The sequence below is a fragment of the Sorghum bicolor genome, chromosome 1 (genome assembly GCF_000003195.3).
Source record: "Sorghum bicolor cultivar BTx623 chromosome 1, Sorghum_bicolor_NCBIv3, whole genome shotgun sequence".
NCBI lineage: Eukaryota > Viridiplantae > Streptophyta > Magnoliopsida > Poales > Poaceae > Sorghum > Sorghum bicolor.
Window position 1 is genome coordinate 72,672,415 of NC_012870.2, and position 118,727 is coordinate 72,791,141.

The 118,727-nt window shown below is 44.4% G+C and overlaps 14 protein-coding genes and 1 non-coding gene across 18 annotated transcripts; 5 read left to right on the plus strand and 10 right to left on the minus strand.

Moving 5' to 3' along the window:
- LOC8056861 (allene oxide synthase 2) lies at positions 3,241-5,171 on the minus strand. The gene has a single exon (XM_002468192.2). It carries the CDS (start codon positions 4,893-4,895, stop codon positions 3,444-3,446), a length of 1,452 nt encoding a protein of 483 aa, XP_002468237.2. The 5' UTR covers positions 4,896-5,171; the 3' UTR covers positions 3,241-3,443.
- LOC8085266 (wall-associated receptor kinase-like 14) lies at positions 13,266-19,298 on the minus strand. Its single transcript, XM_002468193.2, has 3 exons — positions 18,141-19,298; positions 15,816-15,890; positions 13,266-14,951 (listed from the first exon to the last, which is right to left on the minus strand). Exons 1-3 carry the CDS (start codon positions 18,913-18,915, stop codon positions 13,657-13,659), a joined length of 2,145 nt encoding a protein of 714 aa, XP_002468238.1. The 5' UTR covers positions 18,916-19,298; the 3' UTR covers positions 13,266-13,656.
- On the minus strand, positions 20,896-26,675 carry LOC8085267 (conserved oligomeric Golgi complex subunit 6). The gene is made up of 11 exons (XM_002468194.2): positions 26,293-26,675; positions 26,152-26,204; positions 25,583-25,730; positions 25,336-25,443; positions 24,935-25,002; positions 24,449-24,572; positions 24,227-24,373; positions 23,866-24,126; positions 23,502-23,786; positions 22,531-22,674; positions 20,896-21,740 (listed from the first exon to the last, which is right to left on the minus strand). The coding sequence occupies exons 1-11, from the start codon at positions 26,506-26,508 to the stop codon at positions 21,234-21,236; spliced, it is 2,061 nt and encodes a 686-aa protein (XP_002468239.1). The 5' UTR covers positions 26,509-26,675; the 3' UTR covers positions 20,896-21,233.
- LOC8085268 (nuclear pore complex protein NUP133) lies at positions 26,958-34,861 on the minus strand. The gene is made up of 8 exons (XM_002468195.2): positions 34,509-34,861; positions 34,227-34,351; positions 32,354-34,129; positions 31,024-31,739; positions 29,941-30,099; positions 29,458-29,776; positions 28,958-29,025; positions 26,958-27,825 (listed from the first exon to the last, which is right to left on the minus strand). The coding sequence occupies exons 1-8, from the start codon at positions 34,685-34,687 to the stop codon at positions 27,286-27,288; spliced, it is 3,882 nt and encodes a 1,293-aa protein (XP_002468240.1). The 5' UTR covers positions 34,688-34,861; the 3' UTR covers positions 26,958-27,285.
- LOC8085269 (cytochrome P450 94B3) lies at positions 37,920-39,534 on the minus strand. Its single transcript, XM_002468196.2, has one exon. It carries the CDS (start codon positions 39,517-39,519, stop codon positions 38,143-38,145), a length of 1,377 nt encoding a protein of 458 aa, XP_002468241.2. The 5' UTR covers positions 39,520-39,534; the 3' UTR covers positions 37,920-38,142.
- LOC110433591 lies at positions 45,972-48,940 on the minus strand. 2 transcript variants are annotated; one of them, XM_021456046.1, is made up of 3 exons: positions 47,973-48,940; positions 46,768-46,830; positions 45,972-46,386 (listed from the first exon to the last, which is right to left on the minus strand). In XM_021456046.1, the coding sequence occupies exons 1-3, from the start codon at positions 48,379-48,381 to the stop codon at positions 46,238-46,240; spliced, it is 621 nt and encodes a 206-aa protein (XP_021311721.1). In that variant the 5' UTR covers positions 48,382-48,940; the 3' UTR covers positions 45,972-46,237. The 2 variants fall into 2 exon arrangements, with proteins under 2 accessions (XP_021311721.1, XP_021311726.1); XM_021456051.1 differs by lacking the exon at positions 46,768-46,830.
- Positions 49,077-51,141, plus strand: LOC8085271 (pentatricopeptide repeat-containing protein At5g47360). Its single transcript, XM_002465572.2, has one exon. It carries the CDS (start codon positions 49,574-49,576, stop codon positions 50,990-50,992), a length of 1,419 nt encoding a protein of 472 aa, XP_002465617.2. The 5' UTR covers positions 49,077-49,573; the 3' UTR covers positions 50,993-51,141.
- On the plus strand, positions 51,976-56,358 carry LOC8056862 (cyclin-SDS-like). Its single transcript, XM_021462472.1, has 7 exons — positions 51,976-52,926; positions 53,045-53,215; positions 54,122-54,288; positions 55,163-55,291; positions 55,375-55,555; positions 55,771-55,815; positions 55,953-56,358. Exons 1-7 carry the CDS (start codon positions 52,276-52,278, stop codon positions 55,983-55,985), a joined length of 1,377 nt encoding a protein of 458 aa, XP_021318147.1. The 5' UTR covers positions 51,976-52,275; the 3' UTR covers positions 55,986-56,358.
- On the plus strand, positions 62,574-63,864 carry LOC8056863 (mitogen-activated protein kinase kinase 9). Its single transcript, XM_002465574.2, has one exon. It carries the CDS (start codon positions 62,669-62,671, stop codon positions 63,680-63,682), a length of 1,014 nt encoding a protein of 337 aa, XP_002465619.1. The 5' UTR covers positions 62,574-62,668; the 3' UTR covers positions 63,683-63,864.
- On the minus strand, positions 67,687-67,757 carry TRNAG-CCC. The gene has a single exon. It is a non-coding gene; the product is annotated as a tRNA-Gly (tRNA).
- Positions 68,087-74,572, minus strand: LOC8056864 (sec-independent protein translocase protein TATC, chloroplastic). The gene is made up of 4 exons (XM_002468198.2): positions 74,188-74,572; positions 71,084-71,370; positions 69,378-69,668; positions 68,087-68,459 (listed from the first exon to the last, which is right to left on the minus strand). The coding sequence occupies exons 1-4, from the start codon at positions 74,456-74,458 to the stop codon at positions 68,250-68,252; spliced, it is 1,059 nt and encodes a 352-aa protein (XP_002468243.1). The 5' UTR covers positions 74,459-74,572; the 3' UTR covers positions 68,087-68,249.
- Positions 78,881-84,221, minus strand: LOC8085272 (heat stress transcription factor A-9). 2 transcript variants are annotated; one of them, XM_021451027.1, is made up of 4 exons: positions 83,656-84,221; positions 81,464-82,361; positions 79,871-79,937; positions 78,881-79,264 (listed from the first exon to the last, which is right to left on the minus strand). In XM_021451027.1, exons 1-3 carry the CDS (start codon positions 83,980-83,982, stop codon positions 79,915-79,917), a joined length of 1,248 nt encoding a protein of 415 aa, XP_021306702.1. In that variant the 5' UTR covers positions 83,983-84,221; the 3' UTR covers positions 78,881-79,264; positions 79,871-79,914. The 2 variants fall into 2 exon arrangements, with proteins under 2 accessions (XP_021306702.1, XP_002468244.1); XM_002468199.2 differs by having other exon boundaries at positions 78,881-79,255; positions 83,656-84,220.
- LOC8085273 (alpha,alpha-trehalose-phosphate synthase [UDP-forming] 6) lies at positions 93,798-98,412 on the plus strand. The gene is made up of 4 exons (XM_002465575.2): positions 93,798-94,200; positions 94,414-96,878; positions 97,231-97,504; positions 97,613-98,412. Exons 2-4 carry the CDS (start codon positions 94,897-94,899, stop codon positions 97,943-97,945), a joined length of 2,589 nt encoding a protein of 862 aa, XP_002465620.1. The 5' UTR covers positions 93,798-94,200; positions 94,414-94,896; the 3' UTR covers positions 97,946-98,412.
- On the plus strand, positions 99,486-101,348 carry LOC8056865. Its single transcript, XM_002465576.2, has 3 exons — positions 99,486-99,821; positions 99,968-100,692; positions 100,784-101,348. Exons 1-3 carry the CDS (start codon positions 99,513-99,515, stop codon positions 101,193-101,195), a joined length of 1,446 nt encoding a protein of 481 aa, XP_002465621.1. The 5' UTR covers positions 99,486-99,512; the 3' UTR covers positions 101,196-101,348.
- On the minus strand, positions 101,594-107,121 carry LOC8056866 (two-component response regulator ORR21). 2 transcript variants are annotated; one of them, XM_021450795.1, is made up of 6 exons: positions 106,542-107,121; positions 105,013-105,165; positions 104,524-104,922; positions 104,260-104,336; positions 102,238-103,563; positions 101,594-101,782 (listed from the first exon to the last, which is right to left on the minus strand). In XM_021450795.1, the coding sequence occupies exons 1-5, from the start codon at positions 106,660-106,662 to the stop codon at positions 102,253-102,255; spliced, it is 2,061 nt and encodes a 686-aa protein (XP_021306470.1). In that variant the 5' UTR covers positions 106,663-107,121; the 3' UTR covers positions 101,594-101,782; positions 102,238-102,252. The 2 variants fall into 2 exon arrangements, with proteins under 2 accessions (XP_021306470.1, XP_002468245.1); XM_002468200.2 differs by having other exon boundaries at positions 102,230-103,563; positions 106,542-107,120.

Here is a 118,727-nt window from a genome sequence, read left to right on the forward strand (position 1 = left end):
GTTGGCGCAGCCGCAGATTGAAATCACACCCCCAATCAGTGCGCTATACGGGCTCGATCGGAAGATCTTGGCTGCTAGCCTCTGCTACGAACGCGACAATGCCGCACTGTTGCAGTGCAGTCGTGGGCTACGAAAAGCGATCGGATAGATCTGTGTTCGTGTCTCTCTAATGCGTGACTGGACTGGGCAGAGCAGGTGGACGTGACTCTACTCTCTGCATCATCGCTGCGTCTGATGCTACAGGCATATGGGCTATGGCACTGCTACAGTGGTGGCGTGCTAGGAATTCTGTTTGGTAGGCGTTAGGCGTAGGAGTAGCTCGGCCACAAGATCGACTGGACGACGCTATAGGTAAACCCATCATTATCCTGGCTTATATTAGTATATTATATAGTACGTACTATATTTGGTTAGCAGTAATAATACTGTCACGCTAGCTGAGGCTGGCCGCGCGCGTCGCAATGGCAACACTCATGCGGATGCAGCCGTTCGAGCACAGCATGCATCCATCAGTCCGCTGCCGCGCATTCGCCACATGCAGGGCATGAGGCACGGGCACGGGCTGGCTAATCGCAAAGGACCCGCGGTGACAAGGTAGCCATCGCCACCGAAATAAACGGAGACCACAAAAAGCCGGCCTATCGGCCATGTGATGCATGCATCTATCATTCGCCACACCGTGCACTGGGCCTGCAGCTCACCAACAAATCTTCGATTATTATTGTAATTTTCCTAGAGATCTAGTACCGCTCTAGGCGACTTATTTATAGGGCACCACAATTCTATGGTACTGGCACCGGATTTTCGGCGATGAGCATGAGCGTGACGTGTTGTACATATTACTATAGCTAAAAAGTTAAGTCCCGCGAGGTACACGCGTGAAGTTGACAGGGGAAAAGTTCGGCGTACACTAGGTATAGGTATGCATGGTATCTTGCTATATTCTGCTTGCGTGAGTAGTTTTGCACTTTCTACCTTTTAACTTTATCCTTATCTACTCCCTCTATCCTCTTAAAAGTGTTGTTTTTTATTCATTTGTTAGTTGTTTGTACCGAGATGTCAAAGGATCCTACTACGTGAAATCCTTGTCCTTTTTAAGTTTTATGGATTACCTTATATTATATATATATATATATATATATATATATATATATATATGGAGTATTAGTTCCATAAGGTCAATCTCTTTTGTATAAAGCTAGGAGAATACCTCGCACGTTGTTGCGGGAATGCAGATTAGTGAATTGTGTGGACAAATAAAATACTAAAGTGTCTTGTTGACGTGGATATTACAATTGTATCGCTAGTGGATTTTAGTTGTGTGATAATGCATTACTTAGTTGGACAGGTTGCATGTTGAGAAAAATATAGTGACTTGCTGAAGTAGACACTACAATTGCATGAGCTAGTGGATTTTTAATTTATGTGATCGTGGGTTGCTTAATTGGACAACTTGCATGTTGAGAGAAATAGGTAGCGGATTTAGCTTTATAAGAGTATAAGATAAGATTAATTGAACTTAAAAGTAATTTGACTTATGATAATTCTAAGATTTAACTTATTAAAAAACAGAGAGGTAAATATTGTTGATTAGTTGTATTGTAAGCCAATAAATATATTTGTAAGTACAAATGTTGATGCTATTGTTTCATAAAAAGCATTATGAATTTAGGGTTGTATTTCTTTTTGGATGGAGGCAGTATATCAGAAAGTTTGACCACGCAGTACGAACGCTTGAGAGTTTAGAGACAAAAGATGGAAAAAGGTATATGGAGTAGCTTGTGGATTGCGGTGGAGTTAAAGGCGGCAAATTTTAGTCGCAACACCAGAGACGTATGCGTATTCTAATGGTACCTTCTGCCATCGCTGTTAAGCTGCACACATTCAACTTCAAGCTTCTGTGTTGTCGGTCATCTACTCGGGTTTTAGCCTGCTCCTCTGTCATTTTAATTCTTCAAGTACTTTGCCTTCGTGGCATCACTTTTATAAAGATCACCTTACTTCATCGCACAACTTGAATTTCATCTATATTTAGCTGCTATATTTTTTAATAATATGACAATATTATTATTTTTAATATGAAAAAGTGAGTTTTATCTCTCTTGACTCAATTACCAACTATATGTATCATAAAATTAAATGACTTGCTAAATTACAGGTGTCTGAATTTTGCTTTCTATTCAGGCAACGAACATCATCCATCTAATCTAAATCCAATGATCAATACTCATCATCATCCTTAGTACGGAGCACCTTCTCCCTTGCTGCTAGTTTATCTTTACTTTTAGTCACTTGTAGGTTAGGAAACATGTAAAATTAAATGTCCTATACATGAAACACTAAAATGAAACTATACATTAAGAATGAATATTTCATTTCATTTTACGTAAATGTGATAGTATTAAAAATAACGTCATGAAATTCTCCATTAAGAATGGCCCAACACGTCGAAAGGCAAGTACCTATTAACTGCTTAAACCACATTTCTCAATACAAGCGTATATGTAATCAGAATTATTTCAAAAATTAATGACACTATTATTTGACATGAACACACATGTGGATTTCGTCAATATTGATAAAATATTGGTTCAATTTTTAGAGATGCGCTAGCAAGAGTAGCATTTACATGCATGCGTGCATGTGTGTTTGTCAATGTTTGCATTTGTATGAAATTTAAATTAAACAAAATCAATAGAGGGTTCCAATGCTATCAACCAAATCTACCAGTTATTCAGCAATATTTTTCTCTTACAACAAATCAGCCAATAGTACTTTCTGTCATGACTTATTAGCCAAAGACGAGGTAAGTAAGCTTTACGATAGACCATATGGACGCTTCAACCAGCTATTGAATTTTTATTTTAAAAAATTGTCAGTTCGAGTCTCACACATGTTATCAGCGGTAAAGTACGTACATGTACATGCATGTAAGGGTAGATCTTAATCTTAGTCGTCTGTTAAGATGCACCACTTGGTGTTTGCATTTGCAGAGTGCGCCCTGCTGGCGGATCCAATTTCCACGAAAACTCGTGCATGCACGGTTCGTGGTAAAGAGCGTCGTCATTTCCCTGGAGCCCACGTGCAGCAGTATGCGAACGGTAAAGCTACTCATAATGTTTCGTCAGCTGGCTTGAATAGTATGCAAGGCAGGGCTGCTAAGAGATTAGGTCGTCGATCGTGCAGCGTATGTACTTACGTCTTGATATGCTAGAATAATGTGGCTGCTTGTGGCGTAGATTTCTTTGTGAAAAGATAAGATTTCGTCTGGAGCAATTTATGCAACATGCCAACATGCATTACAAAACCACACGTGAAGAGGAGAGAGAGAGAGAGAGAGAGAAATCTTATTACAAGGCTAGGGGAAAAAAAGAGACGAAATATATATATAGGAAATGGGACCCTCCAAATATCCAACCAATGACGACGCGCCGGCCGGTGATCTACTCGCTGCCCGCACCTGAGGTAGCTTTGGTGACGGCGGTGAAGACGACACTGGCGCCGAGCAGCTCCGTGGCGACCTCGGCGGTGAAGGTGTCGTAACGGAGGAAGAGCTCGACGAGGAAGAGCCTGCCGACGAGCACCACAAAGTTCTTGCCGGGGCACTGCTTGTTGTCGACGCTGGGGTTCTCGGTCTCGCGTCCGTTGGACCAGTACACGTACTGCAGCAGCTTGCTGCCTTCCTCGCCGACGAACCGGTCGGGCACGAACTCCTTGGCCGTGTCGCCGAACACGCGCGGGTCCTTGGTGGCGCACGGCTGGTAGCCGAACAGCATCTCGCCCTTCTTCACCTGGAACACGGCGTCGTGGCTCTCGATCAGCAGGTCCTTCTTGGCGTGGCCGTACTGGAACTTGACGGGCGGGTCCAGGCGCAGCGACTCCCACACCACGGACTTGGCCAGCTCCATCTTCTCCACCGCGGCGAGCGTGACCTTGCCGCCGGCCTCGGCCACGGCGCCGCGGATCTCGGCCACCAGCTTCTCGTGGAGCTTCTCGCCGGCGTTGGCGACGTTGGCCAGGAGGCCCGGGAACAGCACCTTGAGCCCGCCGTAGCTGTTGAAGGTGGTGGCGAAGAGGAGGTTGTGGCAGGCCTCCTCGCGCGACAGGCCCAGGCCCTCGGCGGTGTCCAGCGCCTGCTTCGCCGCCGTGGAGAAGTACTTGTACAGCGCCCTGTAGTCGCCCTTGACGAGGAACGGCGGGAGGTGGAAGGTGTGCAGCAGCGGCTCCTCGAGCACCATGGGGAGGCCGAGCGTGACGAGCGGGTGGAGCTGCCAGATGAGCCACTTGGCCGCCTTGGTCGGCCCGCCGCTGCCGAGGTCCGTCGCGGAGGGGCGCACGCCGAAGTAGGCCTCGCCGATGAAGTCGAAGGAGGTGACGTCGTTGAGCTTGTTGAAGTCGGCCTTGCCGCCGCTCTTGGCGAGCTGCGACTCGACGGTGGCGAGGAGCGCGGAGAAGTTGGAGCGGAAGGTGGGGATGACGTCGTCTTTGCGGGAGAGGAGGAGGGAGAAGAGCATCTGCTTCACCTTGGTGTGGGTGGGCTCGGAGGGGTCGAGGTAGGAGCAGACGCGGTAGCCGCCGGTGAGGGAGGTGGAGGGCATGTAGGTGCCCGTGAACAGGTCCTTCTTCTCCACCTTGTCCATGTCGAAGAGGACCGGGAAGCTCTTGGCGTCCAGGACCGCCACCACCCGCGGGTCGCGCGCCATGAAGGGCCCCGGCGGCACGTTGATGCGCACCACGGTGGAGCCGTAGCGCTCCACGCGGGACTCGAAGTACTTGTCCTGCCCCTGGAAGTAGTAGAAGTCGAGGCGGTCGCGCACGGCGCCCACCAGCGGCAGCCCGTAGCTGCCCGGCACGTCCCTGGGGGCGCTGGAACCACCATCGTCGGAGCTCGCCATTTGAGCCTTGTTGTTGGATGCTTGCTTCCGATCCGATCCCCTACGAAGGAAATTAACGTACACAAGCTCTCTCGCAAGTCGCAACTAGCTACGTACAGATAGCTGCTTGGATGATTGCTTCTCTCTAATCGATCGCTGGGCAGGGCAGGCTCTGCTCAAATTCGGTCGTCCCCTTCACTGCAAGTGCAAGGGCGTTTGAAGGTTTTCGAAGGACTGGAGGGAGGAGACGTTGAGTGCGTCTTGGGTAGTGCGAGGACGGGGGTACAAATAGATCGCCCGGCGCGGCGCGGAGAGAAGGCCGTGGCAACTTGGACCACGTTGGTAATGGTACGTGTGTTCCGCGTGCGCCTTGGCCCTGAAATGTTGTGGCCCGATCCAGCCACAGTAAATACTGGTAGCATGGGTCAGCGGTGACGGTGAAGATCTCGACGGGTTAGCGGCAGATCGACATCGTCGACTGGTGGTGGTGGCATTGGCATGGGTCAGAACGCTAGCGCCTTGGGACGCGTGCTTTCGGAGTTCCGGTACGTCGTCGATGTCCTCGCTTGGCGTTGTTCGTGCGATGACCGGGCCGGGGGTGGCCGGACGGGTGATGTACTGATGTGAATTTCAATTTTCAACCAGAAATAACTTAGGGTGCAAGTGCAAGTGCAAGTCCGATCATGAGATAAACTCAACGCCCAACGAAAGGTCGTCGTCGAGCGGCGATATATATAAAGTTATAAAGTACGTATTCCAGAGTTTGGGATCCAAGCAAAGCGAGGAAAATTATGCACAAGTTTTTTTTTTGAGCGGGGCTAAAATTATGCACAAGTTGACGTGATTTCTTATGGTTCACCTGATGTTAGATCCTACTAATAGATAGTAACAGCATTAGCATCTCCAACAACTTGTTAAAAATCACTTACTAAATCTTGAGTTTTAGCAAGTTGCTATTCTATTTGGCAAGTAAAAAGAAAACCTCTCTCCAACAAGTTATTATTCCTGCTTGGAAAAAACAGATGATGACAGATGAGATCCGCCTGTCATCGCGACCCTGGTTCTTCCCCGTCAACGGTCGGATCATACAGATCCCGAACCTCCGGGAAAACACGGAGGTTCCACGCTTGCTAGAACAGAAAATCTACGGCGGGCTCTACGGCGGCGGCGTGGCTCTCTGGGCGCAGCGGCGAGCTTCTGCGAGCGGAGCCTGTGCTCCAGCTTGTCCCCGTGCGGCGGCGCGGCGAGCTGCGAGTGGGGCGCGAGCGATACGCGTGTGATACGCAGTGCGGAAATATCCGTGCACGAGGGGGTTGGATAGGCAGTTGGGAAAAATATAGAGTTGATTTAGGGAGTGGTTGGAGAGAGTTTTTTTTGTGTTTTTATCAAATTTATAAGAATACCAAGTTGTTTTAGAGAGTTGTTGGAATTCCTAAACTTTTTGAGAAATCTTGTGCGCGGCGTTTGACATTTTAACTATTTCAGCCTCGCCTATGCAGATAATTAAGTAAAAGGATCACGTGCCATCCTTGCATTTTCACCTGTATATACGATGTTTCCGACTGCTACTATTCAACGAAGACAAAATTCCTTGCAGTAGCGTAATGGTTTTGCTCCGGTTTCTTGCAAGGGGGCGGGGCCGCGGGGGACCATCGTTTCTTGCAGCGCTTGTCATTCACATCAAGCATACAAATTTCACGAAATACAGGTACGATGTCAACTGTAAGTGGAGGCTGTTTGGCTGCCGTGCTTCATGCGGATGGTCGGACGGGGCTCGCTGAGACGGATTTTTTGGCTCGCTGTTCCGGCCTTGTTTAGGGTCTGTTTAGATTGAGGATGAAAATTTTTGGGTGTCACATCGGATGTGTCAGAAAGATGTCGGGAGGAGTTTTTAGAAACTAATAAAAAAAATAAATTACATAGCTCGTCAGGAAACTGCAAGACAAATTTATTAAGCATAATTAACCTGTCATTAGCATATGTGGATTACTGTAGCACTTAAGGCTAATCATGGAGTAACTAGGCTTAAAAGATTCGTCTCGCGATTCTCAACTAAACTGTGTAATTAGTTTATTTTTTTATCTATATTTAGTGTTCTATGCATGTGTCCAAAGATTCGATATGATGGATGAAAAATTTTAAGGTGGGAGACTAAACGGGGCCTTAGATCTAAATTTTTTTTGGATTTTGATACTGTAGCACTTTCGTTTTTATTTGACAAAAATTATCTAATCATGGAGCAACTAGGCTTAAAAGATTCATCTGGTGATTTACAGAAAAACTGTACAATTAGTTATCTTTTTTATCTATATTTAATGTTCCATGCATGTGCCGCAAGATTAGATGTGATGAGAAATCTTGTAAAGTTTTGGGTTTTTGGTTGTATGTAAGGGCCTGTTTAGTTTCTCACCCAAAATTTTTTCATCCATCCCATCGAATCTTTGGACACATGTATGGAATATTAAATATATGTAAAAAAATAAACTAATTACACAGTTTGGTTGAAAATCGCGAGACGAATCTTCTAAGCCTAGTTACTCCATAATTAGCCTTAAGTGCTACAGTAACCCACATGTGCTAATGACTGATTAATTATACTTAATAGATTTGTCTTGCAGTTTTCTGACGAGCTATGTAATTTGTTTTTTTATTAGTTTCTAAAAATCCCTCCCGACATTCTTCCGACATATCCGATGTGACATCAAAAAATTTTCATCTCCAATCTAACGTAGCCTAAACAAGGCCGGAAGCTGGGCGGAGGTGGTGCAGAGGTGTACTACCTGTCGGCTGCCCGGCTTTATGCGTGTTGGCCGTTGCGACACGTGACTTCATTGGTGAGGAGGCTGTACGTGATAACTTGTCCGCGCGCATGGAATTTAGCTCTCGATCAACCTACCGTGATGCTGAATTTCTGATGAGACGCGCGACGTGTCACCTAGGGGATATATTTTGTTTTTATCATCCATCGGAAGCAAACAAAAAAAATCAACTTTACATCCTCATTTTTTCAGGAATCAATCTATCTTAATTTTGATCAAATTGTAAACAAAATTATAATAAAACTATTTAAAGATATAAAGGCTAATACTAGTTCTTTATAAATCTAATCAAACACCGAAAATATAACTTTTTCTATAAACGTTGAAAATATAACTTTTCCCCAGTAATGCTTATGTATGCCTGTTGGGTGCATCTATCTGCCAAAGTGCCAATGGTACATGGCCTTAGTATACAATTTTCACTCACAAAGCTAGCTCGAATAGAATTCATAGAGTTCAACGCAATTGTACGATGCATTGCAAAATGACACACCCAAACAAATATAGGGACCGGTGATAAACTACATGAACATTTTGCCTTGACTAATGTTTGAATTGGCAAGACTCTAAGCCTAGTGTGCATCTAGTGCACTATGGCCTTAGCATACACAAAAAATTCGATGCTTCATATTGGTCCATATGGTGGTTGTATGATTTACGGGGACTATATATTTATGTTACATGTCACAATCATAGATCTAGTGAGATATACATCATCCATCTCAAAAAAAAAATCAACGCTCAGAATCAACTTAAGTTACATTATTTTGAGTTTGACCAGCTTTATAACAAAAGAATAATAATAACATTTAAGACACCACAAAAGTAGATTCATCTAATTATACTAATCTGATGTCGTAAATGTTTATTTCTATAAATTTGATCAAACTTAAAATAACTGTAGAAGTTAATTTATTTTGAATGGATGGCAATCATGTGGAGTGAAAGTCAATCTGGGCCGGTGAGAGATGCATGTGAGGTACAGTGGATCGATATCCACTATACTGTATGCCTGATATTGACAGGAATGAGTTGCGTGATTGACGAGTCCTAAGTAACCGCCGGTGCTAAGTAATGCCACAAAAATATGCACCCAAGTCGTCGTTCACTTCCACGCGTGCTAAGTAACGACGGCCGGTCCTGTGCAGGTTTACTGAGTGCTAGGACCGGAAGCAGCTTTGGTGATGCCGGTCAAGACCACCTTTGTCACCGAGCGGATGTTCGCCGACCTCGGCGTTGAAGGTGTCGACGTGTCGTAGCGGAGGAACAGCTCCACCAGGAAGAGCCCGCCGACGAGGACCACCAGGTTCGGCACTGCTTGTTGCCGATGCTGGGGGTCCGCGGTCTCCAGCCCGTGGGATCAGTACAGTGTGCATCAGCTTGCTGCGCGTGGGTCGCGCTCGCGCGCCACGAAGGGGCCCGGCGGGATGCGTACGACGGTGGACCGGGTCGACAGGGGACTCGAAGTACTTGTCGTGGCCGTGAGCAGTCGAGGCGGTCGCGCAGGGCGCCGAACACCGGAGCCCGTATGCCTGTGCCTGGCGCGGGCCGCGCGGCGATGGAAACCCAACGCGCTCGCCATGCTCGCTGCGATGTGCCGCTGCGGCTACTGCTTGCTGTGACCGAGATGCAGCTAGCTAGCTTGCTCTGTTCTGCACTAGCACTACTACCGTTGAGTTCGGAGGGGACACGTTCGTAATCGTACGACGGCACGTTTTAGCTTACGCAATGCAACGAGCGAACTGAGCGGGTGTGTCCACAGATGTGCGCTATTGGCACGTGTTGTTATGTGGGCCTTCAAGATGCATGCGCGTCCCGCGGAGCGAGGAATATGATAGCGATACCGGTCCTCGTGTTCCAGGAAAGAGAGACCATGCAGGTACACATGAAAAAACTATATGATAAAAATGTTTTGTTGAATAATAGTATAGTACAGAAAAATGCTTGTCCATTCACTTGTACTCACTATTATGAACACACTTTGTTAGAAATTAGTCCTTTCCCCAATTGGTATTTGGGTTAGAAAGAATGGTCATCAAAAGAGCATGTTCGTTTGAGTTTATCTGTTAAATCTATCAATTATTTAGTATATTTTTTCTTATAAAAAAATTAACGAACAATACTTTTAGCCATAACTTTTTAGATAAACAAATAGACTTTGAATCGGCATATTCTAAGATTGGCAAAGTCACGACACCTTACTACTATCGGTGCATACGTCACCAGCCACATTTATAGTTTAATAATCTAGAGTATATGATATATTTAAAGATGTAAGCACAAATTACATGGCTCGTGTGCCATCAATTCTAATACAAGTATTATATACTTTTAGTTTGTCTCCGGTGGTCCGCATGAATTGAACGGAGAGCACCACCCGTCTCATTCTCCCGTTGAGCCTCCGATTTTTTTTTATGCATATTGTATATTATCGTTTGTGTTTGAATGCATGCGCCTACACGTACGTGATTCACAATGTGCAAGGAGCCAATGCTTCGATGGGGCCTAGCTCAAGCCCGACGACGGCGACCGATTTCCGCGCGTGAAGCACACCACGGCCGCACCTACCGGCGGCAGCATCACCGCGCGCCGCGCCATGTGGGCGTGCCGTTCAGTTCACGGACGCTGGACGCGCGAAGCCAAAGACTGACAGAGAGGGAGGTGCTTCACTTCGTTTGTTCTGTTCACACCAGCTAAAATGGATTATTGCTACTCGCGAGCTTGCACGCAGCGACATGGCCATGATGAAATGGTGCTCGGTTGCCTACCCAGCTAGGACCACGTGCATTGTTGTTCTTTGTTGGCCAATACTGGCCTGTTTGGCAGCTCAGTAAACTTGTTCACTTGTAGGACCTTAATTTCCAGTTGTAATTACTTGTGCGCAAGAATACTTGTATTTTTTTTTTGACCGTCGAAAAATGTTGTTTGGGTTCTTGTGGAATCCGCTGCGTGCTGCAGGAAGGGGAAATCTGTACAGATACTACTAGTCCTTCTCGTTCCAGATGAATTTGTTTAAGACAACGACACGTATTTGAACATAACACTTGACTTACAATTTTTTATATAAAAAAGGTCTAGTGCTTTAAATAGAAATGTTTTATAAAAGCATTTTTTATCATAAATCAAATATAACATCAACCATCTGTTGTCAATCTCGATAGGTTTCTATATTCATAGGTTAAAGAAGTTTAACTGATTGCAGACCTCCATCTGGAACACATAGTGTACTCCGTTTTTTTAGATAAAGGATAGTTAAATCCGGCTTCATCTATCGACAGATAGAATCAGACCAATTATTACAAAGTTTTGCCCACAGGCCAACACACCACTAAAGAAAGGTAAAACTTAATGCTGCAAATTTACAGTCATCACAGACACGATATGAGTGACGCGTCGAATCCGTGTCTATGTGTGAGTTAGAACGTGTCTGCGATGTGAATATCTGAATAGGGCCTTTTGAGTTCCCCATTTGAGCAAAAAAAATTTGAGTTTTGACCCATCATTTTATACAATGGAACTAAATACCATTCAAATTTTTTGACAAAATGGTTGCCATTTTGCATTCTTGATTTTGGCCTTAAAATACAAAAAATAAGAAGCCTTCTCTACCCTCACGTAACCCTGAAATTTTTGGTATTTTGAATGAGACTAAACATAATCATGAAAAATTTGGTATTTTATATTTTATCATTCTAAAAAAGTTGGCATTTTACATTTTGCTTTCTATGGGAAAATAAACAGGGCCTTAGTTCCCCTTTCATCCCTAAAAGTTCTGAATTTTGGTTTATTATTTTGCATAATGAAACTAAACACCATGTAAATTTTTTTAATAAAATGGTTGTCATTCTTTATTTTGTATTTTGGCCACCAAAAAACACAAAAGAGCCTCCATGGGCATAATGAGGAGAATAAATTCTGTATTTTAGATGGCACTATACATAAATATAAAAAAAATAATATTTTACATTTCATCATTCATTTTGCATTTTGCATTTTATGGAACTAAACAAGCCCATAGTGAAATTCGAGAGACAAACGCACGCGCGTAGTAATGTGTGCCTACGTGGAAACGTGTAGGATTAGGATCAACCTGCAACGCGAGCTTTATTTCTTCAGCAAAATACTGGGCCCCCTTCTCGATTGTGAAACAGGAATGGAAAACTAGTACGGAGACAACGTGACATAATGGATGTAAGTGTTATCCTTTTTTTTTTTTTGCGAAGAGGATGTAAGTGTTATCCAATAAGCTAAACGGAAATGTATTGTCCTGGAGTTATATGTTGATGTCTCGATAACGACATCATCACTAGAAGAACTCTTCAAAGATTTGTCATCACGCACACGCACATTCACATTCATTCCCCCGATGGAACTTAGGCCCTCTTTGATTCTAGAAAGATAGAAATAACAGAACCATACAAATGGAATAGAAGGCGCTAATATTTGGAATCGTATTGGATTGAAAAATACATACGAACTGAAAATATATACAAACTGCGATAGTGAACATTTTGATGGAGCGTGTGGACAAAACACTGAAGTTCGATGACAAAGGAAATTTGTAATATTCCTCCAAAACTCCTGTGCATTTTGCTAAAATTTAGTTTATGCTCATAGTGATTTGTTATGATTGAAAAAAATACTATTTTCTTTTGCTGAACAGGGCGTAAGTCAGTAACACAGAAAATGATCGTTGGGATAGCCTGTTGGACAAATGGACCACTAGTAACCAGGTCCCATGCATTCTTGGTTGTTTCCTCACCCACATGCCAATGGAGCCAGCACTTGCATAATGGTAGAACTTCGCTGTCTCGCTGAAGCCAAATCTGGTCAGCCATTAAGGCCTTGTTTAGTTCACACTAAAACCAAAAAGTTTTCAAAATTCTCCGTCACATCAAATCTTGTGGCACATGCATGAAGCAGTAAATATAGACGAAAACAAAAACTAATTACACAGTTTAGCTGTAAATCGTCAAACGAATCTTTTGATCCTATTTAATCCATAATTGGATAATATTTGTCACAAACAAATAAAAGTGCTACAGTAGCGAAATTCAAAAAGTTTTCGCATCTAAGGGGGTGTTTGGGACTGCTCTGCTCCACGTTTTTCAGCTCCGCTCCACGTTTTTTAGCTAAACGGTTTCAACTCCACGCACTCAGTTCGAGAAAAAAGGTAGAGTTGTGAGAGCACCTAAAGAGGTACTTCACGAACTCCAGTTTTTTGTGGAGCTGCTCTACGGCGGAGTTTATCGAGCAGAGTTCGTGGAGCAGTCCCAAACGCCCCCTAAATAAGGCCTAATTTACTCGAGTACCTTCCTTCCTGGTTTTATATGAAGAAGAAATAAGGCCTTGTTTAGTTTACACCAAAAACCAAAAACTTTTCAAGATTCTTCGTCACATCGAATCTTACGGCATATGCATGGAGCACAAAATATAGTTAAAAACAAAAACTAATATGCAGTTTGCCTGTAAATCATGAGATGAATCTTTTGAACTTAGTCTATAATTAGATAATATTTGCCACAAATAAATGAAAGTGCTACAGTGACCGAAAACTTTTCGTTTCAGCAACTGAACAAGGCCTAAATATCAAAATTCGAATCGATGCAGAAGACTTTGAACTTAGGTGGCCTGTATGTATATCTACACCCTCAACCAATTGCTGCCTTGGCTCTGTTCTTAGCCAGGCCCAACCGCCCAAGACTGAATTTCATGTACAGATACTCCCAGATTAACGGGAGGGAAGAGGGAACGTACGATGCGCAAGAACAGATCAACAGATGCATCGTTCTTAAATGTATACCCTGTTTGGTTCCTGAACTAAAGTTTAGTTACCTTTTAGTCATCCTTTTGACATTTTATGGACTAAAAGTGACTAAAGTTAGTCACCCCAACCCAAAGAGGCCCCTAAGCTAGCTAGCTTAAACTTGGAGCATAGAAGATGAGCAGTCGGATGTTTCAGTTCAGTGCAGGGAACAATTATTGCCCAGCAAGCTGTTGGAGGAAGGGGAGCTCCTCTCGCTGAACCACCTGTCCTGCACGGACACAGGGGACTCCACTGCACCCTTCGCCGCCGTCTCTTGCACGACCAACGACGCCTTCACCGCGGCCCTCTCCGTCCGGCTTCTGCCGGCACCCCACGACGACCTGTCCGTGCCGCGCGTCGACGCTACGGACGAGGAGATCGACGACGACGTCGACATGAACGCGGCGTCGTCAGCCGACGGCGCCCACCCGCTGAGCTGTATCTGCTCCAGCTCGTCGGCGACCTCGGTCATGGACGGCCTCATCTCGCTGTGGAACGCCAGGCACCGGAACGCCAGCTCGGCCACCTTGTGGATGGACGAGAGCGTCCAGGCGTCCCTGTGCGGGTCCAGGTACGGGTCGACGATGTCGTCGACGCAGCCCCTGCCGATCCTGTCCACGGCGAGCTGCGCCAGGTTCACCTCGCTGGGCGCCCTGGCGAAGTCGACGGCCTTCATGGCGGTGATGATCTCCACGAGCACGACGCCGAAGCTGTAGACGTCGCTCCTGTCGGAGAGGTGGAAGTTCTGGTGGTACTGCGGGTCCACGTACCCCGGCGTGCCCTGCGGCGCCGTGGAGATGTGCGACGAGTCCCCCATGCCCATGTTGCCCATCCGCGACAGCCCGAAGTCGGCGACCTTGGAGTTGTACTCGTAGTCCAGCAGGATGTTGCTGGACTTGACGTCGCGGTGGTAGATGGGCGGGTGCACCTCCGAGTGCAGGTACGCGATGGCCTTGGCCGTCTCGGCGGCGATGCGGAGGCGGACCGTCCAGGGCATCGCGGCGGCGCCTCGCTCCCGCTGCAGGTGCTGCGCCAGGGTGCCGTTGGGCATGAACTCGTACACCAGGATCTGCTGCCCCTGCTCGATGCAGCAGCCCAGGAGGCGGACCAGGTTGCCGTGGCACACGCACGACAGCAGCTTCACCTCGTTCACCACGCAGTCCACCCCGCCGCCGTTGTCGCGCGGCCGGATCCGCTTCACGGCCACCTGGCGGTCGTCGCTCAGCCGCCCCGCGTACACGGTGCCGTAGGCGCCCGTGCCCAGCCGCTTCTCCTCGGAGAAGCCGCCGGTGGCGCGCTCGATCTCGCGGTACGAGTACAGGGGCACCGCGCAGGAGGCCTCGGACAGGAACCGCTTCGTGCTGCGCTTCGTACGGATGTACGCGGACCGGCGCTTCAGAAATTGGTACGCCAGGCAGGTCAGGCCCATCACCATGGCGCCAAACATGATCCCTGCGTACGTACAACAAAATCCATGCTCATCAACCGTGGTGTGAGTGTGAACGCATGATGCCCCCTTTTTTTTTCTTTTAGGTTATGATGACACGGCTCAAAACACGAGCTCGGAAAATGAAGCCCAGCCCAGCCTGGAATGCCCCCGATAATCTAGCCCAGTCTGCAAACATGGATCATGTAGGCCTAATTATTTGGCCTTCTGCGGAAAGATAATAGGCCTGATTTGACCTTACTTTCCTAGGAGTATTCCCTCCTTCAACAGGGAAGGGAGGGTAGGGCATCATAGTGAATTATGAATCTGAGGCCCATGACAATATTGAAGTACTCATCAAGCCGTCTGATTGAATATATCATGAACCTGACACTGTTTTTTTCTATAAATTTCTCGGTGTATTCGTTCAAAAGAATTTCAATGTATCTGAAAGAAAAGCTAAATTTCTCAATGTTGGATGTGCTTTATGGACTGATGCCCCCACCTTCATACTACGAGCTTTCAGTCAAGATTCTTTTCAGAGAATTTGCTACCAATCTACCATTAGTGTTGTACGTTGACTTCAGCTCAGGAACGGTCACCAGTGTATTTGCCCAGGTGCTCAGGGCACATCCAAAAATGTGCTATACATTCACTATCTCCACTAGAATAACTTACAGGATCTCTGCTGAGCTGGGAAAAAAGACATGTTCTCTAAGACAAAGAAAAAGAAAAGAAAGATGCAATGATATACTGATATGTGGCCGTGATGTTTGTGCAACTATCAATGCAATGCTAAAAATCAGTTCAACCACTTCTTAAAAAAGATTAGGTGTATCAAAGACATTATTCTGAATATTATCAGGTAATAGATATTATGAGCATATTACCTGCCACGAGAAGGGTGATTTGGATCGTCTTGCCACAATCTCCAGATAAGTATTTTGAAGGATTGCATTTTGGAGCTGAAACCATTGAACCAAAGTGTCAGATCAAAGAAAATACAGGAGAAATGACGACGTCAGATTATCAAAGCAAATTCCACATGTGGAATAGCTTAATATGCAGTCTGAACTCTGAAGAATTCTTGTGTTTCAAAAGCAGCCTATCATGCACAATTCCGGGCAGCATCAGTTAGACACAAAAAAGTTTATATGGCAGTGCACAACCACCACCAGCATTGGATTACTCCCCACGTCCATGAATGATCAGCATATTTTAAACATAGAAACTCAAATTTTATATTTTTTTACAAATAGTTAGTTATATGAAAGTTTACGGCATAATTCAGTGCCTCAGCCCGAGGATCAAACATTAGAAGATTGGTGGCTCGCTTCCTGCAGAGCCACAAGGCAAGACAAAGGAGAACGAGAACATGCGCAGCATGCAAGACAAAGGAGAACAATTGTGCTGCTTTGATGCATACGACTTAGAAACATCTGGAAGGTGAGAAACACAAGACTCTTTGATGGCAAACTAAATTCGTCAGTGCAAAACCGGTGATAGAAGAAATCGCCCTCATGAGAGTTGCTTGTGGGCCTGGGGAATGTAATGGTGTTGCTAGTTCCAGACTTCCAGTTCTGTTTTACAATTGTTTTCGTCTTCTGTTAAGGCTGTATATTTTTGCTGACGCACATTGTATGAATGCGTAGCTGGTGGTCTTTGGAATATAAAGACCGGGGCTCTGCTCTTCAACTCTAAAAAAAGAGTTGCTTGTGGGAAGTCTTGCATCCATGACATAAGCTAATTGGAAACTTGGCTACATCGTTAATGATCTTGGGTTCTTTATGTGCTAAAACCATGTATTGAATTTGCATTCTCTTCTTAAGGCTTCGTTCGATTTGGTGGGGATTCGAGGGGGTTGAAAAGGACTAAACCCCCTATAAGTCAAAATCTCCCTCAATCCCCTTGGGTAGGGGACTAACCGAACAAGGCCTAAATGATATGCAGTGCTCCTGCAAACTTTTAGAAAAATTATGGCATAAAAAATTGCATCGATAGATTTTTATTGAAAGTGGCTCTAAGATTATTTTTTTAACAATTCACGAAATATTATAAGAGAAATTAAGGGTCACAATTTACTTGGTATAACTTCTCTCTGGTCGTTTAATTCTTAGACTCCAACTAATTTGTAGGTGTACATATTTTATACGCGAATTTGTTTCTTCTCTAAACGACTAACCAATCACAAAATGTACTAACCCACCAACAAGAATCCCCTTTCACAGGTATGTACCAAGAAAGGAGGCAGAGATTTATCAGCAGAATTTCATAGAGAAGTTGGTAGGGAGAGCCTTTCGTGGTTTTATTAACCATGTCTGTGGTTGGGGTTTGATATTATGTACCAAGAATGTACCAAGAAAGGAGGCCTGTTTGGAACTTTAGATTGCTTATATGACTAGTGTTAGTTCAAACATGGTCATGTTCTTTCTTCTGGCAACACCATTTTAACGTTGTCATGATGTAAAAAACTTCTATCGTTCCACATTCCTTATGTTGCTAACATGGCTTCTAAGTTCAAACTAGGAATCAATCACCTAAAGTTTAGTTGAATGCTGTTTAGATCCCCAAACTAATTAAATGTTATATGTGCACCTATTAGTCTTATTAGGTGGATTATTTGCCAACCTATGGACTAGTTGTTAGTTCGTCACTAGACTAAAATTCTGTCCACCTACTGATCTACACATTTGAATAGATTAGGACTACTTTTAGCAACTTGTTAGCCAAGTGATCTAAAGAGGCTGATACATTATGAATGTACTCCATCTGTACCCATAAAACAAGTTGTTTTGGATAATGTTTGGGTCAAACATTAGGAATATAAATCATGAATAACTTTTAAGTTGTTGAGTTTGAAAAATACTTTCAACCACTTTTTGATAAATATTTTTATAAAAACAAGAAGACAAAGTTAGACTTTGGAGACCATGCCATTGTCCAAAACGATTTGTTTATGGGTATGCATGGAGGGAGTATACTGGTACGTGGTTTGCTCAGACGACGATATGATTACGGCCAGTTGATAGCGCATAGCCGAGCCCATGGTACAAGCCATTTCTGATGGCGCGAGCTGGATGCAATGCATGAGCGGAGTCAACTACTCAACCATTCTAACAAATTCGCTAGCTCGCACAATTTGACTGACCAATTCAACCAACGATACTCGGAGCCGAGAAATAATAAGCATTAATTAACTAAATGACGTCACTGACCTCTCCGGCAACCGGTGCCGTCGGCGAAGCCGTCGCCGTCGTACCCCTCGGGGCACTCGCACCGGAACGCCTGTTGCCCAGCGATCGGCGTGGTGACCCGGTTGCAGTTAGCGTGGCGCGAGCAGCGGCACGTCTCGCCCACCACCCACCACTCCAGTTCCATCACGCCCAGAAGCAGCGCCGGCGCCGGCGCCGGCGCCGGCGCGTCCCAGTAGCTCGCCGCCGACACCAGCCTGGCGCATTCCGAGACGAGCTCCCGCATCTCGGTTCTGTCCAAGAAACGTTGGTCGCTACCGCCGCTGATCGCTGGTGGTCCTGGTGGCAGGACGCAGCGGATGGGCTCGGCGGTGGTGTTGCACTGGGACGACCTGTCCAGGTACCTGTCGCCGTCGCTGCAGTTGGTGGTATGCGACGGCGAAGCCGGGCTACACTTGCTCACAACGAGCGCGTTCTGCGAGCCAGGCGCGTAGCTCCTCGAGAAGAGCGCCTGGATGGAGGCGTTGAGTCCGCGGGAGCAGTCCTGGGGCAAGGCGAGCACGACGGCGCGCGCCGTGACGTTGTGCACCAGCAGGCCCAGCTCGCGCGCGCCGCCGACCCACGCGGTGCCGTTCGCCTGGTCGTCGCACCCGAGCGGTATCTCGCAGCCGGGGGAGAAGCCGAACGGGTACTGCACCGTCAAGTTCCCGCAGCTCCGCGCGCAGCTCCCGTTGCTCGCGGCTGCCGCATGCAGCAGCATCCACGGCAGGAGCAGCAGTGCCGCCGCCGAGCCCCGCATCGATCTCTCTAGCCCTCCCTCGGAAACTCACTTCGCTGGCCACCGAGCGACGACGCACCTCATCCCTCCTCTCCTTAGTCAAAGACAGGCAGGCTGCCGCCGCCGCGGCGTTGCGAGGAGAAGGCGGGCGGGCGGGCGGCGTTGGGTTTGGTTTGGCTGAGGCGCGGTTGGACAGGTGGGCGTGCGCTTGCCGCCGCGGCTGGTGTCGTTGTTTTTGGCGTTCCATGGAGCAGAATTCCGCATTAAATCCGGAGCCATTCGGACCAACGACCAACCTACTCCTAGAGTCCTACTGTTTGCTACTCTCATGCCCCATAATGTACTGCACACGCAGCACGTCGCTGGCCCCGGCCGCATGTACACGTCTGCTGCATTCGTACATCGACCACGGGGGATCCGCCAAGCGATCGCGTTCGTCTTGGAACGGGCCTTGCTCCTTGCTGGGGTCGTGTATCGGGTCACTTCAGAGGAACGCGGGGTGCTGTCGTGATGTGCCGGGCGCCCGTTCCCACACGGTCCCGTGCCCGTAAAGATCGCTCTCCCGTCGCGCTCACGGCCGTCACACATCATCCCCGCCTGCGTGGACCGGCGACCTCGACACTGCCCGTTCCAGTTCCGTTCCACCATCTCCACACGCTGCCCCACTTCCCTCCCCACTTGTCATTCCGCCCGCCAACACACGGAAGGGAGCCCGACCTGATCCACAGCCAGGGCACGGGCAGACAGCCCACGATCAGACCAAATGGACGAGATAAACCGGCAGCAATTGGGCAATCTTTTACAAGGAAACCAGTAGTAGTGTGCGCAGGCCGGTCCAAAAGTCCATGCGGCTGCTTAGATTACGAGGTGACAGGTGAGTTAGGTAAGTAAGCAGACCGTGAGCAGTGGGCTAACGTAGTTCACGTTTGATCACCTAAAATAAGTTAATAATGCTTCCTCCATTATAAATTAATCAGTCATTCAGTCTTTTCTAAATATATTGCTTTCATTATGCGTCTACATGTATATTTCTCATGATTTATCATAATTTTTCTTATGTGAAAAGATTCATAATACCGATGCTTGAAGCTCTTCTTGCCGCACAACGTTCAGAGGACATCGAGGTGCATAAGCATGTGAGCCAAACCTGTCACAGAACGACCAATGTTTCTTGCGCTCAATTAGGGCGCGTTCGGTTGAGGTGGAATCCACCAGGAATTGTTCCAAAGAGTTCAAAGGGTATACAAATTAGCTAAGCAATCCTGGTAGGAATAAATCCAGGGGATGATTCCCTGCCATCCGAACGAGCCCTTAAGTGTATATTAGCCAGCTGAGAAATCATTTTTCATTTCGCTACCATCGAGTCATCTTCTTGTCTCCCTTGTAAGGATGACGAATCAAAGAATTTTAATATTAGATATAGATAAAGGATTTAGGATTCCAGCAGACGATTTTACCTCAAAATGGCCAGAGCCTCTGTAAAGATGGCAGTGCATGCCCATATGCACTACGGAACTTAAGGATACTGATCAGACGACACTTATATATTTCAAACCCAGTAGCATGTCTGACAGATTATTATTTTTCTTCAATCTAGACAACCTTGGATCTTGAATTCTTGACTGCCAACATCTGTTTCCAGTTTCCACACCTGCCAAACTTCAGCGTGCACTCCTCAGGTGTAGTCAACCATTGCAGCTGGTTAATCAGCAGAATCAAAGTGCAATAATAAGCAAACACAGAATCAATATAAGGAGAGCTGCACGGTATTGAAAAAAATCGAGAATTATGATTGAGCTTTGATGCATTGCTTACTGAAAAAAATGACATTTTATATCAAAGCTAATTTAACATGCTTGCATAGTAGCTATAGTATACCACCTGTATCATATTAATCGGTCAAGCTGTACCTCAAAATTACAGCACTTGAGTAAACAATAACTATATATAAAGTAAAAAGGAATAGAGGAGACACTGAGAAACTAGATACCGATACATGAGTTCAGAAAGAGTCACCACTTAAATATTTCTGTAATCAATTGAAGCTATTTTAACATGCTTGCATAGTAGCTTTAGTATACCACCTGTATCATATTAATCGGTCAAGCTGTACATCAAAATTACAGCACTTGAGTAAACAATAACTATATAAAAAGTAAAAAGGAATAGAGGAGACACTAGAATACTAGATACTGATACAAGAGTTCAGAAAGAGTCACCACTTCAATATTTCTGTAATCAATTGAACCCACAGCTTGTAGTTGGAAATTTACATAGCAATGTTTCGTGCATGAAACACCTCTACTTAACATAGTATTAGAAGGCATGGTGCAAAGACTTCAGATTTCCAGTATAGTTCTTATCTGTTCAGGAGAGTGCTTAACCAACGACCTTGGGTCAGGATAACTATTATTTGGATCCATCACTGCGCTGTAAATGAGCTCATAAGATTCTGCTAGAGCTCTTGCCAAACCATAGCAGGCATCTGAACGTAACCTTGGAACCTGCAGCTGCTCAAATTCAGGCAAGGAACCTTCTGTTCCAGTCACAATGCCATAGAACGCCTTCAAGCATTCCAGAAGCATTTGTGGCGACGTCTCGATAATATCTGCCAGAGGCTTTGCATCAGCCTTGCTACCATACTCCTTTATGTATGGCATCTTATTTGACAGTCCACATTTCCTAAGAATGCTGTCAACTTCTTTATCGACAAGGGCACAAATATGTGCTTCAATCATAGAGCGCAGGTTGTTTACATAGCTTGTAGCAACCTCCTGGCCCATCAATGGCTCCTGAATAGCTGACAAGCAGTTGATGAGGTAGACTTTGGATGAAGATTCGGCACTCTGCATGTTACATCGAATGAATAAACAAAGTGGAAATGCCCAAGTGGTTAAGTATAAAACAAGATTAACTTTCTTGGGTGAAAAACAAATGTCCGATTTGATCATGATGAAACCAAGAGCACACAATTTCCATCTGGCAATGATATTTTTAAGTGCAACATAAAACCAATCATGAAATTCAGAACATGTGCAGTTTCCTCAAGGGACTATTAAAGGAATGGAAGAATGACATGTTTACAATTTAGCAGTTGAACAATCATGACTGTTTTCCTAATATAATAACATTTGAAATAGAATAAGAAATAAACTAGAAAAATGTCAGAATTTTGGTATTGCAACTGTAAGGAACTTTTAAGACATAGCTTGCACATCATCCATATTTCATTAGACCATGTGATAGCCAGTTGCAATAGAATGAGAAAGAACTATGAGAAAAAGGATGCTACGTTCAGTATTGCAGTCAGAAGAAACTCAAGTGTTGGCACACAATGTCCATGTTCTGTTAATCTAAGTGAATCCTGGTATAGACAAGCTATACGCCCTCAGTTCAGTGGCTACATCTTTCCTAATAGATCTAGTCATCCTATATACTCCCTCCATTCCAAATTATAAGACGTTTTGGCTTTTCTAGATACATACTTTTTGTTATACACTTAGATATACATAGCAAACACAATGTATCTAGAAAAGCCATAACGTCTTTTTTTTAAATGAAAAGACATAATGTCTTATAAGTTATAATTTGGAATGGAGGGAGTACATGGTAAATATTAAAAGCGCTGCTACTAACCAGAACCGATGTAGATAAATTCTTAGACAGAATAGCATCAACTGATATAGAATCCCTGCTATTTCCACTAGGATCAGAGCTTGTTCTACCACGCCGCCCAAGTGAACCTTTTGACTTCTGTGCCTCTGCAGCTTGCTCACACATCTGCAAAGTTAGGAATATCAGTATAAGTACCAAATAAGTTATGCTGCAGATAACAAAGAGTTATTCTGCTGTAACAACAAATGCTAATAAAATGAAGGATTTTACAATAGAAATTGCTGGGAAATCACTCAGTATAGAGTATAACATTTTGTAGCATTAGCACATACCATAGCATTTGGCTACTTGGTATGTATGACTACAATAACCTAAAAGTGCAGTAAGTGTATCGTTGTTGTGAAGTAATCCATCTAACTGCTACAAGTGGGCTTGGTGCTATGTGAGAAAATACACACTATTACATCATATGCTAGAACTACTTCATATAATGCTATTACATTTTAAAATAAAAAAAAACAGTATCAAATTATGCACAATAATGACTTCCACTGCTAGGCCTGTCAGGCCTAGCTGTCGAATTTGCTCATCATCTGACCCAATTGTATCTTAACACATTCAAATCTGTCCAGTATTAGACGCACCCTCTTCAAGTCCTAGTCTTCTCTACTCGACTCCTTTCTTTGACTAAGTATGCTGTTCGAAATCATTACATTAAGCTTCTTTTTATTTCTAGAGGATATCAGTATCAGTATCAAACTGATGCATGAGGGTAAGCCACACACAAAAAAATGATGGCATTAAACAACTGAAGAGTGAAAATATGTTGCTATTAGTGCTACTGTTCACAATAACTCTGTAAATCTGTAAAATCATACCATGGGTACAATTAGTAATGGAATATCAATGCTATATATGATAACAACACCCATCAGATATTTGCATGACATTATATTTATAAGGCTAACCTGACAGCTGCACAGAAAGCTCACCTGAATTATAGGATCCAGTAATGCAGAAATAACAGGGTCAAAGTTTGGTCTTTTTCCAGAGGCAGGAACCATCATGCTATTGTAGGTATCTATGAGCTCAAGCAGCAAAGAAATTCCTTCTCTTACAGCTGGTGGGGGAGAGAGATCAACTGCAACTAGTGGAGGATATCGCAATAACTTCTCTCCCCGACTCTTCAGGATATTGAAGAATGTCTGCTGAGCTGCATCTCTAAGTGACCATATTGTATTGCACAGTGCAGTGTCTTCACCCAGCAGTTCTGATATCTAAATGAGAAGGAAATTATATGTAAACAGAAACACCTTTTTATTTACTTAGCTCCAAAAGGTACTATTCAAGACTCACCGTGTAACCATAGAATTCCAAGGTATTGCTAAGTTTGAAAGAAACTATCAGGCTTGGTTGTGACTGCAAAACTTGCTCAACTCGAACTTTAAATGGACGACATGCTCCTTCAAATATTCTATCAAGCACAAAAGTTACATCAGGTTCTCCTCTGGAGGAATCACCATCTCTACCAGACTGACGTCGAGAAGTTGGACCGCTGTCAGTCATTGCATCAGGATCAAGCAAGACTACTATAAGCTCTCTTTCTGATGCCAGTGCCTTCACAAGTTAAAGAATGAACATTCAGGTGCATGATTTGAAAAGAATTATTACATGTTGGCCTATGTCTACTAGTATAAGGGTAGAGTAAGAGGGAAACCTGATGTAGCCAACCGAGCATTTCGCCTGCATAGCGAAGAGGATCATGAGCATGCACTTCTATTGGTCTTGGGAGCCCTCCAGGTCCACCTCTAGTAAGAGCACTTATAAACCGCCTGAATAAGGCATGGTGCCTCATGTTGGCAACCTGTGAATGAAGATAGCCACCATGAGATATCATTTGAGGTAGTGGTAACTTTGCTATATAAAACGCATAGATTACCTCCTCTGCACAATACTTGAACAGTACAGGTCTTTCCTTCAGGCAGCGAACAGCCATTTTCAAAAGCTCACTTACTTCAGGATTGTCAGTATCACCTAATTTTTTACATTCAGCTTGAACCCACCTGATAAAACAATGAAATAGATGAGTTGTATGCTTGCATGTTAATACCCCATCTGATGATATAGTAAGTAGTACTCCCATCGTTACAAATCATAAGTCGTTTTGGCTTTTCTAGGTACATAGTTTTTGTTGTGCACCTGACATAAGCTATGTCTAGATACAAAATATAAAGTAGAATGCTAGTTTGGCAGTACTTATATATCCTGATGAAAAATGTCAAATTGGAGCACTGGTCACTAGCAAAAATGGAAGAAGAAAAACCAATTTACTTGTTTATTTCACAATATTTCTCTGATTTCATGGTAATCGGTGATTCACAATGTTCTTCTACTAATGAAATCAAGTGACTATATAAGGAAATACCTGCATAATCTTTCATAAGCCCCTTCTTGGTACACAGACATCATATCCATAAGCTCCAAACCAGCACGCTACAAATATAAAAAAAATGGACATTTTATATAAACATCTAATGCCGTTTGATAGGGAAACTAACTATTGGAAATTTGGAAAGATCACAATGTCATATCATTGTTTAGTATAATCCATACTTGTCTAGCATTTTGGTAGAAAAAAAAATTCCAAGTTTGAAGTTCACCATTATGATATCCTGTTGTGTTTTTTCCCTTAATAAAATGCACAGTACTTGTTTTTCTCTTTAGGTTTCATGAACATGACTACCTTATTATCGGCAGTTAATAATCCACCGTTCTGAGGCATCAAAGGCTCAAGGCCACCAAACTTCAAGGACAAAGCAATGGTACCTGGTGGTGTGTTCGCAGCAGCACCTTGCAGTTTGAGTGTATTTCTTGAACATGCAGCAATGCTTTGAAGAATTTATCATCTATCTCTTCTTCCCGAAGTGCATTTATCTTTAATCATTAACAAAAGAGCAACACATAAAAATCATGAACAAATACAATCATGATGTCCGCCTTAAGACGACGCGGCATCAACATAGCAAACAAATATCATTTAATGCAATTAGTTTTGCTTGGACAGAAAATGGACCTCTTCATTTGAAAGTTGGTAATCCCGCAGGAAGCATGACACAATTTCTTGACGCTGAGTTATAACCTCAAGTTCCTGTTGCAACCTCTCTGTTGTACTAATTATGTCCCCAGTACTTGCACTGCAACTGCTCAATGCTTCCTCGATCCTAACAAAAGTAAAAAGAATATAAACGAGTAGCAGAAGATGGAAGCACACCTTGAGACTAAACGGACTTAAAAGGGACCAAAATTGGGTAGTACAAGAAACCAAACTTGGGTAGTACAAGAAACCATATCATGAAAGTTTAACCCTATATTTTGCTACCTATAGATAAAAAAATGTAGACAGCAAGAAAAAAATGTTGTTGGAGAAACAAAATTTCTAGGTAGCATTTGAGCAAGTGTAACATTTCTCGCTAGTCCATTGCAACTATAGCACAGCCCTAGTATCTCTTTAGTGCTTTAGTTAACTATCACTATAAGATACTGATTATTAGTTACTGGTTCTTAATATTCCATGAGGCATTTCCGGGTAAGCAGAGCAGACAACAGAGAACAGTACTAGGGCAATAAACACAGCCAACTCACTTCTTCCAGGAGTCGTTCAGCGCGTGCACCTCCCCCTCGACGCGATCCAGCGCCTGCAAGCAGAAACAGCAGAGCAAAGCAAAGCAATCACCAAACAGGGCACAGCGGCTGTGTAAGGAGGGGCAGGTGACAACACCGCACCTTGTGGGCGGGGAGCGAGGCGTCGAGGAAGTGGCGGTTGATGGCGAGTGCGCGCTGCTCAATGGAAGACTTGAGGTTGCGGCGCGCCTGCGGGGTGTTCTGGACGTAGAAGGTGGAGAGCGCGCCCAGCGAGGCCAGCAGATCCGGGTTGTCCGTCCGCGTCTCCAGCACCTTCTTCAACTTCCGGGACACCCCCGGAGCTAGCGCCGCCGCCATCCCGCCCGCTGCGGTCACGGATTAGCGATCGTGATCTCTTTTCTCCGCCCCCGCCTTCCTCCGCCAGGGTTTGGTAGTTCGGGATCTGAGACTGAGAGGACGGAGGAGTGAAGATGGGTCGACGACGCCTCGGCAGTAGCAGCCGGACGCGGGGAAGGCAAAGCTTCTGCAGTGCAGCCCGTGTGCCGATGTTGGGCTGTTGGCTGCATAGTTGGGCTAAATTTTTAGGGCCCATGATAAGCTGATTCCTTCAGTGATCAACCTTCGCCCAATTTTGAATTATCAAAGCAGTTACTGCCTTCCGCTTCACCGTCTACCATCCACTCAACGCGTAGGCCGTCCACTCTCATCAGACATTGTCTTTATCCTTTTTAGATTGAGATTAGATTCACTGTCAGCATGCTACCTAAACCACACGTCCACAATGTCCAACATTTTAGCTAGTCAAATTTAAGTAAATATAGAAAATATTCTCTCCAGAACAACTTTTCATGCTGACATACATAATTTGATCAACACAGAAGGTATTCCTCTCCAGAACCAGAAAACAAAAAGCACCCTGTTTAGAAGTCTCAGCTCATGCTAAAAACTGGCGTGAACTGATAATCTTGGGCTACGGAATCATGTTTCTGTGACTGCGCAGAGCAGAAACAACCAAAACTACATATCCCGTGTTGCCAAGACAAGATTTTTACGATGATGAAACTACCCGACGGCAATTACAATGAAATGACTGCGATGTTTTGACAGTCTATCATAGAAATCTAAAACTATTATTTATGAGTCCATCTCCACAGGTTCTGTGGCTGTAAAAGTTAGTTCCTTGCCCAAAATCACTGCAGTCATCATCAATTTACCAGCATCTGGAAAATCTTTGTGCTGCATCAGCACTTCTTCAACTGACAAGCATTTGCTCTCCAAACCTCTCAGATGGACATCCTCTTTCTTCACAGGCAGCACATCCTCAAAGGTGCCATCATACACCACAGCATCCGGGCTGTAACACAACCTGGAAGCTTTGAAGAGGACAGTTGCTTGAAGAGATTCTTCGATGAGTTCGTCACTCCAACCTTCTAACGTGGATGCCTCTGAAAGCTTTACCCAATCATCCTGGTCAGTTGCATTCATCCAGCATGCCTCTAGAAGACCTCTGTTGGAGCTTCGGAATGATGAGCTTGTCAAAGCAAATACTTCAAAAGCTTTAAAGGAGAGCTCTCGGTCTCTCCTCAAGCACATCTCAATCAGTTCTGATGGACCAAGCAATGCGTTTGTATATTTTACTTGTGCGTATTCTGGATCATGCTGAACTATTTCTTCCTGTACAGAAAAGAAAGGGCTACTATTAACCTGGTCTGCTGACCATCCACACTCAGAAAAAGACAATGATACCATGATTTCAAAAGCAAGTTTTGAGGAATAGCCCACCCACACCACGTTAACCTCAGGAATTAATAACCCCGGGCTGATACAAGACAGTTACATGCTATTCCCAGTCTAATCCCATTGTGTTATGGTCGGCAACGTGTATCAGCGCTGCGGCAAGGCTAGTGGCTAAAAAGTGGGCCGCGTCGGCGCACACCAGAGCGCTGTCACCACCCGAAGCGCGCCGAAGCCGCGTTGCCCAGGGGTTGCTGTCTAGTTACTTCATCCGAGTGTTTAGGAAAGATAACTATCTTGGTTTGTTAGTCCTTAAAGTTAGCATATTGGTTGTTAGGATTCTTGTATAAGTATGGAACACTTTGCTTAATGGAAGATTAGCCAGAGATTGAGATTAATCTCTCTCACTCCCCGATGTTCTAGTCGCTGTCTCTTGCTCCCGCTTGTTCACCACCCCTAGCCATCAACTCAGCGCCTAGCACGGCACCGCAACCATGCTGCCAGGCATTCAAGCCTCGTCCCTCTACTTCCCATTCCTACCACCTACACAGTAACCCAAGCTCCATCACATTCACTTTTCATACTCTCTTCATTTCTCTTTCAAACATCCAACAACTTTCAATCAATATAATTGCCTCAGGACTCCAAAACAACAAAAAAATAGTTTGAAGTAACAATCTCACAGGAAACTACAAGCCTACAATGCTGTGATGGTACCCAGTGGGATTACAGTTTTTTTTCTTTTTTTTGGGTCAAGATCTGAAAAACTGATGTACACACCTAAATGGCCTAGAGTTACATCCTGCTTGGATTTGAATACCCAATTTATGTAGAGCTTGCATTCAAACCACATAATTTATGTAGTTTGAATTATGAAAGCAATTAATTAACATACACTCATGGTAACATGCATCTATGACGTGAGACGAAACAGATGTTGATCTATTGCTCTATTCTAGGCTCCCAGGATGTAAGGCAATATCATTTTACTATGAAATTTAGAAACAGATAACATGGCTACTTGACTAAAGAATAGAGCTGTAACAAAACAAGTTTGCATATGACAATTCACCTGCAGTTTTAGAATCCGCATGTCTGCTTCTATCCGTGCAACCTTCACCTCATAACCAATATCCTTACCTATTTGTCAATGGAAAATATTTCAGGAATGTGTTATCAAGAGGGAGAAAATCTATGTTCATATCACTTCTCTAAACTCTAAAGTTTTCGTCTAAGCATTCAGTAACTAAACATTTCTTATTCTGCAGAAACTTCAGTAGAAGGCAGGTTTTCTTGAAAACACAATAAGATTCCGAGTAAGAGGCCACATGAGACTAAAAGGGTTTGCATAGGCGTAATCCAAATTCTCATTGCTAAGCATGAGAAATAACTAATAACCAAGACAATTGCACGAAACTCCTTACACAAGTTTTGCAACTGATAAAATAGCATTATTCATTATCTAAGGGAATTCTATTTTGTGTAATGCCATAAATGTATGCAGAATATGAGAAGTTCCTGATGAATTGTTTCAGTGCAGAGTATAACATGAAAGTAGGCAGAAACACCTACCTGCTGTTGCAGCAATTTTAGAGAGATAAAGAAGACGGCTTCTTTCAACAAAGGATAGTGGCTTTCTGCTGGTTGTGAAGCTAGCATCTCCATCAGGACTACCACGCAGAGCATAGGTATGAAGGGTCTCAGAAGCAGATGAGAACTGGTTTAAGCATATCTCATGAAGCCACAGCAGATCACTCCGCTCTTTCAGAAAGCTTGCAAGCTCTTCCTGGAATTCTTCACCTAGCCTTAACAGCTTAGAGTAGTCTCCTCTGTTGACTAACTCTTTAAAGACAAAGAAACTGAATCCGCCATGAGGCCCAACACTATCATGCTGCAACAAGATGAACATTTTAAGTTAGAACCATGTCCCAGTAGAAGGTAGAACGTGAATGACTAATACATCGGATGCTAAACTATTAAACCAAATTGAACATGTTATCCCCTACAGTAGAATAGGGGATTGGTACAAATTTCAGATATGCTCGTGATTTATACCATTAGGCTGCGGAGGAGATCTGAATCATCTAGATCATAGCAAATCTGCCACAGTGTCTGGTACCCTTCATGTCGTTTGGCTGTTGCTAAAATAGGAGAAATAACCTTTCTAAATATAGATTCTTTCAGATCCAGATTGTCCGTACCATCTTTTGACTCCTGATATATTAGGAAAAGATATTAGTTGTTACGTATGAAGCTCAATAAATTCTACAGCTGCCAAAGAGATAGACACCACACCTACCCAGCACACAAACATGTAAGCGAAATTGGAGATCATCCAAATACACCTTTGCCACACTTCTTTATCATTCCAGTAGAAACCATTTTCTTTTTTACAACTAAATATCATGTTATTCCTCGCAATACTTGAGGTTTTGTATAAGATTTGAGTCAAACTTTTAAAACTATTACAAATAATAACTTTTAAGGTATTTAGTTTAGAACTTAAGGTCATTGTCTTCGAATGTACTTAAAAGCATAAATTTATTAGGATGTTCATTTATTTCCTAATGGAAAATAGTGGCCAAAGCTATGTTCCAAACCATCGCTTTGTACAAAACATCAAGTATTTGCAAACTGGAGGGAGTAAAGGCTAAGAACCTTACATTCATGGCAAATCACTGTACCATACTCGTATGTGTTATCATCAGAAATTCTATGACTAAAAAACCGTTACTGAATAATAGATTGAATGACTACTGTAGAAATCTAACGACAATCAGAGAACTAGTTGAGCCTAAATCATCAAAATGCAATACCATGGATCCAATATGAAATATGGCTACCTGAATACCAAAATGGTACCTGATTTACTATTACAGATATGTCGATCAAGTTAGAACTTTGAAGGATATTCCAGTACAACAATGCATTATCACTTAGATAAGCTATGCTCATATTAAATAAGTACAATATTAATATTATCCAAGTGAACAACAGACAAGTACTAATCAGAACCAAAAAAAAAAAGACATAAGATAACCGAAGAAGCAAATAAATGGATAACATCAATTGCAAACGAACATCTTAATGCAGTAATGATGGTTCTTAGGAAAATAACGATGTTCAGCTAAACCAAACCTGGTATTTGACCTCCACTATTTGTTTAGCAAGGTTGTAGAGGGATCTGAGAAGTTCATCTCTTCGTTCACAATATTCTTGGACTAGCACACCATGTTCCTGCCCACGTTCAAATTGGGCAGTTAAAAGGCCTATATATGCCTCCAGTAGAATATCTGTGAGTCCTTCCAGCTGAGACCATAGACTAGATTTCATTGACATGTCTGCAGCTCCTGAATCTCCCAAAAGCTCCATAATCAAGGATGCTAAACTCCAGATTCCAGACCGTACAACAGGTTGGATGTTCCATGTTATCAGTCCTTCAGGAGATGGATACCATTCCTTGTGATCCTTCCTGTAGTGTGATGCTGCCTGAACTAAGGCGATACAAGCATTTGCTAACTCAAGTGCACGTTGCATCTGAACAGATGGGTGTTCTTCTCTACTAATGATGTATTGAAGCTCATGAGATAAACAATAAAATAGATCATCTATATCAGAAACCCTACTGTAGAACACTTCAGCATTATCACGATCCATTAAGAGAACTGTGTTTCTTCGAGCTTTCTCACCAACCAACTGAATAAGGTTCCAAAGAGCGCCAGTACCTTGGGTTTTCGACTGAGGTGATAAATGAGTGCTTGAGCGTTGCTGGATAAGGGCATTTTGTAATTCCCTAAGGTGTGCCATTCCAGAGAGCTTTTCACCATGCTCCATGACAGTTAGCATTGCTGCTCCTACAGAATGATCAAATTGCTTCGTTTGTCAAGTAGAACTATATTAAAAGAATCCAGTAACGATCAAACTCATAGAACAGAATCAAGCTTCTGTGTGCATGGCTGTATTGTCACTGTAGTCCTACTCCCTCCACTCCAAATCATAAGACCTTCTGGCTTTTCTAGATACGTAGTTTTTGTTATGCACTTAGATATACACTATGTCTAGATACATAACAAAAACAATGTATCTAGGAAAGTGAAGACATCTATTTGGAACGGAGGGAGTACATACTATTATCATTTCATCACTATGTCCAGGAAAGCAAAACTGTGGTATCTTATGAAAAAAGATTAATAATCAGATATGAAGACCATGTAACACAGCACAATAGTAGGACTGCAAAAGGCTAGATAGAACACTCCAATTAGGTAGACTACATGATAAAATCCATCGGTTGTTGACAATAATGTTTCACAAGGATGGCATGGGGAAGAAAAACAGCTCTCAAATGTACTCAATTTGAATTATGTTATTTACATTAGAAATCTTGCTTCTATACTTAAACCTACAAACAAATAACACTGTTTAATGAAGATAATAAACCAAAATGATGGTAAGAGTGAATCCATACTTTGCTTTGAAGCGAGTTCTTCGTGGCACTTTGACAAGACAAGAAACTGAAGGAATTTCTCATGTTTTTGCTGCTTCTCAACAAGGGACGAAACAATTGTTGAGGCAAGAAATTCAGCTTCTCTGGTTGTTGTCCAATGTTTAGCTAATGTGTTTACAATGGATTTGCTCGTCCGAACAAATATGTTCATCTCACCCTCTTTCTCAAATGCTCCTGCTGCTCTAAGCTTTTGAAGTGCCTCGCTAACTGCACTGGAGATTATAAAATCATGAAATAATCGGTTCAGTAGCATTTCAGACTCTTCATCAACCACAGACTGCTGAGCTATGCCAGTTAATGCAGGCCTTTGCCTCTCTCCAGCACTCCAAGCCTCAGAGCTAACTCTCCTGGGAACAACACTAGCACTGAAGCCCTGACTTCTTCTTTTCTCCTCAGCAATTGTTTCATTACAACTACCCTTTCGTGACAAGCTGCGTTCTGGAGGTTCCACCCCACCAACTAATACAGCTTTTTCAGGAATTGCCCAGACCCCTGCCTTTTCTGTTAGAACCACCCAAGCACCTTCATCTCTGTCCTCAGCTGATGGGATAACGGAAGCATCTAGGACCTTTCCAGCATCCCAAGGCAGATCAAACTGATAAAGTCGGGTGGAACCTCTCCAATACATGGCCACTGTTGCTGTTCCATCACCTGACAGGATGATAACAGAACCAGAAGGCTTACCACCAGTTTTTAGCCTCATGGAGAACAAGAATTCATCATCCTCTACCCTAGCCTTAGGAATTATCACCTGAGAAGGAGCTTTTTTCTCCAAAAACCTTTCAACTTTAGCTACATTATCTTCAGACGAAAGCTTCTGGTTAGGCTTGTACAGCATTGTCAAAAGAGAATATTGAGTGTAGTTTGACCCGCTAACCCTATCTTTGCATAATGTAGCAACAAGAATGCTAAATTCCTTCCCACGCTCATCTATCTGCATGTCCAAAAGCCATATATTTTTCTGCCCAGCTATATCTTTCTTAATGCCCACATCTCCGTCAGTACCAACAATTCCGTGAGACCCTAATTTTTTGACATTGATGTCATTCAAGAATGAGATACTCCAACATTGCACCTCATTGTTTGTCAATAAAAAGAACTTCCGGTCAGAACCCTCAGATGAGACATTATTTGGTAACCAAATCAAGGACCTTCCACCATTACTTTTCTGGGAATGATCGGCACCACCATCTCCTAATGTATCTGCATGAACTTTTCTTTGATGAATTCCTTCCGGTGAACACTGGAACAGCCACAAAGCACCTGCAGGATCAGAAGCTATTGCAATGCACTCATGAATACATCCTGGAACTGCAGCCGCAATAAGCGAATTAAACCTCAAACAATCAGATGCAGCATCACATGCAGACACCTCACCATCACCTGACGAACTAAGAACTAGGCTCCTATTAAATTCAGCATAGATATCGGGCCAATAAGCAACAGCTTGTGTTCTTTTGTTGCAGAGGATCACACCAGTTGAACTTTTTCTATGCAACATCTCTCCACTATTCCTTGTTGATGCACCACCACTATGCCATCTCATTATACAAACTGTCCACTGAATACCGAGGAGGGGTTTCACGTCATTGTATCCGATAAGAGAAGATGGAATGTCAAGTGCAATACAGTCTTTTGCAACAGAAGCCAAGTAACTCCATATAAAAAGCTCATTTCCGCATATCATCCACGCAAGGGATGTTTCTTTATCAATGCCACCAGCAAGCATGTTCTTGCCTACAAGAGTTGCACAACAGGTATTTATGGCTCAGTACAAGCAAACTATTAGCACGTAAATAGTGCACACGCACACGCAGTGAGTGGAAACAGTTACCAGAGAAATTCTTCTGTAGCAGGCTGGCTTGGGCATTCCGAACAACTTGGGGAAACTCCGCTACGCGCACTGGTTGGATCTGGTCCGAATCACCAGTCCTGTCAGTTCGCTTAGACGTCGAAATCCTGGAAATTCGCATCAAATAGAACGATCAGAGCTCCTACGCCCTCCTGCTGCTCCAAAATGAAGAAAGCAGATGTGCCCGCGCAGCACTAGCTTCCGGGGCCCTCAATTAGATACGGCCATAAGACGAAAGCAAATCAGCTGAGAAGAAAGGGATACCTAGCGAGGAGGGAGGAGGAGTTCCATGGGACCGGGGTGCCGGTGGCGGGGCGGTCGGGCACGGCGAACCCGTGAGGCGACGGGGAATGGGCGGGAGCAGCAGGAGGCGGCGAAGGGGATCCCTCCTCCCTGTCCCTGCGGTTGAGGAGGTGTGGCCTCCTGATTGCCGGAGAGAACATCTTCGGCGGCGCTGTGGCTAGGCTGCTAGGACCTCGCCTTCTCCGACCAGCCGGCTTCTGGCTCTCGGCGCCCTCTCCGGTGGCCGGTGGGCTAGGGTTTTACTAGAGTTTGGCTTGTTTCTTTTTCTCTTTCTTGCGCTTTGCCCCCTGCCTAGGAGGGACACGGGACATCGGTTTGAATTTGTGAAGGCAATAATCGCATGAGCAAACCTGACCCTTTTTTATGAGAATTACTGCTCCATTCTAAAAAACAAGGCGTTGTAGTTTTTTTATATACGTAATTTTTATTACGCAATTAGATATACACTATATTTAGGTATATAGTAAAAATAATATATCTACAACAGTCAAAACGTTTTATAATTTAAAACAGATAAAATAATATTTTGCATGAAATCTGCAAATATATTGTCATATTGACGATTGAATCCCCGCTAGAATGTTTCATTGAATTTCATGCATTTTTTTCATTGAGAAGGTTGTATCCCTTCCAGAGAGTTCAATTGAAAGCAATAATTAAGATTAGCAAAGCCATTGCAAAAATGAAGATCTAGTATCCAACGGATTATAAGATTAGCAAGACTACACCAAGGAAAGAAACAAGGTGTTAAAATGGCAGCAGTACAAGGTTGCAATAATTTAGCATGAATATTAGTGTGGGGGAAAGGGTGATGATAGGATATGTGTCTTTTTTTTTAAAAAAAAAAAGGCCCTTCCAATCTTTCTAGAAATACTAAGACGGTAAGACCCCTTTGGAGCACGGGATTTTTCCCGTTCCTGTTCTTGTGTGTTTTTTTTAAATGGACTAAATCTTGTAAAATTTCTTTTATAATTTATGTAAATTTTCTACGTTCCAAAGGAGCCATAAGATTTGGTTTAAGTGAATCAAAACTTGCAAATTTAGAGTTTCATAATGATGAGGTGGCCTTTTAAGATAATGTTTGCAAGAAACAAATGTTGTTGACAAACATGTAAGCATAAGTAGATGTTGGCAAATAAGGATGTTGACAAAAGACGCATGTACTCTCATCTACTTTTCTTTCCCAGAGGATATCTCTTGAATTTAGCCATTACTATTGCTTACATGCGCCCATTATTAATTTCTATATTAAAAGACAATGCTCTATTTTTCCTATAATGTTATTTATTTTGGGATAAATTTTTGAACCTTAAAAAGCTATTTATTTTGTGGCGAAAGAAGGAGTTGAACTATCTACTCTATGATAACCTAAACATAATATTATAGAGCTATAGTTGTGTTTGGATGGACTAAACTAAACTTTAGTCTGTGTGTTTGGATGCTAAATAGAAGGCCTGAACATAAAAGGAATCATGGTCTAACAAAAACTCATTAGAAAAAAATAGTCTATGTTTAGCCTATTATCTTTTTTAGTCGGTTAGCCTATTATCCAATGATAGACTAAATCTTTGTCCGATGATCCAAACAAACTCTACGCAATATCACATGTATTATTAGGTCGAAACAAGAAAACCCCAAAGACGATCATTGGGCGATCGTCAGATAGTGCTAAATGAGGGTCTGCTTGGTTCCTCTCAGAGCTTCACCTCGCCTTGCCTGTTGCGTTGGCATGCTCCATGAGATGCTCGCCCAGACAAGCGAGCCAACTTGGCCTTCTCATGCCAACAAGAAGAATTTTGCCCACAAAACTTTGAGGTACTCAGGTAAGGAAACCAAACATACATCACAGGTTGCTATCCTTGCTCAATGAGGTGTCATAGTGTGTGGCGAGGGAACTAAGCAAGCCCTAAGTCAGCTCGGACAGAAAATTGACTTATCATAGTGAATATAGGGAGCATAGACGTTCATGCAAGTGAAGATGCTCTTGTCCACGAGTGAGACGGTAGCGGGGACAGAGTAACAACTTTGAGTTGAGGAGCATAAGCTGAACGTGGATAGATCCCAAGCTATGATTAGACCTCTCACCTTTGTAGCACCAGAGACGTGAAGCACGATGTGGTCAAAGAGATGGTGAAGGGAAGGAGTGAAGCTTGTAATCGAGTGAGAGAGCCGAAGAGATGAGTTTAGTTTCCTATAGACCAACGATGGTTGGCTTTCAATTGATAAGTTTAGATAGGACATCATCGCATTTTTCCTCCTACTCAGTGCCATGGCCGTTCTGAGAGAGGTAAGAAAAGGATTTATGCATAGCAACTGAGAAACACCAAATCACTGAACAAACTGGACTCCATTGGCGTAAAAAACATGAGAGTGTACTCCCTCCGTCCCAAAATAAATAACGTTATGAGATACATGCTAAACTCTCTCAACTTTAACTAAATTTATAAAAAAAATACATAACATTTATATCTCCAAATAAACTTATTATGATAACATATTCAACAATCTATTTAATGATATTACTTATATATTATAAGTATTAATATCCTTTTATATATAATTGATTAAAGTTTTAAAAAGCTGATTTATCAAAAAGCGAAAATAACTTATATTTTAGGACAGAGAAAGTACAAACACCTCTAAAACCCGACTCAAGTACTTAACTATATGAGAACAAGATAGGAAGGTGTGCACACACTAACAATATATAAGCTGGTAACACTTTCAAAAAAAATAGAAACGCTATTTCTCAACCGGTTATTTTATCTGTCTTCCTCAACTGATTTTTTTAGCGTCCATCTGACTCGTGCGGACCTCTCCTCCGCTCGACCAGCCTTCACAGCCACCGCCACCCTCTCCCCCATCGCCTTTGGCTGTGTGCTGCATGCTGGATCCTGCGCATACTGAACGGGAGCAAGAGCTAGCCAGGGCTGGATCGGCAGGTGTGGTTGTGCTAGCCTTGTACGCCTGTACCTCCACTGGCAAAGCGGGCTGGGCGCCTGGGCTCGTCTCCCTCCTGCATGCATGCTCGAATGTTGACTTGGGATTGGTGTGGACCTGCATGTGCCTCGTGGAGTCCACTAGCCAGTTCCGTGCTTCGAACATTGAGACACTGATGGTCCGTATTTTAAGGCCAACTGGGGTTGGGAATTTGTAATTTTGCGAACAATTTGATGATATTTACAGATAATTTGATATATATTTATCTGGTATATGAAATTTATAGAAAAAACTAAAAAATTGGTATATATTTATTTGAGATCTACAATTATCCTCAAGTTACATCATCTGTCCAATAAATTATATTGAAGGAATCATTACAAATATAGTAATAAGATGATGTAAATATAGCTATAAAAAAGTGTAAGCGCATGAAAAAAAATCAGTTGACAGGAGGAGCTAAAACAACTAAATGTTTTTTTTTTCAGGAGGAGCTAAAACAACTATATATAAAAAAGCCTTTTACTTGGATTTTTGGAAGCGCGGCCTGCATGATGGAGATTCCAGAATTCAACACGGGACTATAGCGAACAGTCAACATAACATTGCCTGGTGCAGGAGGTGATGGAGTTGTCAAGTTCGCAACAGCAGCTCGTCAGTCTCGTCTCGGCTTCACGGTCACGGGGAGCCCGTCCGCCATCCGCAGCGTTAGCGACGCAACCTGCCGGGGTCGGTACGCGCCGTCCACCGCGACGTCGAACTCCTTCAGCACGCACGCCACAATGGACTTCATCTGGATGTACGCCATCTCCTTGCCTAGGCACAGCCTCGGCCCCGCGTGGAACGACACGAACCGGAACGGGCTGGCCGGCCGGAACGTCCCGTCAACAGGGTTGAGCCACCGCTCCGGCCGGTACTCCCGCGCGTCGTCGCCCCAGACTGACTCCATCCGCCCCATCCCGTACGAGTTGTACGCCACGAACCACCCTGCCCGCACGGTTGTGCCGTCGGGCAGCACGTCGTCCGCCTCCGCCCGCAGCGAGTTCACTGGCACCGGCGGGTACAGCCGCATCGACTCCGTGATGGCCGCGTGCACGTAGTGCATCTCGCGGAGCTCGTCCAGGTCGAACCCGACGACGCTATCGACGTCGCCCTGTGCACGCCGCCGCGCGCGCACAGCAGCGACCTCGTCGCGGATACGGCGCTGCACGTCCGTCCGCGAGGACAGCAGCCAGAAGAACCAGGTGAGCGCCGACGACGTGGTCTCCCGCCCCGCGAGTAGGAAGCTGACCACCACGTCGCGGAGGGGCACCTCGGACTCGGAGTAGGTCTCATCCTGGCTCGCCACGAACCGCGACAGGAGGTCGTGCTTGTCAAGACCGGCTCTGATCAGCATCTCCTCCCGGCGGGACTGGATTATGCGATCGGCGAAGTCGTGCACCGTCGCGATGGACTCCCGCAGCCGCTTCTCAGAACCAACGTTTAGTGCTTTCTTGATCTTCCAAAACCCCGTGACCGCGTAGAGGACACGGCCTACGCTGAGATTCGCAGCGTCACGGAACGCATCGGCGAAGGTGCAGTCCGCCGTGTCGTCGCCATCGTCCGCGAGCTGGCGCGGGTCGTGGTCGAAGGCGACGCGACAGATATTGTCGAACGCGAACCGCTCGAGCGCGTCCTGGAGATCGAGGGGGGCGCTGGACGCCGTGGCGGCACGCCGCAGCAGCGGGAGGAGGCGGCCGTGTAGCTCGGCGTGCACGCAGCGAGCCACGAAGGCGCGGAGCGAGCGCGTGCTGAACTCGTGGCTGGCAACCTTCCGCTGCGCGCGCCAGGCCTCTCCGTCGGCATTGAAGATGCCCCTACCGAGAAAGTCGTGTAGCACCGACGTGAACCGGGGGCCCTTGGGGTAGTTGTCGAAGCTGGTGCGCAGGACGTGCTCCACGTTCGCAGGGTTCGCGGTGATCGCGCCCCGCACGCCGCCCGGCCAGCGCAGCACGAATGTGCACGTGGTCTGGCGCTCGAGCGCCTCGGTCATCCAGTCGAGCAGGCGGTGCCGGTTAGCCAAGAACTGTGGCAAGTGCCCGATCAACGGGTATGGCTGCAGCCCCGGAGGGTACGTTGGGCCGGCCTTGTTGACTATGCTTCGAGCTCTCCATGTACGAAGAACCTGGACTGTGCTGGCGACGAACAGCAGCAGCAGCCAGAAAGCAGTCATGAGAGCTCTGGGTTTATGCGCACAGCTGATTAGCGGAGAGTGCGCTCTATTTCTACTTGCAGGTACCTACTGGGTAAAAGATGAAGGCTCTTTATATAGTTTTTAGAAGAGTTAACTGCATGAGAGGTCCTTGAACTTGTCATGGAGTGTCACTTAGGCCCCTAAACTTTGAAAATGCATTTCTAGATACATAAACTTGTTCAATGATACATCGCAGATCCATACTTACCACGTGTCAGAAAAATATGCACCAAATCCCGCTGAAAAATGTGCCCCTAGACACATCAGCCCGCGGTAGTGAAGACGATGTTGTCGTTGCTCGTGGCGATGCTGGTGTCGCCGCTGCTCGTGTGTGCGCCATCGCTGCTACGTTCAAGGGCTTCCATAGCCAAAAGAATTTGTGCTTGCCTCTGCAGCTGCTCTTCCATAGCCATGAGTACTGCTTCAAGCACTGAAAGCTGCCCATCAAGACCATGTAAGCTTGTTGGTATATTTAGGACTACCCCAAATATATGACTACTGATCATATTGTTGCTTCGAAGCTTCTACAGAAAGGGGAAAGTGAAAATTTTTCTTCAATACTTCTAGTGAGAAAAACAACAACTAAGAGCTTTTGGTCCCTGGCAAAATAATAAAATTGAGGGAACTCCAATTTGAGTAAACCAAAATTCAACATATCCTCCCGAAGACTAACAGAGGCACCAAAACCCACCACACAAGAAGCCATTCCTAGGAAATCCAGTGATAATCTCATGACATCTCTCCACCAAAAGGAACCAACAATTCTTCTGAAATGAGGTGCAAGACGTACCCATGGTATATCACAAAAGTTGTAGAATTTATCTGCAAATTTAAGAAGAAGAGCCTTGTTGTGTGCTTTGAGATTTAGGATTCTAAGGCCACCTTCATCCTTTGACTGACAAGCAGCTGTCCAAGCCACAAGACATTTCCCTTACCAGTGTAAATCTTTGCCATCCCAAAGGCAATTCTTTCTAAAATTGTCAATTTGCTTAATGACTGTTTTTGGGAACTTAAGAGTGCTGAGCCAATACATGGGCAAAGAAGAAATGAGAGAGTTTACTAACACCAGTCTGCCATGATAGGGCAGAAGGCTGGTAATGCCTGCCATTCTTCTTTCAATTCTGCAGACCTGAGGAAGGAATTCAGCAACAAAAGGTCGAGTAGTGCCAAGTGGTAAGCCTAAGTAGGTGAAGGGGAGCAACCAAAAGTGTTGGCTAAATGTTGTGCTTTGTTTTCAGTTAAGTTGGGGAGGACTTTATTGAAGTTGATCTGCTGCCCTGTTGAATCAGCAAATGACCTGAGGAGGCCTTTTAGCAAGAGCAACTCCCTAGAATCAGCTCTAAAAAAAATATCAACGTCATCAGCACATATTTTACTATGGCAAAATCCCCACGAAAGAAAGTTCCCGAAGGATGACTGACAAGCCCTCTTGAACATGTAGCATTGATGATATTTGGAGCAAATTAGCAGCATTCACAATAAAAAGGGTGACAAAGGGTCACCTTGCCTAACTCTTCTTTTGCCATGAAAAATTTTTTTGAATTCCAAAATTTTGAACATAGCAGTACAAAGTTTATAATGTGATAGTTTAAAGTTTTGAATCTATCAATATAAAGTTTATAACACGATAATTCAAAATTTTGAACCTAGCAGTACAAAGTTTGTAATGCAATAGCTCAAAGTTTATAAGTTCTGAGTGTATAATTTTGAACCTAGCAATATAAAGTTATAGTGTGATAGTTCAAAGTTTTTTTTTATAGATATATGAGTGTAAAGTTTTAACTACAAAGTTTTGGATTTCAGAGTAGATTTTTTAAAGGGAAGAACAACAACAATAGATTTATTTACCCAACAGCAACCGCAATGGATCTCGTATATTTATTTACCCAAAAAAATCTGTTAAAGAGAAAGCAACATATTTTTAAAAAAAGATGAGGTTATTAAAAAGAGAGGTTATAAAAGAGCAATAGATTTTTTTAAAAAAAGGGAACAGCAACATTTTTTTTTTGAAAAGAACAGTAACATATATCAGTTCGCAAACTTTTTTGGTATATACTGTACTAGTAGATGATGCTGTTAAACTTTTTTGGCTTGTGTGAAGTCAACAGCAGTACGGCAGTGACTATCTACCGACCAAAGTTTCTGGGAGCATGTGCTACGGGGAAAAATTTTCTATTGTCAATTGCACTGTTGATGTAAGGCTGCTAAGGTTGTTGTAAAAAAAAAAGGCTGCTAAGACTATCTCCAACAATCGTCACCCAAAATACAAGACCCATTTGTCCTTTGGGTAGTGCTACAGGTAAAAGGTTCCATACCTATTTAATAAGATCTAAAAGACAACACTCTCTGCAAATGGGTCTCGAAGAGAGAGGATACCCAAATTTGGGCTATGTCTCTCCTGATACCCAAAATGGATCTTCTGTTTGGGTACTCTGTTGGAGGCTATAGGTATTGTTTTGGAGACCCATTTTGGGTTTGGGTTCCCAAATGGGTCTCCTATTGGAGACAGCCTAGGGATCTTATTTGTCCCAAAATAGTGCTTGTAGAAGCAACATTATATTTCTTCTGAGATCCCAGGTCAACTTCGTGATCTATACCATGCTTGGACAAGATACTCTCTTACTCGTATAGTCGTATGGTACCGGCGTTGGATACGCTGCTCTAATTTGTACGGGCACAGGACAGATTATTGTATCCACATTAGATGGTTGAGATGACAGACCAAGCAATCATTTCAACTGTGGCTAGAAAATTACCATTGTTGCGTTGATAAATTTTCTCATTTGCTCCTCGAAAGGCTAGATTTTGTTTAGCAAGAAACTTGACAACAGAAATTATTCTTACCAACACCCGTCTCCAGCGCTCCTTTTCCTTTGCAATTTCCCGCTGCATTTCATCATCAATTGTTTGATTTTTGCTTAATCTAAGCCGAAGCTCATTCCATGTACTCATGCTTGTCAAATGCTCCGCACTGTTTTCATGTGTCTTGAGTTTCTCACTAAGATGCTTCCAATCCCTTACTCCTTCAGATGCTAACAATGACTTGTTCTGATTTGATTTGAACAACTTGCAGGAAAAACAATAAACCTTGTCCACATGTTTAGAATAAACTAACCACTTTCGGTCAACAAACTCATCATTAGATAATTTCCTGGAATAATAAGCATAAGAAAAGTGTCTGCCACTAGGATCACAAGGGAACTGTAGATTCATTTCTCTCACAGGTCCTTTCTCAATTAAAATATCCCTTTTACTATTATCAAGATTACCCCATGTTCTAGGATCAAAGATAGCCAAAACTGAATCTTCCTGCTCATCAATATCTGGAATTTGAATATCATCTTCAGAAGCCTGAGTACGATTATTGGCATCAGCTTCAGCATCTAAACTGTCTTGAGCACCCGACACATGCCCCTGGCCCTGATCTTCATTGACGACACCTTCCACAACATGTTCCTGCCCCTGATCTTGACTGTCTTGAGCATTACTTGAAACTGGAAAAAATCTATGTAAAGCACCCCTCTGCGATTCTATGAATTGATCTTCTTGTTTTCTTTTTTTTTCTTTTCTGAGCACCCGACAAATGCTTCTTAGACAACATCTATCATATTCAAATAAATACTTTAAATTAGAAATTCATAACCCTAAAATAAGAAAAGAATTGAGAAAAAATCTAATCGGACTGTTGACTGTTGGGCTACTTACGGACGGACGGACGGTTGCTGAGTTGCTGCTGACTTGCTGCACGTCGGCGACACGACGATCCGCGATCGGCGACTTGGCGTTTGGACTTTGGCTGATGGCCGATGGAGATGGAGTCTGAACATCTGGTGACTGGTGTGCAGCAGGCGGCGGCCGGCCAGGAACTGAAGGTGAAGCGCAAGCGTCGAAGCGAGAAGACCAGAAGGTTACGTACATGTACATGGGCTGCCACTGCCAGGCTGGTTTAGATGGGCCATGCTAATGTTATTTGCTAATTGCTAAAATAGAATATTATATCTACTAATTAACTATATTATGCTGGGCCCCCATCTCCATGGGCCCCGGCCGTCGCACTGGCTGCCCCCTCCTAGAGCCGGCCCTGCCTATCTTTAGTAGTCCTAGAGAAGAGGGTGATTTTTAATTAAAGAGAATTCTTTAAAAAAAGAATAATCGTATAAAGAAAGGAGATCACTTGAGTAGCTATATATCCTATATTGCAAGATTTTAGAGATAAGATATTTATTTGAGTTTCTCTAAAATTCATTAGCATAGGGCATTAAAAACATGTTTGGATGTGGTTTTAGAATAATATTGTATCAAGAAACTATTGTTTTAAAAATTAAAGACGTGCAGAGTCAGAGTATCCAAAACTTCTTCAAAAAAGACTGGTTAAGGACCAGAAAACATGTTCATCCAACGCCTAGCAACTTTCGAGTATCGAAGCATTTTATAGAATCATAGTATTTGTGTAGTATTTTAAAATACTTTGTATCAAACAGAGTGAAGATCCAAATCCCTAATATCGATCGCTTACGAGTTATCACATCGTCATTTGTGACTTTAGATAGCTCAGTAAAATTAGGTGGGCGAATTTTCACAACAAAAACGCCCCTGCACTGGAGGACGACTAGTGGTCCAGGGTGAAGTACATTTCGAAAACGACGGCGCTAGAGGTGTCCGTGGAGCTGAGGAGCTTGCTGGTGAGGTACCCGCGCGCGAACCCGAGCTTTGCCTGTGCCGCCGACGATGCTGCGCTCCGACGGGCTGGCACGGCGAACGGGCGAAGTGTCCCATCGCCGCCAGCGCCGCTATACTTGCCGTAGTAGCACTCGGGGACTGTCAGCAACACACCTTCCGCATCACTTGAAGACAAATGCTGATGGACCGAAAAGAAGTTTGCACCAACGTTGGCCCAGTACGTGTGTTCAAGATCCAGAGTGGGAATAGGCCAACTAGGCTACTGGCCGGAAGAAACATGAGAGAAGGAGAGGGTTCATGAAAGAACAGTATTGTAATCTTTACTCCTAATTACTCTTTGTTCTAACAAGATTTCTGTGTGTTCTTTCTCAATTGCTTGCTATCTGCCTAATTTCATCTAGCATACATCGCTGTGCTTACAGGGACTCGTCCAGCGACGCGTGCACGCCGATCCCCTACGCCCTGCCGATGAGCCACAACGCCGGGTGTCCGCCCCCTGCCGCAACGCGTTGTCAAACACGTTCAGGTCCCGAACGTCCACGCGTTCCTGCACGCATGACATGATCGACATGCATGGCATATGGCAGTACAATTTTGATATGTATATAAAGATTCCAAGTAATAAAATTTTGACGAGTAATCTAAGACTTTTATATTAGTACATGCACAGAGTGTCTTTTTAACACGCCATTTGAAAGTTTTTTTTTTTTTAAAAAAAACAAAAAGTAAGGCATAAGAAGGGACACGTGCACAAACCGTCCTTCTACGTGTCGGGATGCACAGGCTCCTCACACATTACACATTTCATCCATTTCTACAATCAAATCATTTACAAACTTTAGATACAACTTATACTACAAAGTATCTGCACAAGAAGCAATGGCCTAGATCTCTAACAGTACATGAGAAGATTTCTAACAGTACAAATGTAATAGTAAAGGGTATTTTAGGATAACTAGACTTTATGCTTTGCTAAGAGTTTAAGAGATTGAGGGAGACTAGAATTGTTTCTTCATAATTCATTGCTTGATTATATCAGTAGAGTCTACAAATATTTATGTCCCTTCTACTTCACCTCTTTTGCTAAATAACCTATCTAAGACTAACATAAATTGCAAATACAAAGATAATTAAACTTATAAAGATAACTGGGCCGAACTATCGTCCCGTCGATCCTAGCAGCGTGTTGGCCGCCCATGACAACATGAGGTAACTACTCTATGGTTTTTCTTAATGCACAATATTTATTGTATTATAAAGAGGTATTCACCTTCCCGATGCCATTTTAGAACATAATACTTGATAATTGCAGCATTGTATCTTCCTGATCTACTTTTTGAATCTTTCATTGTTCTTTATATGCTGCTGGTCAAGAAAGCTCCTGATATACACAAAGCTAGTGAAACATGAAAAAAAAAATATTTGAACTGATGATTTTTTTAATAATAGAGACAGTAAAGTACACAAATATATATATATAAATCTTTCCCAGTCTGCATGTTCTAGTTCAGAGTGGTCAAGAAAGATCCTGATATACACAAAGCTAGTGTTTCAGTGAAACACGAAGAAGATATTTGAACTGATGATTTTTTTTAATAATAGAGACAGTAAAGTACACAAATATATATAAAGATCCTTCCCAGTCTGCATGTTCTAGTTCAGCTAAAACATACTCATACACGGATACACTTGAACCAGGGGGCAGGGGGAACAGGGATCTTTAGACAAAAAAGAAAGACAAGCCTTTACATCATTACATGTTACAAGTAACTGAGTAAGTCCAAGATCTCTTGGGACAAAGGTGAATAACACTATGTCAAAAAAACATAGAGAAAGATTAATCCAGCGTAGGTTCAGGCAAATGTAATACCCACAATAGAGTGAAAATCTGGATAAGTACAATAGAGTGAACACAATAAGGATTGCAGTTGTAGACAGGCTTACATCTGTCACTGCTGCTTGCTATCTTCTCAGGTGCTTCCTTTTCTGCAAAAAAAGAGAGAGGTATTTGTGTGTGTGTCAGTGTGTGTGTGTAGGGTGGGTGGGGGGGGTTACCAAATGACTAAAGCACAAGGGGAAAATGGAGTTGTTGAAGCAGTAAAGGCAACGTTATGAGAAGAGTATATCAGAACATACATGTGTTGTGAAAGTAATGACAGCCAAATAGAGAATTGAAACTGTGGATGCAAATGGAGAAAAAGAAAAGGAAACCAGTCATGTGAAAACATATCTCCCATACATTACTTGAGTTGATAGATTGGCAACAAGTTCTGGGAGGATTTATAAAGGATAAATTATTAACACAGAGTGTATATAGTTGAAGGTTGAATATATACAGGACATGCAGACAAGTATGCAAGCACATACCCAGCCTGAACACATGAACTGTAGACACACTTCCATCAAAGCATCTGTCATTTCCATCTCCAACTGTATGAATTTGAGATAGGATTATATGTGAACTTGGGAAGTTGTGGAATGCCAAATTCAAAGCCAAATAGCCTAATCCATTAAACAGATTCCAATTCCTCCAAAATGAGAGGACCCAAACGGCCCCTTAGGATAAAGTTATGGTTGGCTACTAAGCAAGCCTCGCAGCAACACCCCTCTGATAAGGGCAGGTTTCTGTAATCTAATCAAATTAACCAACAAATGCTTATGAGATTATATCCTATCTTATCATGCTTAGACCTTCAGAAATCAGCTACTGATCAATGGTTTCAAGCAGTTGAATGCTGCAGACATAGTTTTACTTGTAGTCACCCCCCAATTTAAACAGCTAATCAGACTCCATTCCCTATTTATTTTCAGTTGATTTCATTGTCCAGATTATAGACACTGCAAGCTCCAAGTTTGAACGAAAAATTGGTATTAACAGTTTCAACTAATTGTGGCATTTGTACAGTGCAAGGAGAAGAGGAGCAGGACTCAAGCATTCATGATTACTACCACAGTTTCTTTCAGATTGCAGAATGTTAGCCATTCACCCTATCATCTCTATAGAATTAGTACCTTGCCTGTTTTGCAATTTTCTAGAACACAAAAACACAAAATCAGCTGTGGTCCAGTTATGATTTCACCAGATGGACATTTTTTTTTCTAAAACACTAGGCCAATCTGTATGAAGTAAGCAAAGGTATATTGCAATTCTCAAAATGAATTATCCTAGTCAAATGAGCTTTATTTCAGTTATAGTAAGAAACAACTTTGATGTCGAACTAGTTTTCCCTGTGTGCTAAGAATATCCCACTGAAAAAATGGTATGATGCATAAACTGGACAATCGCATCTGTTTCAGGACAGCTTGAATCCGGTGCCCCATATCCACAGGGAAACACATATACAGAGGGCTAATGTGACAATGATTGATAATTCGGTAATATCACCATCCACAAATATTTAAAACAACTATACTGCTCAGCACAATATCCAGTAGATAACATTTAAAATTCTAGCAAAGTTTCAGCATGCCCACGGGAGGCACCAGAGAGCAGGCAGCGTAAGAATGCCAAAACAAGCATGCGCAAGGAATTGAAATAATGTAGAACAATTGCAAGGAGATTGGGGGCAAACCTGAAATCCACTTAGGGCACGTACAACGGCCGTGCTGGCCGTCTTCTCCGCGACGTAGTTTTGCAAAATCGTCCTTCTTTCGCAGGAGAGAGAGTGAAGCCGTCGCGTCGTGAGACGACAGCGAGGGCTCGTGCTCCCAGGCGGACTCGACGGCTGGCTTCGCGTAGTACGGAGTCGTCGCCTCGAGTCGACACCATGCGGATCCAACTGCGCGCGCGCGCGTGAGGTGAAAAATCATGCAAAAAATCGAAGGCCGTCTTCTCCGTCCCTTTGTCCTCACCGGCTTGCACGCGCGAGGGCGAGCAGCGAGCAAGCAGCGCCGGCACTGGGGCACGGCGGGGCGAGCAAGGCACCATAGCACCGGGGCGGGGCGAGGTGGAGCAGAGCCGCATAGCGAGGACGAGGGCATGGCGGACCACACCCGCACCGGCGAGGAAGAGCTGGCCTGCGTCGGCAAGCTAGGCCGCACGGCGGGGCAGTCCTAGTAGGGCGCATCCCGACGAGGCAAGCACATCCAGGGCCAACACAACGGAGGTGCGCTTTGCTGGCGGCATCCATGGAAACTGAATGTTTCTATCAGCTTGTGAAAACTGATAACTGAATGCACACATTCTGTCAGTTATATCTCCATGTTCACTTGATTTTGATTATGGTCAATTACCTTTTGGTTGTGAACTAATTAAACATGCCAAGATGTGAAACTATCTGCGCATTCTTGTCCACTGTTTGCGCATGACTGCATGTTTCTTATGTGAAACTGTCCAATAGTGGCACACGTCTGCATATCTTGTGAATTTGCATTCGGTCTGCATGTCTTCTATGTGAATTTGAATTCAGTCATAAGTTGCAGCTATAAAAAGGTGGCTTTCCTATATTCAGTCTACATAGGATCTCTATAAAACCGACATCCAAGGAATGATCTTATTGAGCACATATGGCAACACTATGAAAATTAGACATAAATGTTTCAACCATATTTGATTTATGGGGTAGAAGATCATATGTTATATTTGATTTAGAAATATATTATATTACATTATATATAATGTATGATTTACTTTGAATGATTTGTTTTGTATCAATCAGCAACACAATGATATATAGAAATATTATTCATGATTGATTATGGCTACATACAAGCATTAAACGATTTGTAGACAGCTAAACAAACATCAGCTGTCTGTGGGTTGTACGAGTTGTCTGTTTAGCCGTCTGTATTGTAAATTTCAAGAATTTATAGACAGCAGCTGTCTCCCTGTTGTACATGCCCTTAGGTGCAGTACAGGTCTCCACCGATATGATTGTGGAGTACTAATTAAAGCAGCTAGGGAATGAGATGTAGATGATTAGGACTTATTTTGACAGGTTGCACAAGATCCCTTAAAATTCCATTAAAAATTGGAATTACCTGTATCGCTGGGCAGATCCATCTCCTGGAGGCCCTGCCCGGCACAGCGCCCTCGTATGCGGAGGCCAAGGCCGAGGCCGCCGGACGTGCCCGGCATCCCAGGCAGGTCCTCCCAGCAGCCGGCCCAGACGCGGATGCTCCGCAATCCGCACGCGCTTCGCTTCTCCGCCATCTCCGTCCGAATCGCGATCAAATGCCACCGCGCGCATCGCTCCTCTTCCTCCGCCGTCTCTCCACCCGCCCGCCTCACCGCGATCACCCCAAAGTCGCGGCGCTGCTAGGGGTCCTCAACTCGGCGCCGTCGTCCTCCACGTCGCTCTCACACGCGCTCTCCCGCGCCTTCCCGTCGCCCTCCGACGCCTTCCCTCTCCACAGGCTGCCTCACCTCCTCCCGCTGCTCCCCTCCCCGCTTCTCTCCCTCCGCTTTCTCCTATGGCACCTGACCTCGTCCTCCCCGCGACCCTCCCAGCACGCTCTCTCCTCACTCGCCGCCTCGCTCCCCGACCTCTCATCCTCCGTGCCGCTACTCCTCTCGTCCTCCCCACGTCCCCTCCCGCTCCCGCACTATGCCCTCCTGCTCAACATATCCGCTCACGCCGGTCTCTTCCCTGCCTCCCTCGCCGTCCTGCGCCATATGCGGTCCTTCGGCCTCGTGCCCGGCGCCGCCTGCTTCCACCACGCCCTTCGCGCCGCGGGCTCCGCCGGCGATGTCTCAGCGGTGCTTGAGATCATGTCTGGGTCCGGCGCCTGTCCTACCGTGCCCGTGATCGTGGCCGCGGTGCATAAACTGGCGTCGGTTGGGGACTTCGAAGTCGCCTACAGGCTGATCGACAAAATGCCGGAGTTCGGGTGTGTGCCCAATGCGGTGGTTTACACGGCAGTGCTCGACGGGATGTGCAGTTTTGGGAACGTGGATGCGGCGTTGAGGCTGATGGAGGCGATGGAGGGCAGCGAGTTTGGTGCAAACTGTGCACCCACCGTGGTGACCTATACGTGTTTGGTGAAATGCCTCTGTGGGAAGGGGAGGGTGGCCGAGGCTCTTGCTGTGCTGGATAGGATGGCAGAGAGAGGGGTGATGCCAAACCGTGTTTTTATGCGGACGCTGGTCGAAGGATTTTGCACTGAGCAGAGGGTTGTCGAGGCATATGATGTGGTGGAGCGTGTAATTGGTGATGGGAGTGTTTCAAGTACACAGTGCTACAATGTTCTACTCGTTTCCTTGTGGAAAGTTGGCATGGAAGAAGAAGCTGAAGGACTGGCACAGAGGATGATGAAGAAAGGGGTGCAGCTGACCCCACTCGCTGGCAGTTCTATGGTGAGGGAGCTGTGTGGAAGGAAGAGGTCGTTGGATGCTTGCTACTGGCTGGGATTGATGGAGGAGAACGGGGTGTTGTGTGACTCTGATGTGTATGGTAGCTTGTTGCTTGGGCTGTGTGAGGACGGCCACATTCATGAGGCATCAACATTGGGAAGGAAGGTTGTCGATAGGGGGATCCTCATAGAAGTATCTTGTGCTGACCGTTTAGTGAAGTTGCTGAAGCAATATGGTGATGAGGAGCTTGCATCACATATATTGAGATTGAGAAGGCGCTCTGAAGGGTTGTCATTTTAAGCAATTTGCGATTCTGCTCCATCCTTGTGGATGAAGAACATCTTGATTAGTCATGGGATGTGCCAAGAATAGTGTTTCACCACCTTGTTCGGAATTTGCTCGTGAACTGATTTAGCAAAATGGCTTAGGCCTTGTTTAGTTTCCAAAAAGTTTCAAGATTCCCCGTCACATCGAATCTTGTAACACATGCATGAAATATTAAATGTAGACAAAAACAAATACTAATTACACAGTTTATCTGTAATTCGCGAAATGAATCTTTTGAGTCTAGTTAGTCTATGATTAGACAATATTTGTCACAAACAAACGAAAGTGCTACAGTAGCAAAAACCAAATTTTTTCCCAAACTGAACAAGGCCTTAGTGCAGTCAAAATGCTTGGAGAAGTGATGTGACTGTTTGTCGAACATCTTAGACCTGTTTCATGTACTTGTAATCCTAGGCAGCTTTGTACACTGTCTATAAAAAGTCATTTACTACATTCCCATAAGCACCTAGCCTGGTATAGTGGTATGCATGACGTTTTCTAGTTATCCTCAGGTTTTGTCGTCCCCTTTTGCAAAGGAATAGAACAGAGATTAATTTCTCGATTCCATAAAATCTGACGTTCTGCAATTTTTGGTGTGAAAGAAGTATCGAGGCGGGCCAGCTGATGCCGGTGGAAGCAAGGATGGCGCTGATTGAGTAGGCGCAGCCGCTTGTTGCATTTGCAGGTGGCTGCGGCGCGGGGCGCTTGAGGCAGGCCCTGAACATGGGCTGATGGGCGGTGTATCAATCTTGTGTGACCAGCACCGGCAGTGTGATTGCTTTCACATAACCGTAGTGCAGGCTGCAGATGCTAGCAATATTCAGTTTCAGGACCATTCTGACTTGCAACTGGAGTATGACTTGTTGCTGTGATTTTGCTGACGGGAACACAATGGGCCATGACAATGGCTTTCCTTATTTCCGCAGCTGCTGCTGACATTCTCTACGGAGGCTGACACCTGACAGTGAATCTACTCTTGCTGCAGGTGGGACCAGACTACCAGAGAAGCGCACCCGTAGCGTCTCCATCACGGTTCCGGTTGGTTCAGGATTTAAATTCGAAGAGCTTCTCGGGCTAGGCCTCCATCGTTCTGATGATCACCCCTCCCTTCCCCTTCCCCAAGTCGTAGCGGCCAGCTGCCAGCACCGCAGCAGGCAGGAGCTATATAATCAAAGGCAAACAGCCAAACACGCACACACACCTAGCCGTAGCATTGTAGCAACACGCGCACTCGCCGCTGCCGCACGGATCACGCAATGCCTCCCACCATGCTCGCGCCGGTGCCCACCAGGCCGCGCTCCAACCCCTTCCGCCGGCGTAGAGGGGCTGCTCCGCTGCTCCACGATCAGACTGCGGCGGCTGCGGCGAAGCGGCCCGCTGAGTCGTCCACCTCGGCCTCCTCCTGCTTCTACAGCGAGGTGATCTCCAACTCCTCCACATCCCTCGCCGCGTATCAGCACCCGGAGAAGAGGCAGCGGCGCCAGGACGCGGACGCGGACGCGGGCGAGGCGCGGCCGGCTGGCTCCGAGTGCTCGGAGGTGATCGGCGGCGCGAGGGTGCGCCTCGCCGAGGTCGAGGCCTCCGAGTCGTCGTGCCTTGGCGCCGTGCTCGAGTCCGACCTCGCCTGCCCGGAGCAGCTCGCCGACGACGCTGAGAGGACCGACTACTCCTCCGCGTGCGATGAGCTGACCCCGTCGGAGCCCGATGAGGAGGAGGTGCTTAGCGGTCCCAGCCGCTCCGCTCTGTACTCCCTCAGCCCCCTGACCAGCTCCCCATTGACCGAGGATGACAACGACGGCGCGCCCTCCGCGACCTTCTCCCTCTTCCTCGACTTCGCCGAGCAGTTCGTCCCCTGCGTTCACCCCAAAGCGCGCGCCGTCACCAGTACCGCTCTCGATCTCCTGACGGTGAGCGGTTTCTAAGCGATTTTGTTCTTCAATTTGTTGGGAGGGGTTCGATTGCATTGATCAGTGCGGTGTTTGATCTGGTAAATTGATAATGTTTTGGTGGGAATGCTTGTGTCAGGGGAGGCGATTTGAGGACTTGGACGACGAGGAGAGCTACGAGCGGTTCCGGCGGCGCGAGCGGCGCGAGGCTGTTGCGCGCGACTACACTGAGGTGTACAGCTCCATACCCGGCAGCTACGGCCGTCTCGTCGTGGAGCAACGTGTCGTCATGGTGAACTGGATCATTGAGGTCAGTTCATACTAAACTCTGTATTCTGCCCGTACGGTACGTCATTCAGATCAACAATTTACCTCAGGTTATGCATCTGATATGACCGAATTTATACGGTGTTAAGGGCTGTACAGGCTTATGCGCGTGAGTTCAGACTTGCATTGTGCCGGCGTTGCACCGGAGCGTACGTCTCTAGCACCATAGCTGTATGATTGCAGCAAGATCTGTTGTCTCATGTGAAGGCCTTCGTGCTGAGTCAGCAGATTAGTTAGTTCTCTTTCTTATTTTGCACCGGGGTAGTTATCTACTACTGAACACGTTGTTAACACTAGTTGATGAGTAGATTTCACAATAGCTATGTTATGCAGATGGATGAGTGTACCTTTTTGTCTGTCAGTACACAGTAGTCATGCTAGTTCTCATTCTATACTTTGATCACTGGTTCTGGCAACCAACAGAGGTATGTTTGAATAGTAGGTTTACATGGTCTGTTTGATAAGCAAGGGAGAAGCAGCTGGTTCAGTTACTCAACAATGTTTCTCCGAATTTCTCGTTTCGCATCTGAACCCCTATCTCATCAGCACACTGCTTGCATGTCTGGAATCATATCCTGTACCAATCAGGATGCTTGAATCTTCAGTATCTAAATATGCAACTTTCTATCTGTAACTCTTTATATACCCTTTATTTCATATCGATCCCAAATTTAAGCTTTCTGACGTGCTTGGTATTTTATGAGATTCCAGAGAACCCCTGAAAATACTGTCACACTATTTTTACATCTGAAGGTTTGAATTGCGATGAAGCATTACAGTTATATTTCCCTTGTACTCTGCTAGAATAATCTCACTGCTCAAAATTATGCGATGCAAATTTATGTTGATTCATTTTTTGCAAGGAATGACTCTTTATTATGAAATGCAGCATTCACGTCTGATGAAACTCCAGCCAGTTACAATGTTTATGGGGATTGGATTGATGGACCGCTTCTTGACACAAGGGTATATGAAGGGTTTGAGCAAACTTCAGTTGCTGGGCATTGCCTGCATCACCCTGGCTACCCGCATTGAAGAGAACCAGCCATACAATTGGTAATGTTCTCCCTTGTATTACATGTTTCAACTTTTATGTCTATTTTTTAGAGATTCTGTTTCTTCACATTTGGTGAGTTATAGCTAGACCTTCTAGTTCTCTTCTATGCTCAATTTCAGTGAAACTACTGATGTTAGTTTGTGATTCCATGGTGTCAGATTGCCTAATTAGATATCCACAGAATTAATGTTTAGCACCAACTGATGTGTAATCAGTAGCACTCTGAGTGAGTGAACTCCTCCTTTAATTTGAGTTAGTTCTAACATTGCCTCATAGGATATATGCTGATCATAAGCTATGTTTTTATCCATTTGCATGACTACCGCTGAAATGTGCCTTGGGTCTTTGACAGGCTTTAGCAGGGCAGATGAGATGGTTTGATTTAGTAGAACTATTTTACCATTGAATCATATTATGAATTTGAACCGTATATGCATGTGGAAATGGTTTCCATGCATTTCCATCTGTCATTTGTTTTTGTTTTTGTTTTAAGTGAAACCATCTGCCATTTGTTCCTTCTGATACTTGGTATCTGTGCAGCTTGCGTTTACAAGTGTTTGTAAGGTGAATATTTCAGAAGTTTCTTTTTTCCAGGACATAAATTTGGGTTTCCTGATTGTGCTGTTATCTATGATAAAGGCATTGAGCATACTAGTTAGCATTTTTTTTAGTTGACTTGATATTTCTATATATTTGATTTGATATGTATTACTACAATTCGGATTTGGAAGACATGTGAAAGAAGTATATTTAGCTGAAATTGCACTTGAGCATGTCCTTTGTTCTCCAGATCATTTTTCTTTTCCTATTCCTTTTCCTTGTTTCTGTTAAGCTCAATGCACAACATTAATTTCACTGCTTGGTCCCTTTCAGCGTCCTTCAAAAGACTTTTAAAGTTGGGATCAATACCTACAGCCAGAGTGAGGTTGTTGCCATGGAGTGGCTGGTTCAGGAGGTCCTCAACTTCAAGTGCTTTGTCACAACAACTCAACATTTCCTATGGTAACACGAATTTCCTGCTTTCTTGTCTGTTCAGTTGAAAAAAAGTAATGGGAGACTAACACCATTCTGTTCCAATGTTGCAGGTTCTATCTGAAGGCTGCAAATGCTGATGACAGGGTAGCAGACCTGGCAAACTACCTGGCCTTCGTCTCACTTCGGGACCATAAGAAGCTCTCCTTCTGGCCCTCGACTGTGGCAGCCGCAGTGGTAACCCTTGCTTGCCTTGCCACAGGCAAGGGGTCCTCGTGTCATTTGGTGATGGAGGTGAACACCCAAGTCCTCCATTTGTAGCTATAAATTTCGTTACATCTGTTACTATTGTTTAGAACATGCTAGGCATATATAAATCAAAGTATGAACTGTAACTACCAGAAGCTCAAGCCAGTTAGCTTGAAAACAGATACCAAACTCCAAATTTACGTGCTCAGATTCTAGTTAGACTGGAAATGCCTAATGAGTAGCTCTTTACATATATGCAGACTCACATGAGGACGCAGGACGATGACCTGCCAGAATGCCTAATGGTACGCTTCTCCTCTTCTTCTTTACCTCTTTTGTTTTTGGAAAGACACTGGGTACCATGAATCATGATTCATGCATGCTACAGTTTGCAGGGCTGCTAACCTTACATTCGTTATCCTATGCAATCTGTTTCATGCAGTGCCTCGAGTGGCTGCTCAACTACGTCCCGTGATACCCAGAGCTCCCAGGTGATAGCAGTGTTTCACATTTTTTCTGTAAATGGGGACATGAACTGACAAATTGCTCTGTACATGGCATTAGTCTGCCCTGTAGTTTAGATAAGATAATAGCCAAGGCAGCACGAAACGTAGGTTGTGGGTTTTGATTATGCAGCTTTCTGATTAGGAGCACGACAAGGGCGAGATTTTGGTCGTGAGCTGTCGGCCTTTACGGACTACTGAACTGCTGTATTGGGGGATGTCTATCTTTACATCGTGTATTCGCTCTTTTTAGGCTGGGCGTTGTTGTACTCGTTGGTCTATTTGTTTAACCAATGTATTGCTGATGGATGATATACCACTGAAATCTGTTGTTCTGGTGTGACATGAGGCATGATCTTGTGATCCTGGAAGATGCTCACGTATCAGGTTTCAGTGAGCAGAATACTATCCTCAGGCCTGTCAGGTTGCTTGCTAAAGTTTCGTTTCAGTTAACTGCAGATCAGTAAGGGTTCGTTCGGTTACCATGGATTTGCTCCCTAGAACAACTCCTAGCCGGATTGTTTCTCTAATTTATATAAGCTTTTCTCATCTGGAATGATTCATGGAGAAATCCCAGGGCCTAAAGGGGATCGAACATCGTTACTGGGATCCACCAGGACTGTTGCCTGTTCAGTCTTCCGGCTCTGATCATCTTTGTTCTTTTGGCCAAGTGGTGCCACCACCACCTCCTGCAAGCAGACTTGGTCTCTATCCGGGGGATTTCTCTACCCGGAGTCGGATGACTTGGCTGGAAGGAGGCGATCGATTTCACTTTCAGGTGTGGTGGACTGGGAACTGGGGAGGGGACCCGTGGCTGCGGCTACCTTTTTATTAGGTTAGGATAGGATAGGGGCCGTGGGAGCTCCATCTTGCACGCCTTAAATGAGGAGGAAAACGAAAGGCAGGCATGCCATTTTCAACCATCATTCCGTCCCGTGCATCAGCTTGTGCGTTCATGCATGTTACCCGAATGGTTGGAGGCGCCTACAGAAGCGTGCATCTCCCCTTTCACCCCACTTGCGTCTTGCGATTTCGGGAATCCGTCTGCCTCTCTGTGCTGAGGAATGGATGCTACGGAGCGCACTATAGATTGGATAGGGTTGGCTGTTGTCGCGTCGGGGGGAAAATGACGAGAGGTGATGCTGAATGAGTGGCGCTGCCACAAACCACTAACAATTTCAATGCGTGTGCACACACTACAGGATACTTTGTATTCTACAATGGGCGGCATGGCGTGTTACCGGTGTGGTGCGGAGCTCGGTCGGATGCCACGAGGCAAGGACATCGCTCAGGTTGAGTTACGTGTGAAAGCCGATATATAATCAGTAACGACGCATTGGGAATTCAATTTAGTATACTTGACAATCCGATGGTTCACATTAAAAAAAAAACGCAACAGTGTAGTCGGCATCCTATTATTTTTTAATTGCAACAAGACAAACCATGCTACGAGTACGAATGAATCTAACCACCCGCCATTGTGACAGCATCTTCCATAGAGATAACAATGTCTGCGAATTGTGAATGGGCATGTGGTCCAATTGTAGGTCTGTCCAGTGGGACGCTACCCATGATGATTGTGTGTTTTACCGCACACCGGAGGCGATTCTTTGCGTGTGTACGGACAGAGACGAATCTAGGAAAATATTTATGAGGATTTTTTTCTATCTTGAGACAGCTCTAGCTCCTTTTTAAAGTGCATCAATGACAAAAAATTATAAGAGAGACTAAGGGGAGCTTCATAAATTCGGCGGCTGTAGGGGGACTGGAGCCCTAGCAGCCCCACCGCTGGCTCTATCACTGTGTATAGACGTGCATGTGTAGGTATACGTGTGATGTGAGTGTGGAGTGTGTGCGTCCAAATTGTAACCGATAAAAAAACAACATCGGAGAATTATTTGATATATGATCACTCGATGGCCACGTCTTTATATTAACTAAAAAGACAAAAATCGCTCTCTTGTCATGATGATCATGTCAATTCTCATGACACCTATAACACCAAGTTGTTTCATAAAAATTAGTGACGTGATGATCATGTCAATTCTCATAACACCTATAACACCAAGTTGTTCCATAAATACTAGTGACATGTCACCTTTAAATCATTGTCAGTACTAGTACATGCCACCTTAGTTCTCATGCGGTAGCAAAATAAACCGACTTTTATTTGGATTTATTTGAAGTCAAATTATTCTAAATGTGACCAAATTTCTAGAGAAATGGTTCACATCTATGGTATCAAATAAGTGCATTGTGAAAAAGTAATTTGGTGTACTGAAATGTTGATGTTTCTACTGCAACTTTGGTCAAATCAAAAACCACTTGCAAGAATAATCAGATTGCTTGGAGCGGTTAAAAAGAGAAACGGAGCACGGATGAATAATTGTATGTATAATATTTTTTAAGAAAAAAGGATGGGCACTTCAAAACGGTTATGGTTGTGTTTTAGTTCATTCAGAATGAAACGATAAAGGCGGCAGACGTGCAAAGCCCAGCGATTCCTGGAGTAGGAACTCCGCAACCTGACAAATGCAGACTCCTTTTCCTACGTCGTTTAGTTCTGCGGTTTGTTAATCATTTTCTGGACGATGTGGATTTGGTAATCATATTGTACATGTACCTAATCTGTTCATCCCTTCCACAAAATGAGCGCACAATTTTGTATGGTTGCACCTAGATCTCCTTTGCAGGCGGCTGCTGAGAATTCAAGTAAAGTAACCTCCAAAATTATTAGTGGACCCAAATCTAATGCCACAAATGCTAGTGACGTTTGCTTAACTAACACCATGGGTGATGGCCTGATCCCTGATGGGTCTATAGCCCTGAAAATTAATACCAGCGGCGTGATTACAAAATACTGTGCTTGTATACTAAATAATAGTAGCACTACACCGTTTTGGAAAACATTTCGGTTTGCTCAGTGGCATGAGACATTTCGGTACCGGTGGACTGTTCTGAGTATAATTAATTAATATTATCAGAAATTTGGTAAAGCTTTAAGCAACTCTAGTTCTGTTCCTTCATACTCCACTCTAGCAAGGATCTATTGCTCTCTCACATTTAAAAATGAACTATGATTTTTTTTAAAAAAAAAAATACTGGCTCTAACTCCACCACGCATTGTAGGTCTAGCAAGGAGTCTGAGCTGCCATGCTAAACATGATCTAAATCACAAGCACGATGCAAACATTTTCTTCTTTTTTTTTGTTGTTGTTGGCTAATGCCGTCTGACGTTACTCCCACGGTCCCACCAACCAACACAGTAGTGGCCACCGCCCACAGGCACACTGAAGTGAGCAGCCCCGCAGTGACTCCAGTCTGCAGTGAGCAGTGACGCAAACGACAGGCCAGCGCACAGGATTGCCGAGAGAGGCCCAGATAACGCAATTGGGCGCGCCGCCGCGCGCGCACGAGGAAGGTTGCAGTTGCAACTTGCAATACCATACGAGGCCGGCAAGCCGAAGCCCGAAGGCGGCAGGAACTGCCAGGTTGCGGAAAATGGAGTAGCGGAGGGGGCCGGGAAGGATCCGCGCTCCCGCCGCCTTGCGTTGTCCCGTGCGGGCGGGCGTGTGGCCGTATTCCGTTCCATCACGTGTTAGTGTTTACCTCACATCTCACATCTGGCTCAGGTTTCACAGGCTGCTCTGCTCGGTTGCTTGCCAAGGTATCAGTTTTATATTCCTCCGCAAAAGGCCGAGCGAGAACGGCGACAGGTGAAAGGGTGTCTATAAAATAAAACCGGGACGGACAGGGACGCGTATCTTATCACGAGCAGGTCGTGCGTCATGGGGTTTTGTTTATGGCAACCGCTGGCAATGGAAAATGAGAGACGACAAGGACAGTGAATTAGAAAGGCCTTACTGATAAGAGATGAGTGTGCAGCGATTGCTTTGCAGCGTGGGCTTTGATAATATTTTAGTATCGATCGAGGAGCAAATAAATTATACTTTTTTGTGTTTTTCTATACTATATCTGGAGAATTTCCGGTGGAAGATCTCGGGAAAGGCTCATCAGGTCTTTTAAGTCCAATAACAGTAGAAGACATCATCCTCCAAATCGTTTCGTAAAGGAGAGGAAAATTTAGAATCGATCAAATGTCACTTTCGTTCTTTGGCAAATGAGCCAAATCACATTTTGCAATTTGATAATATCCGGGTGTCTTATTTAATTTGCATATGTCACTACCTTCATGACTAATGAGCCTAAATCAGATAATTTTCTTGAAAGAATTGACAAACTTTTTTCTAGGATTATAATTTTTCTTCTTAGTTCACAAAAAATTTTAAGATTCTCCGTCACGTCGAATCTTTGGTCGCATGCATATGGAGCATTAAATATAGAAGAAAACAAAAACTAATTGCACAGTTTACCTGTAATTTGTGAGATGAATCTTTTGAGCCTAGTTACTTCGTGATTGGACAATGTTTGTAAAAAAAAAAGAAAATGCTACAGTAGCCAAAAACCAAATTTTTTGTGAACTAAACAATAGTATGGTCCTGGCAGCTTTCTGACAAGTTTTTAGTAATCTAGATCACTCTAACTCCCATTAACGGTATTATTTTAATTTAGAGCATCTCTAAGAATCAATTATCAAATCTTTGATTAGTCTAGGTCATCAAAAAGAAACATGGAGCTAATTTGTTGTCTTTCTTCAACTAATTCTAACGATTTACTCTTATTTTTTTTAAAAAAACATGGTCACCGCATAATTTTCTTGTCCCTTCGGTTTTTTCTTCATGCATCGTGATCCACTATCTCCAAACCGACGTCCATCATCCTCCATCCACCCCCCTACGCATCCGGTCAGTTCCCTCTCTACTGATCGCACAACACTAGAGCAAAAGTGGGTAGACAAAATATTAAATCCTAATAGCAACTATTTTGCATATTTCTATTTCACTAAAAGTGCAAGCCTCCTATTAACTCAATTATTAGGCAATTAAACAAGCAAGAATATTATAAGAAAACAACCCACGACCTCAATTATGAGTTTTATGCATCAACGCACTTAGATATAATTATAAATTTTTTTTGGCTTTTCTAGATAGTAGTTTTTTCCTATACACTTAAATATAATGTATGTTTAGATACATAGAAAAGATAATGCATCTAGAAAACCCAAACGTCTTATAATTTAAAATAGAGGGAGTCAGGGTGCAAATATGTTAAGGGTTGGGTTTTTACCTTGCTAAAAACCGAGATAATAATATTAGAAAAACTCTTAAATATTTTTACCTTCATTTGTGTATGCACCAATTCAATTGAATTCCAAACGAACAAAAATTCATCGACACATCCATTTGTGACAACCAACTTGGTGAATTGCCGGTTTGAGAGAGGAGAGCTAAAATAGGTAAATTCCTAAAGGCTCGTTCCGTTAGGGATTTTCCTGGAGCTGATTATACAAATTACACAAGCATTCGTACTTGGATGGGTTCCCGGACCTAGAATTCCTAGGAACCGAACGAAGCCAAAAAAAAACAGAAAAGAAAAAGAAAAAGAAAAAGAAACAAAGCACTCGGCACTCCCTGTGGTGCGGAGTTACGGACACAGCGCCACGCGACCAATGGGAGGAAACGAACTTCCGCCTGCGCCGCTCGCCAGATCCAGACGAGCCCGATCGAGCAAGTCACCCCCGCCCGGCCCGCGCCGTCGCTGTCGCGGAGCCTGAGCCACTCGGCGGCTCCCGCGCGGGTCCCTCCCGCCCCGAGCCCAGATCCCCATCCCCAAATTCCGAATCGAGGCGTGGCGTTTGGAAAGTTCTCCCCGTCTTCCGCCACCGTGGCCAGTTTTCACCGTACGCCTTCGCCTCACCTCGCCCGCCTCCGCACGTTTTCTCCCTGCCCCGATCTCGCCGTCTCCTTTTTGTTGGTCCGCTCACCGCCTGCCTGATGAGTCGGCTGCACTGGCGCTCTAGATCCGCTCGTGACTGCCGCCTGGAATGGACCGTACCGTAGGGGAAGAAGCGGAAGGCACCGGCGGACCGCACAGCCGGCCTAATTTTGGTTGGCACGACAGATTACGAAAGGAGATTTCTTGTTCTTGGTCCGTGCTAAAATGGACAATGCAATGCAAAAGGCACCTAAATTGCTCCGTTAGGGCGTGGCTTTGGGTCGGGTGGGAAGTGTGCATTTTTTTTTGTGAGTATATATGCGCACATGGGAAATGTTGTCGGTCATCAAGAGCGTTTGTGGTACATTCTCTATTTATTTATTTAGGAGCTCCCTACACATGTATTATGTGGTACCCAATAGTCTAAATTAGTTATTTGGTTATACTTTACCGAAAACAAAGAGAGCAGACAAAAAACTGCGGATACCAAATAGCCAGTTTTACTCAGAAGGCCAGTACTACCAAGAATGAGCTAATCTAGCATGACAAAAAACTGTTTACATGCATAGCACTAGCATAATTAGCGCACAAGCGACAAAGCGCACCGCAGATGATAAGCCAGGGGTGGAGATGCAACTGACTCACCCGCCGGTGCCGCCACCGAGCTCCACTCTCACCCACCCGGCCACCCGTCTCTCACTCCTTCCCCATTATATAGAAGCTCCTTCTCGTGTCAGTGCTTGCGTCCCCTCTTCACCTCCACCCAACTCTCTCGGCAACTCCTCCTCACCCCACAGCTGTCTCCGAGTCGAACAAGCCAATGGCTCTCGTCCGCCAGCGCCGCCAGCTGCCGCACCTCACCCTCCCGCTCGACCACTTCGCCCTGCGCCTGCCGCCGCAGCCTCAGCCCACCGCCGCGCCGTCCACCTCCACCTCCACCTCCGACGCCCGCCTCTCGGACTACGAGAGGCTCTCCGTTCTCGGCCACGGCAACGGCGGCACCGTGTACAAGGCGCGGCACCGGCGGTCCGCGCAGCCGGTCGCGCTCAAGCTCTTCGCGGACGGGGACACCTCCGCGGCGCGCGAGGCCGAGATACTCATGCTCGCCGCGGACGCGCCCCACGTCGTGCGCCTCCACGCGGTGATCCCGTCGTCGGCCGCCGGCGCCGGGGCCGGGGAGGCGCCCGCGGCGCTGGCGCTGGAGCTCATGCCGGGGGGCTCCCTCTCGGGCCTGCTCCGCCGGCTGGGCCGCCCGATGGGGGAGCGGCCCATCGCCGCCGTGGCGCGGCAGGCGCTCCTCGGTCTCGCCGCGCTCCACGCGCTCCGCGTCGTGCACCGCGATCTGAAGCCGTCGAACCTGCTCGTCGGCGCCGGCGGTGAGGTGAAGATCGCCGACTTCGGCGCGGGCAAGGTGCTGCGGCGGCGGCTGGACCCCTGCGCGTCCTACGTCGGCACGGCGGCGTACATGTCCCCCGAGCGGTTCGACCCGGAGGCGTACTCGGGCGACTACGACCCCTACGCCGCCGACGTGTGGAGCCTCGGGGTGGCCATCCTGGAGCTGTACCGGGGACACTTCCCGCTCCTGCCCGAGGGCCAGCGCCCGGACTGGGCCGCGCTCATGTGCGCCATATGCTTCGGCGAGGCGCCGGAGCCGCCCGCCGCGGCGTCGGAGGAGTTCCGGGACTTCGTGGCGCGGTGCCTCGAGAAGAAGGCCGGACGGCGCGCGTCGGTGGCCGAGCTGCTGGAGCACCCGTTCGTCGCCGAGCGGGACGCCGCCGGCGCACAGCACGCGCTCGCTGCGCTCGTCGCAGAGGCGGAGCAGCGCGACCAATAATAGACAGGCTGCCGCGCTGCCCTCTACTCCTAGGAGATCAACAAAAGTATAGGACGAGCTGAGGTGTACATAAATTACGCCACGTGCGGAGCGTTTTCTTTTGTTTTTCACCGTTTTATGTTTTGTTCATTCGTTCGTCGAGTTTATCAATCAAATCCCAAGAGGTTAAAATTCAAGATCCCCTCAACGACGCTGCTGGCTGTCTATGTTGCTGTTGGCATTTCATTTGACGTGATCCATGCTTTGAATTTTTGTACAAGCATGAACAAATAAAACTGTTTGCTCTCAAATCGTTTCACCAATCGAAACTTGAGGGCGCTGCGCTACCAGCAAACTTTGTTGAAAGAAAAGATTAGCTGTGTGTGTGTGTTCTCGCCTGCAATGGTGTACTTGATTATTATCTTTAATGATTAACAACAAGCAGCATGCGTGTGAGTGGAGGAATGAGTTTGTCTCATTTTAGGGGTGGTTGCATCCCGGCTCCATCTGCAGGGTGTACAAAATCTACTATTGAGATGGCTGGGCCACCGGCCACAACAAATCTGTGAGCAATGGCCAATCGCACTAAACAAAACGTGAAAACAGCAGACGGGACAGTGATTTCAAAAGAAGCAAGACAAGCAAGCATACAAGCCAAAAAGTATAATAACCAACCGGTTATGCTGACAACTTAGTTCGAACGGCCGATCAAGGACAGCAGCAGCAGTAGTAGGTTGCCATTTAGATTTTGATATGGTGGCGGCAGCCGGCACGGACGCATTGTCTGTCCTTATTCCATTTGGTAGAAGCGTGCATTGCAAACGATGCATCATCAATCTCAAAGATTACTCTAGAACGTGCGCAACGAAAATGCGCAAAGTTTGGCACCGTTTACAGATGAGTTAGAAGAAGAAGGAAAAAAAACAATGGTCGTCCCCAACATTTTCCTTTGGAGCAAGAGCAACACGTACAAGGTACAACCCGGGCCGCCGGCTCAAAGCTTCTCCCACCTCCGGTTATCACCGGCCCGGTCACGCTCTGCGTTGTCCTTGTCGTGATATGACACGGCCACAAGAGAACAACAGCCGCGAAGACGTCACTGCAGACTGAACGAAGAAGCAGATCGTGGGGTCGTCGTTTTTGTCACGGTGGATATTTTTTGGCCGGAGCAACGTGGTCCAGATAAGATAAGCCGCTGCGGCCCGCGGCGAACGTCCAAAAACTGCCGGTGGAATCATCTGAGATGGTTCGGTTCGGTTCGGTAGGGCCGGCCGTAGGGGTAGAACTAGAAAAAGGAAACAACCTGACGGCTTCAGCAGCAGCAGTTACAGCTACACAGATATACGTACCTGCGTGCTCGTATCGTTCCGCGAAGGGAGGATCTGCCCGCCCCCGCAGCGCAGGCCGCGACGGACGGAGGCGGGCGGGCGGGCGGGCGGGCGTTTCCCGGAAGCGGGATTACTGCGGTGTCGTACGGGCTGCGCTTGCACGCTTCCTCTGCCTGCCGTAGCGCCGGCCGGTTGGTTGGTACAATACCTTGGACGGGGACGGACTCATCGCAAGCGTGGAGCGAGGTGGAGAAGCACGCTCGCAGCCCAATAATGCTATGGCCTTGTTTAGTTTCTAAAAAATTTTACAAAATTTTTCAGATTTTCCGTCAAATCGAATCTTTAGACGCATGCATGGAGTATTAAATATAGACGAAAATAAAAACTAATTACATAGTTTGGTCGAAATTGACGAGACGAATCTTTTGAGTCTAATTAGTCTATGATTGGACAATATTTATCAAATACAAACGAAAATGCTACCGTATCGATTTTGCAAAAATTTTTTGGAACTAAACAAGGCCTACCTACATCGTTTTCCCTGCAACCGTTTCGCCGTGCTGCGTCCGTTGTCTGTTTGGGTTGGATTCGAATCGAGCACAAATGGCTGGCTGCAGCCTGCAGTGGATCAGAAAATCCGAATGCGGCAATGCTCCGGGATTGGCACGACGGCACGAGTGTGACGCTGCTGGCCCTGCTGTGCTGGGGCCACTGGAGAGGGACGTTGGCCAGTGGCACTGACGATAGGTAGGATGATGTCACTGCTCAGCTCACGCTCCGCCTGTAGTAGGCTGTAGCACTCATGGTGCTGGCTGTTGGGCCGCCTCTCAGTCTCAAAGGCTCTGAGTGGGCTACTGGGCTCTCGAGTCTCGACCTTGCTCGGCGAGCCTACCAACCGGTAGACCACCGTGCTGGGCCAAAAGGCCTGGCCTTCCCATCGCCGCGAAGGAGACCGACCGAAAGATCATTTTGCCTCGCTAATTATTGTGACAGTCTAGGTTTCCTTCTTATAAACTCGAAAATAAAACAAGATAGACTATATCTATAAGCCTATATACAATACATTTAGTAAGCTTCTAAATTTTTGATGGAAATCCAGAAGATAATTTGGGACATGAGAAAGCCAAACAAATTATTTAGATCTTGTGAAAATATATCTATAAGCCTATAGAGATCAAATATACCTATACGAAAAATGAGAAATATATCTATAGAAAGCTAATAAAAATCAAAAAATCTAACCAATGTATCAAAACATTTTAAAACATGTTTAAATGTTGGTTAATATGTTTTTCTTTATTTTTTTAGACACTTTTCTATTTCTCTAGAGATAAATCTAATTTTAGAAGCGCCTAGAGAAATATGCATAAGACCTAAATATTTATTTTAGATTTATCATGTTCTATTATATCTCTAGAATCATTTTTTGGATTTTTTAAAATGTTAAACACTCTTTTGTGGTTTCAAAACCTTATCGCATGTTTACTAGATTTTTCCTAAAAAATGATAAAACTAACTCAAAACCACTTCTAAATTAGGTTTATAACTTTTTTGTTTTATAGTAAAAAAGAAAACATAGACTATGATTACTATGATTACATCAAATCAAAATAAGACTTTAGTGAATGAACATGTTTGGACAATGCTCGCCCTCACCTCATCAAGAAGATGATGGTGGCGACACTAGCTAACCCTACCCGAGGGATGATAGACGGTCAACGGATGCGATAGCTGGTTAGTCAGGTTAGGGGTGGAAAATTACCCGATAACTAATCCTCTAACTCAAACTACTCGAATCCATACTCAAAGTACCCAAACATGAAGTAACTGATCACAATTCTGTATAGTAACCGTAGAAACCCAAATTTACTTTGTGGAGTTTAGATAATATATTTCTCGTTACCAAACTACCCATTTATGCAATCTACACTAAGTCTCTACAAGGCCACGACTACTCTTTTCATGCGCTTCATAGGCTCACGGCCCAACCCACCAAGCCACCTCCTCCAGTCACGCCTAGAAGGCGGGGGCGTGGGGCAGGAAAATGATGTCCGCTTTTTTTAAAGGCAAATGATGGTCGCTCTAGGTCAGGTCAAAACGGTATGTGCTCTTTTTTTTAGACCCAGTTACAGATGCACACGCTCATATATACGAGCACTCACCACTATAAACGCGTGTACGTATACCCTATCCCTACGAACACCTCTGAAGAACCGAGTTAGTTCGGTAAATCTTGAAATTGACGAAGTCACCATAAATGTCTCGCTGTCGACGGACACGTCGCCTATCATTGGAAACATAGCACTATTAAATCTTAAAATAAATCTAGAAAAATACAAACACCTATCAAGTCGGAGAGTTAAACCCATACAAGCAAGTTCCACCGAGGGACCCAACCACCTAATTTCACCAAGACGGTATGTGCTCGAGAGTGCACACTACCAAAATCATAATAAAATATGTTTCAAAAAAATCATAATAAAATATAAAAAAATACAGAATTTGTGGAGCAAACCAATTACGCCTAGATATAAAGTTGCAGAACGTGCACATTACCAAAATCGTAATAGATGCAAAGCAGTAGAATGTGTATACGTTACCAAAAAAGCAATAAATATAATATTTAAAAATAAGCAATCTGTGGAGCAAACCAATTACGCCCAGATGCAAAGCCGCAGAATATAAATGCAAAAAATTTGCGCATCCGGGGAATCGAACCCCGGTCAGTACCGTGGGAGGGTACTATGATACCACTACACCAGATGCGCTTATATATTTAAAGGCATAACATATTTTTTTTAGTCATTCTAATTTCATGAGCCCTTTTACATACCGGCCTGTCACAGTGACATTCCACAGGCTTTACTGTCCCAGGCAAATACTACAATGACGCCAAACCTGGGTCAAGATTCCAAAACCAAACTATAATTGTGAGAATCTTTCGGAAAAGAGGCAAAAAAAAAAAAAAAAAGACGGTGAGTGGTTATGTTATGCTGGTCTCATGGGAGCGCCTTAGAGTTAAGAGGCCTTCTGCCTTTTGCGATAGGGCGCCAGTGCGCCACTGAATGCATTCATTTGTTACTTCAACACCGGTAGATGAAACTGATTAACTGTTTGCTCTATTTTCTACTGTTCACGAACTTTAGGAAGTGAAACGGTAACAATATCATTTGATGAGCAAACAGAGTGAATTCATTTTTACAAGACTAGTTACAGGGGGACTCTTGCTTTCTGGAGCACCATCACCTTGCATGAATCAGTTATCGCCCAATTAGCTTGACCATCCATGCACCACCCAAGTATAAACCAAGCAAAGGACCAGCCAAGAGCATTTGTGTCAACGGATCCGTCGAAGGTGTAAGCACGGCAGCAGCAACAACAGCACCAACAACAACATATCTCCAGATTGAAAGCATTTGGTCACTAGAAACCAATCCAAGTTGTCCCAGCAAAAGCTGGATAACAGGGACCTGGAACAGAATATCATGAAAAATGTATAGAAGTCAACATATGGTTCTCTGTGAGATTCTTCAGTTAGCACAGTTCACTTTATCTCTATATTCGTATAAAAAATGACTGTGGTCCTTCTAATAAATAGGTGCCCACTAGCATCAAAAGCAGTATGCATATCCATAAATGTCATTTGTTATTGGATAACACAAAATGGAATAGCAATCGATATTACACAAATGATATATACTAAAACACACAAATTTTGAGTTCTGATACTCATGACAAACTAGCTTCAGTGTGAGTCATGCATGATAGGATCCTTCGGGTTTGACCAACTTAACTGCATATTTAGTGCTATGGGTGGAGATTACCATAATGAGGCTAAAAGAAAAATAGAACAATGGAATGAAACTGCAAAACTTAACCAGTTCACAACCAATTTTGAAAGCTTTCATGCTCAAGTTTGTGATGTTAGCTTTTGAGCTAACTGTTCGGCTTGCAGCCATAATTGTGTGGTACCACATTTTCACTTTCCCTAATACTCCAATAAACATGTCGTACACACATACTCTTATTAAAGCGCACATTAGTTGTACTGACCAATTTGGGTGCTACAGACACACTTTGGTGTGAAAGTTTTGGCAATGTGTGGCAAAAATCTCAACAGCCTATTTTTCAATGAGAAATTCACCAATACAAATAGTCAACTCTTTCTTCACTTGAAAACATATTCCAACCTAAATGTGGTACAAGAAACCTTATTGTATCAAAATAAATGCAGATGATCTTAAAATCTTAACGCTAAACAATAAAGTTGGTTTCCGGAGAAGTATGAGTTAATGATCCAGTTATGTCATAAACAAAAAGAAAACACATTACTACAACAAGCGTTCAAAAAACACATTAGTACAACATATGCAGGGAGACTTGTTTACCTGAAACGACAAACCTGTGCTAAACATCAGCACAAGTATGAATTCAAAGTACTGGTCTATTGACCACAACGATTCCACTGCCCCATCTGCATAATTCACAAAGAAGTTCAACGCAGCAGGGCTGAGAACCGTGTAGGAGAAGAAAATGCCTAGGTAGAATAGAACAGAAGAACCCAACACAATAGGCCCGAGAAATTTCCGCTCGTCCCTTGTTAAACCTGGGATAACAAATGCAATGATCTCATACAAAATGATAGGACTTCCAAGTAAAAGGCCACAATAACCTGAAACCTGCATGGGATTGAAGATAATGAGATAACAGAATCTTGTAATGATCACTACAAAATAAAGCTGACGTAGAGTATGGAAATTGCATGAGAATGGTAATATATGCTTGTTGTGCAGAGCTCCACCTTCAATAAATATGTGGATTTCCTGGAGCTAGGTATTTCTAACCCTAGAAACTTTGTGGAGCTGGAGATAGGGTACACCTGAGTTGTATGGTTGAACTGTTTTCTTTCTATTCTAGACAAAAGTAACAGCCCCAGGATTCATGATTTTAGCATACAAAGTCAAGATCTCAGGTGAATTTCGGAGCTAAAGCTGTGCCAAACAGGGCAACAACATTCATTTTGAATTTGCATCCTGTAGACTAGCAACACTGATGGAATTTAGCGGTATTGAGAGCTGTTCATGGGCCAGTGTATGGAGCAGTTGTTGATAGTTATCCACCTTATCATGAATGAAATCATTAAATCATAGAACAATGAACAGCTATACTACAAACCTGTTATCAAAGAGGTACTATGTAACATAACTTTAAACACTAGTTACTCAAGTATGAATGTCTGGTCAGCAAAGCCCTGGTGGCCAGGTAGGCAGTAGCTATTTTGGATGATGAAGCCAACTGGTTTCCACAAGGAGATCGTTTAAGAGAAATATTAGCAAAATGATGTAATTAGATTGGATTCTATTTGCAAAGAACGAATCTACTAACAGCTGAAGCAAATACAACATGACTAACTGGTTGTAAAAATTATATTCCACCAATGAGCCCATCCTTCCATGAATTTAATCTAACATCCCTTTCCCCTCCACACTAACCTTGCTTCACCTCACTAAATAGTGAGAGATTTCCCTGCAATAGCTAAGCCAATATGTGCAACGGTCTTCAAATTTTGTGTATGCAGACATGTTCATCAGGTACTTGCAATTTTAAATTCTAATTTAGTAAGGTGAAAAAAAGGCACCTAGGTATATGGACTTTGCAGTTAAGCTTTCCGACCATGTGTGAAAAGATTTTCATCTGTATGGTCTTTGGGAGTACCAGCGGATGTGGTTTGCACAAATATGATAAAAAAGTCACACAACCTGACTCAGATACATGCACCCCCTGCGCACCATGTGGGACCACAATCAACTCCAGATTGGATCACACATTGCTAGAATCATGAAATAAGGAATAGCCTGTTCCAGTGCATTGCACGTTGCTATAACAGTCAGAATGTAGAAATGAATTCTGTGGAGGATTTCCTCAAGACAAGACACAACAATGCAATCAAACATTACATAGGAAAAAATGCTACTTGGATATAAGATTGACATGCATTATTCTGAATTCAAAAGAGAACAGGACGGAGAGTGGTAGAAACAATAAGGACAAATTTTAAATGCTAGAATGTTCACTCAGATTTCTGGAGTCTCACCTTTAATGTTGTAAAGAAAAATTCCCCAGGTGAGAGCTGCAAAAACCGAACACCCTGAACAGTCACTGGGGCCTCTAGAAAAAGCACCAAATCTTTTGAAAAAGCAAAACAGCCTAGTATCGCAGCCCCAACAGCCAAAACTGAGATGAAAATCCTCTCACGAAGCTCCTCTAGATGATCAAATATACTCATCTCCTTATCATCTGGAAGTAAGTCTTTGCTTGGATAAAGAAAATTATACAGAGCACTCTGTTCTTCCTCTGAGGGGCCTAAGGAACCATTTTCCACTGCAAAAGGTAAGTTTGAGTTGTACTTAGTCAAACAATATTCTGGGTGCAGCTATGTCACATACTCCAGAAATAGAACTCTAGAAGGTATAATCAAATAAACAAAAGATAATTCATCATGTAACATGAAAAAAAAACATAGCTCAGGCCAGTACAACTAAAAATGGTGCAGTATGAGATACAATTTATTATAGTAATTGCCTAGCCAGCTCACCTTTAAATTTTTTATTTCTTTTATTTAACTCAAGCTGTAGTACACCAATGAGCCAGAACAGCAGCTTAATGTTGAACAAGATATACTTCTTTTAATGTCTAGGTTATTATATGTGCTCCCTCTGTTTCTTTTATAAGGCATGCACACACGTTTCAAGATTTGAACTTCATGATTCTTTACTGGGGATTCTCTTCACAATAATTATACATGGATGGTGCCATTGCATTCATATATGAATTTAACTTTCTGCGATCAGGATTTAGTGTTTTTTTTGGGGAAAAGGGAAATCCATTCATTCATTATAAGAAGAGTACATTATGAACATCTTATAGGAGAAAATAATGGCCAAAGTATAATGTTAGAGAGTACAATGAGCCCACTGCCCACACCATATATTTTGAACGGAAGAAGCATTAGTAAAAGTATATTTGGTAGTTAGGGATATTGAAATCCCATTTGCCATATGTATCCAGTAGGTGTCTTGCACCCCAAGTCTTGTACTCTATTAATACTGCCTAAGAGCTCAATGCAATACATCCCACACATTATACGCTATAACGAGTTTAGGGTTTTGATCCTGAGCCGAGGCTTCCACTGCCACTGTGACTGCGGAGGATGTAGAGTATATTGTGGTATCTCCGGATATGGTACAAGGCACTCTAGGTCAAGGCACTGAGCCGACAAGATACTGCAAATCCCAATTCTACAACATTCCAATATACACTCCTGTGGATTTATCAAATCCGAGTAGTGAGGTCTTAGTTTTTTTTTATATCTTTTTTCCATCATAAAATCAAAAGCAAATAGCAAACAGCACAGTTCGTTGCATGCGACCTTTCCTCTTCCTCGTTCCAGCAAGATGTCAAGTAAGAAAAGTAGTGATTAGAGGTCCTTTTAGTCCAGTCTAGCGTCAGTCTGAATGGTTCACTAAACATGATTGGCTAGAGTATAGTGTAAAGGTAGATAAGTGTTTGATGAGGCTTCCAAATTTTAGAATTTGATGGAGTTGGCTAAGCCATACCTGATGATTTCAATTCAACACAATAAAGGACCTTAGTCGTGAGCTTAATATTTACATTGATAATGTGTGAGCTGATGAAAGATTTGCCAAGTTGAACACTATTTCAAGCTTGCTAGGCTGATGGTCTATACAAAAGCATCTAGCTTTTTCTTTCATCTATCGGCTTCTCAAGCTAGCGCTAGTTCTTCCTATGACCATGGCATTGTTAGAGAGCTGTTTTTGAGCAATGTGAATACACTACTGTGAAATCGTATTGGCGATGAATTTATGAATGACTTTATCATATGCTTTGTAGAACAAGGGTTTCTAGCCACAATTCCAATTGATATTGACATATCGTGATAGTTTGATTTCACAGGATGGAGGATCATAGCCGTAGAGGGAAACTATAGGAGGTCACTACTTACTATGATGTTGTTTGCTATTTTGTCAATTATTGTTACGCATAGTATTATACTATCAGAATGTATAAGTTAGTAATGGGAATTTGCACTAACCCTGGCCACAATTTATCCTAGCTGTACTTTCCTATCTCTTTCAACCTTTCTACACTGACTTCCTGGATGTCGCAGAAATATGGGATATTCAAGGTATTCCCACATTCAGTATCTTTATGATAAAATTATAGCCCTTGTATCACCCTACATGAAAATGCAACTATCTGACTCCATCTCTATCTCTCATATCCTGAAAATGGAACTATACGACTCCATCTCTCATATCCAGAAAATTTGTTGGATATTTGAGTTTTTTGCTAGCTTTGCTACCAATACCTCTTCGGTGGTTGGTCCTTCGGTATCTGACACATATGCATCCGTGCAAATAAAAAAATTCAGCCACCCTAGGAGGAACTAGGAAGAAGAATAGGCACTCAAATTCAGCTCGACGAGGACTTGAACTTGGGTGGTGTGGGCATACATCCACACCGACAACCATCTAAGCAAGGATCTAACACATATGCATCCCAACACTAGCTGACAACATAACACAACGCTTTAGGTACAGTGGACATTAAACCTTATCTTCTATTAGGGGCCGTTTGAATCCCTTCATTTTGGAGGAATTGGAATCTACATAATGGATAAGGCCATTTAGCTTGGAATTTGACATTCCATAACTTTCCCAAGCTCACAAATAAGCCTATCTCAAATTCATAGGGTGGGAGATGAAAATGGATTCTATAGATCATTATGTTATAATTCTATTCTCCAACTTTTAGCACACTTTAAAACTTACTTCTCCTACAATAGAAATGCAACATATAAGTGTGTCTCTTGTATGCCTAACAATAAATATATAAATATATTCCATATACAACTATATTAGCTTAATTAATCTATGCCTATTGTAATTATTAGAATGAATTCAGTTCCAAGGATCCAAACGGGCCATTACATTTTAAAATTGAAGTCAGAATTCTGATATTTTCCAATCGATTGCTTCTGTAGATTAGGAATTTTCATGAGACTACAACCGTGATACGACAAACAATGTGAGCTCATGTTCAGCATATGACTGAATTATCTAGGAGCTCCGCCGCAGCGCCAGAGCAGTGATAGGGCGGGCGTAATGTCAGGCGTACCAGGAGGTGGGTCCTCGAGTGCGGCGCCGATGCGGCTGGTCGGAGACTCTTTCTGTGGCAGTGGCCCAGCCTCCCATGGCCCGCCGTCCCCGTCGACGGCAGCGCAGCGGAGGCTCTGCCGCCGGCGGCGCTCGGGCTCGAGCGCCGCGGCAGCTAGCGATAATAGAGGCAGGTTGCGCTGGCGCAGGAGGGGCCGGCTCTTGCGGAAGAGGACGCCACCGGGTTGCAGCTGCGGCGGCGGGTGCAAAAGCAGCGCACCTGCGCTTCCCATCCCCGTTGCCGTCTGCTCCTCGCCGTCCCTCTGGTGTGGTACTCGGAGAAAGAGGTACCCGGTGGCGGACAGACGATGTCACGATATTTTCTCGCTCTGTAGTCGGAGCTGTCTTTCTTTCATCTTATCTACATGCAGTCAAAGAGAGCCGTACGGCTTTGTCGACGCCTAGCGTGGCCACGGTAATAAAGGCCTTGTTTAGTTTTTAAAAATATATTTTTTTAAAAAAAATTTCTCATATTACGGCACTGTATAAAACATTAAATATAAATAAAAAATAACTCTTGCGTTACTACGAGATATCAGGATGAAAATATTATTGTTATGATCAATTATATTATTGATGATAGCACAGTACACTTTTCATCACAAAATAAGTGTCATTCTTACTTTCTCAGCACTCAAACGTTTTTAAATTTTGACTATATATATATATATATACATATATATATATATAATTTTAATATTTATGCTACATAATAAATATTATTAGATTAATTATTGAAATATATTTTTATAATAATATCTTTTAGAGGTATAAATATTGTTAATATTTTCTATAAAAGTAGTAAAGTTAAAGAAATTGATATGCACAAACCTCAAAGCTGACATTTATTCTGAGACAAATGGAGTACTCTCTTCATCTTTTTTCAAGTGTTGCCTAAATTTTCATGCATATTAGTAATATTTATAGTGTAAACACAAGCACCATGTATGGTTTGTTTAGATGTTCACATATAGATTAGTTTTAAAAATTAAATGTTAGTCGATGAAATTTCTGTAGCAATGTTTATAATTAAAATATAACTAGTTTTAATTAGACTTTAAAATTCAAGAATAATATGCCTAGGTCTAATTTACCGTTTCTCTAAGGTATCCTTCAATTGTTTTATTTATTTAAAAAATAAACGAAGCATTTTTTTCTTTCTACAGTAGAAATATTTTGACGCCGTTCTTTTTAATGGTAATTTCGTCTTCGACGTTTCTTGCACTTTTATGGCTGTAGCAACGCATGTTTGCCTGTGATGGGTGTTCGCTGCGAGTGCATATAAAATGAAAGATTCTATGAGAAATTGCAGGTAGGATGAAAAGCAAGTGTAAATTAAATAGAGGCAACTTTGAGTTCTCCTTGTACCTGTTTACTTTTAATGCCACCTTAATCTCGTGGATATGTCTAATTTGATATACTATAATGATTTACTTACCGATAGGTTCATGCGTATGGGTAGATTGGGTTAGCTTACTTTTCTAATTATTAACATACTAACAAAAAGGGACAATTGTGGAACTGCCCTTATTTTGAAGCTCAATTCCTCGTTTGCCCCTATTTTTTAAACTTTGCTCGTTTGCCCCTGTTTTTTCAAAACGAAGCCACCGTTTGCCCCTCTTTTCTCCATCTGTTAGTTGGTGAAACATTTAGACCAAAAAAAAAAGACTGAGAAAAAATAAAAAGGGAAAGAAGACCAGAATGCCTCTTATCCTTTCGTTCCCATCCCTTCCTCTCGCTAACGAGTCCCGTTGACTCGCTGCTGCTGCTAGGGTTGTGGCCTGGAGATTTGCAGGCGCAGGAGGCGAGCCGCAGGAGGCGCAGGAGGCAGGCAGGCTCGCGCGGCGACCCAACGCGGCGAGCCGTCGCGGCCTCGCGCGGGCGCACGGCGCGGCGACCCGGCGCGGGCGCACGCGGGCGCACGGCGCGGCCTCGCGTGTGCAGCGTGCGCACGGCGCGGCCTGGAACAGGGCGCTGCAGGAGGAGGCCGGGTCTCATCCTCGCGCAGGAACAGGGCCGCTGCGACATGGAGCCGATTGGGTAAATTTCTTGGCCTCCATCGTTTCTGCGTTCATGCTGCTCGATCAGGCTGTAGGATGAGCATTGAGTTTTCTTGCTATGGTTTGTAGGTCAAATAAAAACCAAATTAAACTTGTTGTTTTGGTTCGGGCACACTGGAGTATGCCCGATTGTGGTCCAAAGTGTTATAGACACAGTGAAACCTTGTCCACATTTGTTGACAGAAGTGCATGTACCTTTCTGGAAGTAGTAAATTTCATTGTTGCATTGCTCAATGTGTAAAACTGACCACTTGGGATATGTAATAATTAGTGGATGCGGTGACTTTATTTTGGATGCGTATGTGCTAGGCCATGTATGACATGAACACATACACTTGCATGTAGTGACTTTATTTTGGTATGCTTAGCTACGTTGTTGATGATGCAACTATTGGTTTTATATTTTGGTATGCTATAAACCTTATTTGGATCCCTCTTCATGTGTTGAGAAATATATATTGTCAATTGTTCAATATACGTGCACATGTGTGCTTCTCTGTAGTGCAAGTGTTCATGTGTTCCAAAACAGGGGCAAATGAGCAATTTTCAGCCAAGGGTATTTTGGCCTTTTCAGTCCAAACTTAACACCGTTAAGTGGACTTAACTGGATGGATGGGGGCAACTGCTGGCTTCGTTTTGAAAAAACAGGGGCAAACGAGCAAAGTTTAAAAAGTAGGGGCAAACGAGGAATTGAGCTTCAAAATAAGGGTAGTTCTACAATTGTCCCTAACAAAAATACTCGTGCGTTACAATAAAGTCGTTATTGTTTTTTTCTAACTTTCCCCCCTCCCACTGTAAAATCGACGGTGATGGCCTCGAGCTTTTGTAGGGTAGGCGACTCAGTTGACTTTATTATGTGAAGGCGAAGGCGCATCGAATGCGACCGAGGTAAACAGCACCAGGACGGGTCAACATTTCATCATGCAACATGTGTGCACCGGAGCCTGAAGAGACCCTCACCTGCCACGGCTAGGGTCACTAGCTTGATGGCTGCCATTGTCGATCAGACAAGAGGATAGGTAAGGCGCGGGTTTTTTTTTGGAGATCGGGCACACAAAATGCGAAAGAGTGTATAGTCGTTAGAATCAGAGCAGCAAAGTTCTAATTCACGGTTTGTTCAGTTCACCCTATTAAATCGCTGGTATATAAAAGGTAAAAGTCCATCAGCGGTCCTTAAATTTGTTCGGATGTGTCATCCCGGTTCTTAAACTCGCAAAAGGACCGTTTAGATACCTAAACTTGTTCGGTTGTGTCATCCTGGTCCCTAAACTTAAAAATCTACCATATAGGTCCTCAAACTTGTTCAGTTGTGTCATCCCGGTCCCTAAACTTATTTTTAAGTCTTATCTGGGTCAAAACAGGACGAATCTAAAAACTCTATATTGAAAAATAATTCATAACTTTTTCATATGAACTCAAATGAAGATAAACTTTATATCAAAATTGTAGGCAGCAACATGATCTACAACTTTGCAGTTGAAAAGTTTTTAAATTAAAATCGTTTAGGTTCCCAAAATATTTTTTATAAGTTTATAGATTTTAAAATTTAAAATTTAAAATTAAATTTTATAACACTAAACGACTTCAAATAAAAAACTTTTTAACTACAAAGTTGTAGATTGTGCTGAGGACTATAACTTTGGTATAAAATTTGTCTTCATTCGAGTTGGAAATTGTTGAATCTTTACCGACTTCTTTTAGTTCGATTCCTCTCCATACCCATTTTTGCTTCTATTCTATTTCCTCGGTAGAGACAAAGGAAAATGATACTTAGACTCAATCCTTCTTGATCCACTGTATTGACGTTGTCATCGTCATCACCATTGAGATCAATTATCATGGGCTCTCCTTGTATGTTTGGACGTTTATATTTGTGGTCATTTTATTTATTTTTTCAATTTATAAGAAAAAAATGAGAGACAAAAAAAACAAGATACAAAAAAGTCATTGAACCATAGTTATATAGATATAGATTAGATGGATGATAATCTATTCAAGGTTTCAGTCATCATCAAATTATTTTATCCCATTAGATAAGGATAAAAAGTTTAAACACCCATAATATATTAAGTGTTTTTTATAAGGCCAGTCTCAATGCATGTTTCATGGGAGTGTCATGCACATTAAATAGAGTGCCACATAAGCAAAATTGCTGACTTGGCAGTGTCATTAAATGAAGGAGTTTCATCAGATGAGAGGAATTTCATCCCCATAAAACTCATGTGGCTCGGTTACCTAGTTTATAGTCTTGGTAACTGTGTCATGAAACTATGCATTGAGACTGGCCTAAAAATAAATATGGGAGAGAAAAAGAAGTACTCCCTCAGTCCCACAAATAAACACAATTCTAATAATGAACCTGAATACTGTTCCATAAATAAACACAATTCTAACAATGAACATGTACATTTCTAACAATGAACATGTACATGTGTGGTGTCCAGGTTCATTGCTAGAATTGTGTTTTTTTTATAGGACGGAGTACACAACTGAACGTTGAAAGGAGAAAAGAAAAAAAAACAGGAAAAGGACGTGGACAAGAAAGTTGAAAATAATGGTGGTTCACGGAGAAAAACAAACATGGTTTTCCAGAGCTGTAACCAAGACCGAGTAACGTTAGTATTAGGTAAGGTATAGATATATTGTACCCGAATACTCTTCTGGGGCCAATTTGTCATCGTACGCAAAGAAGTTCAAAACTGCTCCATGTTCATCCAATACAACAGTATATACAACCTGATCAATGTTTACCACCTTGCGTTATGGGTGTAGCTAGGACAATGAGACCTGGGACAAAAACAGAAACCTTGTCCTACTGCCTTAAATGAGTGAACAAGGAAAACGAAATCCTTTATAGTCAACATGTGTTGCTGTATTTTGTTTAGTATCTGTATTCTGAGTAATCCCGACGGTCTTCAGGTTCCCAATGGTGGCTAACCTGCCAGTCTCAAGATTCTGTTCATCACAAATCTGCAGAAACTGAAACCACATCAGTAATCGAACCACATTGCTAGTTGCAAGTTGCAACTGATGATAAAGAGGCCATGAGGGGTAAAGAAATGTGAATAAAATGAATGCAAGTAACTTCTTTATTGTTTCAACTAAATGCACTACTTTTAAGGCAGACCTCATATTTTATATGTAGTTACATACTTAAAAGAAAGGCTCAATCACTTATCCCACTTATCCCTTTTTCAGTTTTTTTATACAACATAAGGTAAGCTTATTTACTCAGTGTCAAAGAAAGGAATACGTTCCTGCGGTCCATCCAAAACTAAATGGCAGTCATATCAAAGTAACTCGATTATGTGCCACAAAGACCGAAAGAGAAATCAAAGAGACCCACATCAAAATGTATTTTGATGCCAGAGGACTTGCTTATGCAAGAGACATGGACAGGTCAAGCCATAATTATGATCTAGATCAAGAGCAGTCAGTACTGACTTATATTCTGAAAGGCAGCTATTGTAATAGTGTCAAATAAATGTATGACCCTGGTTTGTGTTTGATCATGCAAAAGTAATAGACTAATAGTAAAGTTCATGAATAGAACACAACGCAAAAAGCTTTTTAATTGTAAAGCACCTCTATCCACTAATGTTACTGACAACATTCTCTGGGACCACCGCTCATGCTTCAGTTGTGACATCAGCTGAAACAACAGACAGTTAAAATAAATTAGGACTACTGGATAGAGGAGAACAGTGCACAAAAAATAAAGCATATGACAATAGGTTGTAATCAGAATTTGCCATGGTTATCCATAGGTTAAACAAATCATCCCTCTGATTTCAAATGTAGGTCGTTGTAGGATTCAGGCCAGACGAACTTCTTCGACTTGATCCATAAATACATTCAAAATTATATGCTCCTATTCCAGCTGTTGAGCTAATCACTGTAAAGATGTTCAATTTCTTTCTGAGGTTTATGCCGCCTATTGGTTTCTTCATTGTTACCATATACATATAGACATCTAAGCATTGTGCCACACGTGCATGGTAAATAGGGGTTTATGATACACGGTTGATGTCACCACATCCACGATTGAAATAATTTCATAACTATATATTCTTTAATTCTTTATTTAAAATAGAACCCCCCCCCCCTCCTTTCCAAATTGTATGTTGTTTTGGGTTTTCTAGATACGTAGTACTATATATGTGCATAGTGTATCTACACATTGCGTATATATAGGTGCATAGCAAAAAACAATATATCTAGAAAAACAAAAACAGCGTACAATTTGGAATAGAGGTAGTATAGTTTCCCAAGAAATTGGAACTAGAAGTTCTTGGGTATATATGTCTGTCCTGAATGAGGGAATAAAACATTTTCCTGTACCTCATAACTTGCTATATCATGTGGACCTATATTTGACCCTTGTACAATTCCTTTCCCTTTTTTTCTGTAACTACTAATGACTTGCCCTCCTACATTTGTTTTTGTAAAAACATGAATCCTTAACAATTCGTTTTCCTGTTTCTTTTTCTCTAATAACTAATGAGTTGTACTCCCACATTTCTTTTTGTAAGGCATGAATGCATTCAGATTCAAACCTCGTAATTTTCAACTAACAATAAGCCTTACAAGAGAGTTTGTTATACAAAAGTGATATTATTAATTCGTATTCACAAGCACTGTCTTATGATCTACGATTTTGTTGCCAGAAACATTATCGCATAAGAGAAATTATACAGATTATAGATAAATATAACTTTGGAGACAACATTGAGTCAAACAATGCTTTAATACTTTGAAACGGAGGGAGTATAAAAATATATAATGTAAACCAAAACAGAGCATGCTCCTTTCCTACTGTTTTGAGTCTGAATGAAACTAATCCTGAACTATAGCCTAGCTGTGAAAGGAATTGTGACTGCTCAATGATTTGGTATAGCGAACTAGCAGTTATTTATCTGCTTCTGTGCGCTGTTTCTACTTTCTCCCAACATAAATGGAATGAAAACTCGTGCACCCTAGCAAGTGACCAAACAGTAACGGACATGTAACCCAGAAAGTCTTCTGTTTTTGCAAATTCCTAGTATATGACTGACCTCAACCTGATCAGTACTAATGGACATCAGATGCATAGTTTTCCCTTCACCTTAAGACACAGGCAACTAGGCACAGAAATTCAACAGTAAAATAAGATTACATACGCAACGTCAATTTACATACCATATTGAGGATTTTTGCAATCCTGTTGTGCTTCCATCTGACAGTCCTGCTCTAGCCGTGGACGATCATAACCATAATCTTCAACTGTTAGAGGAGGGTCCACTTGAAAGTTCTGCTCTGGCTGTTGAAGAATGTACTCTAGTTCATCACCAAATATATCCATGTCATCCCATTCACATAGAGCAGAGGTGTCAGTAAAATCATTCCCAGTTGAATCAAGGGTATCAACATTGTTTGAAGTCATTTCTACATCCATGGGCATCTCTTCTGCAGGACTTGAAACTGGTTGTGCATGGCTTGAAACTGGCTGTGCAGGGGTTGAATAGATAGCTTCATTTCCTGGTATTGGTTGATTGGAAGTTTCAGGAACAGGAGGACGATATTGAATAATTTGCGCGCCTCCACCAGAAGTCTCCTGATCATCTACAGGACCATGTTCCAGAGCTTGGAACCTTCTTTTCCTGTTACCATCATCATTCCACCAGTTACTCCTGCGCTGCTGCTGCACGAGCTGGTTGAGGAAATCTGGATTCTGGACAACTATTGCCAAAAGTGCCATCATCTGCTGCTGGTTCTGTTCCATCACACGGAGGCGTTGAATTAAATTCTGCACTTCAAGGCTGGATGATTGCTGGTACTGCCTCAGATCTACAAGCTGCTGCATTAGAAGGGCCTTATCCCTCTTAAGTGTCTCAACCTCCTTTGCAAGGCCTCCATATTTTCCTATCTCAATATTCTCAGTGCCAGGTGCAGTTTTGACAGGCACCGACTGCAGATCACTAGGTACATCCTGAGAGGATTTCTTCTTTCTCTTGATGGTCTTCAGAAGATGTTTTTGGCCCTTAACAAAACCTTCATTGGCCCATTCCCATCTATCTGGATCAACTTTATGAAATCCCTGATAATGAAAAAGAACACTAGTGAAAAACGTGAAACAACAGAAGTTTCAACATGAAGTTACAGCATAGAACATGCGGAAAAAATAATAGTTAGGTTGACGCAGATTATTTTCAACATAATATAATAGTTAAGCAATGGTTCTATTTCTATATACACAATTACAGTCTAGTTGCATGCTTCATGCACGAGTTTTAAATGCCTGAAGAGGAAAAAAACATGGAACTAATACCATAGGTCACTATTTCAGTACAAGCATAAAGTTTCATGCAAACAATCAGCAGTAGCTTCATCCAATAGAGCATCAGGCTAGTATGCTAGTAATACTAGTAAGGCAATAGAATCCTTTGTATTGTCGTGAAGTTCACTAGGTTACAGAATTCAACGAGCTTTTGATAAGGTGCAGAAAAAATTCGAACTGGTTGCAGAAGAAGAAAAAAAAGGATCCCTGATGGCAGGTCTTGTATGCATTAATGTCTGTATGGAGCAATTGGCCAAAAGAGATCTCCAGAAGCTTGCAACCGAATTCAACTATTCAGTTTTGCTTTCAGAAGTACAGAGCAGAAGTAACTAAAAATTGGTGCATCCAGCTATTCAGTGATACATAACCTCAATACAACTATACAAGAAGCATCAAACTGCAAAATGACAGAATATATCAAATGACATCATGGGAAGTTGCTAAAGCAACAACAAATCCTACCTAGGAGACTGTTTTATCAGAAGTCATTGCAATTTCTGTGGTCACAAAGTTCACTATGTGATAGAACACAATGAGCTTTTGATAAGACGCGCAAAATTTGAAACTGGTTGTACAAGAACAATAAAGGATCCCCGATGGTATGTGTTATGCATTAAAGTTTTGAGCAACTTACTGAAAGAGATCTCGCGAACAATCTATACAAGTCCATCACCAAAAGCTTCCAACCAAATTCAACATTCAATTTTGTTTTCGGAAGTACAGACAGGAACTAACTAAAAAATGGCAGAACCAGCTATTGGGTTATATAAAATCTCAAATGACATCAAGAGAAGTTGCTGGCATTCCTTATCAAAAAAAAAAAAAAGAAAAGAAAAGGAGACTAGCATTCCTTATCCAAAAAAAAGGAGATTAGCATTTTCCATAATCAGAAGGTATTGCAATTTCCAAAAGCGAAGTACTAGCTAGCCGTATTACAGAATCTGCTGCAAACCAACAAAAATCGCGTCTAATCAGCGTAAAAACACATCGATTTCGCGCACGGGGAACTAACATGTTGGCATATAGTAGTGTTAGGGATCAGGGTAATTCTCACGTAGGTATTGAGCTGGCGTATGAAGCTGGTGAAGTGATTGTGCTTGAAGTGCCGCGGCAGCAGGTCTCGCTCGAAAACGTGAGAGTCCCAGATCACGAAGCTGCCGCCGGCGGCGCTCCAGGAGATGACCGCGTCGGTGGCCGGGTCGGAGACCATGTCGTAGACCTTGGTCAGGAAGGGCGCCACGTCCGGAGGCTTCGGCACCACCGACACGGGCGCCGACTCCGGCGCCGCCGTCACCGGCACGGCCTTCCCCGCCGTCTGGGCGCCGACCTCGCCGCCGGCTGGGGAGGCGGGATGCTGCGGCGACCGCTTCTTGGAGCCCATCGCGACGGACGATGCGAAAACCCGAGAGGATTTCTGGTTGGAGAGGCGCTTCGAGTCGAGATTGAGGCGGCTGCGCCGGAGAGGCTTCGAGATTGAGGCGGCGACGGTACGGGAGAAGTCGAGAAGGGACGGTACGCGAACGGGAACGGGACGAGGCGGCGAGGGGATTTTGGTTGGGCTGCTTCGTTCAATTTCCTTTGATTTGACGATGATCTGTACGGTTCTGTAATATGATATGAAAGGAAAATGTGGGAGAGGATATTTTTATTTTGGTTAGATCACGGAAGGCGCGTGGCCGGGCAATACTGTAGCTACTGTATACCCGAGTAGTACGTGTTTCTTTGCCGACACGATGACAACTGGGGACGAAATTTGGTGGGTCCGAGGTACCAGTGATAGTGCTTGTGTACGCCGATTTCTCACTGCCGTAATTTTTTTTGTGAATACTCACTGCCCTGAGGTAATTATGCGCGTGTTTTTGCGTATTTGGGGGCTTCGTGTGGGACAGAAGAGTCAGGGAAGTTGCTGTATCGCGGCTGCGGCACGATCCTTTGCTTGGCTGATTGTCCATGATGATGACACTTGGGGCAAAGTCGATATGGGTCCCACGAGGCAAGTTGAGAAGCCGTGGGCCTACCGGTCGTGCAGGAAGGTGCATGGTAGGGAGCAGAAGGGCCACAGCCATTGGGTCACTGACTAGTGGCCCATTGAACTCGGGACAAGGCACATACCGTCGCTGCCGACGTCATCGTTAGAGCGGAAGTCCACTGGACCGAGCGAGCCCATCAGCGACGCGCTTTCTCGTCTTCTTCGACTCTTCGTCCTGAAGCATGGCGCCAAGGTGACGGTCACTACCGAGTACTCCAACCGACTACCGAATCCGTTCAAACCTCCTCGCGTTCTCACGGGTCACGAGCGAGCTGCCCAATTTGAACTTCGACTGTCTTTTTACCGCACGAGTCGATGACGGTCTGACACTGGTTGTCACCGCTGTGAGCTTGTCTCAAGATTGGAAAAGGTGTGCCATTGTTGCCTTTAGTTTCCAAAAAAATTTTGGTTTTGTTTAGTTTATAAAAAAATTTAAAATTCTCCGTTACATTAAATCTTGTGTCATATATATAAAGTATTAAATATAAATAAAAATAAAAAACTAACTACTACACAGTTTATGTGTAATTTGCAATATATATATTGCACTGCAATAATCGTGGATACATCCGGGCCAAAAGCTGAGCCCCGTGCGGCGGATGCGTGCGCTCCAATGGGCCGATACAAACTGCGGATCGGCGCCCAACTGGAGTTCAGAACGGGCCGAACTGCAGAGGAAGCTCGCAGCCCATTCGTTATCTGCTAGACAACCAAATGCAGAGCCGTTGTACTGTACTTGTACATGCAGAACGCCAACTTTCCTATCGCTGCTTTCGTCCTTGCGCAACGTGCAAAGCACATGGAATCATCACCCGACGTGCTGTTCAGATAAGAGCATCTCGCAAGTTGCAATTAGGCTCTATAAAGTATGCGTCGTGAGTCGTGACCTAGGGCTTATCCTTATCGGAGACGACCTGTGCGTACGAGAGATGCCGGCTCTGCTGCTGCGCTTCACATCACATACAGAAACTTTTTTTTTTTTTGCTTCTGATGAAAAAATCACACGGGCTCTCACAACCGAATCAGTAGCCGATAGACAACAGCAGCAGTGTTCATCCGTAGGAGAGGAATCTGGTGAAGTTTGTGGCGACACTCGTTGACGTGGGCCATGGATGATGATGCTTTTGAACATTGGCTCCTGGTTGGTTGTCGGCCATGGATGATGATTCTTTTGAACATCGGTTCCTGGCGTATCCTTTTCTTAACAGAAAATCTATGACTAAAATAGTGATAGATTCAACAAATAAACAAGATACAAATGCGCCCCTCATTCCGTCGTGGCTCGTCGAGCTTACCGCGTAACAAACCAAATCTAGCCTTGTTTAGTTCACCCTGAAAACTAAGTTTTCAAGATTCCCCGTCACATCCACATGAAACATTAAATATAGACGAAAACAAAAACTAATTACACAGTTTAGCTGTAAATTACGAGACGAATCTTTTGACCTAGTTAGTCCATGATTGGATAATATTTGTCACAAACAAACGAAAGTGCTACAGTATCGAAAACTTTTCACTTTTCAGAATTAAACAAGACCCTAGAGGCGCCCCAGGTAGCGGCAGCACCGACCCCGACCAGCCGACGCGTGCGAACGCCTTCGGCTCCGCGGTTCGTGCTCAGCAGTCAGCACGTCGTCGGCTTGAGGGCTTGTGATCAGAACCAGAGATCACCCGGAGACGGCCGCGGATCTGCGATGTGTCACGGCGGCGTAGCCGATGCCTTTTCTTGCGATATCGAGTCATAAACAACGTTGACGACCTCGGTTTATCGAATCACGCAGGCTCGCAGCAACCGAAGAAGGCGACAGGAGGCAGCGGCCCCCAACTCAGACCCCACTATATGCTCGGAATGATTTGTTCGATGCCAAAAGCCGCATCGACGAGAACCGCACGAGCGACCTACTGCCGAAAGCTGGTTAGCGAGTGTTCTGCACCAGTAGCCAGTGCCCACACAGTGCCAATGGCAGTGGGCACCGTGTTTGAAACCCTCGACTCCTGAAGTGGTTCTAATTCTAATAGCCGAAAGGAACCTGTGCCACTTTCAGCGATTCTCGTGCTGTATTGCATTGGTTCTTCTAATTCCAAATGATCGAATAGTAATCCTTTTGATGAGCTGACACTTTTGCTTCGTCATCTAGCATCACATACATTCCATGCCTGGACGACTAACAAAAAAATCTACCGAAATATTAATTTGGTCCACAATTTGGTTTGTGCAAAAAAGATAAAACAAAATAAAATAAAGCAGGGAACCAATAGTTGGCACGAGTGTGTGCAACCTTGGAAAACAAACGTGTCGTCAAAACTTGCCACAAAAAATAGCATCTAGCTAAACCAGATGCCGTACAGCGCCAATTGACACTGTCAAGACTTGTTGTCTAGTTTAATGGGAACGTAAACGTACGTTCTCGCCGCCCGCGTCTGCATATGGTCAGGCCATCACATTCCAGCCACCGGCCAAGGCGCCCAGGCCAACCAGCTCTCTGTTTTCCTTCAGCACCAGGACAAACAATTCACCTAGTACAGTAATACTTTGTCAAACGCTTCCTTCCGTAACAAAGTTGGGTTTAGATTTGTTTTTTGACAGTTCTATAAGTATATATTGAATTTACAAGTTTAAAACATTTATAGACTGAGATGACACAAATGATTAGGTATAAGGACCAAAATAGCTGATTTGCATGTTCAGGGATTCGCGATGACACAATCGAACAAGATTGAGACCTTGAATAAGTGATTTACGAGTTTATGGATCCATATGACACAGATGAAAAAGTTTAAGGATCTAAATGATCGATTTACGAGTTTAGAGACCGACATAACACAGTCCAACAAGTTCGAGGACAGTTGGTGGACTTTACTCTTCTTTTTTTTCCTTGAAAATGTGAAGGCATGTTTCATACTATAAAGGCCAATTATTAGCCAACAAAAAATCAGCTGAAATTAATCATAGCTCGTGCAAACAGAATGCTAAGCTGGATGGATGTATTATCCAAGCATATAACTAGTTATCAGCTAACTAGTTAAACAATTCTAACTAATTTAAGTTAAATCGAGAGCGACCACCGGGAACTGTGCACATACGTGCTGCTCACCGGCTACGATCTCCTGGCAGCGGAAGCAACGACGACCTTGCCGTGCGGATACTCGTCCGCGGCCGGGTGGGACAATAATATGTGCACCAAGGAGAACAGAATTAACTACCACCTCTTCTCCTTCACGTCCGGCGGCCGGCGGGCCGGGCGCAGGGGTTTGGCAGCCGCCTGCTGGCGCATGACCGAGCAGATTAGATGCATTATCAAATTAAATTAGATTTGATCCCGTGTATATGTGTATTAAAGAAATGCTCTTGGCCGGCTGCTCTACTGCTTGCAAGGGACTGTTTGTATGGCACTGTTGGCCGGCTGCTGCTCGGCAGGGCAAAGGCTGACGATCGGCAGCGCGAGACGGCAGCGACGGAGAAGCGACGCCTGTTTACGATCTCGCGCGGTGGAAATTTTTTTTACCGGCAACAAAATTGTGTGTGTGGAACCAGAATTTTGATGTTTGAGAGTGAGTTATTAGAAGCACTTGGATATAGTTTCATTTATTCCTCCTAATATTCTTTGGGGAGTTGGAAAACCACATGTTTTAGAGAAGAAGAAACAGGATACTCTTGGAGATCACTCCAACATGTTGGATCCATAAAGTTGAGCTTCGCTATTTCCGTGATGTTATACTTTTAAATAAGAGAGAAAAACAAGACAATTTGGTTCAAGAATTCATAAGGCTCACATCGCGAATGATCGAATCGCCAGGGCCAAAAAGTGAGTGTTAATAAAAATTCTAAAGCGAAGGGTGCTACTAGTAGATTTGCAAAGTGCTATGGTGGGGCCAGGTAGCACAGCAATGACCATATTCCCAATAATGACAACAGTGGTTTACCTGTCTACTATCAGCAGCAGCAATAAACAAAGCAAATCAACATCGAGGAGCTCCGAGTTGCTGTTGTTGGCCAAAGGATGCTAGATAAGTTGGTTTAGGCACTCCGGCGGCACCTCCCAGGTCCTGAGTTCAAATTCCAGTGGGAGCGAATTTCAGGCTGGGTTAAAAAAATCCCCTCGCCCGTCCTCATTCCAAAGCACTGGGGGGAGCCCCGGTCCAATTCTCACTTGGGCGACGGAAAGGTCACCGTGTATGGATGGAGGGTGGGGGTTCGGGGGTTTTCTCACCGGGTGAGAAGACACTTTCTTCTTAATTTGAAAACTGCGGCGGCAGTCTTAACCGCCCCGGTCGAGTTTTTTTTTTTGAGTTGCTGTTGTTGGCTTGTTGCTTATCCAGGTTTTGCTAATACAAGCAAAGATGATTGGGCCAAGAGACTTTTTCTAGTTTTTATTGATTGTTTTTTTTTCACCTGGTGAAGCATTGCTATCACCGTTCCCAGGTTCACTGAACCTTGCCCATGTTGATGCTAACGAAGAACCCATGCTTCCTTATCCCTCTTAACCGTAAGATTCAGCCTTTTTCTAATCGTAAAATGTTATCGGGTGCTTAAAGTAAAAGCCTTGCTGTTGATCCTAGTAGATGAGAGAAATGCTTCTCGCCTTCTCCAATGCCTAAGCAAGTAGAGACAAGTTTTTGTAGGGAAACAAAATACTCCCCCGCCTCAGGATATGATGAAGACACTGGAAATGCCACTGCAAAATATCCTGGGAAAAAAGCATCATACGGTGGATTAAATCAGGAGACATTATTGTACGGTGAGCCATGTGCTTGTCAGGTCCAAGTCCAACAGTAGCAAAAATGCAGCCCGACGCATGCCCACGGTGTCGCGCTCGACACGCGTCCATCCTCCATCGACAAGGGGCCAGATTGCTTGCCATGAAGCTGACACTGTAAGCAACAATCAGCACATCATCATCGAAGGATGCCTCAGCCCTTGTTTACTTCTTCAAAATTTTGCAAAATAAAAATAATAGTTTTTAGTTTATATTTGATAAACATTGTCCAATCATAAATTAACTAGGCTCAAAAGATTCGTCTCGCAAATTACAGGTAAACTGTGCGATTAGTTATATTTATATTTAATGTTTCATGCATTTGCTACAAAATTCGATGTGGCGAAGAATCTAAAATTTTTTAGGAACTAAACAAGGCCTCAGTTGGAAAAGAAAGATCAGAACCAAGAAACTCAAAAACAGCAGCACGAGATGCGAATCTTATCTGAACTGAACGCATCGGCGAGAGTCCTAATCGTCATCAAATGCTCCCAGAGACAACGACTAATGACCGGTCGAGCCCAATTTCCATAGATGAATCATGATGATCAGGCTCAAAATCAAGTGAGATCGAGATCCAGCTGAAGGCATGCCATAAGCCACTGCACTCGCACACACTTGAAACAGTACAGCATCCAGGTCGCTCACCGCGTATTCGCATCCAGCCACGGTACTCGTAGTCGTAGTAAAATTGAGGCGTTGAGATCAGCCGATCAGGTGTACCAACCGATCTGGCCAGGTGGCCAGGCCCATTGTCACATCACACGCCCCCCGTGTCTGCCAAAAAAAAAAAAATCCTTCTCGAGCCAGGGCCAGGCACAGTACTTTTTTTTGTGTGGGAGGGGCCAGGCACAGCATAGTACTTGAGTGCGCTTCGTTACTGTTTGATCAGTGGAAACGGAGCCGCTAATGAACGATCGATAGATGGCGATGTCTTGGCCCCGGTTTCCCTCTCGATGTGCTTTTTAACTAGACAATGCCGTCGCAGCAGTCGACGCGACGTTGCGACGGCGATGGCTGACGCGTGCACCGAGCTTCAGCGATCGGGGGAACGGTAGCGGCAGGTTTAATTGCGTCCCGGACTGCCTGGACAAGCAAAAATCTTTCACATCTAGAAACGGAAACGAAAACGATGCCCCAAATCATGCGGTATGTAGCTGAAATCAACTTTAATTGGATGTCCGGCAGGAGAAATGCCAAACTAGCGTAGGCGTCCCCTCCGTAACCAGGCAACCAGCTGATTGATTTCCTGGCCGTTGGATCCAGGACGTACGATTGGGACCGGACCGCTGCTGGCTCTGGGAACTCTGGCACTGGGGGACTGGGCCACGGACACGGCTGCTCAGCTGCTGCGTGCTGGGTGGTCCTCCGCCTCATCCTCCACCTGCAGGCCGCCGCAGCACCAGGCCAATGATGAACGGAGCACATTCAACACTGGAGCCACGCAGCCAGCAGGCTTACGTCGCCGGCCGGTGCATGAACCGATGAACCGAGCGAGCTGTGCTGCCGACTGCCGTGTGGTACTGTGGTGAGGGTGCACGAAACGCAGCGGCAATCGGCTGTCCGGAAGACCGGAACAGTGCCGTGCTCGTGATCGCTGGTGGCGCGGGCGCCGGTGCGTGCGCTTGGGCGGTGGGCCGGTGGCTACGCGACGGCACGAGAGCACAGCCGCTAGTTGGTGTAGGCTTGTATTGTAGCCCCACATGGAGCAACAGTACCCCGTACGGTGTGCTTGATAAAGGCGCCGGCAACAAAATAATTCGTACCCCTGGCCGAAACCTTATCCCTTTGGTGTTCTTACATATATAAACTACTATGTAATTAATGTGTAATTAGTTATTTTTAGAACTTTATGTTTATATTTAAATAAAATATTCGATATAACTAGGCTAAAAGCTTTTGGATGACAACTAAGGTCTTGTTTAGTTTACCCTAAAAACCCAAAACCTTTTAAGATTCCCCGTCATATCGAATTTTGCGGCACAGGAGCATTAAATGTAGATAAAAATAAAAATTAATTATACAGTTTGGTTGTAAATCACGAGATAGATATTTTGAGCTTAGTTAGTTCATATTTGGACAATATTTGTCAAATAAAAACGAAATTGCTATAGTACTCTAAACTAAAATTTTTTGACAACTATAAACAAGGCCTAAACAGCCTTAGTAGCAGATCATCTGCCGATGGCCGAGATCCGGCAACCAGCATCTAGGGCAGAAAAGTGTGAACCCAATCAGATTCGCTCGCAGCCTGCACGGAAGAATTTCATGCCACCACCACTCCAGACTCCGGCCTTGTTTAGTTCCCACAAAATTTCGGATTTCGCTACCGTAGCACTTTCGTTTTTATTTAACAAATATTGTCCAATCATAAACTAAGGCCCTGTTTAGTTCCCCACCAAAAAATTTTTCATCCATCCCATCAAATCTTTAGACACATGCATGGAACATTAAATGTAGATAAAAAAATAAACTAATTACACAGTTTGGTTGAAAATCGCGAGACGAATCTTTTAAGTCTAGTTACACCATGATTAGCCTTAAGTGCTACAGTAACCCACATGTGTTAATGACAGATTAACTATGCTTAATAGATTTGTCTTGTAGTTTCCTGATGAGCTATGTAATTTGTGTTTTTATTAGTTTCTTAAAACCTCTCACGACATCCTTCCGACACATCCGATGTGACACCCAAAAAATTTTCAATCTCAATCTAAATAGGGCCTAACTAGGATCAAAAGATTCATCTCGCGATTTACAGACAAACTGTGTAATTAGTTTTTGTTTTCGTCTATATTTAATGCTTCATGCATGTGCCGCAAGATTTGATGTGACCGAAAATTTTAAAAACTTTTTGGATTTCGGTATGAACTAAACAGGCCGGAGCATCCACTTGACGAGGAAAAAAACAGTGTAATTGCTGACATCCACTTGACAAGCTCCCGTTAGCCCGGTGCCAACTGCCGCTGCCGTTCCAACGTGCCGCGCCGCGCCACGTCGCCGGCGGACACGGCCTGGGTTCGCTGTCGGGCCCAACCCGATGGGCACGTGAGCTCCCTCACGCGCGATCGTGCCTTCCGGCCCTTGGAGAACGGTGCAAAACTGAAGGGCAGACAAGTCAATGCGCACTTGCCAAAGTTCGCACTGGTTTTTGTCTACAACCAAATGCGAGGGGCATCTTCTTTTTTTGACCGCAAAGAGAGAATTTTTTTTTTTTTGAGTGCTCATCAGGATGCCAAAAGAATGATCCGGATTAGTATTCAGTGCTTCTTCGATCTTTTTTTTTAATGCGAGATCTTCTTCGCTTCTTTTTTGGTGAGAGAGCTAAGATTAAGAAGTGTGGTCTTGGTAGGACTAGCGACTTTGCAGACGTACGTAGACGAAGGACCGAATCTAGGTAGCATGTACAGATGGTTCTTTCAACAAAAGTATGAAGATTTATACTCGTGTTGTAAGTTACAACACCTCGGTGACATGCTGTTCATGCTGGCCATGCAAACTCAAACACCTCGGAGACTGTCATTCATAAAACAGAAAATTTAGGCCTTGTTTAGTTCACCCTGAAAACCAAAAAGTTTTTAAGATTCTCCATCACATTGAATCTTGTGGCACATGCATGAAACATTAAATATAGACGAAAACAAAAACTAATTACACAGTTTAACTGTAAATTACGAGACGAATCTTTTGATCCTAGTTAGTCCATGATTGGATAATATTTGTCACAAACAAACGAAAATGCTACAATACCGAAAACTTTTCACTTTTCAGAACTAAACAAGGCCTTAAACTCCTTCATTCTAAATTGATCAATCAACTGTTTAAAGATAGAAAAAAAAATTCGTGCAAACTGTATCCACTGCGTCTCGTTGCATATGTCCAGTCTTTTCCCTAATGACACAACAGAGACTTATCATTCATAAAACAGAAAATTTAAACTCCTACATTCTAAATTGATCAATCAGCCGTCTAAAGACAGGGGATTGCTGAAACCATCATTCAGAAACTCTGACGCCTCAGCGACATGCTGTAATGGAGCTGCGCCAGTCATGACTGACCTCTGTTCAGTCCATGCAAAACACTATTTTGCATGGACTGAACAGAGGTCAGTCATGAGTGGCGAAGCTCCTTTACAGCGTGTCGCTGAAGCGTCAGAGTCCTGATGAACTCCGAGTTTGAAGTAGGTAGCCAGGGGGCAGTTCTGTACCCTGGTCCCTGGAGAGAAATTCCAGAGCAAATAAAAGCAAGAAATTAATCCCCAAACACAGCACGGCTTTCTTATTCATTTCCTGTCCAAGGGTCTTTCAACTCTTCACCAATAATTTGTCAAAAAAAAAACTCTTCACCAATCACCACCAGCACCAGGCTCTTTCGCTGTCGCCTTATATAATATAAAACCAATAATTACACGACCGGGAACGGCCACCGAACTCCGTCCGTCCGACACACCACACACCACAGACGCCGGTAAATTTCATCTGCCCAGTTACTCCCAGCGGCAGTGCACTTTGTGCTGCCTGCGTTCTTCCCCTGGGAGCACGCCGAAAGATCCAAGCGCAAGGCCACCAAACAAGGCCGCCTCCCAATCTCCGAGCAATTTCATATTCTTTTTCCTCCCGTTTCTTGTGTTATTCCCTCTCGTTTATCCTTGATCCGTCTCCCATAAGGCGAGGGGAGGAACCAGGAGATTGTTGCCGTCCCTGTCACCCCATACCGCGCTGTCGTGGTGTCCTATGCGACTCGTTTGTCCCCATCGTCTGGTTGTTGGTTAATCCAAGGCCATGGATGTCCATGAGGACGCCTGAGAAGTCAGGTGAGCTCGGAAGTTCTTGTGCACCTGCTTGCTGGTTGCTGCTATAAAGCTATTCTCCTGTCCCCCCACTTCTTCCTCATGCAACATGAGCAGCTCGATCTTAATAGCATAGGCGGTTGATTGCGGCCCGGAGATTCTTCGGGCGTTTTCTCTTTTGGCTGATCTTTTTCCTGCACTTTCGGTCTGATATTTATCAGCTTCTTACTCCTGCAGAGTTGCTTGCTTGCTGAAAAGCCTCAATTGCTCGTTTTAAAGGGGATTTTTACTGCTAGTCTCTGAGCCGCCAATTTTTTCACCACTCAGCTGGTGGTACTCGTACTCCCCACATCCACCAGGCAAGAACAACAACATCAGTTGGCAGCAGAAGAAAAAGGTTCTCCCTTTGTACTGAAAGCACAAAAAATCTCTCTATCCCTGACTCTTTCCCCTCACTCCATCACTCCGAGGAGGTAGAGTGAGCTAGCGATACAGGTGGCTCTGCCTGTTGAGTCCAGTGTGTGCCACTTCTCTCACAAACACTGCGGCGAGCTTGTTTCTATCCTGCAAGAAACACCAATCTTCGCTAGTTTATGCGTCGATCCAAACACCAATCTTGGATTTCTGCTGCAAGGGCTGTGCTTCTTGTAGCAAAAGGCCCAAACATTTGATCCCAAGCCAGCTCGGAATCGGATCCCTGCGAGGACCAGGCGGCCGGCCATGGCGTCACGCTCCTACTCCAACCTCCTCGACCTGGCCACCGGAGCAGCCGACCAGGCGCCGGCGGCCGCCGCGATTAGCGCGCTCCGGCGGAGGCTCCCGCGCGTGGTCACCAACCCCGGGTTCATCGACGACTCCCCGGCGTCGCCGTCCACGCCGGCGCGGCCGCGCACCATCATCGTGGCCAACCAGCTCCCCATTCGGTCCCGCCGCCCGGCGTCGCCGGAGGAGCCCTGGACCTTCGAGTGGGACGAGGACTCCCTCCTCCGCCACCTCCACCACTCGTCCTCCCCCCTGATGGAGTTCATCTACATCGGCTGCCTGCGCGACGACATCCCGCAGGCCGACCAGGACGCCGTCGCGCAGGCGCTCCTCGAGACCCACAACTGTGTGCCGGCCTTCCTGCCCACGGACATCGCCGAGCGCTACTACCACGGCTTCTGCAAGCAGCACCTGTGGCCGCTCTTCCACTACATGCTGCCGCTGTCCCCCGACCTCGGCGGCCGCTTCGACCGCGCGCTCTGGCAGGCCTACGTCTCCGCGAACAAGATCTTCGCCGACAAGGTGCTGGAGGTGATCAACCCGGACGACGACTTCGTGTGGGTGCACGACTACCACCTCATGGTGCTCCCCACCTTCCTGCGCAAGCGCTTCAACCGCATCAAGCTCGGCTTCTTCCTGCACTCACCGTTCCCCTCGTCGGAGATCTACAAGACGCTCCCCGTGCGCGAGGAGCTCCTGCGCGCCCTGCTCAACTCCGACCTCATCGGCTTCCACACCTTCGACTACGCGCGCCACTTCCTCTCCTGCTGCGGCCGCATGCTCGGGCTCTCGTACGAATCCAAGAGGGGGCACATTTGCCTCGAGTACTACGGCCGTACGGTGAGCATCAAAATCCTGCCCGTGGGGGTGCATATGGAGCAGCTCAAGACGGTGCTCGGGTTGCCGGAAACCGAGGCCAAGGTGGCTGAGCTGATGGAGATGTACTCGGGAAAGGGGAGAGTGGTCATGCTGGGCGTCGACGACATGGACATCTTCAAGGGGATCAGCCTTAAGCTGCTTGCCATGGAGGAGCTGCTGCGGCAGCACCCTGAGTGGCGGGGGAAGCTGGTGCTGGTGCAGGTCGCCAACCCGGCGCGAGGAAGGGGGAAGGACGTCGCCGAGGTGCAGACCGAGACGTACGCCATGGTGGGGCGCATCAACGAGGTGTATGGTGAGCCGGGGTACGAGCCGGTGGTCCTGATTGATGAGCCTTTGCAGTTCTACGAGCGCGTGGCCTACTATGTCATCGCCGAGGTGTGCCTGGTGACCGCGGTCAGGGACGGCATGAACCTGATTCCCTATGAATACATCGTCTCACGGCAAGGCAACGAGAAGCTGGACGGGATGCTGCGGCAGGGGAAGCCAGAGGAGAAAAAGAGTATGCTTGTGGTGTCCGAGTTCATCGGATGCTCGCCGTCTCTGAGCGGCGCCATCCGGGTGAACCCGTGGAACATCGAGGCCGTGGCTGACGCCATGGAGACTGCCCTTGTGTTGCCTGAGAATGAGAAGAGGTTGCGTCACGATAAGCACTTCCGCTACGTGAGCACCCACGATGTCGGGTATTGGGCTAACAGCTTCCTCGAGGACCTTAAGAGGACCTGCAGTGATCATTCTCAGAGAAGGTGCTGGGGCATTGGCTTTGGGCTGCGGTTCAGAGTGGTCTCGCTCGACCTTCACTTCAGGAAGCTTTCCTTGGAGAGCATTCTTATGGCATACCGGAGAGCCAAGACACGGGCAATTCTGCTTGACTACGATGGCACGCTGATGCCACAGGCGATTAACAAGAGCCCCTCCACTGAATCTGTTCGGATCCTCAATAGCTTGTGCGGAGACAAGAAAAATGTGGTGTACCTATGCAGCGGGTATGACCGGCGCACTCTTCATGAGTGGTTCCCTTGTGAGAACCTTGGCATAGCTGCGGAGCATGGCTACTTCCTGAGGTATGTGGTTATATGTCCTACTTCCTGAAGATCAGCTTTTCGTTTGTCCATATCATCATCTGAACTTACTAATTCGATGTCATAACACTGGCCAACTAAAAACTTGATGGATCATGTGCTAATTCATCTTACAATGCTAAGTGCCGTTCTGTTGTGAAGAAATGTTTCATTTGTTGAAACTTGTACAATTGGTTCAACAGAAACACATAGTGGTATTGGAATGGAACATTGGATAGAGCATTAACATGGCTGCCAGTTGAATTTGTTAGCTGAGATATGCACGTCACTAGAAATAGAAACTGTCTAGGTCAGGGGATTTCTGACTCTTGAAATGTTGTATTACTGAATAAAGGTGTAAGAGGGACGCAGAATGGAAGACCTGTGTCACTGCTACCGACTGCAGCTGGAAGCAGATCGCCGAGCCGGTGATGTGCCTGTACAGGGAGACGACGGATGGCTCAACCATCGAGGACAGGGAGACGGTGCTCGTCTGGAACTACGAAGATGCGGACCCTGACTTCGGCTCATGCCAGGCCAAGGAGCTCGTCGACCACCTTGAGAGCGTGCTTGCAAATGAGCCTGTATCAGTGAAGACCACGCCTCACTCTGTTGAAGTGAAACCGCAGGTGACGCCTCAATCTCCTCTATCATCTCAATCTCCCATCTACTTTGCATTGGGCAAAATAAACCAGGATCAGGAACTCACTGGGGACGATATTGTTTTCCTTTTGCAGGGCGTGAGCAAGGGCTTGGTGGCTCGGCGCATGCTGGTGTCGATGAAGGACCGCGGCCAGTGCCCGGACTTCGTCCTGTGCATCGGTGACGACAAGTCCGACGAGGACATGTTCCAGCTGATTGCCAGTGCTGCCTGCGGGGACTCGCTAGGGTCCAAGGCGGAGGTGTTCGCGTGTACCGTCGGCCGCAAGCCCAGCAAGGCCAAGTACTACCTCGACGACGCGGCAGAGGTGGTGAGGCTGATGCAGGGGCTTTCCTACGTCTCCGAGGAGCTGGCCCTGGCGAACCACCGGGATGAAGACGACGACTCTTCTCTGGACGTGTGGGAGTAGTAGCATTCCCGTCGTCGTGCTAGCTCCTGCGGTGGCTGGGATTTGCATGAGCCGGGCGTAAAATGTTTGTTTGTGTTGGCTCGGTTGGAGCTATCACCGAAACGCCGAGGCCGAATATTTGAGTAGTTAGGTGTGTAAATGAGGTATGCATGCTTTATCAGGGTAATGTATTGTCAGTGATTTAGTCTAAGGAGCTGCTGAGCTGTCTTGAATCTAGTGATGCAGTAGTTACTACCATTGATCACAGTACTTGTTTCTAGTGATGATCTGGTAGTTTAGTTTGTGGTGTTATTTACCTGATCAGTGGAAAGCAGTATGAGCTATGCACGATGCAGACCTGAAATTTCATTCATCTAAAGATCATAGCTTTTCTCGGAGGCGTGTGTATACATATTTGGAAAGAACTATCTGTCTGATTTGTTTGTAAGACCTCAAGGAGTTCATTTTTATGTGATGATCAGTTTACTTGGATCTAGCCCGAACAAAGGCTGCAAGTTGCAGGCTTTGAGAAGGTCTTTGAGCAGTGTGGAGCTTATACAAAGACGAACCTCAGCGTCCCTGCCTACCTGATTATTGATTAACAGATCCAATCCCGGCGTTTAGGAGAAAATCGTGCCAATTGCGACAGCAGAAATCTCATACTTCTCCAGCGGATGCCCATGGTTTTAAAAAATTGTTACAGATATTTAGTCTGTTCTCTGAAGAATCAAGAATGAGCTGGGTTTTCTAAATTCCAAGCCGGTTTTCTCACAATTTTACTTCACATGATGCTCAATCGCTCTGGTAATACTTTTCAAAAAAAAAAAATCGCTCTGGTAATTGCTTCTGCCATGAAACAATCAAACTAGAACTTCAGCCGGTGAAACAAAAAGTTTTGAACGTGTGAACTGCTGGACGCGTAGCAGTAAAGAAAAAAAGGACGTAGCTAAAGATTATTTTATATATATTTATTTTTTTATGTATCATTCGATCCACATGCTCCTCCCTTAGATTCTTGAACTATATAGAATAGATAGACTATTTGCTCGTCGCTAGTAACTACTCTCTCCTCCACGTCAGAATAACTAGTCAAATAGCTAGTTGTTGGAGATGTCCTGATGAATCAATCCCTGTCTTCTGGGGGCAAAATAAATAAAACGCAAAAGGAGAGTGATAGACTGATAGCTGTGGATTTACCTTCGCAATCTGCAGCCCCGGGCATTGGCTATCAACCAGAGAAGTTCAATCTTGGACATCAGGACATGGTCACTAGATACTACTATTTCAGCCAAAATCCAAGCTTTCGCTCGTGAAACTCGCGTCTCACCGGCATAGCTATCACGCAAATACATCAACCAATCACTTCCTTCTTGCGAAAAAAAACCCAATCACTTCCTTGCAAGCATTGTTTTACGTATAAGAAATGCTAGGTCAATGCTTCTACGTACTTTCCTAAAAAATGCTTGCACGTAGGAGCAATGAAGAAAAACGGTGCCATTTAGGAGCTACTATATGTATAAACAAACCATTGGCTTCCGTTTTCAAACCCGGTCGTACGTTGGCACGCACGCGAGTGTTTGTGGAGGAAATGGGGAGCAGCGCGGCGCAGCGGCGTAGGCGACAATGGACGCTGGCTCTGGTGACCGCGGCGGCGCTGCTGGAGCGTGCGGACGAGGCGCTGCTCCCCGCGGTGTACAAGGAGGTAGGCGAGGCGCTGCGGGTGACGCCCACGGCGCTGGGCTCTCTAACGCTGTGCCGCGCGCTCGTGCAGGCCGTGTGCTACCCGCTCGCGACGTGCGCCGCGGCGCGCTACGACCGCGCGCGCGTCGTCGCCGCCGGCGCATTCCTCTGGGCCGTGGCCACGCTGCTCGTCGGCGCCTCGGGCACATTTCTCCAGGTCAGTGACTGCCACGAGTTGTTTTGCGTCGTTTCCCCACCCACTGGTCACTGGCATTCCAAACATGGTTTTTGCCTTTGGCTTTAGCGATTCCTGCACTACGTGCGCGCGCTACCTGAACGCTATGTTGACGAGCTCTCTTGCAGATGGCGTTGGCCAGGGGCTTCAACGGCGTCGGGCTGGCGCTCGTTGTGCCGGCGATCTACTCCCTGGTGGCGGACTACAGCGACGACGGCACGCGTGGCACGGCGTTCGGGTGGGTGGTGATGGCGCAAAGCATGGGCCATGTCGCGGGGAACACCCTCGGCGTGCTGCTAGCGGCTACGAGCTTCCTCGGCGTCCCAGGCTGGCGGCTGGCGTTCTACGCCCTCGCCTTGGTCAGCGCCTCGATCGCGGCCGTAACGTGGCTGCTCGGCGCCGACCCCCGCCCCGTCAGCGTGAAGGCCACGGCTGCGGCCACGCTGGCCCAGCTCGCCCGAGAAGCCAAGGACGTGGTGAAGGTGCCGACGTTCCAGATCATCGTGGCGCAGGGCGTGGCTGGGTCGGTGCCGTGGTCGGCGCTCAGCTTCGCCGCCATGTGGCTGGAACTCGTCGGGTTCACGCACTGGCAGACCACCCTGATCACCAACCTGAACAACCTCGCCAACGCGCTCGGCGCGCTGTTCGCGGGGTTCGTCGGGGACCCAGTGGCGCTGCGGTACCCCAACACGGGCAGGATCGCGCTTGCGCAGGTGTGCACCGCGTCGAGCGTCCCGTTCGCCGCCGTCCTGCTGCTCGCGCTCCCCGACAACCCCTCCGCGGGGGCCGCGTACGCCGCCACGTTCTTCATCCTGGGCTTCGTCATGCCCTGGTGCCCCGTCTGCACAAACAAGTGAGAAAGCGGCACAACCGGCAGCCCTGCCCACGGGTAAAAGGGCTTTTGCTCCATCTGGCAAGTCGCTCACCCCGCAGTCCTTTTGCAGCCCAATTTTCGCGGAGATCGTGCCGGAGAAGGCGAGGACGACGGTGTACGCGTTGGACAGGTGCTTCGAGACGGTGTTCGCCTCGTTCGCGCCGCCGCTCGTGGGCATCCTGGCGGAGCGTGTCTTCGGGTACCAACCGGCCGCGTCCGGCACGAGCGTGGACGCTGACAGGGAGAACGCCGCCGCTCTCGGCAAGGCGGTCTTCGCAGAGATCGCCGTGCCGGTTGCCGTCTGTTGCCTCACCTACACCGGGCTGTACTGGACTTACCCGGCGGACAGACAGCACGCGCAGACGGCCGCTCTGCAAGCGGCGGGGGATCAGGACTGCGACTGCGAAGCTAGTTTAGTTGCCCATGCTGCAGGAGACGAGGGCTTGAACCAGGCGCTACTTGCTGGAACCACAATGGAGTAGCAAATTCTGAAGAATACATACTTGCCTGGCTAACCAATGGACAGATTCGATACCAAATACCAAAGATTGCATTGTACTGTAAAAACATGCTGTTGAATTGCTTTAATGCAAATACAATCATACATGCACATATTTCTAGAATTTGGTATTTCAGTTACGGCTCATGTTTCATCGTAATGCGATCGGTGTCTATCTGTTCAACCTTCAAACAGGTGTGAACTGGGGAAAAAAAACCTTCAAACAGGAGTAACTGACATAGCTGAAACATGAACCGTTTCCTGCCTAATGCAGTAGAGATAATATGGTTGTGGATAAATCGTCTAGGCTGAATTACGACACTCATAAAAATCGGCTATAATCGGCAATTACAGGAAAATAGAAGAAAGGAAAAGGAGCCATATGACAAGGGACTGATTAAATTTTACGTCCTTTAAACTGAACAAACTTCTATAAAGCAAGATTCCACATGCTGTCACAAAGATTATTCCCTTTATAAACCAATTACAGAAGAAAAAAAGGAAGAAAGGAAAATATGAGCAACCATTCATCAAACCACTAAATTTGTTTCCAGTGCTCAATGATCAACCCTGCATCAAGCCAAATAATTTTGTTAGAAGTTGAGGCAGAACTCAAAAGGATAAGCATGTTTGGCAATATTGCATCAAGTTGAAAAGGGGGGCAGAAGTCAATGTGGAATTTCATATCAGGTGGTTCACGGTAGAAAAGGGGAAATGAATAACTTTTCAAAAATCACCAAGAATGATAAATAGGATCTTTGCAAACACAAAGTTAGAACAACGGTAACATTTAATAAAGACAGCATAAATATAGAAAAATAACTTAAGCCTGCATAACTTAATCAAGTTCATCCTAGTAAAAAAACAGTAACATTAACAATTGGACAATGTTGATACTGCTTGAACTAGAAAATACTGTCACAAGGATTTGCTGAAGTTAAAGCACAAAGAATGAATTAATAAGAATATTAATAGAAGCAGTAACATCTGGTAAAAAGATTCGGAAAGTGTGCTCACCTACTTACAAATTCAAGAAAGTTTCACATCTGTCCACTAAATCCGAATATGTCGGGGTTCACTATGTCTCCACTGTTTCCAATGCTGTGGCTCAAGTTGTTAGTTGGAGATTCAACCTCATCCACTGCAAAGCGGCTTGGAATGCAAGTGCCTTTCCCGACAAACCCATGATTCCTCCCTCGTCCTTGGTCAGGTAGCTTGCCAAGGGCAGAACTCTGGAAGTTAGATGAAGTGGAACCAGGGTGGCCTTGCCCAAGAGAATTTCCAAAACTATCAAAATCTTGTGAAGGCGACCAGCTGCCGCTAACATCATTTTGACTCTGCAGTAAACCATACTGTGCATTTTTGGACTGAGAAGACAGCAAGACAGAGTCCACACTGGTACTACCACCAATATAGCCATAACTACGACTCAGCGAGTCAGTGCTCTCAGTCTTTAGAACACCTGGTGGTCTTGAGCTAACTCCCATAGCATTCTGATTAACCAGATAAGGTATGTTCCCACTTTGAAAATTATTAATTCCTGGTGAAGGCATTGCATTTGTGCTGCGGTTTATGAGACCAGGAAGATTTGCTCCATGGCTACTAATCAGAGGCTGACTTGTTGAAGCTTGATTAACCATATCAAGCCCACCCAACAGACTAGTTGACGGTGAAGGTGATCCAAGAAGAGGTTCATGTTTCATGGATGGAGGAATTGATGCCAGAAAACTTGAGGATTGAGATGGTAGAATCAAGGGATTTTGATTAGGTGAGATACCCTCACTAGCCGGGAATGCATTTAACGACTGAGATGGCATAACTACACCAGAAGGTTTGACATCAATATTGTGAAGGGTTCCTGACAGCAATGTGTCTGGCTGTTGCTGCAATTCATGCAATAGCATATTATTATTTTGAGAACTGCCCACATTTCCCAATGTGCTTGGTGAATCAGTCATACCAAGTTTGTTATTGGGCCAAGCTGCAAAAGATGGCAATCCTCCAACTGATGGGCTGCTTTGAGGGAATGCGCCATATGCGTTATTCTGACACTTGTATATGGGTTGACCAAATGCTATTTCTCTCTCTCCATGGGACTTGTTTCCTTTGATTGCAGCCAGTCGCAAAGATGACTGGTCCCTTCCAGGCAACGCCAAACTGCTTGTAGGTCGACCAAGGAGTTCATCCTGCAAAGCAGCCAGAGCTTGAGGAGGGATCTGACCAGAAGCAGCCAAAGCTTGGAATTCCAGTCCTCCTAAAGGAGCAACTTTAGCACTAGAAGCAGGCGCAACAAATGGATGAGGTATTCCTGCATGATGCTGAGCAATTCTCTTCAGGTATAGTCTGAATTTCTGCACATAGAAAAAATGCATCTTATCACCTTGATGTCTTAAGCTATGAGGTTATTAAATATTGGTTGGCCTTGGAGCTCAACAACAGCCAATAGAAACTAGTAAACTTAATGGTATTACATAGGGTGATGGGGTACATTCAAAGTGCTTAATAAAATGAGGATAGACAAACCTCGTCTAATCAGTTTCTGAGCAATGTCTACAGTTAAATATTTCTGAAAATAGCGTCAAAAGCTGTTTGTTTTTGTGATATGTACCATGGAGAACTGGGGGTAACATGTTTTCACAATGTTTTCAGTCAAACAATGAATAGTATGATGGTTTGGTGTTCTACAATGAAAGAATAGATAAGTGCTGTACCAATAAAAGCACAAGGCGCTCAAATCTGAGTTCACTCTGGCAGGAAACCATCTATTTATATCACTAACAAATCCAGATTAAATTTTCAAAAAAAATATCCAGATTAAATTTAGGTAGAATAATGAGGTCTAAAATGTACAGGTCCATAAGCGGCAACATCATGTGCAATAAAAGGATAACAAATCCAGATTAAATTTTCAAAAAAAAAATCCAGATTAAATTTAGGTAGAATAATGAGGTGTAAAATGTACAGGTCCATAAGCGGCAACATCATGTGCAATAAAAAGATATAAAGGTACTAAACAGGTAATGTGATCAGAAAGCTGGAAACCAAACCTGCAAATGGCTGGCAACATTTTCCCTGGTTAAGCCAGGGACATTCATCAATTCCAAAATTTTCTTTGGAACAGCTTCTGCAGAAAATATAAAACATATATAAGCATGATGAAGAAGAGATGACTTCGTTCTAATGTTCAGGTTTTTGACAGTAATCAGCAATACTCAAAATCAATCAAGAAGGCACATAACTGGCAATATGAATTTACAGCAAATTCATGTCAATAAAAGTAAGAACTACAAATACAAGTAGCAAAATCTTACTGTCTATCCCGAGGTGATTGACTGCATTCACAAATTGTTGATGAAGCTCAACTGACCAAACAACTCTTGGTTTCTTTGATGTAGAAGAAGGATCGCCATTTTCCAGGTCAGTTTCATCATCTTCTTTCTCTCTTTTCTTTTTCTGAGATTTCCAGCTGCCATCACCTCCATCATTCGCAGAGGAAGCATATTCATTATCATTATTGGTTGGTCTGTTACGATCGGTATCATCTAGGCTACCAGAATGCTCATGATCCTTGTTTTCATTAAATTTTTTCCTAACAACATGTTGCCAGATGTTTTTCAACTCCTCCATTCTGACAGGTTTTATTAAATAGTCACACGCTCCATGTTTAATTCCCTTCATTACAATATCCGTTCTTGAATCAGCAGACATCACTGCAAGTTTCATCAACAATTATTAGTGATGTGTTCCAACACCACATGTTAACATACTAAACAGAAAAACATGAAGAAATATATACTCACTGATAACTGGAAGGTCCATCTCAAGGCCTACAAGTTCAAGTAGCCTGAATCCATCCATATCAGGCATGTGGACATCACTTATTATAACATCAAAACCACGCCTATTCTCTCGCAGCATAGTTAGTGCTCTTGTAGCCTGAGGACATGTTGTCACTATAAAACAAAAGAAGAAAAGGTCAACAAGCTTTAAACTTTAAAGAACATAACAAGGAAAATTAAACAACAGAAATCAGGCAAAATTGGAGACTGACACATCCGTATTATTCAAGAACAAGCTAACCTAGATAGATTCTGTCCCTGTGAAATAGAAAAAAGTTCCTGAAATGTGGATCTAAAAGAAAACAAATAAAACCATAGCATGTAATATAGTTTTATGGAGCAACGAGAATAAAAAAATACAGATTCAAAACCACGATAGCTACAACAAGTATTGGATTCTATATTTGAACTGCAACTTAATGGAAAAAAAAACATATTGCATCCTGATGCTTGTTGTGGCTTAGTCATGCATATCCAGCTGACAGGTATCAATACGAGCAACAATGGCTAAGAAAAGCTTGCTCAGTAATTTCTCATGCTTTGCATTTGACTAACATTTACGGTCCTATCCCTATGCATAGTATTTTTTTCCCTTTTAGATCTTCTACCAAACTAGCAGTAGCATCGAAATAATGCGTTCAATAGTTTTAGTTAGCTTCTAAGGCAAGCTGCACAAGGATATGTCCAGAAGAAGACAAACACATCAGGAAATGAAAATAGAAAGATAAGATATCACCAATCCCTGCAAAACGAAGTTAAACCTGGTTCCCGCCCACTCATTTCCCGTACACGCATGTGGTGCTAGCGCCCACAACAGAATCACAAGAAACAAACATTTCAAGGATTTGTGGGTTTCATATACATGGATATTCCCATACTAAATGCAACATGGCATGTCTGCAGCCAAAGAGTATTCTCATTTAAACATAGGCCTAATATATGATCATCAGGGCGTGCGAGGTAGTGACAGGTGCATCACCGATACTACACTACATATACAATAGTGGTGGAATCCGAATTTAGCTGCGGCAAATCCTCAAAATCTAATCTTGATACTTTGGTAAATGCATAAGCACTCCGACTAGCAAGCAGCAGCAGTAGCTATGCACGTACACAGATTTCCCATATATAACGCATCCACTCAGATCTCTCTATGCAAATATATACCATCGATCAAACTACGCCCAAATACAGACGCGTTAAAATTTACTTAAAACACCCGTTATAGAATTCTGAGGTTTCTTAGATTGACAACGGGACATCTCAGAATTCCCCAGAATTTACGGGAGGAGCGCGTGAATCGCATAAAACAGTGCCTTCCCGGGCTACAAACAGATAAAACCATAGCAAGGCATGAAACAGAAGCAAAGATATCATTCTTGACCGATAAGGAACACGAAGCAATCAATCGCCTCGCGCCCAGCAAACGCCGAGGCACGCCAAAGCAACCGAACCGAGGGGAGAAGGAGAGGAGCGGGGCAGTTGCTCACCGTCGTATCTGCAGTCAAGGAGCATCCTCTTGAGCACGAGGAGGCACGTCGGGTCGTCGTCCACGACCAGCACCTTCATCCCCACGGGGAACTCCCCTCCCCGCGCCTCTGCCGCCGCCATCTCCTATACCGAGAAAACCGAGACCTCACCTCGCTCCCTCCCGTCCAAATCACACCTCCATCACCGCCGTAGATCCGGCGCCTAGCCGCTCGCCAGCCCGCGCCTCGGGAGCCGCCGCTGATTCAGAGACAGAAGCCGCAGGCACGGGCGGGGAAAGGGAACAGCGAGGCAGGCAAGGAGGGAGGGAGGGAGGAGGAGAGGTGGGGGCGAGGAGGAGGAGACTAAATCGCTAAGCGTGATTAGTAAAGCCAGTAAATCACGCGATTGGCCGGGGGTCAGGCAGCGATTACGAGTTACTGCTAATGACGCCGCTGGCGAGGGGCTGCTGCTGCGGCCTGCGGCCTGCGGTTGCGGCTGGCTGCGGCTGAGCTGCGCGTTCACCACTTCTCTCTCCTCCCTGTCTCTCTACTTGCTTTCCACTTGCGGCGGGGCGGGCCGGTCCGCGCCGCGGCGCGGCGCCCTTTTCTCTCTCTCTCTCTCTCTCTCTCTCTCGAGATGGCTGCGTGCGCGCTTAGCTGGCCGCTACCGGGTGCTTCCTTTTAAAAACGGCTCGCATTGATTTTGTCTTGATTTCCTTCCATTTTTCAAGATCCCCATACATGGTCTTGAGCTTTCCATCTTTTGCAACTTTCTACCGATCAGGACTCTTGCTGGATCGCCCCGGCCCCCAGCCGAAGTTGGTGAGGAATACTGGTAGCATTCTTTTGATTGGGGCCGTTGGGCCATTGCTTGAAGTTTCCTTTTGTGCTTGCCCATTCTTAGGATGCTGATTTTATGAAGGTGGCTGTTCTGGAATTTGAAATTTGTACCCAGCCCGAAAAATGTCGTCCAAATTAGAAAGGGGTAGGGGCGGCCGGCAAAGGGGTCACCGCAGGCGGGGACGATGGACGAGGCAAAGACGGCAGAATTTGGGGTTACAGCTTTGGATTTTTTTTAGGGGGGAGGAGGCTCTATTGAAGATGGACTTATGGCGGGATCACCGCAGGCAGGGACGATGGACGAGGCAAGGTGGTAGGATTTGGGGTTACAGCTTTGGATCTTTTTAGGGGGGGAAGGAGGGAGCTCTATTGAAGATGGGCTTACTACGGGATCACCGCAGGCAGGGACGACGGACGAGGCAAAGGCGATAGGATTTAGGGTTACAACTTTGTATTTTCTTAGGTGGGGAGGGGGCTCTATTGACGTTGAGCTTACAAGGGAGGGCCAGGTGGCACGGATGATTTGAAGGGCGGCGAGCAAGGCATGGGGGCCACTGGTGGTGGGGACAAGGAGTCGCCAAAGATGTAGATATGTAGTCAATTGGAATTAGGGAAGGGCGAATAAGGAATTGTTGGATGGCAGCGGGTGGCGAGGTCACCGGTGGCCGGACTGATGGACTAGACGGTCGGGGTGGGACAGACTAGACGGGTGGGGTGGGCAGTCATGGAAGAAAAATATGAGGAAGAATAAACTATGTGTTAGTATCTATATTGACACACTCTATGTTAGGGATGAGCTCTGTACAAAGTGAGTTCACCCATACGCACAACTTCCTTGTAACTAAAATCTTCTTATAAGGGATGGCAAAAGCTTTGTCGTGATTTATATTAGATGAAGAAAATTAAAATCAAGGGTCGGTCCAATTTTTTAAGTGAAAATCGGACCCAAAAACCACCAACTGGGAGAGTGCATCACTCGACTACATGCTCAACCTTAAGCCAACTTGGTCGAAAAATGACCCTCGTAGCAACTTGACTATCAAACTCCAACTAAGAAACTAGCAAAATGACTTGGAGCACCGAGCACTACCACCCTAGCAGAAGCACCATGGCAGACGACAATAGATCAACGACGGAAATTGGATAGCCTTGCAGGGCCTTTAAGAAGGAAACAATGCTAAGAATGTCAACAAACTAACCTGACGAGGAAAGATTTACCTGTAAAATCCAGTATGGTAGGAGGAGAGGTAGAAAAGCATGCCTCCAAGACGAGAACCTCCACACCACCGTTGTCGGAGACCCAACCCTACCATGAAGGTAGGATGCGGCGAGAGGTTAGCAACAGCCTAGGATCACCGACCAGAAAAAGCACCGGGAGAAACCTATCGGAGAGTCTGCCCCACTAGAAACAGCAAAGCCGATCAACAGTAGGCAGATCTAGACAGGTCCGCCATGGAAGTTAGCCCAAGCGAGGAAGGCAGATGGCGGGGAGAAAAGGGTCGAGATCAGAAGAAGCCGACTCATTCAACTCACCAGCATCCCAACGTCTGCTGAGCCCTCCGCATAGGGCCTCCAGCAGGCCCCGCACAGAACTAACTATCATCGTCTGCACACCCGTTCCCCGACCCTCCATGGACCTGAGCCAGACCACAACAAAGGTACTCGGACCTCAAGCACACCATCACACCGAAACGTGTGACGACCTGAGCCATCGCAGCCCGTCCATCCGCGTCGCCGGCCACACCACACACACCACCACGGCGTTGCGCGTGGCCTCCAAGCCACTACCACCCCATGGTCAAGCCAAGAGCTCCACCTCGAAGTAATGCTGGCCAGGATGCCCAAAGATGGGTTCTGACCCACCGGATCTGGCGGTCCTACGAAGCTACACCTAGGAGGAGGCGGATCTGCCCACCAGAGATGACAGCGTCATCACCAACGACACATGAGGAAACTAGGAGCTTAACCGCGCGAGAGAGCCTCGCCGCCGTCTTCCTTGTGTTTGCTCGGACCTCCGGTGACCCGCTTGGGCAACGACGAGGTGGGGTGAGAGAGGTGGAGGAGCGGCGGCGCTAGGGTTTGGAGGCCCACATGAGCCGCCCTAGGAGGAGCGGCGCGAGGGAGGAGCCTAAAGTATTGTTTCTTGACCAATCTGTTGCGGCGGCTTTATAACTCGAAATTGGAAAGTTAAAAATTCTTGAAATGCTAGTCTTATAAATGAGTCCTATGGTTTGGTCTGATTGTAATGTAAATCATTTCACTTATGTAAATATGAGTGCTTATATAAATTTGCACGATATATAAACATAGGCGCGCTTTTTATTTTATAATGTTCTATTAAAATTTCGCAAAGTCCATTATCGAACCAAATAGGTGCACATAGCAACACTTGATTGCAATTGAGCTTTTGGACTTTGGTCCAACGATGCTATGTTTCTTTTCATTTGTTTCTTGCCCAGATACATCTATTTTAGTCCAAATTTGAGTGACCACATTTATTCCATATTTTAAGATCACCCTGTCTTATTGACGCAACGAAAGCGGCTTAACTATCGCTAACAATTCTATCCCACTCCAATTAGAGAAACAAGTGAAGCTGCTAGCTTGAGGACCCTTGCCTTAGAGCAACTTCAACAGCTCGACTATTCTTATTGCGAAGCCTATTTTAGAATTTGCATAGCAAAAAATAGACTCCAACAAATATGTTATCTGGTTTTGTAAAATAGAAAGTTGGTTATCCCTTAATTTTCGCACATATAGTCAATCACTGTCACTAGCTATGTGATTTTGTAAAATAGCAAGACTGTTATGGACCTCTTCTTTTTAAAAATTTTTCTATTTTATAAAACAGCTAAACAATAAAATTTGGCTACTAATTTTAGTTAAGCTTTTGAAGTTGCTCTTAGAATAGTGATGGATACCTGTTTTTTCCTTTCATAATAGTCAAAGTACTAGTCTTTGTCATGACTTCCCGGGGTGAAGCTAAAATTTCAGAACAATTATTATATTTGACAATACAACCAGTTCAAGTGGCGAACTTATTATATTGATTGAGAACACTTATGAAATATAAAATAATATGCAACCTGAACGATCATTTGCTCTAGATCATCTCTAGTCACTGGGGGGTGAAAATTATTAACACCATTATATCTCTTCTGGTTGCAAGTGGTGTCCACTTGCCACGTCTACTAGTAGTTTACAAACATGTGCATGATACTCTCGATTGTATGAATTAGGTTTTGTTTGAATCTCATAAGCTAATGGATCTAAACACCCTAGCTAACTTATAGTCTAACTAATAGCTCAAAATGAATTAGTTAGCTAATAAAGATTATTAGCTGGTACTAAATAAATTATTTGCAGCCAATGAATATTATTAACTGGTACTATTTAGCTAAGTACTGCTAACTATTAGCTAGAGGACTCAAACAGAGCTAAGCTAATACTAGTTAATAGGCCGTTAATAAAAAAACTATTAGCTGGTTTCCTCTAACAGTTAGTTGTTAATTAATATCCTGCTAATAAAAAACTATTAGCTGGTTTCCTCTAACAGTTAGCTGTTAATTAATAGCCTGCTAATAAAAAAACTATTAGCTGGTTTCTCCTTAGGCCGTGTTTAGTTGGTGAAGGAAAAAATTTCGCGATACTGTAGCACTTTCGTTTATTTGTGGTAATTATTGTCCAATCATAGACTAACTAGACTCAAAAGACTCATCTCGTAAATTTCGACAAAACTGTGCAATTACCTTTTATTTTCGTCTATATTTAATACTCCATGCATGTATCTAAAAATTCGATGTGATGAGAAATCTTGAAAAATTTTGGATTTTGAAGTGGAAGTAAACAAGACCTTATTATCGACCAAAAGCGAAAGAACTTCCCAATGTGGGCAAAACATGGATACTTGATCTTGAAAATAGCCAACAACTATATATGTATGATGTATCTCAAGTGAATAGCTATGTCTAGAACTAGAAGTCTCATGGTTCATGAATCATGACTAGTATTTTCTTTTAGCTAGCAAAAATTCCATCACGGATACATGAGAATTAGCATTCTTCCCTACCAACTCTTAACTTGTCGCTGTCACAAGCTCTCTCAACTTCACGCAGGTTAATACAGAATATTATAAGATGACGAAAGCACACACGCACGCGCCAGCCAATGCGTTGCTACAATGAAAAAAAAATCATTATGTGTGTGTGTGGAAAATGATGGGCATTGTGGTTTGGACCTCGCAGATTATCAAATATGATTATGAGATTCGTCACTGCTGGAACCGAGCAAAACATGCTCGTCGCCTTCAAAAGAAAACAAAGAGCTTCCAGCACCTGGGGGCTGGGCGCCAGGCGCGGCCTACAAGGTGGGTCACTCGATGCCCACCACGAGATTAGAGTAAGTAATAATAGTGCCAAATATTTGACTATAAGGCAAATGATTAAAGCCAAGTTATACAGTAAGTAGTCTTATATTTGTTTCTAAAACATATTCTTTTTCCTATTTCTTCTCACAACACTTGTTATTTGAGTTCTACCACTATCTATACATCCGTGCTCAACTTGGTGCTTATATAAGAGCCAAACTATCATTTTTCTCTTCTCTTCTCTCCTCCACATCAGCATTAGCTTGACTATAAACCCATTATTATACCTGGAGCAGACCATCGCCCAAGCCCCAATGACTGCACGTTTATATACGTCTATGATTGGTAAAGGTTTACTTGCGGATCCTTTGAGGTCTCGTTTAGTTTTAAAAAAATTTGTAAAATAAACATCATAGCACTTTCATTTATATTTAACAAATATTGTCCAATCATAAACAAACTAGGCTTAAAAGATTTGTTTCGCAAATTACAGGCAAATTGTGCAATTAGTTATTATTTATATTTATATTTATATTTAATGTTTCATACATGCGCCGCAAGATTCGATGTAATGAAGATCTAAATTTTTTTGTAAATTTTTTTGGGAACTTGGCCTAAGATGATGGCGTACGTGAAAACTGACAAGCGCTGCATGTGATGGGCTGAACTGCTCAGCCTGTGCAATGGGGATGTTTGGATTATAGCCACACTCAGCCACACCAGTTGTGGCGGCGCCACACTTTTTGTGGCGGTGTTATCGAACACCACAGCTGTGGCAAAATCAATCTATGAAAAGTTATAGCCGCCAAAGATAAATCACCAACCAAACATCACCCTCAGAAGTTGTGGCAGCTATAAAGTGTGGCGTAGCATACAATGACCGAAACCAAATGTGTCCCAAGATTTTTCATCATATCAAATTTTGTTGCACATACATAAAGTATTAAATATAGATAAAAAATAACTAATTACACAGTTTGCATATAAATCGTGAGACGAATCTTTTAATTCTAATTAGTCTATAATTAGATAATTTACCAAATACAAACAAAAATGTTATAGTACCTAAATTAAAAAAAATGGATGCAACACGGCCGGGGCGGGGTAATTCTGATTTCTGAAGGTAACGAGAGTCGACAGGGGGCGGGGTAATTCTGATTTCTGAAGGTAACGAGAGTCGAGTCGAGAGGCCCAGATGTGTGTACTTGTGTAGTAGTACTACTAAGGCCTTGTTTAATTCACCCTAAAATCCAAAAAGTTTTCAAGATTTCCTGTCACATCGAATCTTGCGGCACATGCATAAAGCATTAAATATAGACGAAAATAAAAACGAATCACACAGTTTGACTGTAAATCGCGAGACAAATCTTTTGATCTTAGTTAGTATATGATTGAACAATATTTACCACAAACAAACGAAAGTGTTACAGTTCTGAAAACTTTTCAGTTTTCGGAACTAAACAAGGCCTAGGCTGGGATATCCGCTGGCACCAGAGCCAGAGTCCCGGCACAGCATGATGAGCGAATCATGTGAGTTCTCCTGGCACTTGGCGAGCAACTTGGCTGGTTGATTACCGAGCATGGTCTACTTGTTACAGAAGAATAATGCGCAGTAGTAGTATATTAAGGCCCTATTTAGATTGAAGATAAAATTTTTTAGGGTGTCACATCGTATGTGTCGGAAGGATGTTGTGAGAGATTTTTAGAAACTAATAAAAAAACAAATTACATAGCTCGTCTAAAATTGCAAGACAAATATATTAAGCATGATTAATCTGTCATTAGCACATGTAGGTTACTGTAGCACTTAAGGCTAATCATGGACTAACTAGGCTTAAAAGATTCGTCTCGCGATTTTCAACCAAACTGTGTAATTAGTTTACTTTTTTATCTATATTTAATGTTCCATGCATATATCCAAATATTCGATAGGATTGATGAAAATTTTTTGAGTGGGAAACTAAACAGGGCCTAAACAAATGTTGCATGCAATTTGATGGGCGTGGGATTCATATATTCATCATACCCCACGGCTACCGTGAAGTGCCTGATTCAGTCCTCAAGATGGAAATCTCCATTCTAGTCCCAATCGGATTTGATGAACCAGACATCGATCAAACGAAGGAGTATTTTATGCAATGTGGAGCAACTCCACCAGAGTACGTTCCTTTCTTGTAGTTTTTTTAGAGAGTTGAGAAAATATAATGCATGACTTTAGGCAATGATTGCTCTAGCAGTCAGAGTGGGCATTCGGTTTTAACCGAGATTTCGATTCGGTTTCGTCGGTTTACCTAAACTTCGGTTTTTAGAAATCCAAAACCGATCGGAACCGACAAGATCGGTTTTGGTTTCATCGGCTCAGTTTTTCGATTCCACCAAAACTGCACAGACAAGAGACAAGAGAAGGACAAACTCAACTCAACACATTGCTTGCAGATGCCACCACAGCCACCTCGCCGCCACGGTCGATGAGCCGCCGCCGGTCGCAAAGGTCGCCGCGTGAGGTCTCTAGGAGTGACCTTGCCGCAAAGGAGATGCGCCGCCACGGTCCTAGAGAAACTGCTGGGGAGGAGATGCGCCGCCCTGCATGGCTGCATCCGCAGATCCGCCTGCGAGGCTGCGACCTTGCCGGCGCCGGCCAAGGCGCCACCACGGTCCGTGGAGAAACTGTTGTGTCGGTTACCGCAAGGTCGCCCCTCGTGTCTCATGTCTCGTGAGAATGTAGGATGGAGCTAAGGGAGGATAGGGTCCAACGACTTGTGCCATCTTGTAATTGGGCTATTGAGCTGCTTGTGGCTTTTCCTACGGATGTGCTTGCTGCTCGATGGAGGATCGGTTTCTTTTCCTGTTCGGTTTGGTTAGGGCTTAGAACCGAAATCGAAGCCGACACCCGAAGTTCTCAGATGCCAAAACCGAAACCGAAAACTGAAAAAACTAAGATTTCGGGTCGGTTCGATTTTCGGTTCCCGGTTAAAAAATGCCCAGCCTGATCTAGCAGATTGATTTGAGGAAAAAAGGTATCCTTTACCCATGTTTGGATTTCATGGTCAAAAAACTTTGGCGTGACGAGGTGTGTGTGGCTCGCCAAATCCATACCTCTTAAGTCATCACCCTCCATGCCCTGTGCCACCTTCGATGACATACCGACAACGGACTGTTGGAGCTGCAAGCGGCCAGCAGCAGATGGAGTGTGGGAGAGGGGAGGGGGCTGGGGGGAGTAAATTAGTCTTCCATTTTGTGGGTTGAGAGAAAAATAGGGATAGAGGAGAAGAACGGGGATTTGGTGCAATATATTTTTTCTGTCTTTCATTTTAAGAAATTGGTAGATGATTTACCCTTCAGTTAAGAACTAGTTTGACAAGGACACGTCTTCTCTTGTCGAATAGCTTCTCTGTTGCAGCTCAAACCATTTTGGAAAACATATTAAAAAAAAGGCTCGTGATAAGTTTAGGGCACTCACAATGCAGACTCTATCATAGAGTCTAAAGTTATTTATTACCTCAAACAATGTGGATTTGGAGTCTAAATAAGACTTGGACTCTGTGATAGAGTCTTGCATTGTGAGTGTCCTTATAGTAATTTGTACCAGGTTTGTGAAGAGCTGGGAGAAGCCACGTTGTTATGCATCTAGCTTCTCAGTTCAAAAACGGCTCCGACTCGTTCAGACTCCTTGTAAGGTTTTGTTTTGTAGACAATCTTTTTGGCATGACCCACGCAAGAGCTAAAGAATCCATAAGCCGGAGCCGTGCCACAGAAACTCTAAATCAGAGTAAAAAAAGTACACCCTAGCATGTTTCTCCATCTCATTCTCAGGTCTTGTTTAGTTCTCAAAATTTTTTAAGATTTTCCATCACATTAACTCATTGAGGCGTTGTTTAGTTCCGATTTTTTTTGGTTTTGGGTACTGTTGTACTTTTGTTTTTATTTGGTAATTATTGCCAATCACGGACTAACTATACTCAAAAGATTTATCTCGTGATTTTACAGGTAAATTGTATAATTAGTTTTTATTTTCGTCTATATTTAGTGCTTCATGTGCCGCAAGATTCGATATGACGGGGAATCTCGAAAAGTTTTTGGTTTTTGGTGTGAACTAAACAAGGCATGAATCTTGCGGCACATGCATAGAGTATTAAATATAGACAAAAATAAAACTAATTACACAGTTTACCTATAATCTGCGAGATGAATCTTTTGAGCCTAGTTAGTTTATGATTGGATAATAAGTACCAAATACAAATGAAAGTGCTACACTATCCAAAATCCAAAATTTTTGCCAACTGAACAAGGCTTCACTAGATGTTAGTTTGTAGGCCTTGTTTGGTCTCCAACTTTTTCAAGATTCTTTATCACATCGAATCTTTGGACGTATACATGAAGTATTAAATAATTAATTACATAATTGCCTATAATTTGCAAGATGAATCTTTTAAGTCTAGTTAGTTTATGGTTGGACAATAATTGTCAAATACAAACGAAAATGCTACAACAGCCAAAACCAAAAAATCTCGCGAACTAGGCCTTGTTTAGATCCAAAAAGTTTTTGAATTTTGATACTGTAGCACTTTTGTTTTTATTTGATAAACATTGTCTAATTGTGAAGTAACTAGACTTAAAAGATTCGTCTCGCGATTTATAGGCAATCTGTGTAATTAATTTTTGTTTTTATTTATATTTAATGCGCTATGCATACGCTGCAAGATTCGATGTGACAGAAAATCTTGAAAATTTTTTGATTTTTGGGTGCACTAAACAGGACCTAAACAAGTCCTTAGAAAAAGGTGATTTGTTTTCTCGAAGTTGCTCTTGGCTCTGAGTTTCTTCTTGTATGACCAATTGGCTACTGCCAACGCAAAAGAGAAGCCACCGTGACGGGGCATCGAAGTCGCCGACGGATTTTGACTGCCATCACCGTCACACACCCCTCCACGCTCCACCGTTTGTTCTCTCCATCATCGACTCACCTTGGTAGTCCTAGACCTAGCTCTAGATAGAAAGGAGATTTCCTCGACTGAAACAAAAAAACAAAGCCCTTGAGATTTTACAAAGAACTAGAGGTATGTCAAACAATTATGCTACACAAATCACTCGTCTAACTGCTTTTATTTGTTTAATGTTCCCATCGAGGTAACGTGCTGAGCTACAGCTCGATATGTGTGCCAGCTTGCCACGAAATGGCCGCTCAGTCAATGGAAAAAGCTAGCACCATATTTTGCTCGGCAAAAGAACTAGCGCAAAAGTAGCGAGCAAAGTTACTGTACACGGATCAGCAAGATTCCTAGGAGAGGTTGTATTAGGTGCTGGACCGCGATTTCTTTTGTCCAATCAAGTTTTGTTCGGTTCGAAACAGATGCACGACGCATGAATCCGCCGCTGCATATACAACAACAAACAGCCAAGCCCAGACACAAACAGGGTCAGGTCAGGTGGATTATCTTTTGATGAAGCGAGGCCCAGCCGCCCAGGTGACCGGTACACTAGCAGTGAAAAGAATACGAGGATAAGATCTGGATCCTAGTACGGAGTACTACACACTACTGAGGCCTTGTTTAGTTCCCAAAAAAATTTAGATTTCGCTACTGTAGCACTTTTGTTTTTATTTGACAAATATTATCCAATCATGAACTAACTAAGATCAAAAGATTCGTCTCGCGATTTACAGCCAAACTGTATAATTAGTTTTTATTTTCGTCTATATTTAATGCTTCATGCATGTGCCATAAGATTTGATGTGACGGGAAATCTTGAAAACTTTTTGGATTTCGGGGTAAACTAAACAAGGCCTGACTTGTTTAGTTCGTAAAAAAAATACTATAGCATATTTATAACTATAATAATTAGTATAACTAATTAGATTTTAAAAATTCGTCTCACAAAATATATACAAACTGTGCACTCCTAATACTAAAAAGTACATATGATTTCTATACTTATTAATTTCCATAAACACTATATATATAAAAGCATGGTCCCAATAAATAGTTTCTAGAATATTTTTTTATCTAATCATATATATTTTCTCTTCATTCTCCACCAACTACATCTTTTCATTTCTTGGTTCTCATGTAGACATAATTTCTAATTCAGACTCGATTTCTATAATTTTTGTTCTCCTTTTGATAACTATGTTGCCAAAATTCACGATGATTTCTTTGTTGAGAGTAGGGATGAAAACGGTACAGATATTTTCCGACCGTATTCGAGACCGAATTCGTTTAGAGGGGTTTAGATCTGTCCGTATTCGAGTCTAAATATTCAACATCCGATACCGTATCCGTATCCGAATACTTAAATCGTATATTTATGATGTCGATATCCAATCATATCTTATCCGACATGGTTGATATTATCCATATTCGAATCCGAATTCGACCAGAAATATGAAAACAAATATGATATTAGTGATATCCGTCCGTATCCGATCCGTTTTCATCTCTAGTTGAGAGTGCGTAGCAGTGCCAGCACCCAGCAGCAGGAAAGCCCGGACGGCACAGGATGGGGAGGGCGGAGGCTGTGGCGATGCGCGTACGGGATGCTAGGGAATCTGGGGGCTCGGCTTTCGCGAATTCTTTTTGCGCCCCCCCGAGAAAGGATAGACGGCTCTCCCTCCGGCTGTCTGTGGCTGCTTCCAATGGCCAGGGGCCCAGGGCAAGAGTAGTGCCAGTGGCCGTGGCAAACCCACCTGACGCCGAATCTTTCTGTGCGTGCCACTCACGGCCGCACAAGTGGCTCCGCTGGTGACGCGCAAGTTAGCTGCCGTATGTACTTGATTATGATGAGCCGGGAGCCCGGATTACCGGAGTGCTACTCCAGTCCCGTCGTTTGGAAACGCTCGTTTGGCGGTTTGGAGTTGATGTTGCGTTTTTTTTTGGCCCAATCCTTCTGCCGCCTGCTATTCTTCCGTTGATGCGATACTCCTGCTTCGCGACGCCGTTCTGCGTACGCACGGTCGCGGTCCCGCTAAAAGCGGATTATATTAGCGCGTGATCAAGCCAGCCAGT

Bases quoted from the DNA above. Each gene is read 5' to 3' on its own strand.
- LOC8056861 (XM_002468192.2), bottom strand. From the start codon at position 4,895: ATGGCGAGCTCCGACGATGGTGGTTCCAGCGCCCCCAGGGACGTGCCG.
- LOC8085266 (XM_002468193.2), bottom strand. From the start codon at position 18,915: ATGCGGGGCTCGGCGGCGGCACTGCTGCTCCTGCCGTGGATGCTGCTG. The intron at 15,891-18,140 runs GTCAGTGACGTC...CAATGGTTTCAG, and splicing joins CGGCACCGGTTGCCGGAGAG to CTCCAAAATGCAATCCTTCA. The intron at 14,952-15,815 runs GTAATATGCTCA...GTACGTACGCAG, and splicing joins AATCACCCTTCTCGTGGCAG to GGATCATGTTTGGCGCCATG.
- LOC8085267 (XM_002468194.2), bottom strand. From the start codon at position 26,508: ATGGCGGCGGCGCTAGCTCCGGGGGTGTCCCGGAAGTTGAAGAAGGTG. The intron at 25,003-25,335 runs GTACCATTGCTT...TTATATTTGTAG, and splicing joins TGCTGCGAACACACCACCAG to CGTGCTGGTTTGGAGCTTAT. The intron at 24,127-24,226 runs GTTTCCCTCTTA...TAACTTGTGAAG, and splicing joins TGCTCGGTTGGCTACATCAG to GCACTGGCATCAGAAAGAGA.
- LOC8085268 (XM_002468195.2), bottom strand. From the start codon at position 34,687: ATGTTCTCTCCGGCAATCAGGAGGCCACACCTCCTCAACCGCAGGGAC. The intron at 34,352-34,508 runs GTATCCCTTTCT...GCGAATTTCCAG, and splicing joins TCCTCCTCCCTCCTCGCTAG to GATTTCGACGTCTAAGCGAA. The intron at 27,826-28,957 runs GTGAATTGTCAT...TTTTCTGTACAG, and splicing joins TGCGGATTCTAAAACTGCAG to GAAGAAATAGTTCAGCATGA.
- LOC8085269 (XM_002468196.2), bottom strand. From the start codon at position 39,519: ATGACCGAGGCGCTCGAGCGCCAGACCACGTGCACATTCGTGCTGCGC.
- LOC110433591 (XM_021456046.1), bottom strand. From the start codon at position 48,381: ATGCCCTCGTCCTCGCTATGCGGCTCTGCTCCACCTCGCCCCGCCCCG. The intron at 46,831-47,972 runs GTTTGCCCCCAA...AAATTCATACAG, and splicing joins GTGCCCTAAGTGGATTTCAG to TTGGAGATGGAAATGACAGA. The intron at 46,387-46,767 runs GTATGTGCTTGC...CTTTTTTTGCAG, and splicing joins AGTTCATGTGTTCAGGCTGG to AAAAGGAAGCACCTGAGAAG.
- LOC8085271 (XM_002465572.2), top strand. From the start codon at position 49,574: ATGCCACCGCGCGCATCGCTCCTCTTCCTCCGCCGTCTCTCCACCCGC.
- LOC8056862 (XM_021462472.1), top strand. From the start codon at position 52,276: ATGCCTCCCACCATGCTCGCGCCGGTGCCCACCAGGCCGCGCTCCAAC. The intron at 54,289-55,162 runs GTAATGTTCTCC...GGTCCCTTTCAG, and splicing joins GAGAACCAGCCATACAATTG to CGTCCTTCAAAAGACTTTTA. The intron at 55,292-55,374 runs GTAACACGAATT...CCAATGTTGCAG, and splicing joins ACAACTCAACATTTCCTATG to GTTCTATCTGAAGGCTGCAA.
- LOC8056863 (XM_002465574.2), top strand. From the start codon at position 62,669: ATGGCTCTCGTCCGCCAGCGCCGCCAGCTGCCGCACCTCACCCTCCCG.
- LOC8056864 (XM_002468198.2), bottom strand. From the start codon at position 74,458: ATGGGAAGCGCAGGTGCGCTGCTTTTGCACCCGCCGCCGCAGCTGCAA. The intron at 71,371-74,187 runs GTACGCCTGACA...TACCTTTTGCAG, and splicing joins ACTCGAGGACCCACCTCCTG to TGGAAAATGGTTCCTTAGGC. The intron at 68,460-69,377 runs GTAAACAAGTCT...ATTCTGTTCCAG, and splicing joins GCACAGGTTTGTCGTTTCAG to GTCCCTGTTATCCAGCTTTT.
- LOC8085272 (XM_021451027.1), bottom strand. From the start codon at position 83,982: ATGGGCTCCAAGAAGCGGTCGCCGCAGCATCCCGCCTCCCCAGCCGGC. The intron at 82,362-83,655 runs GTGAGAATTACC...TTTCATTATCAG, and splicing joins TACGCCAGCTCAATACCTAC to GGATTTCATAAAGTTGATCC. The intron at 79,938-81,463 runs GTATGTAAATTG...CTGTTGTTTCAG, and splicing joins TTGCAAAAATCCTCAATATG to CTGATGTCACAACTGAAGCA.
- LOC8085273 (XM_002465575.2), top strand. From the start codon at position 94,897: ATGGCGTCACGCTCCTACTCCAACCTCCTCGACCTGGCCACCGGAGCA. The intron at 96,879-97,230 runs GTATGTGGTTAT...TACTGAATAAAG, and splicing joins GAGCATGGCTACTTCCTGAG to GTGTAAGAGGGACGCAGAAT. The intron at 97,505-97,612 runs GTGACGCCTCAA...TTCCTTTTGCAG, and splicing joins CTGTTGAAGTGAAACCGCAG to GGCGTGAGCAAGGGCTTGGT.
- LOC8056865 (XM_002465576.2), top strand. From the start codon at position 99,513: ATGGGGAGCAGCGCGGCGCAGCGGCGTAGGCGACAATGGACGCTGGCT. The intron at 99,822-99,967 runs GTCAGTGACTGC...GCTCTCTTGCAG, and splicing joins CCTCGGGCACATTTCTCCAG to ATGGCGTTGGCCAGGGGCTT. The intron at 100,693-100,783 runs GTGAGAAAGCGG...GTCCTTTTGCAG, and splicing joins TGCCCCGTCTGCACAAACAA to CCCAATTTTCGCGGAGATCG.
- LOC8056866 (XM_021450795.1), bottom strand. From the start codon at position 106,662: ATGGCGGCGGCAGAGGCGCGGGGAGGGGAGTTCCCCGTGGGGATGAAG. The intron at 104,923-105,012 runs GTGAGTATATAT...TGAAACTTGCAG, and splicing joins GATGGACCTTCCAGTTATCA to TGATGTCTGCTGATTCAAGA. The intron at 104,337-104,523 runs GTAAGATTTTGC...TATTTTCTGCAG, and splicing joins CAATCACCTCGGGATAGACA to AAGCTGTTCCAAAGAAAATT.